This window comes from Rhinolophus ferrumequinum, chromosome 2, assembly GCF_004115265.2.
Source record: "Rhinolophus ferrumequinum isolate MPI-CBG mRhiFer1 chromosome 2, mRhiFer1_v1.p, whole genome shotgun sequence".
NCBI classification, from domain to species: domain Eukaryota; kingdom Metazoa; phylum Chordata; class Mammalia; order Chiroptera; family Rhinolophidae; genus Rhinolophus; species Rhinolophus ferrumequinum.
In genome coordinates, this window is record NC_046285.1 from 40,432,079 (window position 1) to 40,540,047 (window position 107,969).

Here is a 107,969-nt window from a genome sequence, read left to right on the forward strand (position 1 = left end):
TGGGGCTTGGAGCCTTTGCATTTGATTACGTTTCCGGGTCTGATGTTGGACTAAAAGAAACCCAGGAATATTTATTTAATATGAAAATTAATATTTAACTGGCCCAGCAACATTAAAAGGGGTTTGTGAAGCCAACTCTGGGAGCTGTGGGTTAAACATTTTGCACTCTTTTTATACTTGTATTCATATCTTTTTATCACCTCAGATTCAGACACAAGGCCTTTTAAATGGAGATTAAAAAAATTACTGCCATTTATGTAAAATAAGGTACTGTGAGCAAGTTATTTACATGGAAAATAAAGTGCTTTCTTTAAGGAAACTAGTTGGTGTTTCTTGGTGTGTCTCCTGAGCTCTTCTCCTCTAAGAAAGCCTGCATTATAGCTGGGCTGTGGTCTCTGCTGCCTGGCCTATGTCCCCAGCCTGTGGATGGACCTACACCACTTCTACCCCTAAATTATCCTTTTCCTGGTGTTACTTTTCCAGTTCTGTAAGCCAGGGATATTGCTTATTGGGCATTTTGTTAGCAGTAACATTTCAAGTCACATCTTTAAGACAGCCTAGCAAGAAACATAGGTCATTTACTAAGTTATTTTCCTGTATCTCTTTAGAAGGTTCTGTAAGTAGGTAAAAAGTTCTTGCTCGCCCAATCAGAATATGGGCTGCTAAAAACTCAATTTCTAAATGATGTTTGAGGCCAAATAAACATAAAAGAAAACTTAAGCTTTATGGATGTATTTAGGCACCTGGCATGTTTACTTAGGGATTCACCCTTATCTACCAGCTTGGTATTAAAATTGGTGTTTGATTTCTGGGTGCTACTGTGTTTCCCCAAAAATAAGACCTAGCCGGACAATCAGCTCTAAGGCGTCTTTTGGAGCAAAAATTAATATAAGACACATTTATATTAATTTTTGCTCCAAAAGACGCCTTAGAGCTGACTGTCCGGCTAGTTGTTATTTTTGGGGAAACAAGGTACTGTCAGCCAATGTTCTACAACTGTAGTATAGTTAGGTATAAACAGACAGTGATTTAGATGGAAAGAGATTGAATATGAGTACTTTCATTCCCATTTTCTTTAGCAACCATCAATCTTAAAAATAATTTTTAGATGACAACTGTATAATCAGTCACATTAAAGGAAAAAGTGAGGGGACAGGGACACTGGAAGAAATGAAGTTCAACTTAGGGTGTTTTGTCATATCTGAGTAAATCATCACACATCTTCCATAGAAAAAGGACAGAAGTCATTTTGCAGGTGGTAGAGCTAGAAACCCCTTCTAGGAAGTAAGGCACAATAACAGAATGTACTGAACAACACCGAATTTTACTTTACCAACTCAGATTTTCAACTTGCTAAATAATAGTTACCTCAGAGCTATAAGGGCCTTCTATTTCACTCTGTACATTTATCTCCCTGAATTTGTTGTAATAAACATGTATTTTGTAATGAAAACAATTTTTTCTAGCAGGTAATTCAGTTCACAGAAGGGAGCATTTTGTCTTTATAGTCTTTAGCACCTTAATGACTAAAACATTCTTTGAATTCAAGATAAACATCTTGATATATAGAACAAACTGAGCTGAGGACTAGATGCCACATTAGGTATTACTTAGAAGTTGCAAGTGAGAGCACGAACAGATATTTAAACAAATTGATGGGCTGCCTTTGACAGTCATTAGCTTTTGGCAGTTCCCTTCCTGCTTATCAAGGTGCACTGAAGAGAAGTATCTGTGGTCCCCCAATTTCTCTGAAATTAGGATACGCTGTTACCCTTTGCATCAGCTACACAGAATACCTTTCAATATGTGGTTTTCCATTGGGGTGGGTGAAAAAAGGACGTGGTCTGGCAGAATGCCTGTTACTGATGCTAAGGTATGAGATGGCATGGCTCCTTTCCTCACTAGTTTTAATTTATGTTTAACTGGAGTTACATTGGTCAACAACTCTTGTTAAGCTATAAGGACACATTTTCCTCCACAAGCTCAGGCAAGCAAACACTTGCCCTTTTTAAAGTTTATGATGCTAAAAATATGTAGGATACATTTGAACAGCGGAGCTCTCTAGACTGTTCCTTTGGATAATCCTGCTGTGACAAATGATGTAGTGAACTGATTAGCAACCTAAGAAATAAGGACGTGCAAATTCACAAAATAATTCCTTTGCTCCAAGAAGGACGTGACAGAACATAAACGAAGTGTATGCGCGTATGTGTGGGTGGGTGGTGATGACACATGCATACTATGGACCGGTGGACACCCCATCCGAGCACTGCACTGGCTTGTGTGCTCTGCACACGCAGGACTCCTCTTCCACGAGGGCCGAGTACACGACGGCCGGTACAACTGCGTCACGGTGGTGCCAGCACCTGGAAATCTGGAAGAATCTCAGCTACCTTCTTACGGAGTTGCTCTCGCCTTTCTTCTCTTACTCTTTCCTCTTGCATAAATTTTGCAAACTTCTTCCATGTCTGAAATGTGATCCAGAGAATCCTCCTTCAAGAATAAAAAGAAGAAAAAAAAGTGAAATGCTAAGAAAAAGTTGGCTTTCCATCTGAAGAACGTTAAACACTTTATAAAAGAATCATACTTATGTGACTAAAACATAAAAGATACGGAAATCGCAGCTGGAATTCAACTGAGAAGTGCTATGAAGAAAATAAAGCAACCAAAGTGGAAGGGAGTGACTAATAGGTTTTTATTTTCTATCAGGTGGATTTGGGAAACTCTGAGAAGGTGACACTTCCATACCTACACAACAGCCGTCACGCGTCAACAAGGAGGCTTCTGCCCACCACACTGCGCTCATAAAGAATGCACCCACTCACCAAAGAAGGACAGATCATTCGTTTACTCTCAAAGGGAAGTATATAATGAAACTTAGAGCATTTCTACTCGAAATGCTTAAAATGACAAAGCAAAGGAAAACATGTAATAACCTTATTCCCCAAGGACGATGGATCACTGTATTATCAATAGGGCATACAGTACGAGCCTGTTTATATAAAGTTCCAAACCAGACGGTAGCCTTGAAAGCTGCATACTTAGAACGTAAAATTAAAAAAAAAACAAAAAACAAAAAAAAAACCCTGAAATGTTCATTATAAAAATGAGATTAGTTTACCTTTAGGAAAGAAGGGGCTGGGCTTGTGATTGGCAGGAAGCCAGCAGGGACTTCTGGGGGCCCTACTTCTCGACCTCAGTGGTGGTGACACGGGGTGTCCATTTTACAGTAATTCTTTAAGTGGTATTTGTATGATTTAAGCACTTTTCTATATTTGTGTTTTATTTCACAATAATGTTTAAAAAAAGTTGAACTTCAAAGATAATCCTGTGTGACAAGAATACATACATTCTGGGATTCCCACGCCTGCCCGGTGTCGCCAGTGCCCAGCTCTCCCAGCCTCCATGTCACCCCGTCAGACATGTTCAAGGCACAATACATTGCAGAGCAATCGTGAAGCCCGGGAGTGAACCTCCTCGGGGATCCAGTCCTCACCTGTCACTATGCTGCACCGCGGCCTTGTGCTTGCTCTGAGAAGCGACCTTGGCCTCCCTGACTGTGTTGAACCAGGTCTGGAAAACCTTCTTCTGAAGGAAGTGTACACACTGTCTTTTAACTTCTTCCTCCAGGTCAGTCAGGTACTGGGGATGAGGAAAGGAACAGAAGTGAGAGTAAAAGGTCACAAAGAATTAGAGCAAACAAACAGTACTAAAGAGAATGAAAGCAAACACAAAAAGGAACGCAGGACACCAGAGGCGCAGGAGAAAAAGACACCATGCAGACAAGGTAATACCCTCTGGAATGTATTTAAAAAATAATGGAACCAGAGGGGTAAAAACATAAGACTGAGGGGGCAGGTTTCTGGCAAAATCACTTGGGCAATTACGGGACAAGAAACGAGTATAAAAACAAGCTGGTATAATGATACATTACATCTTTATAAAGATGAACACTCTGTGAAAAGAAACGTGCTTAAGGTTTTATACTAACAAAAAACTGAACTGACGTTTTCATATTCATTTCAAAGCAATGAATGAGCTTGATCATACGTTCTTGAAAAAACAATGACTTACAATCCATTCTGGATTGCATCCAGTTTTCTCACACAGCAGTGAGCAGAGACATGCATTTAAAGCTCCCTTCCCCGTGGCCTTGCCTGCCGCCAGCTGCGGATGGCTCTCCTGAGCAACATTTGGGAATAAAACTGGTCAGCCCGGGCCATCTTCCTTGCCAGGCTCTCCCGACTATGCTGGAACCAGGTTAGCAGGCATTTCCTCTGTAGGGCCAAAGAGTGATGTTCTTCAGCCACCTGGACAATTTTTTTAAATAAGAAAAAGGAAATTATTTCTTGTACCTTAAATCATTTCAGGAAACACACATCCTCTGGGCAGACGATGTTGCAAACCTTATGTAGGCAACTACTGGAGAGAAGAATCTTACGGACATTCAGCCTATGTCCCCAAAGCTTTGACTACTGACCCTATTTTATGGGGGTTTTAGATTTATATCACACATAGCCTTTCAATGCTGACTCCCTGAAGACCATAGTGACTGGCTGGTTATTAGGGAAATGGGATAAACAACCTCCAAAGCCATTATCTCCCTTGCACTGAGTTTTGAAGTGGATGGCTGGCAACATTCTCAGTTTGTTCTCCTGGAGCTTGGACAGCAATTCCATAACAAACCTCTCTTTCTATGTACTTAACCACTGTCTAAATGAGGGAATGCCAATACTTTCAATTAGTTTTGTAGAATGAGCTGTCACCAGCACTGAAATTTAGACATTATCAATAAACCACAAAACCATTTGATAGAAAAATAACATAATGAATAATTCAATGTCTTACCACCTTAAAAGGCTCAGAGCATCATTCTATCAAAATAAACTTACAACTCAGAGTTTATAGATTTTAAAAAGTAGGGGTGGCTGGTTAGCTCAGTTGGTTAGAGTGTGGTGCTCTTAACAAGGTCCCCGGTTCGATTCCCACATGGGCCACTGTGAGCTGCGCCCTCCACAACTAGATTGAAACAACTACTTGACTTGGAGCTGATGGGTCCTGGAAAAACACACTTAAATACAAAAGTTTAAAAACAATTTATAAAAGAAACAAGAACTATCCCAAATAAACACTCTAATTCTACACCTAAAGGAACTAGAAAAATGACAAACAAAATCCAAAGTAAACAGAAAGAAGTAAATAGTGAAGCGTGGAAATAAAATAGAAATTTAAAAAAAAAGATTTGAAAAGAAAAATAAAACTAAGAGCTGGTTGAGAAGATAAACAAAATTGATAAAGCTTTACCAAGAAAAAAAAAAAAGTAACTTAACATTCTTTCAAGAGGCAGGAAGGAGAAATCCTTCCCTCTTAGTCCTCTCCAGACACTTACACATTTTGCTAAGCCTTGGTAGCTACCCAGCCCTGTGAATGGGACTGATCCAAGTGAGTTTCTTGGCAGTCATACTTCTGGGCAAGAGTGACCACCACAGGACATCTCTGTGGCACCTGAGCTGGCTGCCTGTCCTGACTCCTCCCAGTCTGGGAGCCAAAGGCAAGGGGAGCCAGAAACACAGGGCCTGCTCCCCTCCCTTCTCTCCACCCTCTGGGAAAACAGAACCAGGAAGGAAAAGATTCTCAGAAGACACCTTCCAAGTTCTGAAAATTGTTGTTGGAATAAATGGAATACAGCGTGACAAGGAGAAAATTCTGAGATGTTCTAAATTACAGAGGCCGGAAACAAAGAAAGAGACAGAACTGTCAGGCTGGCCAGCTAACAAAAGACTACTCACATTCCTTCTACTGCCTGTTGGAATTTTGGATTAATCTCCTGGCGGCTATTTCTGCAGATTATTTTCAGGCACCGTCTAACTCCAGAAGCCTCAGCTTGTTTACATGTGGGCTTTCCGGACTGCTGCCCACAGCCAGTCCACAGGAGCAGACATTTCTTTATGCAGACCTGGCGCCTATCCCAGGGCTGGCCCCGCGTCACCTTCCCCCACGCCTTTGCCTATAGCGAATGAAAATTCGTTCAGATCTCTTTCGTTCCCTTTCTCCGTACTTAATGTATTAGTTTGGTGCAAAAGTAATTGCCACTTTTGCAATTATTTTTAACCTTTTAAACTGGATTACTTTTGCACCAACCTAATATAAAAACGTTTGCAAAACTCTGGGATGATGGACATGCTGTCTTTTCTACCTAGCCATGGTGCTGGTGGTTTAGGCTCCATGCCCCAAGACCTGTCTTTTGGCTAGCCTTCTGGCTCAACGAAACCTTACTTAAAAAAGACTTCAGTTGTGGAAGTTAATTTGTTGTTGTTGTTTAACAAGCAAGCACAAGTGACTTTGAGGGAAAAATGCTAAATAACTCTTCTGAAAAAAGTGTTATGAACAAGCCCTCCTTCTTTCCTGATTTTTTTTTATCCCTTCCTGGAAGCCAACTCTAATGGGTGAAGAAGCCATCCCTTCCTCTTTCTGTCCTCTAGAATTTTTCGTTTTACTTTGTATTTTTTACTTTCAGCTGGTGGTTGGCACCTACGCACACATGATTCCTACAGCACAAAAGCATGGCACAGCCGGGCAGGGTTCGTGGAGGTGCCCAGCTCCACTCGAGCTTTGTAACCAAGGCACTGCGTGACTTTCAGCAAGTCAGTTCTCCTCTCCAGGGCTCTGTCCCCTGATCTACAAATTGAGAGAGATGGAGAGGATTGCTGATGCTGTAAAATTCCATTATCTAGTGATACGCTGAACAGTGGCCCTCAGCAGCAGCCTCGTCCTGATCCCTGGAACCTGTAAATACGTGACCTTACATGGTCAAAGGGACTTTGCAGCTGTGATTAAGTGACGGATCCTAACATGCGGAGATGATCCTGGATTAGCGGGGAGAGCCCTAACTGTAATCGCAAGTGTCCTCCTAAGAGGGAAGCAGGAGGGTCTGGAAGAGATTGGAGTGACTCGAGAAAGAGGCCAGGAGCAAAGGAACGCAGGTGACTTTTAGCTAGGAGCTAAAAAAGACACAGATGCTCCCCTTGGAAGCTCCAGGAGGAACTTGCCCTGCTCATAGTTTGACTTTAGCCCAGTAAGTTTGATTTCGGATTTCTGACCTCCAGAATTTTAAGATAATAAATGTGTGTTGTTTTAAGCCACTAAGCTTTGTATTAATTTGTTGTAACAGCAATAGGAAACAAATACATTTGTTATGAACTAGAGAGGTGATTCTCAATATATGGTGCTCAGACTGCTTGTATCAGAATCCACTGGGCTACTTTTTAAAAATACCAATTCTCTGATACCCCCAAGCCCCGCCCTCCCCCCCCCCACACCCTGGCCAACACCCCAGACCTACTGAAAATACTTGGAGGTGGGACATAGACAGTGCATTTTTATAGGTTCTCCAGATGGTTTTATGAAAAATTTTGGAAATGCTGGTTTCAGATATGTGACTTCTTGTTTTTATTTTAATTGGGGTTTTCTATTAATATATTTAAAGCCTATAATTGTTATTTTGAGCTCAAACTTTGTTTCTGTTTTTACATTCTTATGAATAAATTTTTAAAAATTTAATTTGGTTATTCACCCATAGATTCTATTTTGTTTCTAAATGTCATACCTTTCTTGATTTTACTCAATCAAAAACAAGAACCAAAAAAATATAGTTAATAAGAATATGAGAGTGAGCTTTTCCACGCCCTGTCTGCCTTTCCTTTGTGAATAATTAACAACAAAGAAATAGATAAAAGCCAGATAAAACAAAATAAAACTAGGAGCACTTAAATGAATAGCAAACTATCTGATATGACCAATCTTTGTGGTAATATATTGTACGAAGCAAATTTCAATTCAAATTTCAAAATTCATTTCCAGATTCATTCACTCAGAAGACTGAGGAGTCATCGCTCCCATCTCATTATTAGGAAAAGGCCAAAGCAAAATAGCAGTGGCCTGGGGCACAGATGGGTCCGGACCACCACACATTGGCCTCCTCAGCTGTATTGGAATATTCAGTAGTTCGAGAACCACTGGTAAGGAGGCTGAGGACAAAAAAATCGGGGACAGTGTTAAAATAGGGGGAAGGGTATTTAGGAAAGATACAAAGAAGGAAAGAAAGTGTGAAAATAGGAAGAGAGCAAAGAGAATGAAGGGTGAACAGATTGGCTAGGGAGGAAAAAAGCATCCTACGTCACGTTCACAGAGGTAGAACCTGCAGCATTACTTGATTTAGTGGGACTCTTACGATATGAAACATCTTTACTCCTGGTTTTCACAACCAAAAAGACTACTCTTACTTTTCAGTATTTAACCTGGCCAAATAAGAGTGGTCATAACTGGCACACGTTACTGAGCTTATTAACTAGAATTCTAAAGGTAACATTTTCTATGTTTTGAGCTTCAGGATCATTTAGTTGAATGCCCTGTTCCAGGAACTGGATAAATTTGAATTTCAAGAGTGTTTGATTTCATGTATCTTTGTGTTTCCTATAATAGGATTATACCCATCCGCTCTGCGCATGATTTCCTAGTGCCTCCTAGTGGAGTAGGTGAGTCTCTCTCACTCCTCGATGGCCTTCAGTTCAGTCCTATGACTTGCTCGCGCCAAAAGAATGTTAATAAATATAATACTAGCAGAGATTTCATAGGGGTTTATAGAACAGGATTTGGCCTTTGTATCTCAGACATTTGCCAGGTGAAAAGCACGGCCTGAATAACTGCTACAGCCAGAAAGAGAGGCTGTGGGGAGACCTGAACCCACTCCACAACTGGTCTACAGATATGAGTGAGAAATCAATGCTCGAATTATATGCCACTGATCTGTGGGGACTGTTTGTTATGCAGCTTTATTGCAGCAGAAACCTGACTAACAGACCTTATTTTTCTCTTTATTAAACATTGCTAGAAGTGAGAGAGGCTTCTATTTACCTTGGAGGTATCTAATCAAAAATTTACTCTATCTTTTCCCACTCTATTCAAATACAGAAGTCTTTCTCTACCTTGGAAGACCAAATCTAAACTCTTATCCAAAACAAATAAATACAAACACTCAATTCATTTATCTTTCTGGCTTTTAAATCATTAAAGAGCCCCAAAGCATAATTGGGTGTTTCTCTGATTTGAAAAATCCATTTTCTAATTTTGAGTGGTAAGAGTGTGACACTATACCTGGATGTTTTGCTTGCTTTGCATTCTCAATCTCTTCCAAGGCTCCAGAACTTTTTTTCTTAGCAATACCCTTTCATAATGATTTTTGGCTATTGCTTCAAGCTGTTGGTTCCTCTTAATTCTCTTCTGTTTCTCTAGTTCTTTCTGAAAAAAATAAAGAAGTAAAAATGCTGAGGAGAGACCAAGATGGCAACATAGGAGCTCTTGAAATTCCCTCCTGCTTTGGATGCACTGAATATACAGCTACACACAGTTATTCCCTCTGAAAGAAATCCAGAAACTAGCTGAGTGACTCTTCCACATTAGGCAAATGAGAAACTACCCACATTGAAATAGGTAGAAAAGGCTGAGACACGTTCTTGCCATAAACTTATGCCTGGCACAGCACCACACAATAGGGAGGGCACTCCCACCTTCCAGCTTCATCCTGAGGAGTGAAGGGTTTGGACTGCACATCTAGAACCCCAACTTTTAAGACAACCACCCAAGGGATGGGACCCCCAAACACCTATCTCTGAAAGCCAACTGGGCTTGCGTCCCTGAGGCACACAAAACTATAGCAAACAAAGAAGTAGTTCTTAACGGATGTGTGAGGTCTCGCTGTGGCTATCCCCACAGGGCTCAGCCCTGAGGGAGCAGGCAAAAAAACGCCCATGTCCTAGTCTTTTCCTAAAAAGGGTTTGACTACGTACTGTACAAGCTGCTGCCTGAGGGTCTGGCTTCTAATTTAGCATTCATCTAGGGGCTGGCTGGATCCTCCTTAGAGCCTGGGGGATCTTACCCCACCGGTGGGCACTTAACTCACCTTCTTCCTCTGGCTTGCTCTAATGATAAAACCAGATTGCCAACATCTCTAGAAGGAGCTTACCTACACATCTGGCACCCCGATTTTTGTGACTGCCACCTGAGGGATGGGCCCCTGCATCGTCTGGCTCTGATAGCCAATGGAACTTACATTCACAGTCCCGCAGGACGATAGTAAACAAAGAAGCAGTTTTTAAATGGATGCAGGAGAACCACTTCCCCCCACCCCACGGGCCCCCTACCCTCAGTAGCTATCCACCACTTGGGCTCAGTCCAGAGGGAGCAGGCAAAAACACGCATCTCCTGGTTTCTTTCTGGAAGGGGCTTAACTATATACATTCCCAGCTGTTGCTAGATGGTACAGCTTCAAATCAGCTTGCATCCAGGTGCTGAATGAGATCCTTGTCTTTGGGACACTGACAGGTCTTGAAACATGTTCAACTACTTGGGAGCAACTAAGAACAAAGAGAGCAGCTTGGATGATCACAAAGGTTTGAGAGACAACCAGGAGCCTGCATTGAGCTGACTGGTCTCCTACACAAGACAAATCTGTCAAGACTAGGAGAGGTAGCTGTTTTAGCCAATGCACAGAAACCAACACAAAGAATTTTTAAAAATGAAGAAACGAGGAATATGTTCCAAACAAAAGCACACGCTAACTCTCCAGAAATCAATGAAAAGGAGATAAGATATTTACCCAATAAAGAGTTCAAAATAAGGGCCATAAAGATGCTCTCTGAGGTCATAAAAGCAAAGCATTAACAAAGAGAGGATGTCAACAAAGGGATAGAAAATATTTTAAAAGTACCAAACATAAATCATACAGCTGAAGAATACAATAACTGAACTGAAAAATCCAATACATCGGTTCAAGAGCTGTTCAGATCAAGCAGAAAAAAGGATCAGCCAACTTGTAGACAGAGCAGTGGGATTTATCCAATCAGAGGAACAAAAAGAAAAAACAATGCAAAAGAGTAGACAAAGCTTGAGGGATTTATGTTTCACCATCAAGGAGACAAATACATGCACTATAGTGGTCCCAGAAGGAGAAGAGAGAAAGGGGCTGAAAGTTTATTCAAAGAAATACTGGCTGAAAATTTCCCTAATCTGGGGAAAGAAATAGACATCCAGATTCAGGAAGCCCTAAAGAATACCAAAGAGGGTGAATCTAAATAGACATATGCTAAGACACATTATAATTGAATTGTCAAAAATTAAAGACAAGGAGAGAATCTTAAAAGCAGCAAGAGAAACGCAATTTGTTACACACGGGCACTATCATAAGACTACAAGCGGACTTTTCAGCAGAAACCTTAAATGTCAATCCCACTTCTAATATATATCCATAGGAAACAAAGTCACTATCTCAGATATCTGTACTCCTTTGTTTATTGCAGCAGTATTCACAATAGCCAAGGTATTGAAACAACCTAAGTATCCACTGATGGATGAATGGATAAAGAAAATGTGACACACACACACACACACACACACACACACACACACACAAATGGGATATTAGCCTTTTAAAAAAGGAAATCCTGACATTTTTGACAACATAGAAAAACGCTGCCGGCATTATGCTAAATGAAATAAGGCAGACAGAGGAAAACAAATACTGTGTGGTATCACTATGTGATTCCTCTATGTGGAATCTTTAAAAAAAGGTTTAACTCATTCATAGAAATGGAGCGTAGAATTGTGGTTGTCAGTGGCTGAGGGATGGGAAGAACAGGGAGACCCTGAAAAAGGGTACACACTTTCAGTTATAAGATGAATAAGGTCTGTGGACCAATGTATAACATGGTAACTACAGTTGATAATACTATAATTGAAATTTACTAAGAGCGGAGAACTTGTGTTTTCTCTCTCTCTCTCTCTCTCTCTCTCTCTCTCTCTCTCTCTCACACACACACACACACACACACACACACACACATTAAATATGTACTGAGGTGATGAATGTGTTAACTAACTCAATGGTGGGAATCCTTTTGCAATGCATATGTATATGTAAATCATCATGTATATTTTAGGTATCTTACAATTTTGTCAATTATACCTCAGTAAAGCTGAAAACAAATAAAAGTGCCATGACCAAAAAACTAATGAATTTCATTTCAACAAACAGCTAATTAATTTAATTTGAACATGTAACCACTAATCAGTGTGTTAATCATGGTAAAAGAACGCAGGAGGGGCGGCCAGATGGCTCAGTTGGTTACAGCGAGAGCTCTGAACAACAGAGTTGCCAGTTCGATTCCCTCCATGCGATGGTGGGCTGCGCCCCCCACAACTAAAGCAAAAATGGCGACTAGACTTGGAGCTGAGCTGCACGCTCCACAGCTAGACTGAAGGACAACAACTTGGAGCTAATGAGCCCTGGAGAAACACACTGTACCCCAATTCCCCAATAAAACAAACAAAAAACTCTGGAGCATTAAAAAAAGGATTAAAAAAAGAAAAACAATTCTGACAAAAGGCTGAGGAAATGTCGGTCATGAGTCCTACAAGAGTCAGGACTCTGCATATTCTTGGATTTATTCAGTATTGATCACAGAAATGATTGACAGCAGCTCACCAAGTTACTAAAGAGTAAAACATCCAGGTAGGAGAGAGCAATCAGTATTCTTCCTTCATTATTATGCAAAACCTAGCAATACAGCCCCTGCATTCAGATTATGGGGTAGAGATTTATAACTATTCAAAATTAAAGATACTCCATTCGAAGTCTAGAAGAATATTCTTACACTGAGCTGTTTTTTCAAGTGCTCAATAATAAGTCCAGAGAAAAGTTAAAAGTACTTGATCATTGGGAAACGGCACTCCTTCCTCTAAGAAGATTAGCCACCTCTGGTGATGCACTGAGAAAACACACCTCCATGCCCCTCAAAAACCTGCATCCCTAAGGGGCTGCCTGAGAAAGATGATGTACTGAGAAAGATAATGGTGTGTACTAGACAGATATTATTTTATTTATTTTTGTCTTTTTAATGAAAATAGGCTATAATAAAACTGAGAGGAAAGAAACTACCTAAAAATGGTGGGTAGTAACTAGTGTCACCCATTATGAAAGTCACAAGAGCAAAATCAAAGACTTCAGGTTGCCTTCGCAGCAGTTGTCCTCTATGCAGCATAAATAGAAAAACATTTACTTTAAGCATCTTTTTCTTTATTCCCCACAATTTCACTTCGGGAAAAAGGTTGTGGTGAATTGGATGATTCTGACAAGCTAGCTAATTGCCTGAGCCTTCATCTGTGAGAAAGAAAATAGGAGCGCAAGCACTGGAACATTTCGAATATGGAAGGGAGACTTGCTCTGATCTTCCAATCCTAACTACCTGTTTCTGTACAAATTCTTCAAGAGGAAATGCCCATGTTCTCCACAGCGCTCGACCAAAATTACCTTTTAATCTTGATTCCAGACACTTCAGATGTTGAGTTAGATGGCCAGAAATAAAAATTATTTACAAGAATGTTCTTATGAGTCACAAGGGGAAGCCAAAGGTTGAGTGGGGTGGAAAACAAAAACTGGCCATTTTCTCACCCACTGAGATGTCCCTGTCGAGGCAGCAGCGGCAACTTGCAGACAGGACTCTAACCGTCAGTGAGCCTTTGGGGCCGGCCTCCGGCTCGGCCCATCCTGGTCCCCGCACACCGAAACTGCAGCCTGTCTTCCTAGATTGACAACCTCTGGCTGGTGGTGCGGGCTCCAAAGGCAAACCATTTTGTTTGCATGGACTGTGGGGAAAAGTAGGCTTTTAAAAAGTCTACGTTTTCATAGAAAAATAGAAAGAAAAACATTTAACAAATTAGAGGTCTGCTTGGGCCGAAAATTTGTATTCTTACATAGCGATTTAATTTAAATGTGTATTGCCTCCCTTCATTAAGGATTCCTCACTAGAGTTGCTTGTAGTTTATGAATAGTACTGTATTTTCCATTTCCTTGTATGTAAAATGTCTATAACAATACCTGCGTCCAAGATGTGCTGAGTGGATTACATGATATGATGCTGTCGGCTTTGAGGTGGCACTTGTATCAGGGAGCTACACTGCTGGTGTTTCATAGAACATAGTTCACTCAGGCTAAAAAGGGCAACAAAATCAGGGTAGCTTTCTGATTTAAATTATTCAACAAATGACAGGCAAAAAATAAGACTCATTTGATGGTGTGTGTGTGTCCATCACTACTGCTTTGAGAGAAAGACCAGGGATTTCAGCAAAAATGAAGAAGAATATGGGGTAGTGGACACCATCCTCAAACTCTCTGCCTTCTGCCAATCAGAAGCCACCTTTCACTGTGCTCTGGAACATATTCTCGCTTATGCAGTCCTGTAATTTATACACTTTACTCTCTTGTATCATGAATTTCTCTCTCTCTACTGGATCATTCCCATCATTATGCAAAATATGTGCTGCTTTTCCCAGCTTTATAAAATAAAACCAAAAATAAAAAATCAAAAAAAAAATCACCAAAGGAAAAAAAATCCTTCTTTGACCCCAAGTGACCCCTATTATACTCACGGTGTCTATTCCCTCACCTATTCTCTCCTCACCTCACCAGAATGCACTCCCTTCCTAGCACTCCACTGAGAACACTCTCATCTAGGTCATGAACGATCTCTGTGTTGCCAAATCAAAGAGTCACTTATCTGTCCTCCTGACTGAACTCGGAAGCAGTTAGCCCGGTTAACCACCATCGTCCCCTTCCAGAAATACTGATTTTCTCTCAGCTTGTCAACAGAAAACTCTCCTGGTTCTCTTTCTACCTCACTAGCTCCTCATCCTTTCAGTAATTATTCCTGGACCATCATATTTCTTCTCTGTTCAGACAATTCCCAAGCTGATTTCATTCACTTCTAGGGCATTAAAAACACCGACACGTTTTTGCCTCCCAGATTCCTTACTACAATCTTGATGTCCAGGCTTACATAGTCAACTGCCTATTTGACATGTTCATTTGGAAGTTTAACAGGCATCTCACATGTAACATGCCCCCAATGGACCTTGCAGAAACCTCTTCAGCGTCAAATATTACCTTCGCAGCGAGGCCTTTCCCATCTTGCTTCCCCCCCTTATACGACGAGTACCTTTCCCTCGCTGCTTCTGTAGTTACCATCTTATGTATTACTGTTTTCCCCAGCTAGCATCCATGTTTGAGGAGAGGGCTGTTTCTCTTCTCCACTGCCCTATTCTAACACCTAGAACAACGCGTAGCACATAGTAAGTGCTCTACAGATATCTGTTAAATGAACAAATATGCTTCTTAAGTAATTGTGGAAGACTTCAAATCTTACCTGGTCTTCTCCAATCAATTTATCTTTTCAACCACAAACTTCATCAACTGTCCATCAATCAAAAGCATATTTATACAGCCATAAAAGTCACTGTCTGATAATACTAGAAAGTAAGCTTCTAGTAAAAATAGAGTAATGGGATGCTAAGAATTTAGATTTTTAGTTTCACAAGGTCACTGTGTGAGACCTGTGAGTGGCCATCTATCTTATGGCTGCACCTGACAAGAAGAGACTCTTAAGCCACCACCTGGACCATTGCTGACCATGCTGTCCCAGGTGGTACTTCTGCCATTGCCACGTGGCCCCCTCTCTGAAGCATGTAGCATGTTTAGGTCCAGAGGAATTGCAGGTAACAAGGACCTTTCACAGAGGGCAGCCATGTCTTGACCAGGAACCACCTCTTCCTGAATATGGAGGACAGATCTGTCATGGGCTCTTCCCTGAGGAATTCCTCCTGTTCCTTTATCCTAAAACTGGTCTCACAGGACTTGTGTTTTCTATCTAAAGAAAGACATGTGATTGCCCTAGAGACCACCTCTACCATATCAACAATAGGGTTGCTCATCTATGTAATCAGAAAATACGGCACCACTGTGGAACCATTTGCTGATAAACTTGAGCAAAAAAGTGCCCAGCCAGAAGAGGTGAAGCAGGCTTCCATCCAACACATCCAGGATGCGACTGAATTAGAGAAGTCACAGCAGGCACTGGTTCAGAAATGTCATCACCTTTTTGATGTCCACGGGAATACTGCTGTGGCCTTGGAGGTCGCTTCCTGGGAACGGCTCTATAAAGTACACAAGGAGGTAAAGAATCGCCTGTGCAGAATAGGATGCGTGAACAGGAATAAGAGCACATGATGAACCGGTGCAGAAACGCACTGTGCAGAGCATCTCTGTTAGAAGCAAAAGGAGATAACTGCAATTGCCAAGTGCATTTTAGATCTAAAGCACAGATGCATTTACAGCTAGTCTGTGAATGTATTCATCTCAACTGAGACAGCTACAAAAAGTTGATTTACTAAATGGAAACTAGTCTATGTGACAAAAATCTTTTTGTCTGTTGTTGGGGACTAGAGGTACATTTTACCTTTCCTAAAAAGGAAAGATTTAGTCTTGGTACAATGGGTGAAATAAAACAACATATTGGCCAGTAATGTATTCCTCATCCTTCTTGCTCTATATAGGCTGTTTGCTTCCAACAAGAAAAAAAGCTGGATAGACAGCAAATTAATGACTTTTGATGAACAAATCAGAAAAAGCCATTGCAAATCTGGAGAGACAGGCACTTTAAGGGAGGCACAGGACCTAAGAATTTGCTTATCTGAGGCAGAAACCACCATACATCCTCTGAGCCAGTAAGGCGATTAAACTAGAAATTTTGGCGAATTGGAGGAGGCCAAGGGTGGTCCAGAGAAGAAAGGTGAAGCTTCTGAGGGTTACAGTCGGACATTCCCCACCTTTTTGCAGGCTTTTGTTCTAGGAACTCCCCCAGTCTCTCTGAGAGGACCGACTGCGAGAGTCCAGATGAAATTCCCACCATGGTTTTGGCTTGGGGAGAGGAACAGCAACCACTGCAAAACCTGCCCAGACCATTTTCCCTTAGGAAACAAAGGACTTCATCTGCAAGTGGCACCACCTGAGGGCACCAGTGGAATGCCACTTCAGCTGGCGGAAGGTAACTATGTCCAGACCAGCCCCCCATCTCACCTACGTGGAGGGGGAACCGCCCAGAGGAAAGGGCTCTCAGATCACAGATTGAGACAGTAGATACTCAAAGCAGGGAACAGAGGGGCAGGGAAAAGCCCCACCCCTAGAGGAGGAACAAAAATCCTCCCGAATGCCCAGTAGTGTGCACTCCCCAGTGAGAATCAGAACATTAGAGAAATCTCCTCCCCCCTTGTCCACACCCCGGCAGCACAAATCTCCAGTTGTAACAATGGAGCATAGCCGAGAGAGCTGCAAGAGACAGATTCTCTCTGGGGAACAGCACAGAGGGAAGACTTAAGGCCACAAGAGGAGACATAACAAAGTCACTGGAGGAAATTGCAGTCTACGGTGCCCACAGGGACAACAAACCCCAGTAATGGTAACCATAGCATTAACAAGCTTCATGGCCCAACTTCCGACTAGATTAACATACGTGTAAATCTCCACACTAAAGGCCCATTTATCTCAGTTGCTATTGCCCTGTACAACATGTCTGGCTTCGGGTGGGGGGAAGTATATATATTATACACACACACACACACACACACACACACACACACACACACACACACGACATAATGAAAGACAAGAAATAAACAGTCTGAAAAGATAAAGCAATCATTAGAACAAGACTCAGATATGACCGAGATGTTGGAAACATAAGAGGGAATTTTAAATAACTTACGATAACATTAAAGGCTGTAATGGAAAAGGAAGTCATCATTCAAGATCAGACAGGTAATTTTTTTTTTTTCAGACAGGTAATTTTAGCAAACACATGGACAGTATAATGAAGAGTCAAATGACAGTGCTGCAAATCGAAAACATCGTAACAGAAATGAAGGGCTTATTGCTAGATGTGACCCAGCTGAGGAAAAAAATCAGGTACTTTGAAGTTAGGGCAATAGAAACTACACAAACTGAAAGGCAAAGAGAAAAAGTGTGAAAAATACAACAGAACAGAGCATCCAAGAGCTGAGGGACAATACCAAACAATGTAACACAAGCATAAGTAGAATCCCAGAAAGAGAAGAAATGAATGGGACAGGTGAAATATTTGAAGAAATAATGGGTAAATATATTCCAAAATTACTGACCACATAACAAGAAACTCAGAATTTAATAACCTTGAATAGAAGAGTTTTATCTCATTTCTTCTGTGTGAATTTTCTTCCATTTGTTAGTTCATTTATTCACTCATTCAATACATTTGCTGAGTTCCTGCTATGTGCTCAGTACACTGCTAGCCAATATAATAGCAACATAAGATTGCTCCCTCTACTCTTTTTTTTCTTTTTAAAGATTTTATTGGGGAAGGGGAAGAGACTTTATTGGGGAACAGTGTGTATTTCCAGGACTTTTTCCAAGTCAAGTTGTTGTTCTTTCACTCTTAGTTGTGGAGGGCGCAGCTCAGCTCCAGGTCCAGTTTCCGTTGTTAGTTGCAGGGGGCACAGCCCACCATCCCTTGTGGGACTCGAGGAATCGAACTGGCAACCTTGTGGTTGAGAGCCCACTGGTCCATGTGGGATTCGAACCGGCAGCCTTCAGCTTTAGGAGCATGGAGCTCCAATCGCCTGAGCCACCGGGCCGGCCCACTCCCTCTACTCTTATGGAGACTACAGTTTAGTTGAAGATGCAGAAATGAATAAAATAACCCAAAAACAGATGCGTAATTGTAAGCTCTGGTAATGCTTTGAAGGAAATAAACTGAGAGTCCACAGAGAGGGACCTAACTTAATGGTGGGTGCAGAGGAGGGTGTGGCAAGGCAGAAACGGCTAATCTGGAAGAAGTCCTATTGAGGTAAGACGTAAAGAATGAGTAGGTTTTCACTCACTAGGGAAAAATGGTAGAAGTGAGAAAAGAGTGCTCTGGACAGAGGTTCTGGGGTGGGAAGGTGCACAGGACCACCGCACTGCACAACAAGACCAAACAGGCACTACTGACCATTTTCTTCAGTCGCTTCTCTTCTCGTTTTCTCTCGAGCTGAGCCTCCTTTTCTTCTGCCTCCCTCTTCTGACGCTCCTCCTCTTGGGCTTTTAACTGGGCCTGATCAAGGTCAGAATTCGTAAAAATGAGAACCCTCACTTTGTATGGGACTAGGATCTTTTCATTTGAGGTTGAAGAAAGTCAAGTATCTACCAAAGTACCCACTCTCTTTCTAGAAGCCAGCACTTGGTGATAAAAGTAGAAAACCCAATCAATAGGTGGTCAGTTGTGTAACTTAAAAGTGTCTCCAAAGAATCCCCTTCTACTTGGGAAGATGAGACTAAGCATGAATAAGGCCACTAACTTTTAATCGTGAAAATGATCAATTTTTAGTTATTTTCATCTGTGAAATACTAAGTCCAAACTATATGTCGCGGGAAAATTGTTTCTTTCATTTCACCAAAACAAACTCCCAAAGCTGTTAAAACTGTCTATTCTTTCTTAGTAGGTACAAAATTTACTTCTGATAGATAAAGTCAAAACTCTGAAAGATAAGAATTACCCAGCTTTGCAAACTCATCAGGTCAGACATCTACCTATAATACATTAGTCCTGGTTATGTGTATCTCTTCCAGTGGGCTAGTTCCCATCAACCTTTGTAACATTTCCTACCTTCTATACTAATGATGTTGATGTTTTTTCCCTTTATTTTCCTAAAAGTGTCAGAGTTCAGGCCAGTGGGCAAAAAGCCATTTCCAAAGTTGGTATAACTCCATTGTCTCAACAGGCTTCAATAAGCTAGGTTTAATTTTGTAATAAAGACCTATACAAATCCTTTTTCTTGTTCAGTTTGCATTTTTGATTTATTACCAATTTCTCCTCTTCTTGTTTTTTCTTCCTCTCTGCCAAGATCCGTCTACGTTCAGCTCGCTGAACTGCTCTCTCTTCCATGGCTAGAAAATAGTAACAGAGTTCCAATATCAAAAATATAAGGAACACTGCAAAACAAATGTGTCCATTTTACAGTAAAATTTGGTGTTAAGGTTTTCTTTCAAGTTGAGTGTTCACAATCTCAGAAATATGTATGTATAAAATTTATATAAAAATATATAAATTGTAGGTGTGTGTACCATATATTCCCTGTAGACTAAAGACCCATAATCTCATCCTCAGCAATGATGAACAATTTGCAGATTATGTTTTTGTTTATATTGCCATTAGAATAACTGTTTACTTATTTAAATAAGAGAATGTGCCTTGATAATACTCTCAGTATGTGAAACCCAGAAACCAAAATTTTAATTTGGTAATTCCTTTAATGAATATAGAAAACTTTATACCTAACAAATAACTATATCTAACAAATAAAAATTTGAGGAGAATAGAACTACTCCTCAAATCCCATTGAGTCTGTTAATTTATCTTAAGTCACTATACGTGTGTCTGTATACGTACAAACAACAACAACAAACTAAAGTCTGGGGTCACGATGAATATATTTCAATTTAGTTTTAAGGCCTGGATATCCAGATGGACAGGAAATGGAACTGCACTAAGCATTAGGAGAACTGGCATCTGAACAAATTCGAGTGTCAGACTCTTGTTCTTGACAGTCTATTAAATATCAATCCAAAAGAAGGAAATGTGCAAGATGGTCTGATAATATGATTCTGTCATAAGTTAAAACTTTCATATAAAGAGGGGCATGGATGGCAGGAGTATCAAATTCTGCCCACCTAAGTCAGCCAATGGTTACTTTTGGTTCCTTGTGCTATATTATTGAGGAAGAAAATTTTAAGTCCAAGTTTTAAGAATTAATAAACAAAGAACTCGCCAGGCTATTTCTTACAGATATTAAGTGTCTGCTTTGCTGGAAAAAGAACAGTGGAGGTGCCACAGACGGTGGGAATGTTTAAGGAGGCAGAAATACACTAGCGGACTAAAATGAGAGAGACTTGAGAAGCAGAGTCTCTGGTAATATGCCCTTTCTCCATCTTTTCTGGAGCTAGTCATTAAAGACAACTTGAAAAGTAGCCTGGGCGCGGATGTGGAGAAAAGGGAACGCTTGTGCACTGTTGGTGGGATTGCAGACTGGTGCAGCCGCTATGGAAAACAGTATGGAGGTATCTCAAAATTCTGAAAATGGAACTACCTTATGATCCAGTAATTCCACTCCTAGGTATCTATCCGGAGAAATCCAAAACTTCAATTCAAAAATCTTTATGCACTCCTATGTTTATTGCAGCACTATACACAATAGCTAAGACATGGAAACAACCAAAATGCCCATCGGTAGATGACTGGATTAAGAAACTGTGGTACATTTATACAATGGAGTATTATGCAGCCATAAAGAAGAAAGAAATCTTGCCATTTGCAACAACATGGATGGATCTAGAGAACATTATGTTGAGTGAAATAAGTCAGACAGAGAAAGATAAGTACCATATGATCTCACTTATTTGCGGATTCTAAAGAAAAGAATAAGTGAATGAACTAATCAGAAACAGTTTGGGAGACAATGAGGAAAAACTGAGGGTTGCTAGATGGGCGGGAGGGGTGGGGGGTGAGGGGGAGGGTGAGGGGATTGGAGGGCAGTCGGTGACCACAGGATGGCCATGGGGTTTGAAAATTAATCTGGGGAACGTAATTTGGTGGTTACCAGAGCGTAAGGGGGTTGGGGGTGGAGGATGAGCGTGAGGGGGATCAAATGTATGGTGATGGAAGGGGAGCTGACTCTGGGTGGTGAACACACAGTGTGACTTATGGATGATGTGATACAGAATTGCACACCTGAAATCTATGTAATTCTACTAACAATTGTCACCCCAATAAATTAAAAATAAATTAAAAAAAAAAAAGTAGCCTGGGATTATAAAATATTCCAACTCCTTGATCAAGTAATAATAAAGAAATAATCACACCAAACTGGGCATTTCTTGATCATCCTTGGGCAACAATGGCATAAAGTGCTGTCCTGGCAGAGTCAGTGCCAGGACTGCTAATTTTTTCATTAATAGAAACTGTCCTTCAGATGACATCACTTCTTGTTAGGGCAGCAATCTTGCCATAGGTAAATGCTTCTCTTCTCGTAGTATTATTTGGTTTAAATAATGATTTCTATGCACATCGAAAATCTTACTAAATTAAAATGTGTGGTTTACAGATTTCATTACTAAAAGTCTATCATCAAGGCACAACTCTTTATAAAATGATGTAATAACCTGATGTAAATTGCTGTGAACTGGTCAATATTTTAAAATTAACAAAGTATGATGATAGGTGATCTTTGTTAAAATTTATTCTCAGAAGCTACTCATAGTTTTCTCATTTGTGTATTTGTCCTACAAAAAAATTTGTCCCATAAATCACAATACAAATCTCCAATTACAGGAAAATGATACACTTTCAGCATTTTTTTTTTCCAGTATTGGCTGGAGAGGCCCAAAAGTTTGGCAGAAGAGGCAGGAAACAAGGCATGGAGCTCTCTGGTGTACTCCACTTTCCACGTGTCTACCCGCCTTAGACTGACCGGGTTCTGCCAAGCCTCAAAACCCAAGAGTTGCCAGAATTCAGTCCCAGCACATTCTACTCCAGGAGGGAAGGTAACCATCCCCAAAGCCCCACCAAGACAGCCCTGCCTTTAAGTATGGGATGGGGTGCCGTCAGCCGCCTTGGGTTCCTTCTGGGTCCAGAAAGAGAATTTCGGGAGTCACTTCTACTACCTTCAGTCAGAGGGGAAGCAACAGGAGAACTGGGGGAGGAAAAAAAAGAGAATTCAGACCAACAACCAGCTTCATTCAAAGCACTTGAACCTGGGGAACTCAAAGCATTTAAAAACTTCGATTAATCCTTACTCTCTGAGATAACTGTGAATTATTACATCCACTAGATAAATTGATGGAATGAGGCAGGGAAAGGTTGAATGATTAGACTGAGTCTACACTTCGAGACTGGTCCTCTGACTCCCATCCCAGTGCTTCAAATCAACAGGCATCCCCCACTTCTTATCTTACCACTTATCACACATGTTGAGCATGTCTCAAGCACATCTGAAAGCACCTTAAATGGCTTTTGAGAAATTTGGACTCATTCCAGGCTCAAAGATGTTTATTTTTACCCAAAACTACAAATTTAAACTAGATCATTGGCAAACCCCAGGGACTGTTCCGTTTGGACCTGATAGTGTCTGATCTGGCTTCTCAGCACTAAACATAATCAGAAACCCACAAATCAAGTGAGAAGCAAGTAAGCATTTTCCTCTTACTGGTATAATACAGGTCCTCAGACAAAGGCAGCTGCAGTACAAATGCTAACTGTGTAAGTGGATCCTTAGAGGCAGCCACTTGCTTTAAATACCTGTTTGCACCTGTCATGTACCAGGCATAGTGCACAGGGCTTCTGTGCTTTTATAGGGCACAATAAGAGGCGAGATCACGGAGTCTGGAAGCTGGGAAAGTTCAGATACCCCTCTGCCACAGAGTGAAAAATCCCAAATAATGAGTCCAAAGAGTGTTGTGACACAATGGACATACTTTGGAAGCACCTGGCAGGTTCTTTTTGGTTCATCTTCTCTGGGGTTTGACGGCAGGTGGCTCTGTGTATCTGTGACTGCTGAAGCACGCGCCACGGCCCACTGAGCCTTCGCCAACCTCTGGCTTTCCTTCAGCTCCAGAATTGTTTTCTGCTGTTCCTGCAGTTTCTTCTTTTGCTTCTCAATCAGCTGTTGCTGGAAGACGTGGCGGTTGTGGAAATGGCCCAGGCAAATGGGTTCTGCTTTCTGGCTGGTGGTTCTGAGCCTCTTGTTGGGGCTAGGGTGTTGGGAAGGTTCCACATCCAGGGCCTTCTGTGGCTCACTGTCAGATGTGTTCAGAGGGACATTCTGGAGGGGAACCTCCAAGATACTGTTTGCTGGTCTTCCTAGTGGGGGACTGGGCATACAGCCAATGTTCCCAGAGGGAGGCATGGCCCACAAAGTGGGTATGGCAGTTACCTGAAAGAGAAGGAAAATGTTATAGCTCAGCTATTTCAAGGAGTGTGCTCAAGAGATCCGATTTCATCTAGTCAGCATTGCTCTGCTCAATGGCACAGCATCCCTGTCAGAGCGGCCCCGTGCTCCTGGCCTGGCTACCTCCGAGGCTACAGCCTGAGCTCTGTAAGCCACTGTGAGAATGGGCCCTGCTGCTCACCATGAAAGCTGCACAAACCACTGACATGGGCCAGGACATCTGTAACCAGAAAAATGTGCTCTTACGAACTCCTAATTTAGATAGTTCATTTGTGAATTAGGCAAGATTACTCCAGATACATATTACAGGAATTTGCATTTGCATGAATTGACAGAATTTTGCAGAAAATTGAAAAATTTGTGGCAAAGGATATATCCTTTCTCAAGAATGTTTGAAAACTAGTACAAATCAATAATAGCTCTTTATAAAACTCTTTAATACTAATAGCTTTTTAATAGTTTTTTCAATGCTTCTCTTGCCACTACTAAATTAGTCACAGGGTGTTTGTTTATTTCAGGATTAAGGCCTGGATTAAAGTTTAGTCTCCAGCTATTCCCAAACAATCTATTTGTGGGAAATACTGGCAAACCCAGGAATACTGGACAAGGATCTGCATTACATAAAAATAATGTTATCTAATAATATTTTACATTAGCATATGGTTTAATAATTTTCAAAGCTTTATCATTTAAACCCCATTTAACAGCTGAGGTATCATACTCAATCACAAGTTCTATACAGAGGGGAAGGAAGCAGAATTTTTAATCAGAAAAATTTATCCTGGCCCAAATAATGTCATAGGTAAAATGTCCCTTCGAGAATGGTTTGATTTCATGGTCTAAGGTCTGACCAGTTTTTGATTCTGTCATCTGCAGTGGTAGAAGGAGAAAAATACTGTGAGTTATCTTATAGTTTAGAAGCTTCTAGCTCTAATAGGGTGCTATACTCAGGTACTCAAAAGATATTTTTTTCATGATGATGGAAATATGTTCTATAGATTCAGCTGAAGTGAAAGCTGTGATATATGCAAACTGTGACATGTTAAATTCTTTAAAAAATAACCTTCTATTCCAGAAATGGACATTTATTCATGAGAATACCTGCTTAAGTAATTTAGCATCAAACAGGGTATATGTTTTAGGCCTTTTAAACTTTGTGGTAATGATATGTTATTAACCCAGCAAGACTATAAAAGCCTTGAGTACAGCAACAGATTTCTTTTGAATCATGGTAACTTTTTAAGGTGAAAATAAGAAAATGAAAGAAAAGCTACCTGGTACAGAATGTACTTAATAGAACAGAACTGAACAGTCTGGCTTAATCAGAGAAAATCATCTATTAGCTAACTGATAATTCTTAAAAATTTTAAGGTATAATATATGTGTTTGTGGTACATGAGTTCCTATGATTGTATAATTAGTGAGCATCTAACTAAAGATTTTATATTTTGATTTGTTCATGTTAACTCTAAACTCTGGAAAAGATTATAGTTTATCCAGTAACCTATTATAGCCCTTTATTTTCATTTGCTCTGTTTTTTACAATATTATCCTTTCTCGATATATTCTTTTGTTCTTGATTTCAGAGACTTGGAAACCCTTTTTCTTGAGTCTAAATTATATATATATAAGAATAAAAAAATGCTCTCTGATGACTTTTTTTTTTCATTTAAATGTAACAACAGTGGAACTTTGTAGGGTAAAAGGTCCACACAGCTATTTCCTAAGATAGAAGACTATGCTGGGTCTCACGGGAAACAAAATTATCTAACTGACCTGAAGGTATATAAATTGCTTGGGGGAAGGACCAAAATGTTACATAAGTCCCACCCAGTAAGCATCCTCACCACGCCCCTTTGCCGAAAGACGAAGTTTCAATTAAAACCAGTCTACTTGCTATCTATGATACCAGAGGGGTAGTAGATTGGGGGAGGGCGTTATCACTTTGTGAGGGTGTAAATGTCTAACTATTACATTGTTTTGTACACTGAAACTAAACAAACAAACAAACAAAAACCCCACCCGCCTACTTGCTATCAGTAATCAGAGTAAAAAGCAAGGCTGGGGACCCCGTCTTGACCAATTTAATATCCCAATCTGAGTTAAGTACCTAACAGCATTATGTGGAGGGACAGAGGGGGCAGGGATGGATGTGACGGGTAGAGGACCTTCTCTGAAAGGCTTTTCAAACATGACAAGTACAATTATGAAAGAAAAAAACTAATAGGATTGACTTTATAAAAACTTAACTGTGTATAGTACCAAAACCATCCATAAACCAAAAAGACAAATGACAATATGAAAAAAATTTGCAAGATATATAATAATAAAAGTATCAATAGTCATAAAAATATAAAGAGCGTCTAGAAATATGAAAAGGATATACAATCAAGTGGAAATATGGACAAAAGGCATGAAGAGACAATTTACTACATATCTTTCTACATCCATTTTCATATACTACATATATATGTAAGTGGCCAATATAAAAAAATGTTTAACTTCACTAGAATTTAAAAAATGGAAATGTTAGAGCAATAATAAGATGAAAATATTTTACCTGTTAACGTTGCAAAAATGAAAAATGTTATTAGGCAGGAAAACAGGCACTTCTTTGGTATAACCTTTCTGGAAGGGCAATTTGGTAATAGTCTTTAAAATGTGTATTCTCTTTTCAGGTATTTATCCAAAGTAAAGCATTATGTGTGTGTACAAAGATTTAGCTACAAGGATGTTCACTGAAGCTTCGTTTGTAATAGTGGCACACTGGCAACAAATATCCAGCAATGGCAGAGATAAACAGATTCTAGCTTGTAGTTCATGATAGAAGATGACGCACCCATTACAATATGATGGCACAAAATGGTAGACCTTAACCCGGGGGTGTTCATCAGGTCCATCTGTGGACCTTTAAAAAAATACAGGTGTCCCACACCCAATAATTCTGAGTTAGTGACCTGACTCTGCAGTACACTCTCCGCTGAGAACTACTGTTGCAGAAATAGATTTACTGACACTGTATTGTGAAAATACAAAAGAAATTTTTTAGAAAGCCAGAATAATTCCATTATTACTGAGAAGAAAACTACACGGCCGTCCTTTCGCTATATTATGGCAGAGTAATGCCTTCAGTGACTTGACTGATGAAAATTTGAAAGCTAAATATTAAAGAGAAAAATGTACATATGCCTGAATAGAGGAAAGCCTAGATGGCTATACTTCAACATGTGGTTATCTCCAGATGATAGATTTGTAGGCTATTTTCCATTTTTTCTCTGTCATTTTCTCCTACCAAATTGCTACAATTAATGTGTGTGATTTTTTTCTTACTAGAAAAATAAAAGAGACATTCGCCTTTTATAAGTCACAAGCTTACTTAGAAAGGAAATGTCTGATGATCAAGTAAGAGGAGTTTGAGAGTTGTAAACCATGCTGCATGCATCTGTTCCTAAAGGACTCTTTCTCTTAGTTCTTTTAAATTCCATCTTTCTATTAATGTCCCTACTAAGTTCAGCTACACCAAAGTCTGTATGTGATTATAAAAAGAAGATTCAGTTCAAGAAAATAAACACTGCCCGAAAGTTAATCTTTGTGCATTGTAGCAGGTCTCATCTTTTAGACAGCCTCGGCAAGGCTATCTGACAACGGCTAACATGCCCCAAGCTATCCACGGGCAGAGTTCAAATGCAAGTGATTAATAAGTAGAAAGACCAAGCAAAGGAAGCACAATGTACCTCTCCATTTTGTACAGGTGGATCCACCTTGGCTGTCTCCTGGAGTAGATTGATGCCTGATGACCCATTTGCACCGAGTTTCCCTAGTGATGCTGCCTTCAGCAACTCATTCATTTTCTTCCTTGTTTCCTCCTTTGTGACAGCCAGCTCTCTCTTTAGGATCTCTGCACAATGCCAGTGATGCCATTCTGTAAAGTGGTACCGGAGAACTTGTTTCCTGTTATACTCAGTGGCCAGTTGTTGTTTTCTAAGCAACAAAGCACATCCATTAAAAAAAAGAATCCATTCAGTAAACTCTCTGACATTGCTCTTAGTAATATTTTTTGGATATGTCTCCTTGGGCAAGGAAAACAAAAGAAAAAAACACATGGGACTGTAGCAAACTAAAAAGCAAACCATCAACAAAACAAAAAGACATACTATTGAATGAGAGAAGATATTTACCAATGATACGTCTGTTAAGGGGTTAATATCCAAAATATAAAAGGAATTCATACAGCTTAACACCAAACAGACAAACAATCCAATTAAAAAATGGGCAGAGGACCTGAAGAGACATTTCTCCAAAGAGGACATACAGATGGCCAACAGACATGAAAAGATGCTCAATGTCACTAATCATCAGAGAAATGCAAATTAAAACCACAGTGAGATATCGCCTCACACCTGTCAGAATGCCTATCATCAATAAATCAACAAACAACAAGTGTTCAAGTGTTGGCAAGGATGAAAAGGGAAGAAAGCGGAGAAAAGGGAACCCTCGTGCACTGTTGGTGGGATTGCAAATTGGTGCAGCCACTATGGAAAACAGTATGAAGGTTCCTCAGTAAGTTAAAAGTAGACCTACCTTATGACCCAACAATCCCACTTTTAGGTATTTATCTGAAGAAATCCAAAACACTAATTTGAAAAGATACATGCACCTCTATGTTCATTGCAGCATTATTTACAATAGTCAAAATATGGAAGCAACCTAAGTGTCCATCAATAGATGACTAGATAAAGAAGTGACACATATATAAGTTTACTCAGCCATAAAAATGAAATCTTACCATTTGTGACAACAGGGATGGACCTGGAGGGTATTATTCTAAGTGAAATAAGCAAGACAGAGAAGGACAAATACCATGATTTCACTTATATGTGGACTCTAAAAAACGAAACAAACAAACAAACAAAACAGATTCATAGATATAGAGAACAAACTGATGGTGGCCAGATGAGAGGGGCGTTGGGAGGCTGGGTAAAAAAGGAGAAGGGATTAAGAAATACAAATTGGTAGCTACAAAATAGTCATGGGATGTAAAGTACAGCATAGGGAACATAAGCAATAACATGGTAATAACTATTTATGGTCTTAGGTGGGTACTAGACTTATTGGGGGGATCACTTTGTAAGTTACATAAATGTCTAACCACTATGCTGGACACCTGAAACTAACATATTGAATGTCAACTGTGACTGAAAAATTAAAAAAAAAAGGAAGCCATTTACAGCTCAGAAATATGAATGAAACACAAGTGCAAAGGATTCCCAGAAATACTCCGCTTAGCTCCAGCTTATCCTTGTATTTAAACTAAATGGAATCACTTTGTAAAATTCCCCAGTGCAAAGGGTCTGTTCATAGAAGGCATTGGTACCTCAAGACATTACTTCAGAAAAAAGAGTGACTGTTCTGTTCTATCGCGTCACAAAGACATATTACATTTTTAAATTACAATAAAATAGTTTCTGAGAGCTTTTGGAGGGGAAGGAGCAAAAACAATGGGTGTATAAATAACAACTTTTTAAAAGGTGAATGCATGAGGGAGATATTCAGCTATGCTTGGAAATCTAAGGAAGACAGAAGTTTGGGAGAAAGGGAAAGGAACAAAACTTAAGTAAATTGTCAATAATTAATTAAGTATAAGATTTATAGACGTCAACATGAAACTCTGAGGGTAGACCTTGTGAAAGAAGGACTTGGTCAGGGAAAGGATCTGTAAAAAGGACTTATTTACCGAATGCTTAAACTAAATGAATGAAAGATGTCCTTGTGATGAGACTGGCTAAACACTCGACCTGTGTGAAAGGCACATACAGGCACTCGCTCTGATGGAACACATTCATAGTCTAGTCGGGGACCAGGTTCACTCTCTTCCTAAGGAAGAGCTCCTTTCTTTTGTTTGTTTTTTTTTTTTCCTTAGACGTTTATCATTTATGTCCCTCACACTGTGGACCCCCCATCCCCCATCCACTATCTCTCTGACATCGCACGGAGCCATCCCATTTCCACTATCTCCACTCCCAATGCTGTACTCTGCCTCTTGTAAATGTATACATACCTATATATACATATATAATATTATAGTTGGCGTTCATTATTGCTCCTTTTGACTCCTGGAAACTTCATGAACATTACAGGACATGACTGAATGGAGTTGGGAAGTGCCAGCTACGAGTACATTCCCTTTCCGAAGGGAATCTCCATTTGGAGACACTTTGGTGGCAGCCAGTTGAGAATCCAAGCATATAGTTCTTTGAGATCTATCTGGAAGTGGATGACTACTGTCCCTGAAGAAGCGAGGTGCAGAGCTTGGAACTTATGCCACATCAGGGATCAGTTTCAAGGTTTAAAACCTAATATTGTTTGGATACCTACTAGATTTTATCTTGTAAAGGTGACTCGAATAAGTTCTCCATAACACTATTTGCATATCCATTTCTGTTAAATATACATATCGCTTAACTCTCCTCATGAACTTTTTGGGGTCATATAAAAAGAGCCCATAAAGTTCTTAAGTCAATGACTCAGGAGAACATTTTTACAGTTCTTAAATACTTAAATGACTTTTAACTTTTTCATTGCCACCTACAGTAAGAAAAAAAGTTACACTGTGAGTCAGTATACAAGTCTATCTGTGTATATGTGCATGTATGAAACAAAAGTATATACAACTGAAACAAAAGTTTCATCAAATGTTTATCCTTATTACCGGAGATAGACATTTCTGTTCTAATTTATTCAATTTCTTTAAAAAACATAGTTCATTTTGAGCCTGATTTCAGGATGCACTAGAGGGTTAAAAACCTTAGTATGAAAAAGCCTACTCTAGAGTCACAGAATTTAACCTATGTCAGAGGAGTTGGATGAAACAACCAATTAATGAGAACAAAGTCGATTGAAATAATGAATTTCAGGATAAACTACTAACAGGAACTCTGCCAACAGCATTTTTCATTATATCTAATTGCTTCTTTCTGATGAATTAAAAATAGATACTCAATAAATACTTGGCGATTGACTGATGGTTTTGTAATGAAAATACAACATAGGTCATAATAAACATTTATATATTATTTTACTTTGATGGAAATGAATTAAGTATCTAAGATGAGATTCAATAACTTTGAAATAAAAATTTTAGAAGAAATAAAAATAATAAATCAGATAGCAACACAGATAAGAACAGAGCTCCAAAAATATCAATGTATACACAGTGAAACAAACAAAAAACCTATAGCACTTGATCAAGTAAAAATCATAAATTTCCCCAGGAGAGAAGATGTACGTTGCTCTGATTAATGTGAAATGCGATTTACATCAATCTGCTCAGGAAGGAGGGGTGTGAGATTTACCTAATGTGTTAATTTCACGTTTTCACAGCATAAACAGCTAAAACAACATTGAGGTTTTGACTATCAGGGAAGAGAGTATTTGGATACTATGAAAAGGCAAAGAGAAAAATATTTCTGTAAGTAGAACAAAAAGACTAAATAGTAAGAAAATGGGTAAAACAGTGCATGTTCACTATCGTGCTGAGAGCCTACTCTATAATGGTTATGTAGGCGATTTGAAGATACATTTGATATCTGTGTTTGTGGGTTGAGGTGGAAGCGTACGAACACAGAAGCTAGCGACCCAGAGACAAAGCTGGTTCTACTCCTGTGCACTTGCAGTTCTCTTCAGCAGAGACAATATTCCAGATGAGCCAATTTCTATATTTTTTAAAACATGACACTAAAAACATAAATATTTCTGAAAGTGAAAAACCACTTAAAGTCCTTAAAAGCTCAAACAGATGTGACTTACTTGAGTATGCTAACCTAAAGAGATTGTCTCAGACACAGTTCCCCGATAATCATAAAAAAAGGAGAGTTCCCGTACAGAAAACATCCTGTCCCAGTATGCTTTTAAATTGAAATCAAGGAATTTCTGGCAGGAATATATAAATTGATCATCGCAATTATATAACTGCATGCAGAGAAAGGCTGTCTCTAGAGACTTAAGAATATAAAAGATTTAAATAGGAATTTAAATATGAACCGTGCTGCTTAGAATCAACATCTCAGAATAATTAGTGATTGCTGCATATTATAAAACTGAGAAGTCAGAACACTAACTAGATATGGGATATTGGGTGAGGGACTGAAAGTTTCTAAGCCTTAGATTTCCCCTCAAAAATGGTATCGCCCAAAAACGAAAGCCCTATACTGACCGTCATATAGGCATTTTTGTAAAAAAGACCAAATTAAATAAAAAGAGAATCTGAAAATATAGAACAAATTCTCATGTGAAGTAATAACACTATCTTAGGATAATTCCAGATAATCTAAAGAGTGTCTTGCATTTTTTAAAAAGAAAAGAGAAATGACAAATAAATAACCACGTACTGGTCTGATTGCGTGTTGAGATCTGACGCAGAACATAAAAACAGCAATGATGCAAACAGCTGCATTTGGGATGACCAGGTTCAGCAGGAATTGTAATGAAAAAGCGAATGCATTCAATAATGCACAAGGTAGCCCCCAGGGAGAAAGTGGAAGGTTACACAATTAATTCTGTTTTAGAGTTTCAAAGTGAGCCGGACAATACAAGCTTGGTCCTCCTGCCTCTCTGACAGACTTATCAGGAGCTTTACCAGCTTCAGATACCATGTAGTTTCGGGCCTCGCATCTAGATACCCAGGTGAGCACAAAGGGAAGGGTAATCGAACATGATTAATAGATGTGCTCCATACATGACTGCCCAAAAGAATGCTGGAATCAGGAATGCTGACTGTCTATTTTCAATTCAATCTCCTACCTCTAGGCGAGGCTGGTGGGCCACCCCAGTCTGTTCCCACACAAGCTGCCTATGTGCTGGTTTACCACCAGTTCTTCCCCAAAGAGAAAAATGCCCTCTTCTATTTAGCCACATTCTCCTGCTCTCAGAAGATGGGGTCCATGAATTCCTGTTTTTAAAAAGCTCTTTGAGGGGCTATAATGTACAATGGCTAGTCTATGTCACTCCTACGTATAATATTTATCTTATGGTGCCTTCTGTTGCAATTAGTATTTGGATATAATTTTTAGCTTCTCAACTTAGACTGAAAACTCCTAGAACGTGTGACACTTTTTTTAGTCCCCTTCCCAGTACTTCGGAGAGAGTCTAGGCACATAGGAAGCATCAGCAAAGGTGGCTGGCTGAATGAATATATTTCATCAAAATGAATGAATGAATGAATGCCATGGTTTGAGGGATGTCAAAGGGCCAGTTTTTCCACTGGCCTGCCACAGTACCCTCAAATGCCCATCACTTACATTGTGGACACTGTTTCCAGACTGTACAGACTGTTTCCATGCCTGTTACAGTACATTTCCTGGGAGGGATAAAACATACAATGAGGATTACAGGGACCAAGTGTGAGGGGCCTGAGGGACAAATGGAAGACATAAAAGCATATTCCAGGAAAGGCCCTAGTACAAGAGAGGGCAGGCCTGTGGTGTTGTGAAGGCCTGCTGTGGAGGTGTTAATACACAGAAGGACAGAAATGCTTCCTGGGAAAGAACGGAGAAATCAGGGAATCGGGGCTCAGGACGGGCTGGTGGAAAAGGCTGAAACAAATCCTCCTTCTTCCAATGTTGTCTAGGACTGGTTGTAAGTTTAGGGAGAAAAGGAGAGAGAACCTGGAAGATCTGGGGCCAACTTTCAAAAGTGAATATGCTAATTAAAAATTACAAAATAGATATTAAAAAATAAAATTAAAAAATTAGAAATTAAAAAATACAGTTCAAATTCCAACACCACCATATCAAGGGGTCTAACTTAGAGTGTATACCAGAATCCTGATGTATTACCTAAGTGAGTGAATCCTTAGTTAGGCTTTGGAAATATCTGTTAATGTTGAAATTGTATTATAACACTGTATTGAAACTTTTATGACACCATTACCATAACTAGTTTTAAAAGAAAAGAGATACACAGAAATAGAGTGACCGGAGCTCACTTCATAAGGTATATAAATGTCTAATCACTATGCTGTACACCTGACACTAATATAATATTGTATGTCAACTGCAATTGAAAAATTTTTTTACATTGTTTTATTTAAAAAAAAAATAGTGACCAGAATTCCTATTAGAAAAAGCAAGATGCATTTTTAGAAGAAATGATGAACTTTAGAAGAAATGGATGAGCACTTGGAGTGTCAGTGAGACTGAGCACAGGCTCAGTAGCTAAATCATGAATAAGAAGAGAGGGATTTGTTGTTGCTCCAGAGAGAAAGTGAGAACAACGAAAAGGAAAGAAGGGAAGGAAAGAAGCCCAAAAAGCTGGGCCCTGGATTGGGGACAGGCCAGTGGCAAACGTGTTTTCCGGGTGGCAAAAACAAAAGTGCATGCAAGAGCTGAAGGATGAGGACACAGCTAACATCTGAGTAACGGACATAAATGATCTCCATGTCCAGGTGGATGAGCCACAGAACCATCTGTGTTTTGTCAATCTGGCAAAAGTTTAGTATCTAATCCATTGTAGTAAATGCTCTCTATCTCTTGAGCTCACTATTTAGAAAAAAAAAGAAAAAGCTTGAAAATGCTATCAAGTTAAATTGCAGGAGAGGAAGCAACTGAGCTCTTCGTTCATTCAGTGACTCACTATTTAACAAATACATATTCAGTGTCCATTGAGCTATTGGGAGAAACCCTGATGAGCACAGTAAAGAGGGTCCCAGGTCTCCTGACACCCTCCATCCCACTGACATTTCTTGGTTTCTACATGCACCAAGAAACCAAGTCATCCAACTTATTATCCTAAACCAATCTCCAGAGGAGGGGTGTCCAAACTGCGGCCCGCGGGCCAACTGCAGTCCGCAATCCATTGTTAATTGGCCCGCAACAAATTCCAAATATATATTTAGTTTACTTAAATAAACCAGGTGAGGCAATAGGTACTTTACCAAGTGAGTGGCCCGGCTGTTTGTGTATTTTACTGCATATGGCCCTTGGTGAAAACCGTTGGAAAAAGTTTTGACACCCCTGCTCTAGAGCAAAGAACAACATGCTGGGGGATTTGTAGGAAAGCAGCACAAAGTACGGTTTGTGTCTAATAGATCCTTTCTTCTCATGTTTCTAGCAAGACTTGTCATTTGTTAATTACATCTGCGCCCATCTCAAGTCAATTACAATATAAGTGAAAAACCTGGTTGTCTTAGGGAACCATGGCTCGGATGCTATTTAACACAGCTGTGTGGCATAGGAAAAAGCAGCTGATTCAGAATCAAAGTGACCAGTCTCTAGTACTTGACTAGTTACTCTTAATTTTATGACCTTGAGAGAATTGTTTACCTCCTCTGGGCTTTACTTTTATCATGTTTAAAATGAGGGGCTGGAATAGGCGATCGTTGAGGTGACTTCCTGCTCTAGAGTTTTGTAATAAAAAATTATTATAAGTTAAATATTTTCTATCTCTGACAGTTTAAAAAATGTAATATCCATTCTGAACATTTAAAAATAGATACTTGAAAATAATTCACAGATATGAAACAAAAAGTTCTGAGATCTTTAAAAAAAATTGGCACATTATACCATTATGAAATCCCCATTTAGTGTTTTTATATTTAAACAGTTTAATTGGAATGGAATCTCAAGTTCTTTAAATTTTTCTTTCTACAAGTTTCTTCTAGCATGTAAATTTCACAGGCCACTTTTCACTTTAATATCTCAGTATCTACTTCCTTTATGCCCTCACCCATATTACTTTCCCTTCACAACACCTCCAGTTTCCTTTCTTTATCCAACAAATCCTGACAGCCATTCTTTTTTCAGTTAGATTATTATTCCAATCCCTTATATAAATCACTAGGTCCTGAGAATTTAGAAGTGACTTACGGAAGAGTTTTCTATGTTGATCTTTTTTTATACTGATGATTTCCCCCAGCATACTGTAGGAAGTAAAATTGACTAGGGCACCCCCCTGCTTAAAAATCTTCAAGAATTTACATTTGTTTACAAAAGAATACCTAAATTCAAGGCCTTTTGCAAGTCCAACTTGACAACCACAAGCTTGAGGATCCCCATCCAGTCTGGATGGCTACACTCCGTGCCATTATCTCGTCTCCCCATTTCCACCTAGGAACATCCTGCTTATCGTGCAGAGCCCAGCTCTCAGCCCATCTTTCTGATAAAGCCTTTCCTGGCACTGTGAAGGAGCCTCCTCAGTCAAAGCCACACTTCCTTCTGCTAAGGTCTCAGCAGCAAAAAGGGATGCATTACTCAGTTTATAATGTTACTCAATATTTGTGCTGTTTCTAAATCTTGTTTTCCCCACAAAATTGTGAGTTCTTTGAAGACAAGGGGCATCGGTCTCCTATGTATCCTCCCCAGAACCTAATGCCATCACAGGGAGCCATTCTCTTCCACATAACAATGCTTTCACGTACCATTCATTTAATTTTTCACCCTCAGTGAATAACAGAGTTGCTGGTAGAGAAGTGAGCACACGTAAGACCATGAACTGCCCTCTCCCAAATAAACAAATGGTTTCTTCTACATCTATGATTTTGGATCAAGAATGCAAAGTTAAACTTGGAAATGAAAAGAACAAAATATGGTTAATTTTAAGATGATGGAGCAAAGCAAGTTTTATTTGAAGACAAATTCTGTCATTCACGAGAATAAGAGGAAGTTGATATAAAGGTGTCAGAACCTCTCTAGGTTTTGACCTACAGAGGTGGGGAATGAAAGACGTGGGAACAGGAGGAATCATTCTCGGCAGGTCTGCCCTCCCAGATGGATGTTCCCTGTGTCCCTAATTAATATTCTATGTGCAGACAGTGATTTCTACCAATGTGAATTACTGGTATATAAACTAAACTCTGTCTTCTGAATTGAAAGATGATCCAAGTGCAATGCTACTACATCAGAAGACAAGGGGAAAAGCATAATACTGGCTTCCTTTAAAAAAGGAAAGCATGCATAAAATAATTTTTTTGCTTATAATTTTCAGCTAAATTTTTCTAGTTTGGGATGTAACATAGGAAAACAGTGATTGCCACATTTTACAAGCAGACGAGAGGACTCTAGTGAACAGCATTTTTAGAGTTCATTTCAGGATTCTTCAGGAGGAAAGGTGTCCTAGATAAGCATACTGGGAGGATTTTCATAGCACAAAAAATAGTACCTGTTTTCTTCCCTAAGGTCGTTTTCCATGGCTTGCGTCTCCCGTTCCAGCTTCTGAGATCTTGTGTAGTCTCTCCAGGCCTTTAGGACTCTCAGTTGTAACTTCCAGTCGGACAGGATCCCAGCTTTCCCCAGCTTAATCCTGTGATCAAGCATCAGCTTGTGCCAGGCAGAGAAATAGCGTTTTTGACACTACAATGGAAACATTTGGAAAATCACCACTGATCAGCGCTAGTGTTTCAAATACCTAATAGAGTCCTCTTCTCGATTTCCTCCTCACACTTTTTCTTACAAATCTAGGAACTATTGTCTTGATGGGAGGGGAACAGACAAAGCACAGCTGCTAATAATGATAGAAATATTCGAGTCATGCAACTGAGGTACTCTCAGCCTCACGACTTAACACTAAAATACTTGATTCTCATTGTAAGGCACCCGTGCGATGAGGGGCTGGACGAACAGTCCTACCTAAGATCTCAGTTACAGGGCTTGTTTGTGAGGCTTGAAAGATCTGCTTCCAGCAGGATCTTCCCTGTCGTGCTGTCTTGGAGCTTAAAATACAAACCCTTTCATTCATTCCTTCTACCAGCACCATGATGTCCTGCACAGACATGGGAGATCCCACAAGGATGGTCTGGGTCCCCTGGTCCCTGGGAACAAGACAGCCAACCACAAGAGCTTCCACTGGGCTACCAGTGAGCATGTCAGGGCCGTGGTGAGCAGGCCTACAGACAAGATGCTCGCTGCCTGCAGTCTTTCGTTATATGCATCTGACAACCAATCAGACAAGGTCTACTGACCCTAAGGGCGTCCTAGAGAAGTACTTATGGCCCTAGTATAAGAAAGTCTCTGACATCTAGTCCTTGCCTATATCTTTTATCTTCACAGCAAACTTTATGTTCCTACTACATCAAATTCCTTTCAGTTATTGGCCTTACACCAACGATACTGATTCATACTTTTCTATCTATAGTCATACTAATGTCTCCATCCCTTTCTGCTTTCTTCTCTCTCTCTCTCTCTCTCTCTCTCTCTCTCTCTCTCTCTCTCTCTCTCTCTCTGGCTGCCTGACTACTTCAGGAGTCGCCTCTCTTAGGAAGCCTTCCTATTACCAACTATTCTCTCCAAATATAAGTGCCCTTCCACTGTGTTCCCAGAGCAACCTGTTTTTTTCCAGTCAAGACACTAATCACATTGTATTATAATCAACTGTTTACTGGTTTCCACTAGACTGTGAGCCTCTGGAAGGAAGGGCCTGGGTCCCGCCAATGGGAACAGCAAATCTGGGAGTGGTATCAAGTGTGGGGCGCAGTAAAATAAAAAGTAACCTCATAGGAAGTGACTTTGTTGGGGGGACGGGGATGCTAATGACCAGCTTTAAGAACTTGGCAGCCTCACCAGGGTCAGCTCGACTTACTGCTCCTTTCTCTATAAAAATACTTATCTATCACTATTTCGATATTTAGTAAGCACCCACCACTAAGTTTGAATTTGGGGGACTCTGAACAAAGTTGTTTAAGACATGATCTCTACTTCTGAGAGGTTTATTGGGAGAGAAAATATATACATTAAAAGACCAATAACATAGGGGAGCATATGCTAGCATTCTTAGAAATAGCCTATTTGGCCAGAAATATTTTCTATATAGGAAACCAGCTACATTTTCATTTAGACAAACTACAAAAGCTTGTTTATTTCCCATCAGGAGAAAACATGCAAAACTTTTTAAAGCCCTTGTTCCCTTTCTATTATGTTAAACAAGGGCACATTTTCTAGACTTTTACCTTAGATCCCATGGAAGAAGGGAGAATGAGAGGCATGCCGGAAGGGAGATTTGCTGAATATAGGATATGCCTTCAGTCATAACAAAGAAAAGACACACAGCTGCCAGGTTGAGGAGGTATGCTTTTTGCATTATTATTTTTTTATCTAGCCCATAAAATACAGCATGAAAAAAAAAAAGTGTTAACTTGTGCCATAGTCAAAAGAAAAGATCCTGTGTCTCTTTACCAGATTCCTCTTGAAGGACTTGATTTTAACTCACGGAATAATTCTAAAGATGAAATAGCATAGGCATAATCCACCTTGACAATAATAACATTATTAAGAGTGTCCTTTCTGTATTTCTATATTCCATTTCTCTGTACAGTTGGAACACCTTATGTGTACTTTTTTTTCACTTCGTAGAGCATCACTACAAAATAGAAACTGCAGATATTATGATGATTTACCTTACCAAGCTACACTTCAAGTAGAGAAAGGTTAATGACTCAATTTACAAAATGAAGTGTTAGTGGTACACTTCAGGCTAAAACTGAAACATTCTGGCAGCCTGATGACCCTAATCTCTTAGGGAAAAAGTTTCTCCTGAAAACCAAGGGCAAATTTTTTTACTTCTTTTCTACTGAAAGACAAAGAAATCAATATATCACTTACTATGAGTAGCACTGCTAGAACACATCTGAATTTAAGAAGGGAAAATTTGAGTTTATAAATGCTGTAGTTGATATATTTGTTTAAAAATACTTAAGTTTAGACTCTGAGTGCAAAAGGATTAGTTTTAAAGGTCTATAATTCAGTTTCACTACTCAGAAGTTAATAGTAACAAAGTCACAGACTCATATGGCAATTGCGTTCTTGAACTCAACTTACTATTGGTTTCTTCCTTGTCCACTTAAAAAGCAATCCCATTAAAATTTAAATAAAAAAATAAAAGTATGACTCAAGAATAGCTGCTCAGTTATTCTTGATTTGCAGCAAACATTATTTAGGCAAACAGGAGTATAATAAATATGCTTGAAAGAAAATATTTGGAAAAGGAAAATACTGTCTATCTCCTCTGGGAGAAGATGCTAGCACTCTACTTTCATTTCGAAGGAACCAGAGGGGGCGTACTTCCAGCGTCGTGATGGACTTACTCCATTAGCTGCTTTAGTTCTACACTCTGGAACCACAAGACTGCTTTATCCCTTTGCTCTTTGAAACAGAACAATTATTTAAAACTGCAACTGGATTGGAAGAGGAATACATGCTACTTAAACCAGAAGAACTTAATGTTCTAACTAGGTAGACGACCAGTCTGACCTCTGTCCACTTCTTCCCTGGTTCACTTATTTCTACACCATATTTTTATTTGATAGATTTTCAGATGCACAGTCATGCGTTTTTTTAAATTAACTTCCACATCTCTTTACACAATTGTCGTGATAAATAAGGCTTGATACAGGTCAATAACATACTGAAAAAAACACGGTGGGAAGGAGCGTTGCTAAGTACATATCTATAATAATTTTTAAAATAAAATACTACACAGTGAAATTCAGAAATTTTCTAAGTGAAATGCTTTTCTCCTCTCAAAATCTTCTCCAAGACATCACTTGGTTGTAAAGGGTTCCACTCAAGAGAAAAAATGACAGTTTGCCCTGCTAAATTTATTACCTGCACTGGCATTGCCCTGTTTTGTTGGCAGGAAAATCTCTTCTCTGAAGTATAATCACACTGCTGTCATTGGGAATGATTGACGTTAGGTGGAACGGCAATTTGCTACCCAATCTTCATTGTTAATTCTAACCCCATCACTAGCGATGCTCGTCCTGATTAATGAAGTGGGTAACTCATCAGAATTCCTCAGCTATTTTCCTTTTGTCAGAAAGCTCAGTGATAATGGCATCAAAATTATCTGTCATGGCAAAATAAACAATGAATTGTAAAGAAGACAAAAATGTCAACAAGTTCACAATTTATTTCTGTTGGATGGAAGTAACTGTGGTGCAAATAGTGGTCCAAGGGAGTCAGCCCCACTTGAATGGCAGGAAAAAAGCTATACTCCCCACAGGGCGCCAACCGACTCCTTGATGTTCACAGGCCGAAAGGAGCAGGTGCCCTATTGCTACATAAAGAAGGAAGGCCAGCCCGGTAATACAGGCGGTTGGAGCTCCGTGCTCCTAATGCTGAAGGCTGCCGGTTCGATTCCCACATGGTCCAGTGCCAGATGGCTCAGTTGGTTGGAGCGCAGGCTCTCAACCACAAGGTTGCCGGTTCGACTCCTGCAAGGGATGGTGGGCTGTGCCCCCTGCAACTAGCAATGGCAACTGGACTTGGAGATGAACTGCGCCCTCCACAACTAAGATTGAAAGAACAACAACTTGACTTGGAAAAAAGTCCTGGAAGTACACACTGTTCCCTGATAAAGTCCGGTTCCCCTTCCCCAATAAAATCTTAAAAAAAAAAAGAAGCAATCCCCAACTTCTTTTTTTTCCTTTTGGGCACTGCTGTTGCTGGACAGAAGACCCCACAGACCGCATGAAGTGCTTGGGTGTTGGGGAGAAGAGGATCTTTACATTGGCAAAATAAATGCCCCTGGGAAGAAACAGTGCTGAAAATCAGTACCCTGTGAACCATCCTATTCCTGATGCTTATAATTTTTAAAAGAATGCAGGGGAAAACATTGTGTCCCCCACCCCCACCTATATATACTCCTATAACTAATCACATTAGGGAAAAGATATTCAGCTCTCAGCACACACTGCCAAGGCTGGGACTTGCTGTTGAGGTCCATGGAAAAGCTTGGAGGCCTAAACTTTGACACCGCTGCTGTGTCAAATGCTACCCGTGTCGACTGTCTACAGACAGAAAGAAAGCTGCTTTTGTTAGATCCCGGAAGATATGATGCTCATTTTAATTCTTTATTTAATTTTTTCCTACTTCCTTTTATAAAATTTTAAAAAATGCTTATGACAATAATTTAGCGAACATAACCAAAAGTAGAACAGAAGAATAAACCCCTCACTAAGCTTCAAAAATTATCAACGTTTTGCTAATCTTGTTTCATCTCTCCTCTACCCACTTTTTTTTTTCTGGTGTATTTAAAAATAAATCCCAGACATCAGACATTATATCATTTCATCCATAAATGCATAAATATATATTGCTAACATAAGGACATTTTGTAAATTCTTAATTCTGCTGAGAAGTTTCCATCAATAATATTGCTGTAATTATCTAATACTGCTTCACTCTAGTAGAATTTCAGAAAGCAATTGTTTAGTCTTGCCATACAGTAAATTCTTAACTAAGAAAAATCTCTCTGGGATCTTTTAATGAAGAACGACCATAATACAACCTATGACCTAACTATGCGTTAGGATAGAGCTCCTTTCCCAACATAGCCTAGACCAATTTTCAAGACCTCGTGTCTTTAAGAGGGAAGGCAGACCTATGGCTCCCCAATACCTCTTTCCTTTCTTCTTTCTTCCCCTTCTAGACCTTCTTCCTCCTCTCTATGAATCCCCACTTCCTGCCCACTCTCTCCCACCTGCAGCCACACACACACACACAAACTTTGCTAGAAGTACAGCTTACCTCAGGAGGCATTGGACAAATGCTTGATGTACCTCTAGGGTAGTCTGACAGTAAGACAATGACATGATGTCATTTGTTCTTCACCCATCTGGTTCTCGGGCTCCTTATAAATATTCCCCTGAAATGTCCAGTGTTTAGGGGAAAAAGACATTCTACTCTGTACAAGTTTAGAGAATGGGCTTTATTTATGCCAAAGGCTTTTTCTTAATTTTTTAAATCAGAAATTAATCAGTACTTTTTTCAAAAGAAAAAAAAATTAATCATCTATACATGAATGGAAACTCTAGGATCAAAAAAGGCTTCACGACATTTTGAAAAGCAAAAACACCAGTGCAATGTTTTAGTAAACTGCCCTTCACTGTCCTTCTGTGAGAATGGGAAACCTGGATTACTTATAGGGTGAGGATGAAGAAGACTGTAAGAACAAAATAAACAGCCTCTTTACCAATACTACAATTTTACTTAGAAGTTTTACAGAGAGTTGGCTATATGAACTCACATATGCAATGCATGAATCCCAATATTCTTCATGTGTGTGCCCTACATTTCTCTTTCTCTGCAGTTTTTTATTTGCAAAGAGGCTTTCCCTTCATTTCCTTCCCTGGAAAGACAACACTGCTGAGAAGATGTTTGCTATGTTTCAGCTCAGAAATGGTTTTGCTTCAGCAGTGTGTAAGCAGTCCTGATAAACTAAGGTCTTTAGGAAGGAATCCTGCTACATAAACGAGGTGCTTAACTACAGTTTTCATCATCTCATCAGATATGTTTCCTGTATATCTCCACCTTCCCTGGGTTTATTTTGGGGCAGCCTTTTGGAAGGCACTATGCCACAATGACTCCTTTGGGTCATTTTTACCTTACTGTCTAACAGAAAAACCCAACCAAATTAGCAATTTTGCTTCCCCCATAGAATTAAGATTTAGGTTAGTGTCAACCCATTTTTCATTGTTCTCTGCAACTTTCACAAGTAGGAAAGATCATAGACTTTCTTATCTCATTAGGAAAATACAAAATGTATTTCAGAACAGGGTGAGAATTAAGAAGGCCATTTTCCAAACGTTATTAAGAATTTCATGGTGAATCCCTTGTTGTTACTTCTAATTAGCAAGGGCATGTGGATTGCTGAATCTCCCCAAGAGATTTTACTGCAAGATCAAAGAGGAAATAGGATAGGATGGAAGTAGAAAGTTTCTATAAAGAAAAAAAAAAAAAGATGTTTTTTGTTAACCCAAGGAGACCTAGAAATGAAATGGGTAGGAAAGATGCACGAATAGTGCTGTATCTGAACTTGTGTTTTGATAAAGACAGCCTGCTGTTTCTCTCAGAAAGTCTCCTATTAAATAATATGACCCAAATGTGATGTTAAGAGATTGTGTGGGGGAGCAAATGCAATCCAGAATCAAAGCACAAAGAGTATAGGAATCAAAGGAGCCTGAACTACAGCATCTCGCAGAAAGAAATTCTTTAGTCTTCCTGCAAATACTCTATATAGCCTGCTGTTGGGTTTGTGCCAGTGAATCATTCAGAGGGCGCTGACAAGAGCTTCCTGTTATCTAGCTGCTCACTCCCAGGCAGTGAGGCATTTCCTCTTTGTGTCCTGTGGTCATATTTAGGCTGCTGAGTATCCGCGTTTCATTACCCAAGGGCAGCTTCAGGCTCCTTTAGGACCAGGCTAGGAATGTGGACTGGGGCCAAGATAATGAGCCCAGAGGGCCTGCCAGTCCGGTGGTGTTTACCAGAAGCTGTCCTGTCTCCAGCCAAGTCGATGCAGAGCCCAAGGAGTCTGGTAAGTGGGTTTTTCCCATGTCTCAGTCACACCCACATACACTGGGGAAATCTGAGTAACAGGTTCACTGACAATATTACAAATGGCTCACACAATCACACTGAAGGGAAAGGAGACAAAAAGAACTAACCTGAGAAACTTTGGAAAATCATATTTTGGCTGAATAAGGCTAAAAATAAAAATAACTGTACCAATAGCATACTCTAGTTACTAAAATGTTTCTATGGCAGTCTGGGTTAACAATCTGAAACTACTTTCTAATATACTAGGATTAAACAAATAAGTGAGTATATTTTAGAAAAGCTCCAGATTTCTCAACTGGCAGAGAAAGAAGTTGTAGCCAAGCAAGAAGAAAAGGCTACACTGAAACCTGTGGTGCTGGATTAGGGTTGAAGTTACCGTGAACTCATTATTATTTTAACATATATACAGATAATTTTAACATACATACAGATGTATAACTTATGTTACAAGTGAGGGCGGGGAAGGAGAGCATCCCTGCGTTGTTGCATGAAATGAACGCATGGATGTTAGTATGTATACAGATAGACACGAAATAAACATGATGTGGATGCATGTGTGGGTTAGCACATATGCATATATTTCCCAGTTCTGTCTGCTGAGAGGGCCCAGAAACAACTGACACCCCAGTAGCAGTGAGCACACTTAGTATCCAGATATTGGTTTCTAAGTATTATTCTCCAATAAAAGGCACTAGGGTTCCATATTCCAGGGCTAGGGCAGGGAAAATACCAGATGAGCTGGAAACATCTAGTGGTGACAGAAAGGAAGTGCCCGAAAAAGGATGGTAGCATTTTGCAAGGGCAAAAGAGTCAACCTGAAAGATTTCCCAATGGCCAAAGTTAGAACAATTTGAGTAACAAAGTGAACAACAATAATATTACATTATAACCCACAGAATAAAATAAATATCCATGAGCCTATACTGATACAAATAAATAATTGAATAAATGAATAAATAAATGGGAAAAAGGGACAGTATTTCCTTCTAGAAGAATTTCAATAAATGAAGAAATGAGGGAGATACAAAAGCATTATTAGACAAATATCACATTAATAACTGTTACAGGCAAGATCCACCCATGGATGCTAAAGTTAATAGGTGAAAGTTTAAGGATAGTTCACAGTTTCACAATATTTCCTCTAAGACATTTATGAATTACAAAGGGGAAAACAGTAACTGTATAGTGGGGAAACCCACTATAGACACAATATTAAATGTGATAGGTTAACAGCAACAGTCATAAGACATATTAACATTACACACCCACGATACGATACACTGAGAAGAGCAGAGCTTCACTTCTTGTAGTATGCATACCGAAAATCCGTAATATCAATCTGAGCAGAAGAAAACATCAGAAAACCCAAACTGAGAGACATTCTACAAGACACCTGACTAGTACTCTTCAAAAATTTCAAGATCATAAAAGAGAAGGAAGACTGAGAAACTGGGAGGAGACTAAGGAGACATAACAACTAAATGCAACATGAAATTAGAGATTGAGTCCTGGAACAGAAAAAGGACGTTAGTGGAAAAACTGGCGACATTCTAGTAAGATGTATTAATGTAGTTAATGGTATTTAATGTTATCTACCAATGTTAATTTCCTAGTTTTGAGAATTATACTATGTTTCTGTAAGATTAACATTTGGGGAAAGCTGGGTGAAGGATATTCAGGAACTCTGTGTACTATTTTTGCAATTTTTCTGTATGTCCCAAATTATTTCAAAATAAAAACTTAAAAACAATAAAGTATAGGTTCAAATCAAGCAGAATGTGTGCCAAAGGAGAGATAATTTACTCATAATCTCTCATTTTTAAGTACACTGACTGGTCCTTTTAAAACTGAGTAATCTGTTTTAGTAGGCCACTAAATTTGTAAAGCTTTATTTTTGTCTAAAAGTCATACCTAGCACTTCTATCTATAACACACATGATTTCTTCTTGTACAGTGGACTTCAATAAAATTTAAAAGTTAATCTTATTGGGAACACATCACAGCCATCTCTCACTGGTTGTGTAACATATCATGGCACTTTCTCCTCAAGCCTTTTCAAGATGGCCCCGAGTACTCATTTCCCTTCCTATTTTCTTTCAGAAATCTGAACTGTTATTGCAGGAGCACCCAGTAACTCACTCTGTCTCACGAAGGAAGTGCCTTGAAAGTCTTTGCAAATCTTTCTCAAAATGTTAATCCTAATTCTTAACATTTCCTCCCACCACACTTCCCTCTTCATTTCTAAAGCCAAAACTCTGACCAAACTTTTGCTGTTTTATATCTGAATAATTATGACTGCCTGACCATCAGTCCAAAATGCCCCCATCAAATGTTTAGCTTTTAAAAAAAAATTGCTTTGACTAGTTTACTTTTTTCCTCATCTCTTAGTTACCCATGTCATATTCAAATTCCTGTTACTGATTTCCAGGGTCTTTGTAGTTTATCCTACATTTATCAAGCTCCCTCAGAATCTTCTTGACATTCTCTTCTCTCTTGTTAAATCCATTCATTTACCCGTTCACTGAATTTCAGCAATGCCTAAGGCACCAGGGTGGGTGTTGTAGGAGATATAAAACATATGTAGTTATCTTTTATCTCTAACCTTCTCATTTACAAATCTTGCAAGTAATTCCTTTCACCTTAAACCCCAAATTCATACTGTTATCAATCTCACTTCATTGAAAAAAACTTCTGCTTAAGTTACCTAAGATGCTCATTTTTCCAAAAAAAAATATTGGCCAGTTAATTTTACAAAGAGTGAAAGAGAGGGAGAAGAATAAATAAAACGCAGAGCCATGTGTGGATGCCTGACCACTGTGCTATACACCTGAAGCTGAAGTTGAATGATATTGAATGTCAACTACAATTAAATACACACATACACACACGTATATAGTCGCAGGATATAAAGTACAGCATAGGGAATATAGTCAATGGTATTCTAACAGCTATATACGATGTCAGAAGGGTAGTAGGCTTGGTGGAGTTATCACTTTGTCAGGGGTGTAAATATCTAATTATTGCATTGTTTTGTACACCTGAAACTATTTGATGCAAAAGTAATTGTGGTTTTTGCAATTTAACCTTTTCAACCACAATTACTTTTGCACCAACCTAATAATAAATAAAAGGGAGCGGGAAGCACAAATGTAAGTGTATCATTGCTTTAGGATCTGAGCTACCAAAAGGCAAGTGACTTTTTGAAAACTTCTGAATAATCCAGAACACAATGGTTTGTAAGAGTATCAGAGTGGAAGCCAAGCTTTCAAAAATTGCCAGAGATCTACAATTAGTAGTTAAATGCTATTTTGAAAAGGGTAACTTAGGAAGGTGTCTCAAATTCACACCCTGGTATCCTAGGATCACACAGAGCATGTAAGAATAGCCCCCGCACAGGGGATCAGAGCCCTGCACAGCACAAGCGGCGTGGGCACTTTTGGTATTTGTGATGAGGCTCGGTTGGGCTTAGTGTTACCCTGCCCCATCTCTGATGGAGCCTTTGTCATTTACGCTACAGAATGCCCAGTATAAAGACATTCCAATTCCCACCTGGTGATTTTCCTTGAAAGTCTGGATTAATAACTCTTTCAGTTTCTTCTTTCTTTCTTTTGCCATTTCTTCTTCATCCAGAATAGGAACAGTTTGAAACATGCCTCTTTCTGGAATATTTGGAGAATTTTCTTCTTGCTTCTTCTTCTCTCTATTAATAACAATTTAAAAATACATACGTGAACAACAAACTTAACAAGTAATGTTACAACCTACCACAGTGGAGTGAACACTGCATTTTCCATCAAAAGATACAGATTTTTGATCTGGCTTTAAAACTACAAGGTAGGATTTTGTTTTGTTTTGTTTTTTGAACCTCAGTTTATTTATTTTAAAAAAAACACAAATTAAATGAAATTTTTATAATATACTCTGAAAAGTAGAAAGCCCTATAGATATTTTAGTAGAGTATTTTTACTGAGTTTAACACTGAGCGATACTTGGATCAAAATTTGAGAGTTAACAACTACTAGGTATTCTCTAATATAGTCATAAATTCTCTTTTTATAAGGGGGGGGTACAACAAAGGACCCTCAGGTGAGAAAGGAATGAGGTTTTTACAGGACTTTTATAAGGTTTCTAGGGAGAAAAATAATAAAAGAATCAGGTGTTACTGAGTAAGGAGAATGGAATTTATATTACTTCTAAAATAGCTAAAAGAAAAAACAGAACTTAATAACAATGAGAAAAAGGCCTTCAGGCAAGTAGCGAGAATCTTTCAGTAACTGTCGCTCACCTTTTTGGTCGTCCTCTTTTTCACCCACCTATCTACTCTTTCTTACCCAGGTCATCCCCTCTCACATTCACGCCAGCTCACAGCAATTGCCTTCTTTTTGGAGCATATTAAACTACATAGATATGTGTATGTGTATATAGTACATATACTATTAATGAGGTAGTAAAGGTAACACCTGGTCAGGAATCGGGATTCATAGGCTGTGGCCACAAACAAACTGTGAAAACTCAGGCAAGTCACCTAGTCTTTCTAACTTCACTTTACATTTATAGAAACTCAAGTTGAGAAATGGATGTCAGAATACTCCGTAGACATTCTCTAATTCTCATGTCTCATACAAGGGGACACACAATGTTATATCTTATTACTGGTGATATTAACCATCACTTGGTTAAGGTGGCTTCTCTGGTGCAGTCGCTACTTTTGCCTATGTAATTAATAAATCTCTTAGAGACACTTCGAAACTATGTAATGAAGCCATTTAGGATAGCTTACAAATAAGTGAAAAAGCCCTAACAACAATACAATTTTACAGAATCTTTCCAAATTTACCAACGCCATAACAATGTTACATTAGATGGTTATAGGCAGATCATAGTGGGCATTTAAAGAAATACAGTTCTAATAACCATGGATCTGTTCTTTTTAAATAACATTAAAATAAGTATCTGTTGTGAAAGTACTACCTGCTCATTGTGAAAAATTGGAGAGGTATAAAAACCATGCTTACTTCCACCCAGGAAAAAAGCAATGATACCATGTCAGTGCTGTTTCACTGTACAAACATTGTTTTTATTACTTTCTTCACTACTTATTAATGTCTGTTATCATAAATAATATTATTTTAATTATCTTTGTGCACAGATCTTTGTCTGGATTTCTGATCATTTTCTTAGGGCAGTTTTCCTAGAGCTGGAATTCGCAGGTCAAATGACAACAACATTTTCATGGCTCTTGTTGTTCATTGCGAAATGAACGTTTAAATCATTTAAATCGGTTCACCCACCTAGAAGTACAGCACACTGTCTGGCTCTCCGTAACCATGGAGAAGATTTCAACTTCTAAAAGAAATGACTGGTCAGTGAACACATTGAGCGTCCATGGCGCAAAGCTTCCTGCACCATCAAATGTTAACTGCTTCACAATTTATTTTAGATCAGCCTAGATGTCTCAGGGCTTAAGAGCAAACTGAAAAGCATGGCTGACCTTAGCAAGAACTCACTGAAACACCTGTGACTGCTTTCTGAAAGGAATGGCACGTCTGGAGGAGGCCTGAGCCTGGCACTTGAAAGAGTGAAGCACACATGTACTGCTGAGCTGTTTTAAAACGGGGAGGAGAGCAATCAAGAACACAGGGGGACGAGCTGCGTGGGCTGACGTGGGTGGAAGGGATTATCTAACAGGTCCTTCCGGCCTCTCAGTTTGAGTACTCAGGCACTTCAGGCACGTTGTTCCAAGGCTTTTGCAGATCATGAATGGTGCTGTTTCTCCGAATAAATACATTAGCTATTTCATTTATGAAGTTCATTTTCTGCATGAGGATACATAATAGGACTACATCCTGTGAGAATTATTTTGACTTTCCTTTCATGTGAGATATTCTTTATCCTTCTCAGTGGCAGTAGGGCAATGGAGACCCTCCGTCATGATTTTCAGAAGGTAAGACACGGATGCAAGTCACAGTAGGACAAGGCACAATTAGCAGACATGCATAAGGAAATGTGTTAAACCTTAAAAATATTCAGGTAACCAAAGACATGAAAACTAACCAATACAATACCTATTAAAAGTGCAAAATGTATTAAAAATGATGATACACCTTAATGCCGAGAAGTGTAGTAAACTGGCCCACCGCCAGCAATCATATAAATAAGTACAACCCATTTGGAAAGCAATTTGGCAATGTTTCCAGAGTCATGAAAAGGTCTGTACCATTTAACTCAGTAATTAGACTCCTAAGAGTATAATTCAAAAAAAATGAGAAAGGTCTATGCTTAGGGATGCTCACTGCACTACTGGTGAAAAGTCTAAATACGTAGCTGAAGGGCTTACCAGCAGAAGGCTTACATAAATTATGGAATAGGAACTGGACCGAGTGATATACAGACCTCAGGACTCCAGGCAATGTGTTAATTACAACAAGCAGAATAACACATTAAATGTACTTTGTAGTTGCAATTAAGTATGTAAAGGGGCCAAGACCAAAAGGACACATGGAAAAGTGAAAATCGTTAATTTGTTAGGATGGTGGAATAGTGGCTGATTTCTCTGTTGTGTTTTGTCATTTTAATGTTTGTGCATTGAAAAAAAAATGTAGAGTACTTCCAAAATGACTACAGAAAAAGAAACTGCACACACGACTCAGTACAGCGTACATTTTCCATGCTTCTTCCACAGTGCGCCTCCTCTCAATTATTTCTCTCCGCAGCTTTACCATCTCCCTTTGAATCTCTTCCTCCTCTTTCTTGGCTTCCAGAGCCTTCCTTTTCTTTTCTTCTTGCACCAGATACTGAGCCTCTAAAAAGGCCGATTTTTTCAGGGTCTTTTCAATTCTCTGGCGCTCCAGCTCTTTCTCCCGTCTTAAGCGATTTTCTTTTACCTTAAAGAGAATACAAGGGTGAAATGCAGCCTTGCAAGTAGAAAGGGATTTGTAAAACCTCAGAACACATTTTGAAGGTGAGAATATACCCAGTTTGAAAAATTCTGGTCCAGAACTCCACCGTTTATCACAAGAATAGCGGGAATTCATTTGCTTATTGGGTAAGGGCCCATACATATTTTTAAATGAAGTTAGGTAAGATGACACCCAAACAATCAGGGAATGATCTGCACCACGGAAAAGTTGAAAATCTAACGGGTCAGCTGCCAAGTTCTGAATTCTTATTTAGTAATGATTTCCTACCCGTAAGTTTCCAACATATACATTATTGTTATTTATTGAGGCCCCGTCTGCATGCTAATTATAATTTGAAACAGAACATTTTGGGGAGGCTACAGTGTAAAGGATAGAAGAGTGATTTACAGATGGTCCCCAACTTATCATGGTTTGACTTACAATTTTTCAACTTAAGCAATACACATTCAGTAGAAACTATACTTTGAATCCTGAATTTTGATTTTTTTTTCCTGGGCTAGCAATATGTAGTAAGATACTCTGTCATGACACTGGGCAGTGAAACTGAGATGATTTTGCCGAGCTGTCGGCTAACATAAGGTCCCGAGTATGTTTAAGGTAGGCGAGGCTAAGTTCTGATGTACAGTAGGTTAGGTGTATTAAATGCATCTTCGATTCACAGTATTTTCAACTTCTAATGGGTATATTGGGACATAACCCCATCGTAAGTCAAGGAGCACCTATACTGCCTTAAGGAACAGCACAACCCTTTATTCATTTCTATCAATATTTAAATATACTGATGTTGCTGGATCATATTTGGAAATCAAAACCATGAACTTCACAGTTTTGTTTTGTTTTTAATTTATTGGGGTGACAATGGTTAGTAAAATTACATAGGTTTCAAGTGTACTGTTTCTTCAATTCTGTAATATATCATCTATATATCACATTGTGTGTTCACCACCCAGATTCAGTTCTCCTTCCATCACCATAGATTTGACCCCCTTTACAGATATTTTTGAATAAGTACAATAACCTTTTTTCAAATCTATTAATTCTTTTTTTGAATTAAGGAGTCGTCCTTTCCTTCCTGCTTCACTTTATCCTTATCTTACTCTCCAGTTATAAGACTTCTGGATAATGGCTATCTCTTATCGAAACTTCTTTCCTCTCTTTTATCATAAACCCAAAACAAAGATATATTTCTACCTCAGTTTTTCTAACACCCGCAGTGCCGTATGATTTAAAGCAATCAGAAATTTGGTGTTACAAGAAGACAGAACACATGTATAGACAATGATTCTAGTTCAGTCTTAGTTTTGCACATGTGGCAAAGACTTGGCCATTCTGATGTCCTGAAACTCCTCTACAAAGTGTCAAGTGCATCGTTTTCCTATAACCTGCTATTCCCTTTGGAGAAAAGAAAGTTTCCGTATTCAACACAGCTGAACTGGAATTAATTCATATCTGTCCTCCCTTTCAAATTACAATCACAAAATGAGCGAATTTTTCAGTTGCTAGAAAAGAATTATCACTAGAATATTCACGATATTAATATGTTGATGTCACAATTCAAAAACCAAAATCAAGCAAAACCCAAACCACATATTTATGATACAAAGAACCATGTCTAAACTAACGAAGTTTAGCTCACCACTCTATTGGTTAAAATCAATTATTCCTTTTTGGGGGGGCTTTCTTAAATTGTTTCCTATCCTCAGTTTACAAGCATTATTTTTCTTCTGAAGTTCTTATATTTTATTTTTATTCTATCTAACCAAACCACAGATGGTACCTTTTTTCATAAGAAAGCCTCAGTCTTTATTTAAGCTTATTAAATGTGTTACACAAAGATTGCTTCCTGTTATCCATTTTAATTTTGTTTTTCCCTCCCACCTGCTTATGTCTCATCTCCATGGTAAGACGAGGATCCTTCTGCTGCTTCTGGTCTTGGTTTCCATTCATTCCAAGATCTTCCAACATCCTGGAATCCACCACATCTTTATGGAGCAGATGGTCTATAAATTTTTGAATGGTGGTACTTTCTTCTTCTTCCTCCAAATGGCTACATAAATCTGGGGGATACAGAACAACAACAAAAAAGGGACATTTTTCAAAAATTTTAATTTTAATGTAATTTCCATATTTATGGAAGGAGAACTGACTTGGGGTGGTGAACATACAATGTGACATACAGATGATGTATCACAGAATTGTACACTTGAAACCTATGTAATTTTACTAACCATTGTCACCCCAATAAATTTTAATTAAAAAATAATAATCCTGGTACAATAAAAATTCAAAGCTGTGAGTGCTCAATAAATAGTAACTGATAATACCAAGTGGATGAGTATAGACCTCAGCAACTACCTTCAACTAAGAGGGAGCAAACCTCTACTCGTGAATAATTGCCCTCATCCCAGGCACCGAAGACTCCCTCACTGTCAAATTTAAAAGTTATTACTTCAATCTAAACATGCTAGAGACTGCATTGCTTTTTAAAAAATGCCTTAATTGCAGCATAACTAAACTGTAAATATTTAAAGTTTACAGTAAGTTTTGACATATCTGTATACTAACTAGTAAAACCATCATTACTGTCAAGATAATGAGCATGTCTGTCAGCCCCAAAAGAGCCCTCACACTGATTTGTCTTCTCTTCCCGTCATTCTTCCCCACGCTCTCTCTCCTACTCCAGGTAACCACAGAACCTGCTTTCTGTTGCTACTGATTAGGTTACATTTTTCTACAATTTTGTATCGATTAAATCATTCGCTATGTACTCTGTTTTTGGTTAGGCTTCTTTTACTCAGCACAGTTATTTTGAGATTCATCCATGTTGTAGCAATAGTTTATCCCACTTTACTGCTGAGTAGTATTCCACTGCAATGGGTATACCACAGTTTATTCATTCCTTAAACTGTGGATAAACATTTGGGTTGTTTCTAGATTTTGGCTATTCTAAATAAAGTTGTTATTAACATTTATTTGTGTAGAAGTCTTTGTACGAACATAGGCTTTCTTTTCTCTTGGAAAAATGCCTAAGGTTAGAATGGTTAGATCATATGGTAAGTATGTTTAACTTTTTAAGAAATTGCCAAACTGTTTTCCAAAGTGGCTATATGATTTTACCCTCTCGCCAGCAGTGCAAGGTTGCTCCCGCCACAGCCTCGCCAACGCTTGGTATGGTCAGTCTTTTAATGTAAACCATTTTAATAGGTGTACAAGGGGTTACTCATGGTGGTTTTAATTTGTATTTTCCTAATAATATTGTACATCTTCCTTGCTGATATTCTGCTTAGTATATCACATAGTTCCATACATTATTGAAAATGGGGTTTTGAGTAAAGACTATGTAGGGTGTCCGATGGATACTGAATTTACCGGGGGATCACTTCATAGATTATATAAATGCCTAACCAACTGTGCTGTACACCTGAAACTAATATAAAATAATATTGATGTAAAGTACAGCACAGGGAACATAGTCAATGGCATTGTCATAGCTATGTATGGTGTCAGACGGGCAGTAGACTTGTTGGGGTTATCACTTTGTGAGGGCTGTAAATGTCTAATCATTATGTCGTTTTATACAGCTGAAACTAATAATAAAATTAAATTAAATTAAAAAAAAAGAAAACGGGGTTTTGAAGTCTTTAACTGTTATTGTTGAATTATCTATTTCTCCCTTCAATTTTATCAGTTTCTGCTTCACATATTTTGGGGCTCTTCTGCTTAGAGTATATGTATTTATACTTATGTTTTCTTGATGGATTGAGCTTTTCATCATTATAAAATGGCCTTCTTTGTCTCCAGTAGAAGTTTTTTTTCTTAAAGTCTATTTTTTTCTGATATTAGTAAGCTGCTCTTGTTCTCTTTTGGTTACTGTTTACATGGTATATATTTTTCCATCTTTTTACTTTTAACCTATTTATATTTTTGAATCTAAATCTTGTCTCTTGTAGATAGCATGTAGTTAGGTCACATTCTGAAATTCTGTGTTTTGATTGGTGTGTTTAATCCATTTACATTTAATGTAATTCCTGAGATACAGTAGGATTTACATTTGTCATTTTGGTATTTGGTTTTTACACATCATATGTAAATGCCCTTTATCAGGTTGCGGAGTTTACCGTCTTTTACTAGTTTGCTCAGAGATTTTAATCAGGATTTTTGTTAAGTACTTTTTCTGTGTCTACTGAGATAATCACACATTAATGAATATTTTTGGTAAGCATCCTTTTTAATGGCCACATAATAATTTTGTTCAATGTTTTGATTAAAAAACAAACAAACAAATAAAACAACCCAAGAAACCCCGAAAAACAAAACTCTAATAGCATAAGATGAGTGACCGGTATGATACTAGGTGGTTAATAGCCAGCTTAAGTAAAGAGATATAACTGGATCTATTAGCACTGTATGAAAGGAAGTAAAAGTTTCACTGTATTTCATATGCACTTCAGAAGAAATATGAAGTACTGAAATGTCTCACTTTAATAATGACATTCATAAACTAGAAAAATATCCAGAAGGTGGCAACCAGGATAAGATCCAGAAACAATGTGATAATAAAAAGCTGCAGACAGCACTGGTGTTACTTACTCTAGAAACACTAAAGTATATGAGGGATCAGATATGACTACAACTCCCACAAAAAAAACAAAGACTGTCCTAAAGAGAGGAAGCATGATATTATTTTCTGTGACACTAACGGATACAAGTTACTGAGGACAAAAATCCTAATTCTCCTAAGAGAGAACACTATGAAGATTAGAGCCTCACAACAGTTGAACGGGCTCCTCCAAAGTGCAGGCTCTCTATCCTGGGAGGTGTTCAGGCAGAGATTACATCACCCCATATTAAGGATACTGTTGGAGGATTTCTGTCTGAGTGGGTGAAGGGAGTAGATCAGACTAGGTGATCTTGAAGGATTCCTCTAACTTTAAGAGCTTATGACTTTGTGATTCCCAAGCTGGGGTTTGTAGAGTCCTAACAGGGGGAATGCTGCCAGGTGAGTTCAAGGTTGTCTAGGTAATGCTGCCACACTGTCACCATGCCAACCCTTACGCTCAGGGAAAAAAATCTCAGAGTCTTTGGCTACATTAGAGGAACCATCACAAGTTAGCTGTTCAACTTGTCTGACACTAGCTCTGTGTACAAGTAATAATTTTCCTTATAAAGATATAAAGATATATGACGCATTTTGTAAATATAAAATAATATACGCGTGCTCAAATGTAGTCTCCAAAATAAATAGGCACCCAACAGTGTATAGGAAGAGGCAATCTTAAACATCATTATTTACTAGTATAGTCATAAGAATTATAAATAATAGAATATTTTGATTTAAAAATATCATGAATTTACTGAGGATATAGATAAGTAATTTAAATTGAATCAGGAAAAATGAAAGCCAATTATAAAGCTAAGCAAAACACAGAAAAGTCAAAAGATATTATCATTTATTATTCAAAACAGTTGAAAAGACTTCTTAAACACACTCATTGGATGTTAAAGCTTAGAACAATCAGATCAGTTCTTACCGTCAAACTTGTCATACTGCAAATGACCTTTGACCTCTGACACAGGAGGGATACTTGACCCAATGTCTTCAGTGTCCCCATCACTTGCTAGTTCTTGCTTAAGTTTGGTGTCTAACCAGTCATGGATCAGCTCCTGAGCTATCAATAAAACAAAAACATGTTTTCAATATTTCAGTATTTCAATTACTTCAGAGACCTTTCTTCATTCACTGTTTTCATTCATTCAATAAATATTAATTGAGCACCTGTCATGTGTTCTAGATGCTTGGAATATAGCAGTGAACAAAACGGGAAAAACAAAGCACACCACCATGAAGCTTACATTCTAATTGGGAAAGAGAGAAAATAAACAAGTCAGAAAAACAGAGCAGGGGAAAGAGAAAGTGTGTACAAGAAATAGAAGTGGTATTGATAGCTTTAAATTGGGTGGTCAAAGGAGGCCTCGTTGAGAAGATATTTGAGCAAAGAATGGAAGGAAGTGAGGGAGTGAGTCATATGGCTCTGTAAGGGAATATTATTCTATGCAGAGGGAAAGCAAGTGCAAAGGCCATAAAGCAGGAGAGTGTCTAGTGTGTTGGACAAATAGTAAGGAGGCAGTGTGGCCGGAGAGCAGTGAGTGAAGGGAGCTGGGGGACTAGCAGGAGATGAGGTGGAAGGGTAACGTAGAGATCAGGTGATTCCAGGTTAGGGCTATCTCAGGCTCCCGTGGACATCTGGTAACGTCTGCAGCCATTTTTGCTTGTCACTGCTCAGGGAGGTGATACTGGCATCTAGGGGGCAGAGGCCAGGAATGATGCTGAACATGCTACAATGTACAGGGCAGCACCCACACCAAAAATTATCTGACCTAAAATGTCAGTAGTGCTGAGACTGAAAACCCCTTCTTTAGAGTCTTGACTCCATTCTAGGTATTTTGGCTTTTACTCTGAATGCAATGAGAAGCCACAGGAGGGTACTGAGCGAAGAGGTAACTTATAGCCTAAGAGATCATTCTGATGACAACTATGTTAAAATAGGCCACAGAGGGACAAACACAGAAGCAGGGCACACCAGTTGGGAGACAAATGCAAAAATCCAGGAAGAAAGGGGATGGTGGCCTGGACCTGGAGTGGAGGTTTGAAAAATGGTCACAGTCTAGAAAAAAATATTATGAGGTAAAGTTGACATGATTTGCTGATGGACAAGACATGGGATGTGAGAGAAAAAGAAATACAGGTTTTGGGCCTAAGCAACTGCAAGGATGGAGATACATTTTCTGAGCCAGGGAAGGCCAACGGAACAGTGGGTTTGGAAGCAAGATCAGGAGTTCAGTTTTAGACTTGTTTAGGTTTGAGATGCTTATGAGACATCCAAAGAGGAATGTCAAATAGATATTGGCTATACCACTCTGTATTTCAGGGGAGAAGAGCAAGTGGAAGAAATAAATGTGGGTGTTGTTGGCATACAGACGGTACTTAAGCCATAGAAGTGGGTGAGATTGCAAAAGGAGGAAGGTGGGTAGGGACTGGTTCAAGGACAAAGCCCTGAGGAACTCCAGTATCTAGAGGCGGAAGAGATAAAACCTCTAGAACCAGAAAAGCAGACGAGGAAGGAGAGGTCATTAAGGAAGGAGAAGAAACTTGAGAGTGTGATATCCTGGAAGCCAACTCCCATTTAAATTTCTTTCTTGGTGATATCCAGGAAATCTTCTTAAATGGATAGGTGAGAAAATGTCTACTTTAGCATGACCTTCATCGTGACTATCAGCATGGTCACACAGCTCTTATGGGGAGAGCATGGGAGTTTCAAAGGAAAAAAATGTCTACTTCAGCATTCTCTTCATCGTTGTTATTATTATTATCACGTAGCTCTGTGGGAATGGAGTGTTTCTATATATTAAATATTATTAAATTATTATTAACATTAAAATTTAATAATTTTAATATTAATATTAAAATTAATATTAAATATTAAATAATGCTAAAAGGCATTTAATAGAGATAGGAATGAATGGTATGTAAAACAGGAAAAAAAATGAATCAAGGTAGTAGAAAGTAAGTGTAAAAAGTATACGAGCAACAAACATTACCAGCTTTCAGAGGAAGGTTGAGAAAGGGAGCAGGTATTTATTGAGTAACCCGGTGCATGATAATTCAGATATTTATGTGTATAGTAACTTATGTATAGACTAATTCAGATCTACTAAACACTAGTCATTGGTAAAGAGAGGTTTACCAATATCCGCAGGGGAAACGTTCCAAGACCCCCAGTGGATGCCTGAAACTATGGCTAGTACCAAACCCTACATGTACTGTTTTTCCTATACATACATACTAATGATACAGTTTAATTTATAAATTAGGCACAGTAAGAGATTAACAACAACAACTAATAGAATTAGACCAATATATTGTAATAAAAGTTATATGAATGTGGTCTCTCTCTCAAAATATTACTGTCCTACACTCACCTTTTCACTAAAAAGCAGCAGTTTACAGCTTCGCTTTGGCATATCTGAATTGCCAGCATCACTACTCTTGCATTTTGGGGCAATTAAGTAAAATAAAGGTTACTTGAACACAAGCACTATGACACTATGACAGTGTATCTGATAACCAAGAGAGCTACTAAGTGACAACAGGCAGGTAACGAATACAGTGTAGATACCTGGACCAAAGGATGATTCAAGTCCCAGGAGGTACAAAGCAGACAGTGAAACAGTTCATCACGCTACTCAGAACAGCGCGCAATGTAAAATTCATGAACTGTTTATTTCTGGAGTTTTCCATTTAATATTTTTGGACTGCCCTCAGGTAAATGGAAACGTGGAAAGTGAATCCAAGGATAAGGGGGAACTACTGCTCTACGAAGTATTCCAAAGGAACGAAGAATGGCAACTTCCCTTGGAGTGTTCAACTGGAGGAATTCATGTTGGATCAGAAGAGGGGTGTACAAGGCGACCTTAGAGCAGAAACTCTCAAAGGATGCTTCTCGGAACACTAGTTCTTGTAGATTATTAATAGATGGTGGATGAGAGGAGAGTAAAGAATATAAACCTTTGAAAATCATGTTCTGTCCATATACCAGTACTTCCTAATGTGGATCACTGGTGTCTCAGGATATTAATAGGTATTTCAGGATAAGAAGTTTTGTGGAAGCTTGGGAAAATGGGTAAACTTTTTTTTTTAACAGCAGGAGTTCTCAGAAACCTTAATAGGCTAAAGTATATATATTGTATATTCTCATTGGTGGAATGGGAAGTAGGATCGGCAAGACGTACCTTGCCAATTTCTGAATCAGTCTCCTTTCTCCAGCTCCAGTACAACCAATCACCCGAGACTAAGCGCCATGCTGCTCACCCAGACCACTGCAATAGCCTCCCACTGGTCTCCCCAGTTCCTCTTTGTCTCCCCTCTAATCCACTTTTCATACATTTAAAAATTGTCCTATTACACCTCTGCTTAAAACCCTTCTGGGGTGTCTCATCATACTCAGCATAAAATCTAAATTCTTTTCCCAGGCCTGTAAGGCCCGATGTGACATGTCTTCCGCTCACTTCTGAGAGCTCATCTCCACTGGTAACCTCTAACCACACGGGTCTTCCCTCAGTTCCTCAAGCACACCAAGCTTGTCTGTACTTGAACTCTTGATGCCACCTTTCCCTCAGCCTGGGAAGCTCTTCCTCCATCACTACTCAGCTGGCTCCTTCTTGTTATTCAGGTCTAAACTCAAAGTGACTTGTCACTATCTGCTCATTTGGTTTTAATTTTCTTCATTCCCACACTAGAATGAATACTCCATGAAGCAAGGGCTTTGCCTGTCTTGTTCATAACCTGTTCCTCCAGTGCCTAAAATAGTTCCTGGAACTGAATAATACTTAAATATATATATGTTGAATGAAAGAAGAAATAAACTGAATAACTGGAGACATAAATAATCCAGCAAGAAGTCGGCTTTCAGGACATGGCACTCGGACTCTCCTCCTGACTCAGTGGCCTCTCCTTCCCAGTCTTTTTTGCTGGTTCCTTTTAATCTCTTCATCCCTAAACTGTGGCGTTCCTCAGGGCATCAGTAACTAAAATACTACATTCCAGAGGAGTAAATGCGTTCGGGAGATAGGGAGGTTAGATCAGTTTTAGAATCTCTTTATAAGGAACAAAGTTGATTTATAAACTAGTGATCAAATTCTGTATGATACTAGAGCAAATTAACAAGCTGCCACAGGACTAATACCTTCTAACTCTCATCATTTGCTCTTTATGTCAAACTGCCTCTGGATGTGGTTCTATTTCAGAAGACAAAGAGGGCCTTTAATATAGCCTTACTTGTAATTCTCGAGTTAATTCCAGAGTAAATTAAGTTCAGGGCAGTAAAAACAAACAAAAAATAAGAAGAAAAGAAAGAAAAGCTTTCATTCTGTACTCTGAAATGCATTATGGGTTATGCTTTAATAAGTTGTACTCCAAAGAACTATAAATACCGCAGCAAAAAATGTATTCTCTTACCTTCTGCATAGACTTCATCATGATTCTCTATTTGCTCAGATGTTTCCAAATCAATGATTTGGCCCCAAAGCCTTCTAGAAAAATCTGAATTTCCAGCAGAAAATGCTTTCGAAACTGCATATTCTGAGGTTTTCTCTACTCTCTTTAACATAACAGAAAAAAAAAATCCAGTAAGATGACAGTGTTAGAAAATTTCTAACAGTGTTAGAAAATTTCCCTCCAACTCAAGAATCTGATTTTCTACCAACTATTAAGATACTTTCATTTTTCCGTTTTTGAAGGAACTCTGAGGCTTAATCATTCACCTCAAATAATTTCATTCATTAAACATGAATTGCAGTATTTTACCAGATTTTACCAGGTGTTCGTAATGTTTGTATTTGAACAAAAGGTTTTTTAAGCTTTAGATAACTTTTGTGTAGAGCATTAGTTATGGGATACTGACACCTGAATATTTGCTTTCAATAAGAAATACCTATAAAATCAGGATGAGGATGAATTGTAAATGGTGGTGGACTGCTGCATTTGGGGTGAGCGGCCCCAGGACTCACAGTTCTACCAGGCATCTGTCTGATTCTAAGCAACTTCAACATCCCTTGGGAACACCGACCCACATTCCAGACTCAAAGTTCGCTTCACTTCCTGCACAGCCTTCCCCGCGATTGCAGTTCAGCAACCCACTGTCATGGTCACCCTGAACCACTTCATACATAATTTTCCACTGGTCAACCCAACCCTGATAACCTCGGCCCGCTAACGTCAGTCTCCTACCCATCTCCTTCTCTCGCTCCCCAAGTCCTCCAGGCACCACGTCTTCCTCCTTCTTCCCAACCTATGAGTCCTCTAAAGGGTCTCCTTTTTTTCCTACTCTGTTACTCTTACATAAGTTACTGTCTTCAGTTACTCTCTTACATAAGCCTCAAATCTATTGCTCCTTTGCCTTTCCAGTGAAAACCTTCAGGCCTGGGTCAATCTAATCTAGCAGTTTTAGGTACCACGAAAATTTACGATTACCTGCTTCAGCCAAGTCCCCAGTGCTGCTGGGTAATCTTTCATTTCTGCTCTGAAGGAACCCTGTTCTTGGCCTTCACCATGCTCCACACATTCTTTCTGGATACTCCCCTATCTTCCACATAACAAGGTCCTAGCTGATTTTGAGAGGGCAGTTCACTCAAGTGCATTTGGAAGTCTTAAGTCTAGAGGTTGTCACTGTTTAGGGTACACTCAGAGTTAGGATACATTAGGGAACAAAATCAGAAAAGAAGACAGAGAAATGAGCAGAGAGGTATTAGGAGAAGCAAGAGAAAACAGTGTTATAAAAAGATAATGGAGAGTTCTAAAATAAAAAAGTGATAACTATAGCAAATTAACCTTAAGAGGACAAAGAAGAAACCATTAGATTTAGTCAGTAAGTAATTTATAAAACAGTTTCTGTGAAGTGGTGAAAAACAGAAACTGAAACATTTATGGACATGAAAGGATAATAAAAATACAATAGCAAGGAATCCAGGCTATACATCCAAAGATGTTAAATGAGAAAAAGAAATTATATGGTAATCTGAATGGATGGCGTGGGTCAAATGAGGACTTAGTGGTTTTTTTCAAGATGGGAGATTTGAGGGTACAATGGAAAAAAGAGCTACAGCAAAAGTTTTAGAGGAGAATGATAAAAGGAATGCTAAAAATCTGAGTCAAGCTGGCTAACAACTACATGAAAAAGGAAAATGGCTCCATCTATATTAGCACCCCCACCAAAGGCTTCCATTATATCCTTAATTCTCCCAACAGGTTTAAGTAACTTGTTTACCCCCACTGGACTATAAACTCTGGGAAGGCAAAATCTAAACCTGCCCCACACACTGTATTATCCCCAGTGCCCAAAATAATGAGCTAGCGCTTAGTAGGCACTTAATAAATACTGAGTGGATGAATAGTTAACAATGATATCTAGGGTGGATGAATAGTTAACAATGATATCTAGGGTGGATGAATAGTTAACAATGATATCTAGCCTAGGTTCCACCTGTCCTGAGGCTCATAATGCCTGTCAATCTAGATAAATAATAGTTCTTTAAAATACTACCAAGCAGAAGAATATTTTCCCAGGAAAAGGTTGCATGATTTTGAACCAAGTGGTGCACAAATTAATTAAGTATGGCAAGTTGCCAAACTGACACTCAGGCACGCACCTGAGATGGTTTAATGGTATTTTCAACTTAATGGTACTTGGACTCAAAAATATACATCTCAGGTCTGGAAGAGATCTCAAAAGTTATCTAATCCAACCTCCCACCCCCTCACTAAATGCTCAGACATACTCTTCGTTAGTCCTGACATTAAGTGACCATTTAGAATCCACCTGAATACTTCACTGATAGAAACACTTACAAGACTGTCCACTCCATTTTTGCATTGCCTCTAGTCATTAGAAGATTCTTACTTGTGATGCATGCATAGCTTTTACCTATTGTATTGGTCCCATAGGTAAATGTAACTACAGTACAGTCTTTCCAATTATCTGAGGAAGGCTACAGCGTCCTCTCCTAAAGTCTGTACTGTCCTCTCTTCTCCTCTCCTGAAGAGTATAAAAGTAAGGCAACATATACTGGTATAATCACATACTGTGTTTCCCCGAAGATAAGACCTAGCCAGACAATCCGCTCTAATGCGTCTTTTGCAGCAAAAATTAATATAAAACCAGGTATTATATTATTTATATTATATTATATTATATTATATTATATTATATTATATTATTACTTCAGTATATTATAGTAAAATAAGACCGGGTCTTATTTTTTGCTCCAAAAGATGCATTAGAGCTGATTGTCCAACTAGGTCTTATTTTGGGGGAAACACGGTATTTACTTTGCTAGTAATTCAGGTGGGTTTTTAAAAAAATAAGGAATATCTAAACTAGCATACTGATACATGAAGGAAGAAAAAGGTATAATACTCTTTCACTTACATAACACTTCACCTTCAAAGCACCTTATAGAAAACTAATTACTACAGCTGTATTGCTGAATACTTTTATTAGCACCAAAGAAGACTTGATTCTATTAAAACACAACTGAACTTTGAGGAGCTCTCGTGTTTTTACCATTTTCTTCTGTGGGCAGTAACAATGAGCACTAGCAGCAAAACCCCTTCCTTTTTGAGTCCTGAAATATTGTCCCAAATTTTTACCTTTCATCATCAAGTCTATATTTATAACCTATTTTGGATCCAATTCAAACTAGTATATTAAGACAGGAGCAGACTCTTTCCAACTCTCTAGTGCCCTAGTCTGCCCCCTCCAATATCTGGGGCAAGATATTGACCAAGTGGAATATTTGCAGTGCATTGTTTAGCTGGTATATTTAGAATAAACTGCAAGCAAAATTGCCTACGGCCCTCAAAAAGGCCACGTGTCTATAGAATATTTTTTTAAGAAAATATAACTTAAGGGTGAAAACAGCTGGTGAAACTGCTCTGGAGCTGAAAGCTGAGAAGTCAGTTACATTCTGGTACTCTCACCTACATTTAAAGCATTTATTTTTGTGACTGTTAACAAGTCTGTGAAAAGTATACACCATGTAATTGTGACTTTGCACATGTCATTTACATTTAAAGTCATTATGTTTAAAGTTTAAAATAGGGTTATCAGGTTTCCATGTCTTTGTATGCTATTGCATCAAAAGAGGTAACAAACTTAAAGAGGACCTATTTTTTAAATGTTGGTTGAATTTAGAAATTTTCAAGTGAATCACATATTGATATATTCAACACTCACTTGCATTCTTGAGTTCATTTTAGATCCTTTATGTAAAACTAGAGGGGGAGGGATATAAGGCAGAGGATTTAACGTGAAGATCTTCCTCTTCCTATAAAAATCAGTTAGTTCCCTGTGATTTTCAAAACAATAAATAAATAAACAAATAAATTAAAGAAAAAGAAATGTGTGGGAACTTCCTTAAAATTGTGGGGTTATTAGCGGGGGGCGAGGGAGTTCGTGAATTCTCTTCACCAGGATGGGCACTACCAGACCTCTTTGGTTTGCAAAAAGCGTTAAATAGAAATAGTTTTTCCACGACGCTGCCCACTAAAGCCGTAAGATAACCAGACCCCAAAGTTCCTAGGCCTCCTCCACCAGAGCAATGCTGGCTCCAGGGCAGCCAAGGCGGGGGCGGGCCAGGTAAAGATGCCCTGGGGGAAGGAGGAAGCATAGGCGGGGCTGCGGCTGGCCTCGGGCCGATCTCCGCACCCCACAACGCCCGATTGGAATGAATCACCTTGGGACTCGGTTTCCTTGTAAGCTGCTTCCAGCGATTCAGCTCCGTCCTCTTCCTTGAGGAGGATCTTTCGTGAGGCGCCAGCAGCATTTTCCAGTTTCAGGTCCGCATCTCCGCGGCAACAGACAACCGCTCCTTTGCCTCTCCTGCTTCCGGGTCTCCCTGGGAGTTGTAGTTCCTTTGCCCTCAAGGAAGGCAGGTGTTGGGGGCCGACGAACCACCACTCCCAGGAGGCTTTGCGCAGGCGGAACGCGTTTGCTCTGTTACCTATAGCAACGGCAGCGGTCCCTCGGCCCCGCTCTCACCAGAGCTCGCTTTGAGATTACTTTTGCCTTTTACTGGCGCCCAGTGATGACGGAGGGCTTCCTGATTGGATGTGCACCCGAGGCGGTGGTTTAGGGAGCCGAGAATTCTACAAGCCGAACACGTGGGAGCGAACTGTGAGGAGATTGAGGGGGTCTCCAGGCCAAAAAAGTTTTGAGGTTTGCAGGTAAGTGACTCCTCTCCCTGATGGTGTGGGAGCTGCTACGCGTCGTGCCCAGACTCTTCCGGCTTGTGTTGCAGTAACAGTAATTGTACTTCCTGCCATGTCTCTCCTTTTCTGGGTCTCTTGGTGGCTTCTGTAAGTCCAGATTTTCCCAAGTCGTGTGAACTTCACCACATCTCCGAGAGAAAGGGGCCTCCTTTCGACGGGCCTCTGCTCAAGGATCAAGTTGTGAGGCGGAAGTGTTTCCTGGACTGCACAGGATACTTGGGAGGGTTGGCACGATCTCGGGTCCCTGAGCTGAGCGCCTCGCGAGGCCCGTGGAGATGGCCCGTGGAGTGAACGTGAATCCATCCTTAGTGACCGAGCCTAGAGTTCCTGTGGACAGTCCATTCTAGGACACAAGTGTTCAGAGGGCAGAAGTAGAGATTTGGAGCGGGAGCTATGGAACCAGCTACTTTGTAACTGTATGACCTCAGGCAACTTTAATTAAATTCTCGGATCCTTGATTTACTCTTAAGCAAAATGAGGGCGACAGTACCTAAATGATTGGAGTGTGGTAACGATTAAAAAGTAGTGTATGTATAGAGCTCTACCAGGAAGCGTAAACTAAAGTAGACTTTGAGATTGGTGAAAATGCGATCGGGGAAGCCGTGCCCTCAGACTGTTGCAGAGATCTTAGGACCTTCCCTGTATATCTTGAGTGTCCATCAGAAAGGTGGTCGTTGATTAAATTGTGTTACATCCAAACTATGTAATATCATGAAGTAGTTATTTTAAAAGGGTAAGTTAGCTCTGTCTCTTCTTCAGGAAAGATATCCAGTGTGTATTACTGGAAGAAAAGCAAATTGCAGCGAAGTGCTTACAGTATAGTATGTTTGTTTCCTTGTTTTGGTTGTCATTGTTATTAAAAAAACACCCGGTCCTATATACAAGCATGTTTAAATGTTTCTATGAGCATGGAGGTTGGGAGAGTGGATAGAGACAGAGAAGGGAAATAGGGAAAACCAGAACAATAATAACACTAGAGTAAATTGGAATATATGACTCTAAAATTATATCAACATTACAGTTAATATGTAAACATTGCACATGCTTATGGACAAGATGGGACTTCTAATAGGCTACCAGCTGATTATAGAGTATCGCCTCTAAAGCTAGACTTACGATTTAAGTCCTGGCTTTCCCACTTCCTAAATGGTGACTTTTTTAGATTAGCCTCAGTTTTCTCATCTGTAAAATGCACATAATAATAGAATCTGTTTTATGAGGTATATATGGCGATACACATTACTGGCGTTAATATGTAAAGAACAGTACTTGATACATAGTAAATAGTTGCTACTGTTACCATTATGTCTTTAAATAGGTGAAATTAATTTCTTAACTTTTATTGTGATTACTAACATATTTGGACTTATACCATCTTATTTTGTATTTTCTATTTTTGGTGTGCTTTTTTTATCTCTTCCTCTTTCTTGCCTTTCATTGTATTAACCAATTTTTCTTTATCTTACCCAGCACCTCCCTAATGGGTTTGGAAATTACGCATTCTGTCATTAGTCTTTTAATGGTTCCTTAAAAATATTTTAACGCACATGCTCTAAGTTTAATGTTATTCATTATCTCTCTCCTCCTCCCAAATAGTGTAAGGATTTTAGAATACTGTACTCTGAATAGTCTCCTTCTCATCTTCATTTCCTGTTTTATAGAATTTGAGTCTCTGTGTCATTTTCATTTTCATTTTTCATTAGTTCTTATGTATGTTTCAAAAACCTATTCTATATTTGTTTGATTCCAATATTCAGTTAGAATAACAGGCATTGATTATTAACTTTAAAGTGCATTTCTCATCTTTGTACTTCCCTGGAACTTTGATGGCAAAATGCAGTCTTTAACTTTGCTACAAATGGCTTCAGAGTTCTGTTAGTTTAAAATATATTTTTATCACTTGCAATCAGAAGGTTATGTGTATTACTGATAAATCAATAAGAAGTATGATTGTGTAAACAATTTTTTGGGGTATAAACTTTGTTTAACAGTTTTAATGTGTAGTAACAGGGCTCTAAAAAATAGCTTCTATATTACTCTTTGTTAAAACATAACTTTTTCCCCCAGTAGTCCTCATTCCTATGGATTTCAGTAATACTTATTTTCATGTCTATCTTTGTGATAACTTGAAATAATGAAGTTAGAGTCATAGAAAATTGACCAGGCTTCCCTCAAACACTTGTATTGTTTTTTATAATTCATGTTTAGCATGAAATCTTTTATTGGACCATACAGAAAGTAGTTATTCTTATTTCTGAAGTTCTACAGACTGTATTGACTATTTTATTTCAATATAAGAACTTAGGACCCCCCACCCAGACTCACAATGTGATATATAGATGATATATTACAGAATTGTACACCTGAAACCTATGTAACTTTACTAACAATCGTCACCCCAATAAACTTTAATTAAAAAACAAAATATAAGTTAGATCACAAGAAAAAAAAAAAAGAATGAGGACTCTCAAAAAAGTCATATTCACATTCTGGAATATTTTTTAACTAATGATAGATAATGCTTATTTATTTGGTAGCATCTTAAACAATGGTTGACTTTCAGAGTGTGGTATTGTATAATGCTTAAAAGGACAGGATCTAAGATTGGAGCCTCTAGATAGATGTAATTATTTATCTACTAATAAAACTGGGCCCAGCCCCATTGGCAAGAATTCCAGAGGGTATGGTACCTGCTATAGAAATGCTGGTATTTGTAAAACGCTGGTATATCCAGTGACATTTTGCAAATGATCTGCCATGCCTGGTTACCAAGTCTTTAAAAAGTGGAGCTTAGGATTTGCCTCACTGAATAACAAATAATTAATTAACAGCATCCAACAAAGTCATTGATAATGTTTTCTGATTTTTTTTCTCCTGTGTATCTATGGATATTAGAAAGTATATCTTAATTTTTTTTCTTTTGTCAAATATTTTTTCTTTCCAATTATAAAAGTAATGCTAAATTGCTTATGAATTACATGTATGCTCACAGTTTCTCACCTCTATTTGGATACCACATAAGAACATAGAGGAAAATAATCCCATCCCTCAGAGATATCTGTTTATCTTTTGATGTATATTCTTCCGTATATTTTAATAAATTCCAGAATGCTGTTTGGGAACCTGTTTTCTTCATTTAGTCACATATTAGACCAAGTTGCTATTTTGCCTAATACTCTTTCAAATTAGAGAAAGAAAAAATTGATTAAAGAAAAAGAAGGAAAAAAAAAATCAATCAAATTAATTTGTATTTCTTAAGCAGTGTGACCTTTCTTTGGACACATGTTCAAAGCTGACAGTAAGCCTTGGCTTCACAGTATTCTCTCCATGATTAGTTTTTTCTTCTGTCCTTCCATTTGTTTGGTTTTCATTACGTCAGACAAAAATTCCATGACTGAATTTCAATGCAGTTGATGTCATCATATTGCTCTGGGACTTTAGGGGAGGTGTCTTATTCTCTTTGTGTCTTTTCCCATTTCCCTATTCCTGATATCTAAAAAAGTTCCTAGCCTGGAAGTAGTAATAAACATGTTATCATTTGTTTTCTTGTAGGTTGCGTTCTTTGCAAAATATTTAGCCATTAGATGTCCTGGAACTCCTTCTGAACTTGATGTTCTTTTCTTATCAGGACCTAGAGGAATCTCCCTCAGGATGAAGCTGAGTCTTACCAAGGTAGTTAATGGCTGTCGCCTAGGAAAAATCAAAAACCTAGGCAAGACAGGGGACCACACCGTGGACATTCCAGGCTGCCTTCTGTACACCAAGACTGGCTCTGCCCCACACCTGACCCATCACACCCTGCATAAAATCCACGGGGTACCTGCCATGGCCCAGCTTACGCTGTCATCGCTGTGAGTATTAGACCTGCCCATCCAAGCGTCGGCTCTGGCAGCGGCTTAGTTACTTTAATAAGGTGCAGTCAAGCAAAATTTTTTTCTTTTTCTTACATGCACAAAATTTGTAGATTTTTAGAATGAAATCAGAAGAAATATATCAAATATTACACACTATCTGGTTCTAATCTGGAAGCCATGGGCCAGACCTACATGGCAGAGTTGCTTCACTTTTCTGCTAAACCTGAGGTTCCATACTGCCCTCATTGCCACTGCTCCCGGGGCGACAGGGCAGGGAACACTCTGTGACAGCTGAAGTTGGAGCCTAGGGGCTGTCTTCATGTGCCAGCCTCAAAGTTTTCTCTGTCTCTGCACATGTGCTTGCTAGCAGTACCTACAGAAACGGAACTAACGGAGTTAGATCACTTTGTGTAATGTACATACTGACTTTATCCTGAATTGAAGAACCTGCTATATGATGAAATAACTCCACAGTACTATATCAATAACAGTGATTTTTAAAGGGCAAGCGGAAGAAGACAGTCTGGGTATTCTGAAGCAGTTCAGAATATCTGCTTTGCCAGTGTTTCTCTGAGAAGAGAAGAGAAACACTTGCAAATTGATGACCTTTACTGTGGCTAGTGAACCCGGCCTAGTGAGTTGAGACTATTGAATAATGGTGGATTTGTTGGTCAAGACTGCGTTGACTGTCGTGTCGCTTGTTTGGGCGAGGAGAGGAAGGCTTCAGTCGTATACAGTATCTGTAGAATGGTTCCTTGTATTATGTATTTTTCTGTTTTGCTTACAGGGCAGAACATCATGAAGTCTTGGCAGAATATAAGGAAGGAGTTGGAAAGTTTATAGGTAAAAATTAATTATTTGTGTGTCTCTTGTGATGTATTAATTTGGAGTCTGGAGGTGCTATTTGTTCTTTGATCTTTCATTCATACATTTACTTACTCATTAATAGGCATTTATTGAGTAAGAACTAGGCATTCGGGATTCAAAGATGAATAGGAAATATTTGCTGCTCTCACGGAACTCAGAGCCTAGTCGGGATAGGGATAAACAGGTAATTCTGAATTTGCATGATTAGGGATATGTACAGGTATCTATCATGAGAGCCAGAAGGAGAAACACATAATGTGCTGTAGGTTACTTGTGGGAGGAGATCAGAATAAGGAAAAGATTCTTGAAAGAGAAGATGAGGGAGCATCTCAGCTGGGTCAAGGAAGAGTAGGAGTTAGGTCAGGTTGGTGTAGCCGTCGTGGCAGGCAGGTGTGGGCAGACGCTCCAGGCATAGAGCGAGGACCCAGAGGTGAGACTGCATGGGACAGGCCTACGATCCAAAGCAGTATTGCCCTGCTTGAGCCTAAAACATAGGCAGAGGATGCTATATTTGGATATGTTACTATTATCTTTCATTCCCGAAATAGGATGTATGTGTCCATTTCTTTTATAAGAAAAGCTTAGTAGTGATAGCTAGAGAACCAATTCTGTAGACCACCTTCTCCTGAAGCTTTTCCCCCGATAACTAGGACTCACCTAAGTGAATGAAAATCCGGTTTCCATTGGTTACTCCGTCCTCTGCTTCTGAGGGAAACTGCATGACAACTTGATTGTTAAAAGGCCCTATATTTCAGCAGAGGAATTTATGTAATACTGTTTTTCTTGATCTGAGACCAGTTTTAATAACCAGCTTTAAAGTATACAAGCATATAATTCAGTGAAAATAGCTAATAAAAGCTTTCTACAGAAAATTGTCATAATTGAAATTGTGGAAAACAAGGTAGAGAACTGTAGTTTGTTTTTTTGTTTTTTTTAATTTGCTTTATTTTTTTGGTCTTTTATCAGTGAAATCCTAATTTTTTTTTCTTATGAAATCTTTTTCTCTTAAGAAAATATGGTATTTAAGCACATAATGGTTTACTAAACCTTTTTTGGATTTTTTTTTAAATGAGTATCTTTTTGACTAAAGAATCTAAGAACTGTCATCTTGAGTCAATGAAACTTACTGAAAATGAGATCCATTTGCAATATCCTATAGCTTCCCTATAATTCTGCCTCTAGAGACCCATGACATGGGATGGTTTTATTATTAATGAGATTACCTTTTGTCCATATCATTTCATCTTTCCAGGAGCTGGTTCCCCTTGGATGGTACCTAGAATGAACCTACCTGATACTAAATTCTTCTTCAAAGCACATTGAGTAGGGTCAACATGTCATTAAATACTTTCGTTGTATCTCGTACTTTCTAAGATATACCATTCCTTTGTAGCAACTCACTGTCATTAGAAATGAACCTTTACATTTAATTTTTCTTTTAGATTAGAAGATTTCAAAGTAGTATTTTCATTCATGTTGACATCCTCCTATAATTCTAAGTTTAGTGTTGCTTTATCCCACAGTACACATTATGAAGCTGCTGTCTGTTATAACACAGGGTGATTGTTGATGTGCTTTCAAGGGTTCTTTTCTGTGTTTATACAGGCATGCCAGAATCACTCTTGTACTGCTCCCTGCATGATCCAGTCAGCCCCTGCCCAGCTGGCCATGTAACAAACAAGGTGTGTTCTCAGAAGGACCCCCAAGGCTGCATCTTTGTCCCCGGAAGTCAGCTTATTGTATCTTGTATCTCTCAGATGCTTGGATCCCACTGCCTGGGATGCTGGCCCATTCCTGGCCCTTGTATGCCTTCTCTTTATTTCTATGCATATAATGGGATGATAGTTTATAGGGGTTAGAGTAGGGATGCCTGAGGATGGGGTTATGGTAAAAAAATCTGGGCCTGAAAAAGGGTCAAGTACATTCCAAAAAAAGAAATTGCTATGATGGTAGAAAACAATAGCCTTTTGATGCCCTGCTTTATTTGCAGTTTTTAACAACCTCAGGAAGAGTGGGGAAAGTTGCTGATGAGTGTTATCACATGTGTAACTATATATAGTAGAACCACAGTGTAATACGGCTTGCTTTTAGAACAGAATTTTAAAAAGCTGCATCTACAACCAGAGAGTTTTAGCCAGTGGAGAACAGTATCAAAAGGACTTCATTAAAAGTTTCCACCTGCAACGTGGCCCCATTGCATTGACCCTGAGGACGGCAAGGCTGCAGTATGTGCTACTTCACCGTGCAATTACTTTTCCTGCACTCACTGTATTGATATTGACAGTATCTATTAATCTTACCTAAGATTACTATTTTAAATCACCCTTCTTTAAATGTCTTTTTATTATGTTATTTGAATTCAAAGAAAATATTTTGATGTCAGTTATGTACCCCATTTATAAGGGAGAGAGGATTCACTTAAACAGTGTTTTTATGCCAGAATAAAAAAAACTGTATGTGGCCTCCCCTCGATGCCTTTGTCAATCTCTTCTAAGAAGAGAGATACTGTAACCAAAGGGCCATACAGAGGTTCTCATGCACCGTGGGATTTTTGTCTTAGCACATAATTCCGTATTTAACTCAATTTGCTAAATACTTAGTAATGTGTTCGGCCCTCAACTGTGCTTTTGGGCACACTCATGAATTGGGATACTCCAGTCAGACAAATATACAATGGTGTGATAAGGGCTATCTTTTCTATAAAAGAAATAAGTACAAATTCTGAGAGAACTTAGAAGAGTGGTTGAGTGATTACACATGGGAAAGTTTGGGGAACACATTCGGGTAGATTCTGTAGCCACACAACAGCCTAACCTTTTGTTTCCTTCTACCTGCCCCCATAGAAAGGAGAGTCTGTAAGACGATCCTTTCAGGGACTTTGCTAAACCTTTGTGTTTGCACCCTATGCCTCCCTGTTTGGTCCCAAAGAGATGACTGGACAGTCAATGACGAGTAAGCTTCCCCACATGGGGGACAACTCAAGCCAGACTCAGTCGTGGGGACCAACAGGAGAACCCACGGGTTCACAGAGGTGGGCACAGCCCCCACCTTCCTCAGGCTAAGGAGAGCCTCAGTCTCTGGCTGCATTCCTTCCCAGAACCTGCAAGGGAAGTGATTCAATGAGGTGCTCTCCATCTACTCATATGCATATAGGTTTTGTCCCTTGGGGAAGTTGAGACTTACGGTCCAGCTATCTGCAGGCAAGGGTGATTGACTGGAATCGGTTTTCTATTAAGATGTATGAAATTCACAGACTGTGGACTAAATAATGCAAATGCCTTATGTGAATATCAATAAAAGCCACCAGTCTGCTTGATTCTGGGCTCCAGTCTTCCATGACTGTGAGGTCCCCTGGCCTTCTGAGATTTAACTGCATCGAGTCTCTGCTGCTTTCTTTTTTAAAAAACCTAACCTAAAGCCGCCCCTTTTCGTTCCCTCACTGCCCGTGTTGCACTCGACGTGAAAAGATACCGTTAAGATTTGAACTATAGTCTTAAAAGGTGCATAATATTTTACTAGGCAAAGTAGGTGAAGGGCATTTCAGTCAAAAGGAATACTGAGATCAAAGAAGAATCAAAGTCTGCGGTGTATTCAGGAACAGCATGGATGGAGTGGGGTGAGGGAGAACTGAAGACTGGGCTTCTAGAAAAGTATATCAAAGAATTCTTGGGGGCAAGTTCAGAAGTTGACATGTATGGCTGTTGAAGGATTCTCTGTGAGCTCTTAAGTTTCTTAGAGAAATGGGAGTATACTACAGGAAACCTTTTACTCACCCTAGGATATTGAATCACTACCATCTCTCTAGTTGTAAAGAAGAATTAAATTCAGAATTGCTTTATTATTTTATTATTTTCTATTTATTTGCATTTTACTCTTGCTAATTCCTCATTGTCTTGTTCCATGGCAGTCTGTGTCTGTGTGGAGTGTTGGAGGACGAATGGAAATGACTGTTTCCAAGTTCATGGCAATTCAGCAGGCCCTTCAGCCAGACTGGTTTCAGTGCCTCTCAGATGGAGAAGCATCTTGTGCAGAAGCAACTTCCATAAAAAGAGCCAGAAAGTCTGTTGACCGATCGCTTCTATTTCTGGATAATTGTCTGCGGCTACAAGAAGAGTCAGAGGTAAGGCTGTACATCTCACCGCTCCTTTCTCTTTGAAGCTCTTGCTAATTTACATTGCATGATACCGTCTTCATTTTTTTAAATTAAAGTTTATTGGGGTGACGATTGTTAGTAAAGTTACATAGATTTCAGGTGTACAGTTCTGTATTACATCATCTATAAATCCCATTGTGTGTTCACCACCCAGAGTCAGTTCTCCTTCCATCACCATATATTTGGTTCCCCTTACCCTCATCTCCCACCTCCCACCCCCCTTACCCTCTGGTAACCACTAAACTATTGTCTGTGTCTATGAGTTTTTGTTTCTTCATTTGTTTGTCTTGTTCTTTTGTTGTTTCAGTTTTATATCCCACATATACCGTTTCCTCCTCCTACTTCTCTGCTCCTCACTTCTTGGTCTCTTTTACCCTCTCCTTTTTTACCCCTGAACTGTTAAGTATTATTGCTCTCTAAGATTCTTAGGCTTTCTTTTCATCCCACTGTATATGTTCTCCTTAGGCAATCATCCCTTAGTTCTTTTTGTTTGTTTTTGTTTGTTTGTTTGCTTGTTTTTAATTTTCTTATTGGGGCATATTGGGCAGTGTGTTTCTCCAGGGCCCATCAGCGCCAACTCATTGTCCTTTAGTCTAGTTGTGGAGGGCACAGCTCAGCTCCAAGGCCAGTCACTGTTGTTTTCAATCTTAGTTGCAGGGGGCACAGCCCACCATCTCGTGCGGGAATTGAACAGGCAACCTTGTTGTTTAAGAGCTCGCGCTCTAACCAACTGAGCCATCCAGCTGTCCCTCCAGCAGCTCAGCAGCAGCTCATTGTCTTCAGTCTAGTTGTGGAGGGCGCAGCTTACCGGCCCATGTGGGAATCGAACCAGCAACTCGGTTGTTCAGAGCTTGCGCTCCAACCAACTGAGCCATCTGGCTGCCCAATCATCCCTTAGTTTTTATTGGTGAATGGTTCTAAAATCGTAGGTATAATCAAAATCACTCTGCTTAGCGTCACCATTGCATAACTACAGGGCTTTAGCTAGGTTCTGTCACTAGACCGTCCCTCATATGCACCTCAAACTCAGAGGTAACCATATTCTGTGTCTTATCTCCTCAAACCCTTTCTTTCTTTTGCTCTTCCTCAATACTCTTTCTCAGTTTTTGGCAGCCACTGAGTTCCTCAGCCCAGAAATTTGAGTCTTTCAAGATTCCTTTTAATGTCCGATTTAATACCCAGTAGTCACTTCTCTTTGATTCTGTCTCCCTAATATATCTACCGTCTGCCCTCTCATCACCCTCTTGTCACCACCTTAAGTCATAATAGCCTCAGCATCTCTTATGTAAATTACCTTTTAATTATTCTTTGTGCCTCTGTTCTCATTGGTGCCCCAGCCATCTTCAGCCCTGCTATCTGAGAGATCTTTGTAAAGCACAAAGGTGAACCCACTGCCCACCTCCCTAAAAGAATTTAGTGACTGTCCACTTCAGCTTTTACATGGCATGGACGGCCTGCTGTGACCTGGCCTCGGCCTGCTCCTCCAGCTCAGTGTGGCCTACTTTCTCCTGTGGCTGGCACTTGGCCCTTCTGACTTACTGCCATTCCTTGAGGTGTTATCCTATTTCATGGCGCTGTGCCTGTACACAGACTTCTTTCTGGACTGTTTTTTTTTTCTTATCTTCAGCCATATTCCTCCTCTTGCTTCCAGATCTGGTTCATTTAATTCCATTCTTCATTCTAGGAAACTGTCCCTGATGCTTCCAGAAATTTCTTTTCATCTTTTGCCACACCCCTTTAAATTGTATGTAGCTCAGTTACAGCCCCAGTCACAGTGTACCACACTGATTTCTTCGCATTTGTCTTTATTAGTCTTTGACCTCCTTCAGCTCAATTTCTGTGTATCATTTTTCTGTCTTCGTTACGTAGCAGAATTCCCAACACATACTAAGCCCTCAGTAAATGCTTGCTGGTGGTGAATAGTTGTGATGGGGTGGGGACGAAGCTGAGCAATAAGTAAGGGCTCCTGGTAGCAGAGTTAATGAAACTGGAAAAGGATGCATTCACTAAGAGAAAGCAGAGGAGGTAGGAGAACAGAAGATAGTGATCAGAGCGGAGAATTGGTATCTGTGATGATTTGATATAGAGTCGTCCTGAGCAGTGATCAGGTCCCACTAGGGTAAGCGCATTCAGTTTGAGAAACATTGTTAATTTGAGTTTACCAATAAAAATGTAATTTGGCTAATGAAGTTAATATACATGAAATAATGAGAGAAAGCTTAGTAGTCATTCTGAATAGAATGCTCAGTATCTGGGTACATTGCTGTGGGTCTGAATTGTTAGCATTGCTCACTAGCAGTGGTTTTCAGCCAGTAATTATCCTTGTAGGACGAGTAATGTTTGGGTGAGCAGAGAAGAAGATGGAGTACGACAGAGCATGATTTTTAGAACGGCCAGATGAGCCTCAAGTCCCTCTTCTGTGTTACAATCAGCCTCACCATGTCACACTTTCCTGTGTGTTGGTCAAATGCTGGGGTTCCTCTCTGTACCCCTTATGCTTATGCTGTTGTCTTGATACGATTATTAATAGTGCCATTTTACTCTGGAGTGTGTTCTATTTTAGACAATAAATTATATAGGATCACACTTCTTACACCCAGAAAAGGAGTTTCCCACATAGGGCTGTGCAAGCAGTCACGTAAAGGGACAACCCCGTGTAAAATTGTCTGCTTTGTGCATCTGCATACATCTTTTCCTTTTCCTAGGAGTCCTTCCGCTCTTATTCATTGGATCGTTTTATTCTGAATGCCCTTAAATATTGAAGCTCCCCAAGATTCTGTTATTGGCTGTTTTTCTTCTTCATATATTTCCTAGGCCAGGGATGGCAAATGGATTTCATGCCAAGGTGCTTGGAGCTGTGTCTGAATGCAGCAGGAAGAAAGAGTCCTGTTGGCCATGTCTGCCATGGAAGCAGGAGTAGGGAATGGCAGCCTTGTGCCAAGTGTCTGTGTTCTAGCCTGGGCAGTTGCATTTGTATCACACGTGTCCGTAACTTCAGGCCTATATATTCAGTGGCTAAATTTGTATACCCCTCTGATACCTCAAACTCAGAATACACAAAACAGAATATCTATCGTGCCTCAACGTGCACTGTGCTTTTAGCATTCCCCTCTGCAATTCTCACCTCCTCCCTGGACTTCCAAAACAGCAGCCAGGAGTCATCCTAGACTGTCTTCATTCTCCGGAACAGCTGGTTAGTCAGGTCGTGTTGATCGTACCTCCTGAGGAGGTTGCAAATCCCTCCCCTCCTCTACCCCACTGCCACTGCTTTAGTCCAGTTCCTCCTTGTCTTTTGTCTGGGTTATTGCCGTTGTGTCCTACCCCATCCTTCACTCACACTCACCCTTACTTGGTTCCCCACCCAGCATTCATATTCTCTTTCTGGGGGAGTCATTTGATTGTACCCTCCTTCTTAAACTAAGAAGCGAAATTCCCTTCTCACAGCCTGCCAGGCTCTCTCCTTCCCTCTGTTCTACCAGAGAGCCACTGTGGGTTTGTGTATTTCCTTGCCATCCTTATTTTGACAGTTTCATATACATAATTATTACATGTATATGCACACCTACATGTGATTTTTATTACATGAATATGATCATATGTTCAGAAATTTGCTTGTCTTTTATTTAACAATGTCTTGGAACTCTTTTCTGATACCTCGGTGCATATGAGTGAATATATTGGTAGGAGAGATTGTAGAAGTGAAATTTTAAGACAGAAAGATAAAAGCACTGACATTGTGACAAGTTTGTTGTCTACTTCCTCTCCCATGAGGCTGAACCGTTTTTACTCTCTAGGTATCAGGGTATATAAGTGTGTTTCTCTTAACACTTTTGCCTTCACTATGTTGTTGTCACTTAACTTTTTTTGTCAGTGTGATGGGCAAAAGTGGTATCTAATTGTTTCCAGTTACGATATCTAATTGTTTCCAATTCACATTTCCTTACTGGTGAGGTTTAGTAAGCTCTCCATACGTGCACAGGGCATTCATATTTATTTTTCTCAAGTTCGTATTCACGTATCTGCCTAGATTTCCATAGGCTTGTCATTTCCTTTGAGGATTTGTTGGAGCTTTTTCTATGGTATAGCTATTAACCTATTCCTGTAAAAAGTAAGTTTTCCTTTGCCCTTGCTGATAGTATATTTCACTAGAGAATATTAATATTCTTGTTCTCAGAAATATGTCAGCCTTTTCCTGTAAGCTGTAGGTTGCTTAGGAAGGCCTTCCTTATCCCAAGATTATAAAAATATTCAATATATTCTTTTAATACTTGTATAATTATATTTTTTTATGTTTAGATTTACTTTTGAGAATGTGTGCAATAGCAGTTTTTATTACATTTTTTCCCCCCACATGGATAGTCATTTGTCCCAACCAAATAGTTTCGAAGTTCATACAGTTGTCTCTAACCGAGAGACTTGGCAGTGGCCTAAAGCAGACCTGGATAGTCATTCAAACACATGAAAACTGTTCTTTGTATCCTTTTCCTCTTATACTTGCTCAGTATATATTTAGTTTAATCTAAGCTGAAGCATGACTACATTTGTCGATTGCCTCAGTTTCTCCTCAGTCTTAACTATTTGGGTGGCTTTCAGATTGTGTTTTTTGAAGTCCGAAAGGTTCTCAGGGAGGAGGGAGCACCAAGCACCATCCCTCTGCAAGATTCAGCTGTAGCAGCTTTGCTGCTTCTGTGGGTGGTTCATTTGATAAAGATCTCTGCTACTACAAATGGTTAAAAGCATTCAGTTCTTTCTTATCTTAGGTCCTTAAGAAAAGTACGATCATTGGAGTGATTGAAGGTGGAGACGTGGTGGAGGAGAGGCTGAGGTCAGCACGAGAGACAGCCAAGCGGCCCGTCGGAGGCTTCCTGCTGGATGGATTTCAAGGGAATCCAACAACTCTGGAGACTAGACTGCACTTGCTGTCATCGGTCACCGCAGAGCTGCCGGAAGACAAACCGAGGCTAGTGTTCAGTTAGGACACAGGCCCAGCCTCGTGGGCTGCAGAGCAGGAGTGCGGGGGGTGGTGTGTTATGTGGTCTCTACCTGGGCATGTCTTTGGATCTTTTGATTATGTCCTTTCTGGGCTGAGTCTGCTGAGGCTGGCTCTGGGGGTAAGTTTCCATCAAGGCTGCTCTGCCCTTGATTTCAGAATGTAGACCAGAGGACAATTGCCCTGTGAATTCGTTTATTTGACCCTCATTCTAAATGAGGGCTAGTGTTATACTGTTTCCCCTCATTCTTTTGACAAGTACACATGTTGTTCTTTATTCCTTATAACATGGTGCTTGGGGGCAGGTATAGTCATGTGGAATTCTGGCCTTAATGAAAAAAACTTGAGGACAGATCTGGGGTGCGTGGCAGAATGAAGATGGGCACTACTAAGGATCTTTAAGAAATTCTTAGATTTGGTGGCTTCAGTTTTTGAAATTGAGGGGACCGGCAACTCTAGTGGGGTTGGTTCTTTTCATAAATCACAGGATTCACTATATACTGGTGAGAGGAGATGATCCACAAGATTCAAAGCAAAAAATCCCAAGTTTCTGAATGTAGCTGATGTCTGACCATTTTTCTCCAAAAATAAGACCGGGTCTTATATTCATTTTTGCTCCGTAAGACGCATTAGGGCTTATGTTCAGGGCATGTCCTCCTGAAAAATCATGCCAGGGCTTATTTTCCGGTTAGGTCTTATTTTCAGGGAAACATGGTATAATAGTATATGTAATTTTACCACTTTTAAAAAAAATCCAGGTGTAATTTGCAATAAAGTGTATAAATCTTACGTAGAGCTTGATGGATTTTTACGTCTACACCTGTGTAAACACCAGCCAGAACGAGGTATTTTCATCACCCCATGTAGAATTCGCCTCAGTTTTCACCTGGTTCTGTGTTCATTGCTCCCCCTCCTTGCTTCATTCTGCTGCAGATGACAGTTCTGCAGTAGTATTTCTAGTCATTTTCTGGACTTCTTTGAGTTAAGTGCTCACAGATGTCTGTTACTGGGTTTGAAAGCTGGGATTGTTTTTCTTCCTAAGGTGTAGAAATGCCAGCTTCAGTTGGAGAGGAGTTCTAAAACATTACATTACTTGAAGGAAACTGTAGTCAGAAAAACTAGCATATATTTAAGGGTCCACGTTGTTTAATACTACATAAGCCCTTTTTAGAAATCAGGGAGTCTTTAAGCTTTTTTCTGCCAGTTCATAAAAGGAACTATGGGTAGAAAAACAAACATGAAAAACAACAGCCAGCCGTCTCTGATCTAGTGACTCTCCCTATCATGTGTTAGTAGTGGCAAAACCTGGTTGAGTATTATTAATTCTCTCAGAATGCCTTACTCATTACCTCTAAAAATACTGTCTCGTTGTACAATGCAGAGGTTTTATTAGTGGAGAAAATATAAAGAAACATAAATAAAACCACCTAGAGTCTTAGATTTTATGGGCAGAGTTAAAATTCTGAAAGCAAGAGTTGCTTTGTAAATGAACCTATGAAGAATATAGTAAGTAAAAATGTCTTTTGGGAACCAATTATAAAAAAGAATTATAGGCAAAATACAGTTAATGGACGTATTTGAGGGGGAGATAAAGAATACAGCTTTGTACTTAAAAAAATCTCTGTGGTGGATAGGTAGCCTATAAAGTTCAGCCTGAGACTAGGGAGGTTGTTTAGAATGGATGAAAGGGGGGGAAAAACTGACCTTTATTGAGTTTCTCTCTGGGGCCAGAAACTACATTATGTGCTTTTTCAAATATCTCATTGATCAATACAATTCTGTAAGGTATGTTATGCAGGGTGTCAGGCAGGGTCTCAGCTCCTGCTCCCCATATAAGAATGCAGGATATGGTGAGGCCAAAAAGGAACACCCACGGAGCCATAGATAGGGGAGTCATACCACTATATTCGCACTGGCGGCCGAGTTGGAGACACAGGAAGCAGGAGCCACACTATCAGCAACCTGCTGTCCACTTGTCTCTGCCAACCAACGTCACTTGCTAGCTGCAATCCGCCGTGCTAACCGAAATCCGCTGTTGCTAGCTCAGCCACCATCTTCTTGCTAGCCCCTATTTTCTGCTAGCATAGCCACAGCAGTTATATTAGTGGCCAAATGGCTCACTGGTTACAGCTGACGGCCAACTAGCCACACCTGAGGGCCATCCAGTCACAGTTGATGGCCATTTACTACCTGAGTGAGCACCTTTCCACGTGAGGGCAAGAACCTGGAAACTGCATTCCTGGATCTGGCTCCACATATGTATTATTGCGCTCATTTTTAAAATGAGAAACCTGAAACAGAGTGGTTAACAAACTTTCCCAAAGTAACACAGCAAGTAAATAAATAGCAGAGCTAGGATTCTAGCCCAGGTCTCTGTCTCCAAAGCAAAGGTTCTTTCCACCACACCTTGTTATCTGCTGCCTGCCGCGCTTCCCATGGTTGGGGGTTTTCATTATTATTTTAATGCCCTGTGTAAAGACTCTTTGATTTCATTCCTGGCATTGTCCTCATGTCACTGTTCTTATTTTCACAGGCTCATCTGTGGCATTAGCCGGCCAGATGAGGTGCTTGAGTGTATTGAAAGAGGAGTGGACTTATTTGAGAGTTTTTTTCCTTATCAAGTGACAGAGCGGGGATGTGCCCTGACTTTCAGCTTTGATTACCAGCCGAATCCTGAGGAGACATGTAGGTCTTTTGAAGTTAATCTCAGTGTTATCCTTAAGTTTCTATTTCCTATTTTTTGGCTTGTGATTCAAACCAGAAATATGTGCATACTATCAAGCCAGCCTTTTATGAAAGTCTATCTTTGTTTCTTATCTGAACGCCCTGGCGTGTTGGTCCACAAAGCCAGGTACTTAATACTATACATGTAGCTCATCAATATTAGGAAGTAATTTTGTAGTGAGCAGAACCAAGAAAAACAAAACCTCTTCTATTAACAACCCAAAAAAGAACATTCAGAGTGAATAGTGATGACAATCTAAGAAAATAAAACCTTTGAACTGCTTGGAAAAAGTTAATTCGTTTTTCACAAAAGAGTTCTTGTCTGCTTTTTGCAAACCCCATGCTTTTAAAATACCGGGAGTCTAACCTCCTCTGAGCCCAGTGTTACTTTTGCTTTTTTGTCTTTTTCTACACACTGAGATGTGGAAGCTGTTTTCCTCTGCTAATGTTGCTTTGAAGCACTGCCATTTTCTTTTATTGTTTAGTTATTCAGATGTCAAGAAAATCAGTTTCAGATTCTGACATTTAACTGGCAGTAGAAAAGGAATTTGGATACAGACTTCGGGCGGGGGAGGGTCCCTTGAAGCATCTCCAGTTTTTCAGAAGAATGTTGCACACCAGTATTCCCTCTGGCCTGCCCTCAGTAACAGGCAGCGTGGTGGTGGAGGACCAGGGTTCGACTTTGGGGTTCTCCACTGACTCTGCTGGGAACCTTTTGGCTGGGAACCTCTTTGGGCCTTGGTTTCCTTACCTGTGTAATAACGGGCTTAGACCTGGTAACCCTTACTCTTTTTCAGTGCTGATAAAAGTTCTGACTGGCACATAATCCTTAGAGAGGACAACGGATATAGAGGCACAAGGAAAAAAAAAAAGCAAAATGTATTTATTCACCTAATGAGGCAATAAGGGGTTTGACCATAGTACCTGGTGTGGGGTGATTGGTATGCTTTCGTTTCCCGTTTCCTGCTGTCCTTTGAACTCTTCCTCTGTCACACTACCAACCTCACATTTGTCTAGGCCTAGAGACTTCCTTTAAGAGTCATTTTATTCCCCACAAGTTACCAAAATTTCATTCAGAAGATGTTACACTTTTATAAAGCAATTTAAGCATTAATCTGAAGTGAATTACTTCTGGAAACAAAATAAATAAGGTTGGTCAAATTCTTATATATAGGAAGTCAATTTTACTGTCCTTGATATGGACCAGAATATAATGTATGTGGATAGGTGTACCACTTTATAAGTGATGTAAACACTTTATAAATGTTCATGACTTTATTTACAAGCTGAATTATGTCCACCAGGACAAACTTGTTAGTTATTCCCTACCATGAATATGCAAAACTCTGAAAAGAACCTATATTGAGTTCTCTGGAACAAACAAGTTCCTTTTTGGCCAGAGAAAGCTGTTTCGTTATGATTAGGAAAACTGAAATAGTTTGAACATTTTTATTAAAGTATTACTATTAATCATATTTGTATATGTGTGTATAATAAATTAAAATCCTTTGCCAATTACGAAGTGAAAATTACAAAGGAATAAGTTGCCTAATATAGGCACCAATTTCCCCTAGTGACAAGGATTTTCCAAAAGCCAGGGCTTCCTGGTTTCCCACATCAGCGTGCAACGTCATAGCAGCAAAGTTGTAACAACCCTGCATTCATTGTTCAGGTCATTTCTCTTTTTCCTTGGACCTGGACAAAACTACCTTCCTAGGACTGTCTGTCTATTCTCCTTGGGCTAACCCTGATGTTGTTATTACTTGTTTGCAAAAATATTTATGTGCTTTCCCCTGTTTAAGGCAGCTGGCTCTTTGCATAGGAACTGGTGTTTCTCTTGTAATTCCAGGCATGTTTTTTTTTTTTTAAAGCAAAGAGTTCAAGGGAACAATTCAAGTCTCCATTTAATTCTGGATAATCTGAGTTCCCTGAAGAGCTGGAGTCTCTGTACAGAGTACATAAATTAAAACCATATTTTACTTTTAATCTGGTTGGAACATAGGCAGTTACAAAGCCCAGTTAATTTACATGTACTTTATGATGAGACATAACTTCATCACACACATTTATTCTCTCTCTCTCTCTCTCTCTCTCTCTCTCTCTCTCTCTCTCTCTCTCTCTCTCTCACACACACACACACACACACACACACACACACACAACTGTTTTTTAAACCATTCCTTGATAGTAAGATTGTTATATACTTGTAACCATTATTTGCTTAGACATTGTTGAATCTCCGAGTTTTAATATTATAGATTTATAAGTAGTAGGTCAGTGATCATCTTGGTACATACTGGTATTTTTCTTGTGTCTTTTCTTTCGCATAAATTCTCAGGGGTGGAGTTACAGGTCATAGGGCTGAAATAAAATTCTTCCAATGTCCACTTTTTATCTGATTATTCAAGACTTTTTATTGGTTTGTCCTTCAGTATTACAACAAAATGGGACACAAGAAGAAATAAAGTATGTGGATCAAACAAAGAAAATTAACACAACCATTTGCAACCAAGAAATGACATCATTTGAAATTAATCTGAAGGAAAAAAGGTAAGGAATTTTGTAAAGTTTAGGTTTTGATTTCTGACTTCTTAATATCAGTGTTTTAAAAGTTTATGTAACTGTTCCCTTTTCTGTTTATGGCTTTATAAAATATTTATAGTTGAATATTATTTAGGCCTTCTCAAATTCAGTTCCAGAAAAAAATCTTTTTCTGCAGATGAATTTGTGTACTTTGGCTTGTCAGAAAACTAAGGCTAGATAACTATTGTTTTAGAATAGATGTCAGAAAGATTCGACCACATTCATTGTTTGGTGTTTTTTTACTCCTTCCAGTTACTTTAAATCATGACAGAGCAAAATAAGGATTTCAAGATAAAACGCAACAAAAGTTTTTTTTAATTTTAAGGAACTTAAATCTTCTTGATTACATGCAGATTGTAAATCTTAAACAAAATATTTGCATCTGTAAAGAATGAACTAAGATATTTTGTAACTTTGAATGTATTTGGCCCAAAGTGGTAATAGTCAGGGAACCAGTAGTTTGCACGTTCAGTTTAGTGGTGTTTTTGGTTTTGTGTGAAGGGATATTATGGGGATTCAGACTTATTAATGTCTATGTAGTGATAGTACAGACTTGAAAGTTAATGAAAGAAGATGAAAATCCTAGTTCTTATCTATGCAAAAGAGGCTTCTTGATTGTAGATCTGAAATAGTGATGTTTACCACATTTTAACTTCTTGAAAAATAGCCAAGGAGATTCATTTCTATTTTTAAAATGCTAGGGTAATACTACTAAAATTCTCTATACATTATAAATTTGTCTGGAAATTGCAGTTTTCTTACTGTCAGCACTAGACTGGACGTTTTGGAGACTTGGAGTTTGGACCCTAGCACTACTCACGACTGTGTGACCTTGGTCGAGTCATTTGGCTTCTTTGTAAGAGCTGCTAAAAGGTGCCACACAGATGAGTACGGTGCTTAGTATGTGTGTGCCCAGCGGTGTCGAAGCCTTTTGCTAGATTACCTCATTTAATCCTTGCAAAAACTCCGTGAGATAGGCACTGCTGTGACCCTTAGTACCATCACAGATGAGAAAACAGACAGAGGGAGATTAGGTGACTTGCCCAAGTGAGTACTGAGCCAGGAATCAAACCCAGGCATTGTAGCTCCAGAGCCTTCCTTCTTAACCCCCTTAATGGTCTTCATCAGTAAAATGACAATAAAAATGCATGTCTCCAAGAGTGGTTGAAGAGACTCAGTAAGACAGTGTACGTAAAAGTGCTTTGTAAACTCCAAAAACCTATGCAAGTAAGAGGTTATACTGTGACCTCTGATACTAGCTCTGGTGGCAAATGGGAGAGAGTGTGTCCTTAGAATAGCATTTCCTAGCATTATGTGCCTTACGGTGTGGCTGACAGTGCTCAGCCCGAGGGAGCAACCCCAGGACCCTCCTTGCTGCTCCTGTGTAAGCCTTAGGCTGGGAGGTCGCATCCAGCAGAGATGGACTCTTGAGTCTCTGGCTCATTGTGCTCTGTCAGCTTCGACCACATCACCACCTAAGCAAGTGCCAAGTGGAACATTTGCCAGCGATGTTATTAACTATTGGTTATGCACCAGCAGAACAGAGAGCCTGATTGTGGACTTCTTGTATTCGTCACTTTCTGGAATGTCACTGTAACTTCCCTCCTCAGGTACCAGGAGGATTTTGACCCACTGGTGAGAGGGTGTTCCTGTTACTGCTGTAAGAATCACACTCGTGCATACGTCCACCATCTCCTGGTGACCAATGAACTGTTGGCTGGGGTCCTGCTGATGATACACAACTTCGAACACTACTTTGGATTTTTCCACTCTATCCGGGAAGCACTGAAAAATGACAGACTGGAAAAGTTGAAAGAGCTCATCCACAGGCAAGCATCTTGAGACCCATCACACCCAAATCTAACTCTTCACATTGAACCAGTACCCCTGTTGGAATGTGGGAAGAAGAGAACAAGAAATGAACTAAGCTTTCATCATTTGTACTTGAGAATAAGGTCTGCTCAGATAAGGAATATCTGCACCAAACTGCCCACATAAGGATAAAGAGACTTTTTCTAAAGACTTAAATGACCTGAGTTGATCAGAAGTAACTGAACCATAACCTTTAATATTTCTATGCTAACTCTTCTAGTCAATAGAGATTTGTTTAGGCAAAGACAAAAGCTTTAGATGTGAACAGACAGCCTGGAAGTGGTGGTGAGGAGATGCTGAGGGTTCACTGAGTTGGGTTGGAGCCGGAAGGGACATGATTAGTCCTGAGTCGCATGAGCTTGTGGACACCTGCCTGTTGACTGGAGAAGGAATCTGGCAGATTGAGAAGATTTCTGTATTCGAATCCTCATGTTCTCAGGGGCCTCTTTTGGACACTTCTGCCTTCCACGCTGCCCTGGCAGTTCAATCAATCAGAAAGGGCTCTTGCGACCTAACCAGGCTGGTATCTCCATGGAATGTGGGGCTCACATGTTGCTCCTATCACCAGTTGGCCCAGGGCACACCCTCTCATTTGGCTACGTGGACTGTTTGTGACTGGTGTCCCTGGAGCTGACTGGAAGTTGACCTAACTGCATCTGGTTGTACACGTCTGCTGTGGCCTGCGCTTCAGGTTCAGCGATGTCTGAGCGCGTAATAACTATAGCCCCATTACTGGGGGAGATTCCTTCAGCATGTGTTCCCTCGGACCGAGCCCTGCACTGGCCATTAGAGGATTGGGTTTCACTGCTACTCCCCTCTCCATGCCTGGTTCCTCCTGACTGAATATGGCAGGCATAGTGGATGGGACTAAACCGAATTCTTTGATTCCATCTAGTGCTAGTATTTGGGGAACAAAACATTTTAGATTAGAGTCCCAGCCTTACTTGTTCTTGTTTATTGATCACTATTGGCCTGACGAAAATGTAGTAGTGCCAGGCGTCAGGCAACAGCAGAACTACTCGAGAGCCTAAAAAGGGGTTTGGCCCCTGGATTTTGAAGTGGTTGGTGAATTGGCATCAGCCGATCCTGAGGCTGGGAAGACCTTCCCGGATCATCTCTGATTCTGTGAGTTTTTCCTGCTCTTGCCAGAGGCCTGACATTTATGTTGACAGTGTGGCAGGCGATTTTTTGTGTGTGTGCTTTTCTATATTTATCAAGTTTTCTTTAAGAATATACATACACACAGTTTTTGTAAAACAACAACAGAACCGAAAAGATACCTTTGTTTTGTTTGTAGGAGTGTGAAATATATTTGTTTTATATTCTTGTGCTATATTTTACTGTTTGTTCATTTTAGTGGGTGTTACTCAACATTGTTTTTAATTATGTGGTTACTATATTTTTATGTGTTGGATGCCCATCTATACGGTTTTCTTTTATTAGTGGTATAGGAATGTCCATGAATTCGATTTTGGAATTCATGAATTTTAGAATTCATGGACTTTCCTATAACCTCTCTCCTTCGTGAATGGCAACGTTACTTATGAGAGACAGAATTTCTGTTCTCAAGGATTTGATTGTTTTGAAATATATTGGATTGGACTTGTTCATATGGTTATATTCCTGTTCAATGCCAAATCCATTATTGGAGGAGTATTAATAAATAGCCCCAAATCAGTATAAAATGTATGAGTTTTATTTATGTTCAAAACACTGAAAATTCTGCCCAATATCCTCCATTTTTCTGGGTCTTTTTCTTATTAGCACATTTGAAAAATGTTTCTGTAATGTAAATCTATTAAAATCAATAGCCCATAAACATTTTTAAATACTGTCTTGTTTCCTGTGAATAGTTGTGAGTCTATTAAAATACTAAAGTTTCATGGAGAAATGTTCTCCATTGGAAAAAAATTTTTCTATATTTATTCTATCTGTAGTCATTGTTTTAAGTACACTCACGCTAAATGCAGAATCCAAGGAGATTGAGGGATGCACCTGTCTCTTTCAATTATATAATTGGGGGCCTTAAGGCCATTAAGACTTAGCACATAATAAAAATAACCACAATCTATGGCGCATTTTTAATGTGCCAGGCACCTTAGTAAATGCTTTCCATACATATCTCATTGACCCTTGGAGCAAGGCTGTGAGGTGTTGATATTATTCCTTTTAAGAACTGAGTTTCGGGAAGGTTGAGTACGCTGCCTAAGGGCCTACCAGGAATTTCTGGAAGATTGAGTAGTTTGCCTAAGGGCCTACCTACCACTAGTTAGTTTCCAGGTTAGACTTTAGCTCCATCCGACTAAAACTCGACAGTGAACCATTGCATTGCATAGCGTCTTACTTGCTCCTGGGTTGAAGGGACTGAGAGAAGCCAGGACTGAAGAGGTATAGGGGTGCTTCTGGAGCTTTGCGGCAGCAGGGTCCTGGCGCCCACTCCTGCACTGGGGAGTAGCTGGCACCAGCATGTGTAGCCCACAGTACCACGCCATTGCCTGTAGGTCTGCAGGGATCAGTGTGAGTTGCCGTTCCGTGTCCCCAAATCCCTCTCTTCCAGTTTGGGGACTGGACTCACACCCCGAATGGTGTTGAAAGGGTTTGGGTCTGCGATCGGTTCAGGTGGACTCGGGTAATCAATAGGAGTCTGTTTCTTACAGGTTTCGGAGGAGGGGTATTTTATTCTCTGGGAATAAAGGGAAAAGCCCTCTAAAACATTTTTAAACCAAACACTTGTGTAATTAAAGTATTTTAATAAAAACTTCAAACAAAGACCATCAAATGTCAAGATTAGAGTGTGTAAGCAACTGTCGTATCCAGGATATTTTTTTCTGTGGAGGCAGCTTGGAGCTCACTGAGAAACCAGAGTTAAATGATTACCCTGTGCCTTCCTGATTAGGAACAGGCTGCTCTCTGCAGTTTGATTAGTCTTGCTCGTAGCTACGGGATTACAGCTTATTAAAATCGACAGTGCTGTGTAGGGCAGGGAGCCAGGAAGGTCAAACTTACATGCTGAGCCAGCCACCAGCGAGGCTCTGCCTTTACCTGAACGTTTGGTGTAATTGGCATCCATTTTAATATTCTTGTTCACTTCTTCCCTTTTTTTTTCCACTTTCAGGTCTCTTTCTCATTTTATACCTTTCCTCCCCCTTCTTTCTCAGGAGAGCCCCTGACTTAGGAGCCCGTCACGTAAATCACAGTCAGCAAAGAGGAAGAGCAAGCCGAGTGTAAGCAGTGTGAATTACGGTAACCTCACTGCCCACAACAGTCCTGGCCTGTGTCTGTGCTCCAGGCATAATGACTAACAGCACCCCCTTTTACTCTCAGAAGCGCCCTTGTGTGGCCAACCAGTGATCTGGTCACCCTGATGTGAGTGGTGGAGATGGCACAGGAGAGAGCAGGTCCCCCATCGATGTGGGACAGCTGCTACCCACTCGCCAATTACTGCTGTGGGTCCGGTGCTGTCAGATCCTCCAGTGGCTCAGAGAAGCCAAAAATAGGGATTTTCAGATGAAATCTCACAATTTTTAAGTGCTGGATCAATTTTTTAAAAAATATTCCGCTAGCCATACAAAACCTACGTAGCTGTGCCTCGTTTGCGGCCTTTGGCTTAGAATCTGGAGGGAAGGCATTTTCAGCATTTTAAAATTTCTCAGTGACACAAAATATACAAAAAAAGCACCTATAGTTTCTAGCTCCTGCAGCTGTTTGCAGATTCCCATATAAAGATCCCCATTTTCTCCCAGCTTTGGGGCATGACCCCCACACAACTCCCAGAACCAGTCTAAAATACCCAGAGGGAAAGTAAGCATTATCTTGTTCAACCTGTTTCGTGGATGAGAACTGTTAGTCCTGGAGAAGAAAGGCTAGCAGCCGCTATGTCTTTGCTCTTAAGGAATCTAAACAGACACATATTTATTTCCAGTTACCACTTTGGCTTTCCTGCTTCTTACCCTATTTTCTGCTAGACTGTGCCCTTCCAGGGTCAGCACGATTTCCCAGTACTCACTTTCTAGTGCTCCTTCCTCACACATAAAACCAGTTGTTCCAAGGACATAAGGGCTCCTACAGTACCTTCCAGCGTTCATAGCCACAGCTCTGGCGGACACAGTGAGTGTTCAATTGCTGTTAGTCAAATGAACGAAAATTCTCAGAGCGGTTGAGGCATTACCTGCAGAGTTTAGCCAGCTGAGCTCTGGTTAGAAGTGACTTGCACAGCAGTAGGTTGTAGGACCTACGTAGGCTGAATGTCTTGTCAGTGGTGGTTGGTTTCATCTCCCTTATGCTAGGCAAGCTCCCAATGACCTGACATTTCTGTTCTTTTACTGGGTTCTGCTTTCTGCTATTAGCATCTTCTAGCGCTGGCCTCAAAGCCATTTCCCCTGCTCTGACAAGAGGAACTCAGTGAACTTTTCTTTTGTCCTCATTCCTCACTATCCACTTTGAGACGGGGCTGAAGTTGCCACAGAGTTCAAACGGCCTGTGCTCCCGCCAGCGTGAGTCAGAGGGATTAGCACGTCCTCTCGGCACACTCTCCCTCATGTTCGTCTCTTCCCCTGAACTGCTCTCGCCTGCTGTCTGCTCCTTTGTCTGAGAAACACATTTTCCTCTTATTATCACCTTGTCCCCTGCCTGTTTCAGATGGCTTCGGCTCACCTTTTAACAAAATCAAGATGTTGCTAATAATGGTCTTCTCTTTCTTAACAGCTTAGAGTCCCTTTCTTGTATTTAGTCCTTTTTTTTTTCCCCTTTCCTTTCCGTACCACATAATCATCTCTGCTTCAAATACAAGTTTTATAACCATTTTATAACTACTGCTTTCTAGTGGCTATCAATAAGGCACGGGGGAGGAGAGAAAAGTAAGGGGAGAGAAACCAAAAGGTGAGGGATACTCCAATAACTGAGAAATGGCAAACATCTTCAGGACTCTTTTTTTTTTATGAAGACATTAAGCAAGATTAGCCCTTAAGACCAAACGTTACAAGCCCAGTTAGTGGTCTGGTGAAGTTTTCCTCCCATTTTTATGGATTGGATGGGAAGATGGTCTCCCTTCTGAGGATCTGTTTTCCTCCCAAATTGTTAAAATAGTGCTTCGAGCCATCCCACATCATTTGTGTTGGTCAGAAATCCTTTCATGGAATCCAATTACATAATAGATATGAGTTTTTCAAACCACACCTCCAAAAAGCTAAAAGATTTTACCCACATTTTCCATTCCCTACTCTTTTATTTTGGTTTAACAAACTTATATGACATTTCCCTCACAATTCCATTTATCATTCCCTATAATGCCAGCTGAAGAAAACACAAACTATGCAAATATACTCAGTTCCCCACATAGTAATTCCACATCAAAAGAGAAGAGAGTGACAGTGTATGTTCCATTTTTTTCTTTTTTTACCCTGTATCTGATTTTGGTTAGACTCTTGAATTTCATGTTGTTTGAGTATTAAAGTCACTTCCAGTCATGTTGAAAAAGCCAGTTCAACTTTATTTTTCCACTTCAACATTCAGCTATTACCACAAATCCAACATGTCAAGGACTGGATTTATTATGTATCTTCAGTCAGTCTAGTTTTCCAACTTCATTGCCTCAGACAATGGCACCTGTCTTCCCATCAACCCAGCTGGAAAACTTACTCCTTGGATACATGAACTCATTCGTAGAAGGTTTGGAGATAAGATATTTCAAGGGAGCGTTCCAGAAGACTTGATGACCGGCTCAGAGGATACAGTTAAGGCGTAACTCAAGAAAGATGACCACCCATCCTGTCCTTAATTCCCTTCTTATCCTCTCCCAGTCTTCTCTTCCTTCTTTGGTTTTACCACTCACTGCTACTAGGCTAAGCTGTCATAATAAATATTATCTTCATTGGGATACTCCCTGACTAAAACCTCCAGTGGCTCCCAGTGCCATCCAGAGCAAGGTTCAACTGGCTGATAATGTCTAGGCCTGTCCCTATCTGACCCTATCCAATCCCTATGGGTTTACCCACTTTTTCCTAGTGGTCACACCCTAATCCTACCATTCTTCAAGGTCTAGTCCAAGAACCAAATCTTCCATAAAAACCTGGCTTTTCTAGAAACCTAGACTCTCAGGATTAGAAGAGGAAGGGCTTCTGTTCTGGGTTCCCTTGTTCGTAACGGCATCCACAACCAGTGCTCTCGGCGTTTGATTTGCTCAAGCCTTCCATTCTGTAAGCCCCACCCCCCAACCAAACTCTCAGCTCTGTGAGGGAAGGATAATTCCTCAATGTTTCCCTTGTCTGCACCTCTGCTCCTGCCCCAGCTTGCAACGTGTGCCCACTGAAATGATTAAAGGGGGACTGTGTGACTAGTTTTCTATAGTATGAGTATGCCCTCTGCTCCTGTATCTTTAACACATGGCTTGTCCTGTTCCTTTTTTCATTGTAATGCGTTTAGTACTTCCTGTGCTTTAGCACATTACCTACTTTGCTGCTCACGGCAACCCTCTGAAGCTGATCGTCTTCCATTTACAGAGAAGACACTGAGGCTCAGAGAGGTTAAATGACTTGCTCCAGGATACAACCCAGGAGCTCCCAGGTTTTAACTGGGTACGGTGACTCTGAAGCCCAGGGTTTTCCCATCTCACTCCCTGACCTCCCTAAACTGTTTTCCTTATACGGAGCTTCTGCTCTCCTTCAAGAACAAAGGCCAGAAGTAGGCGGAAGCCTGTGCCAAACAAAACTTCTTTGTGCGCTCACCTCTCCTGGTTGCCCTCTGGGCCACCCCTATAATTACCCGCTGGTACTCTATCTAGGACTGGTAAGTTGGGATGACTTAGTAACTGTTTTGTTTTCCCTTTTTGGTCCCAGAAATCTGCTGCTGCATTTTAATGATGAGAGGGCTGAGGAGTGACCCAAAGATGGTAATTTTGTTTTGGTCAAAGGCTCATACATAAACATATAAATGAAAAGCAAAAGGACATGTAAATTGTACAAAGGGGGAAAAAATTGCTTAGCATTTCTCCTTGTCAGAAAGAGAATTCTTTGGTGGCACAGAATATAATTTTAGAGCCAGAAGGAATGTTACAGATCATCTGTCCAACCTCCTCCTTTTATAGAAGCAGAACCCAAGCCCAGAGAGAGTGTAACAAACCCAAGGTCCACCAGGAAATGAAAGCTGAGGCTGGACAGGAGAATAGGTTTCCTTTGTCAGCCCTTGCCCCTCTGTGCGTCTCTATCTTTTGTTCTGCCTCCATGCAGCCTCAGTACTCTAAAGCAGCTCCTCTGTCATATCCTAGGGGCTTGTGATAGTTAATTTGATGTGTCAACGTGACTGGATAGGGACGCCCAGATAGCTGGTAGACATTATTTCTGCGCCTGTCTGTGAGGGTGTTCCTGGAAGAGATTAACATTTGAATCAGCAGACTGAGTAAAGAAGACAGTCGTCACCCATGCAGTAGGCTTTGTCCAATCTCTTGAGGGCCTGCACAGAATAAGAAGGTAGAGGGAGGATGAATTTGCTCTCTTGCTTGAATCGGGACATCCGCTTCCTCCTGTCCCTGGGCATCAGTGCTCCTGGTTCTTGGGCCTTAGAACTCGGATTGGAATTTGCACCATTGGCTCCCCTGGTTCTCAAGACTTTGGGTTTAAACTAGAACTGCATGACCAGCTTCTCTGGGCCTCCAGCTTGCAAACAGCAGATCAGACTGTTGGACTTCTTGGCCTCCATAATTGTGTGAGCCAATAATTCCTATAATAATTCTTTCTTTCCTTTTCTTTCTTTCTTTCTTTCTCTCTTTCTTTCCTTTTCTTTCTTTCTTTCTTTCTCTCTCTCTCTCTCTCTCTCTCTCTCTCTCTCTCTCTCTCTCTCTCTCTCTCCTCTTTTCTTTCTTTCCTCTCTCTCCTATTGGTACTATTTCTCTGGAGAGCCCCGACAGACATTATTTTACTACTCTGGCAGTGACTCTACCCTTCCCAGCTGCTGGGATAATAGTGGTTCTTGACCACAGAGGTCATTCTGTCTGTAGATACGTTTTTATAGGAGGCCACATTGACCTCATTATGACTGTGGATATTAAGAGAGTTAGCAAAGATGTCTCAAGTCCAGTTCAGGAAGAGCATGTAGATCAAGCCCTTTTCAAGGCCTTCTGCCATTTAGAATCCCCTCTCTGGCCTCTGCCCGTCCCCTGGTTATAACAGGCCCTACTGCTTTTTATGGGTTGCTGGTTTGTATCAGGAGCGGGGAAGGGGTGAGTAATGATGTCCATCTTCCAGGGCCCCATCAGTGATCTTATCTTTTCCCAGGGATCCTTGGTAGTTTATGGCATGTTAAAGAGTTTTTTACTATTCATTACTAAAGGACTAGGATTGCAGGCCAAAATACTGAGCTGAGTTTGCCTCTTATCTGGCTGCCTGGATCAGCTCACACTAATTCGGTTTGAGTGGTCTTCACGTTAAGGCTCCCAACAAATCTATAATATACTAATTCCACCTTTGCTCCCTTGCTTTACCTCCCTAAGAGCAAACCCTGCCCGTATCTCCTCTCTCCTGCCTCTCAGTCTCCTAGACAGCTTGGTCTTTATGATTTCAAAGTGGGAAAAATCATCTAAGGGAACAATAACATGTTTCTTTCATAGAGCACTTCTCCTTTCTCAGCCTTTCCTTTCTCCCCAAGTATATGAGGACAGAGCCGTCCTTGGCTTAAAAAATTCAGTGCTCAGAGTTCCTGGCTCAAAATCCTCCCTAAACACAGTTTATTTCTACTCAGTTTCATACTCAAAAAGTCTACCCTTCATATTTTCAGGCAACACATCTATGATGAAGCAGAAGTAGCCGATATTTGTTTATAGATAGATAAATCATGCTTTCCAATTTATATTTTCTTACACATGATTCGCCCACCCCTTGCCAACAACTCTGTAAAGTAGACCGGACAAAGATCATTGCCCTCATTTTACTCCCAAGGAAGCGGAGGCATAGAGATTTAGTCCTGAGAGTATGCCAGCTAAGAAGGGGGACAGTTAGGAAATGGAAATCCCCAGCTGTCAGGGTTACAGGCACATACAGCCAATTCCCTGCAGAAGCGCTTTCTTCACTGGGCTCCACTCACGGACTTCTTTGGAGGCAGGTGGTAGGTGAGTTTTGCCTAGGACAACAAAGGCTTGCATGAACAGAAGTATTTCAGTTCAACAAAAGCAGAGTCTGGGAGAGAAGCCCAGGGGGTTCTCCCTGGATTCTGGCAGGAGGAAGAAAAGCAACCAGAGGGGAAAAGGACAGGAGGGAAGTGGGAGGGGAAGGAAAATAAGCGACAGAGAGGGGAAAACGTGTGAAATAATTCGCCCCTAATTTGTCTTTATGAAGTTTTGATATGTGAAAATGCCTACTTGAAAATGAGATAAATAAAGAAGTAATTATTTGCATTACAAATTAACCCTCCACTTCAAAAGAGTATTTACCACAGGTGTGATTCTGTGATATGAGACTTGAGAAAGGAATATGGCTTGGGGGAGGTGGGAGATTTAAACAATAAAATCCTGATGATGATAGAATAGGAAATAATCCCCTCATAATGGGGGAGACAACTAAAGAAGGAGGTGGTTGTGCCGGGAACCTTCTGCAGAGCTCAAGTTTTTAAAAGGACATGAACAAAAGACAGAGGGTGGGGATTATAGATACGCTTGAACACAAAAGACTGTCAGGAACCTTCAAGAACAGAATAAAGGAGGCTAAAGTCAGGAATAAACCCTCGCTTTATAAGAGTGCTAAAGGCTGTCGTAAGGAAAGCTTTTCTTTCCTTGGGGTAAGGTGAAGCACAAATATGAGTGACTTGCTCTTTGAGTAAGCATGATGTAACGTTAACAGAAGTTAAGTAGTTCTTACTTTTTTCTATTGCTTATTTTGCTTCTATCTTCTGCACTGTGCAAAAAGGTGGAGAAAACTGTATTTCTCGTAGCGAGATAGTGTGAAAGGAGTATGTTAATATTAACCCACTTGGGCAAGAAATGGAGATTCCCAGGATCCAGGCATCAAAGACAGGAGCCCTCAGGCCAACATTTTGGAGAAAGGTGGTGAGGACAACACATAGGAGAGAGACAACACCAGGAAGGTGGTGATCTGCCCCTCCTCCCCTCCGCGTTCTGCTCAGATCTTGGGTAAATTCCACTAAAACTGATTAATTCCCTAGTGTGAATGGATTTCTTATGGAAATAAATGATGGACTCAGCTTGGCTCCCTAGGGGGCCTGGGGAAAATGAAAACCAACTTTCAGATGCAGGAGCCCAGAGGAAAGGGACACCAGGATATACCACCTTCAATTTTGAAAGGAGGTGAAGTGAGAATTGAAGTCCCACATAAGTGAGAAAGTAAGAACACATGTAGATTTTTAAGTTTCTAGAGTTAGAGAAATTAAATGGCAGGAACTTGAAACAATGTGCTATGCCGAGGGGTTCTCAGGGCCTCTATCAAAAATCCATCTGGGGATTCCAGCAAATGGGAGAGGTGACTAAAGGCTGAAGCCTTTCACAAAAAGAAACAGATCAGATTCTAACAACTATGGATCAGTAAACCTTGGCATCCATTCTGCTGCAAATGGTCAGTGCAAGGCTAAGTCAATTCTGGTGTTCCAGTCCCCTTGCCAGGATGGATTTTGGAGTGCTACAGTGTCTTAATCCTGGTTAATAAGACACAAAAGGAAGTCTGCTGGGAGTAATAGGCAAAGAAATAAATGAGGAGAAGAGTGGTTCTGCTGTTGCTGTTGGACATTTTTGTATTATTGGAAACTGCTCCATTATTACCCTGTACTCACGGAGGTAGAGGTGGGGAAACAGCTTGAAATCAAGGCCAGTACTCTGAGGTTAGCAGAGAGGTGAGCTGGAAAGAGCCTAAAGCCATGACGACATTGCTAAACCGCAGAATCTGCCAGCCTGAAATTCATACTTCCTATAGATTTCTTCATAAGTGATAATAATAATCTTTCTCATTATTTAAGGCAGTTTGAGTCAGGGTTTTATGACACTTAGGCAAAGAAATCCTAACTGGTAGAATGGCATAAATTTAATTCAACAAAACACTTCACAGATATTTTCATAGTGTCTTTGATATGAAAGTAATTTGTGGGCCAGATAATAATAACTATAAGTATAAATGTTGGATAAACATTTTGGGTATAATGATGGATAAAGAGTGGTGAAAAATTGTGTAAGTCCTACAAACATTTTCTGCCTATGAGACTTGAGGCCTCAACGTTTTATCAATAATATGACAACATTTTCTTTGATGTCTTATTCCTTTTTAAGATAATTCAAATCTCAAAGAAAGTCTGATATAGAAGATAGAATTAAAATTCAAAGTGACTTCACAGGCTGGAATGCTAGGATGAAACCAAAAAGTTGAATAGATGCCAAATATGGGATCGAGCAGTGACTCCAAAAATCTACTCCAGAAGTTCCAGATGAGTGGGGCTTGGTTTTAGTAGAACTGTACTGGGAAACACCTGGGAACTCTGAGCACGTGTAGTGGATGCTACTGTCTGCTGCCTCAGAACTGAGGCAATGTTACCCCCATCTGGGGAGTGTATTGGTGGCCAGTGGCCAACGGTTCTCAGCTGAGTCCCTGGCCAGGAATTGTCCTCAGATGAAGAGAGCCACACTCCCCACAATCCCCAAGTTGGACCTCCTCCTTGAAGATAGCTGCTTTTAATATTGATCAGTATGGATATATAAAGACCTGATCCATGTGCCTCAGGGCAAAACAAGTCTGAAGGGCCATCCCAGATTCAGAGAACCCAATGGGATCTGCTGAAGCTCCTTACAACTCAATCAGAGTGACACTGGTCAGATGACCTGCTGGGCCTATGATATAAGAAGTATCATTGATAGGAAAAATGCTCTGTAGATTTTATGGCAAGCCTCAATAAGAAAACCCAAGTAGACTTCTAGGCTTCAGAAGTGGGACGAGCTGTCTGCAGCAGAGAACTATATACCTTGCAATAACTAGCTCCTGGTGTGCTCCTGGTTCTTGGTAGAAACAGAGCACCTGATCATGGGATACCAGTGTCCATGCAGCAGAACTTCCCATCATAAGGTCTGTCAGACCCCCAATAACAATCATCAGGAAAAAAGTTGTACATTGGGAATCAGGCATGAGCAGAGCCAGAGAGCACAAATAAGTTGCACAGTAGTGTAACCCAGGCTTCTGTGTCAGCCCTAGTTTTGTCCTGATGCCTTTCCTTAGCTCACATTTATGGGTACATGGGATGAAGGGAAAAGCTGAGTTTGGTTTATGGATAGGTAAGATCAGTATGTGTTTGCAAGCCAAAAATAGATTATTGCTGTACTTCCTGTGTGCAGCCCCACTCAGGGGTGTCTCTGAAAGATAGGGGTGAGGGGAATTCTTCCTAATGGACAAAAAGACTCAGGCAGTATGCCTGTCAAGGGAATACTTCGAGGTAAGAATATATATCACACATGGGCAGTGGTGAATGGCTTGGCCAATTGACTCTACAGAAGCTAGGAAACAGAATGTCTTGACTAGTTGATGTCAGCCAACTTCTGTCAGTGCTGGCACAATAAGCACTTGAATGGACTAGCAAGTGAGTCCATCTTAGCAAGGGTAACAGACCTTGATCATCAGGAGAACGTAGTTCTGCTCTTACATAATGGAGACAGAAAAGAATACTCCCTTGCCCAATTTTGATGGTAATGGACAGATACAATAACCATGGCCTGAGAAATGGTGGCAAAGATGGAGGCGATGCATGGCCCCAAAATGTGGCCTCCTGCTTACTAAGTGTGATCCAATTACTGCCATTGTTAAATATCTATCCCGCCAGCAGCAGATGGCTCCAACTCTTGAAGAGACCAGCCAGCTTCTTAATGTGCAAGTTTATTACAAGGGACCCTTTCATCTTGTGACTCATCTTGATAGGAATTGACTGGAATTGACATATTTCAGTATGGACTTACTTTTCCTACTCCTACAACTTCAGCCAGGTAGTGCTTATGTAGCCTTTGAGTCACTGGAATAGAATCCTGCCAAACATTGCACCAGACCAAGGTAATTGCTTATATCAATCAAGGTATAGTCCCGTGCACATGAACTTGAGATCCAGTGCTTCTGTCCCATATTACACCTCCCAGAAGCGACCAGCCTGAAGTCATGTTGAGCAGCTTGTTGGATGCATGATTTAGGCATCAGCTTGGAGATGATACCTTCTGAGGACGGGGCACCAGCCTGCAGACAGAATGGTCGTTGACTTACAGTATATACACGTACGGTTGCTGACCCACCCAGTGGAATACATGGCTCTGGGAAACAACTGGAAGTAGAAGTGCTCCCACTTAACATTACTCTCCTGGACCCACTTGAGGAGTTTTGTACTTCTTGTCGCTGCAAGTCCGGACGCTGCAGGTTTAGAAGTCCTTGTTTGTTTGTTTGTTTAAATAACTTTGTTGAGGCATACTTTTCATAGCGTATAATTCACTTACTTCAGGTGTATAATTCAATGATTTTTAGTAAGTTTACCAGTTGTACAACCATCACAATAAGGTTTTAAAACCATTTTGTCATCCCAATAAGATCCTCATGCCCATTTACTGTTAATCCCCATTCGCACTCCCGTGCCCTGGGCAACCTCTACTCCCTCTATTTCTTCAGATTTGCCTTTTCTGGATAGTTCATATAAGTGGAATCATGCAATGTATAGTCTCTTGTGGCTTGCTTCTTGTACTTAGTGTAATGTTTCCAAGATTTGTCCATGCCATAGCATGTATCACTAGTTTGCTACTTTGCATTATTGAACAGTATTTTGTTGTAGGGATGCACCACATTTTGTCTGTCCATTCACCAACTGATAGATACGTAGGTTGTTTCCACCTATTGGCTATTGTGAATAATGCTGCAAAGAATAATAGTGTGCAAGACTTTGTGTGGATATTTGTTTTCATTTCTGTTGGGCAGAGGCCCAGGAGCAGAATCACTGGCTGATATGGTACATTTATGTTTAACTTTTTAAGAGGCTGCCAAACTGTTTTCTAAAGTGGCAGCATTGTTTTACGTTCCTATCAGCAATGTATGAGGATTCCCATTTCTCCGCATCCTCTCCAATATTTGTTATTATTGTCTGTACTGTTTATTATTATTGTCTAATGACTATTGATGCTGAGCACCTTTTTTATGCATACAAGTAATTTTGTATCTTCTATAATAAAATGTCCATTAAAATACTTTGCCATATTTTTTGCATTGTGTTTTTGTCTTCTTATTATTGAGATGTAAGAGTTCTTTGTATATTCTGGATACAAGTTCTTATTAGATATATGTTCTGCAAATATTTTGCAAACCAGTCTGTTGTTTCTAAATGGTGTCTTTTGAATTGCAAAGTTCTGAATATTCATAAGGTTCGATTTATCACTTTTTTCTTTTTTGCAATGTTTGAAGTGTCATATTTAATAAATCTTTAACCTAAGGTCTCAAGATTTTCACCTATGTTTTCTTTTACAAATTTTATTTGTTAGCACTTACATTTAATTCTGTGATCCATTTTGAATTAATTTTGGGGTATGGTGTGAGGTATGAGCCTAAATTCATGTTTTGGCATATGAATATCCAATTTTCCTAGCACCATTTGTTTAAAAGGTTGCCTTTGTTGAAAATCAATTGACCATGAATGTAAGAATTTGTTTTTAGACTTTTAATTCTGTTCTATTAATCTGTATATCTATTTATGTCAATACCATATTGTCTTGACAAACTGTAACTTTATAGTAAGTTTCAGGTTGGGAAGTAAACATTCTCCAACTTTGTTCTTCTTTTCAAAAATTATTTTGGCTATTCTGGATCTTTTGCATTTTTATATAAATTTTACAATCTGCTTATAACTTTCTGGAAAAAATAGTCTTTTGAACTTTTGAGAGAGATTGCATTAAATATATATATTAATTTGGAGAGAATTGTCATCTTAACAGTAGTTAGTCTTTCAATTCAAGAATATGGAAACTTTGGGTCCTTGTTATTTTTTTTTAAAAAAATGTATTAAGGTAAACTTCACATAACATAAAATTAACCGTTTTAAGTGACATTTAGTACCTCTGTCGATTGTGCAACCACTACCTCTATCTATTTCCAAAACATTTTCATAACCCTGAAGAAAATTGTGTACCCATTAAGCAATTATTCCCCATTCTCTCTCTTCCCACCCTTGGAAACCACCGATCTTCTTTTTTTGTCTCTATGGGTTTGCCTATTCTGGATGTTTCATATAAATGAAATCATACATATGTGACCTTTTGTGTCTGGCTTCTTGCATTTAGCATGATGTTTTCAAGGTGCATCTACATTATAGCATGTACTAGTACTTCATTTCTTTTTATGGCTGAAATATATATATATGTGTGTATATATATGTGTGTGTGTGTATATATATATATATATACACACACACATATATATATATATATATATATATGCTGAAGTTTGTTTATCCATTCATCTATTGAAGTGCATTTGGATTCTTTCCGAACTTGTGGCCATTATGAATAGTGTTGCTATGTAATTTTCTATGCAAATGTTTGTTTAAGTACTTGTTTTCTATTCTTTGGGGTATATACCTAAGAGTATAATTTCTGGGTCATATAGTAATGCTATGTTTAATTTTGTGAGATAAAGCTTCTTCTTCTTAAAGAAAGAATGTGTCCACTAGAGGATAAGAATCACATTTAGCTTTAAGTTGTGGCTTCCACCTAGTCATTTGGACCTCCTTGTGCCAGGAGACCAATAGGCAAGTGATGGAGCATCCTGGCAAGGATAATTAAATATTGATCATCAGAAGAAGTTAGGGATGTTGTTATACAATGGGGATAGGGAAGAATATATTTGGTACCGGGATGATCCGCTGAGGTGTCACTTTGTATTCCCTTGTTTAATTTTGATGGTACATAGACAAGGGCAGCAGCCATGACCTGAGAAACCACCATGTCCTCCGGGGTCACTCTATCAGGTAAACCACCTAGACCAGTAGAGTGCTAATCAATAGCGAGAAGTATCTAGAATATGTAATAGAATGATGAGAATTACTTTGACCTTGAGACCAGTTGCTGTGGCAAAGATTATAGTCCATGCCTCTACCTTTCCACAGGAAGAGAGACCACCTAGATTCCTGATGCAGCTGTTTCTAGAATTTAATTTATGAAGGAAGTGGAGGCAAACAGAATAAAAGTAAACTATAGTGGTCCACCATACATGTCCACCATACATGCTGTGGTGTGCCACTCAGGTCCCCACTTCAGGATTGAGGACTTTGTTCTTTCAGTTGCTTAGGAATGATGACAGCTCAAAGTTTTCAACTGAAGAGATCCTCCTTGCCGAGGTCATGCCACCTTCCCAGAGGTAGCCCGCATCCAATTACAGGCTGGGTCATAAAGGACCAGAAATTGCCATAGAATCAGCTGAGTTTTTGTGTGTGACTGTATTCCAGTTCAACTCCTTCCTCTGCTGAATCCTACTTCCTTCACATATAGGTGTTGATCCCTAAGGCATATTCTATTAAATTTATCCATTAAGCATGCAAATCTCCTTCTTAGAGTTTCAGTATGAGCCTGAATCATTAAAAATCGAATATTCCGGTCATGCAGAATAATGAGTCCATGGCCCTTTGAACTGCTTCAAACTGCTTAAATAACATTTAGAAGATTATATTCTATTTGGGGCCTCATATTTTAAGAGAAACACTAACAACATGGCTATATCTAGTAAAAAGCAACCAAGATGGAGAGTGTAAGAAAATATTACTTATAGTAGAGATATAGGGATTGAAACCTTGGAAAACTTTCTTCATCCCACAAAGGCTGTTATTGGGAATATGGAATAGAGGTTTCTGTACTAAAGGAGAGAATAGGGACCAAACGGTGAATTTTATAAGAAAGCAGATTTTGGCTTAAAGGAGGGAGGGATTTTTTAAAAGATAACCTGTCATGCATCTTGGGAAGAAGTGAGCCAGCTCCTTCATACAGCTAGGTGACCATGGGTCAGAGATAGTAGAGAGAATTTCTGCAATAACTAGGGGACTGGGCTAACGTCCCTTTCAACTCTCAAATCCCATGATTATAAGTTGTGATAAATTGCAAACTTTTTAAGGGTCTTTAATATGGAATCTTATGGAATCTGCTCAGAGCATAATGCAAGACTCAAATACATCAGTTTTTCTTACAGGGAAAAACACTCTTCCACCTTAGTCAGTCTGGAGTGGTGCTACGTGGAGTAAGAGAACTACATAATAGTCCCTCTAAGCTTTCCTCAGTCCTAACAAATTTGCTGTTGAATTTCCCCACCCCCTTTTTTAAGACACAGAGAAGCAACTAAGGATTATCTTTGAACAGTTTTGACTTTTATTAATGAGCATGTTTATAGGTTTTTAGGGCTCAAAGATGATTTATATCCTTCTAGAATTATTGTTAGCTTGTTTATCATAGGTTAGGAATCCAGATCACTTTTACTTGTAAGAGAGTTGAACTCTAGGAAGTTTGCAGACTTGACTCAGGCCACTAAAGGGACAATACGCCAAGGCTGAAATCTAACCTCTTATATTCTAAATGACATTGCTTTTGTACAGTCACCCAACTTCCAAGTCCTCTTCTTTCAGACCACTCATCATATTTTATGGATTGATTTGTGTCCCCCCAACACATGTGTGAAAGTCCTAACCCCTGGAAATGTGATGTTATTTTGAAATAGTATCTTTGGAATAGGGTGGCACCTAATCCAATGATTTATAAGAATAGGGAAATTTGGATACAGACACATGGGAAAACGCCATGTGAAGAGAGGCAGATATTGAGAGTTATGCTACCACAAGCTACAGAACAACCGAGAATTACCACCAGAAACTAGGAAGAGGCAAGGAAGGATCTTCACCTACAGTTTTCAGAGAAAGCATGGGCCAGCCAACACCTTGATTTTGTACTTCTAGCTTCCAGAACTGTGAGACAATAAGTTTCTGTGGTTTTAAACCACCCAGTTGGTGGTAATTTATTACATCAGCTCTATGAAATGAATGCACTATATACAATGCATTTCTCTCAGGCAGGAAGAGATGGAGTAATAGGAAAGGGTGTTAGACTCAGACGTTATGAGAAACACAGATGGAAAGTCTTGAGGAATAGATGTGTTCTGCTCCTCATTCCCTGGCCAGATGAGGAACAGAGACCACAAGATCACCGTTAGCAAGCGTCTGCCATCAGCCTGGTATTAGATCATGCCATACTTGGGTGTATGACCAGGGAAAGGGAGCCCTATTAGGGACTATCCATTTGCCTAACAATCAAACTAGAAATTCAGCCAAGGATCCTGGGCACCTTTAGGGTGTAAGAGACAAGAGAAAAATTTGATTTCATGTGATAGGCTGAATAGACTGTGCCTAATAACTTGAGACAATTAGAGAATCAACAAAAAGAAGGGAAGATGGACTGTGAACCAGAAAGGTATAATAGAAACAGCTGCTTAGAGAGAAAATAATAATAATGACATCAATGATAAAAATAATCTCTTACATTTGTTTGAGCTTTATAGTTGAGAAAACATTTCTAATACATGATATTATCTAATCTTTAAATGGTTTAGTGAGGAATGCTAGGCTCTCAGGTCCCCCATTTTACTAATGAGGAAGTTGAGGTTCATCAAGGTTAAACACTTGCTCAAGGTCACTTGTCTGTGCTAGCACTAGAACTCCAACCCTTGACTTATTTCTGTCCATTGTCATTCCTGTCAGGGGGTTCAGCCCAGCTCCCTCTCTGGGACACATCCAACCTCAGAGACCTACGACTCCCTCTCTTCTCCTCCCCGTACTCAGCAGACTCCGCACAGAGCAGGGACTTGATGCAGAATGATGGCGACTCCGTGATTAATTGCGGTGAGTGTGGGTGGGGCAAGAGGTCCCAGGTCTTGTGCTCGGCACAGACTCCCGGTTTCCACCTCTGCCAGTGTGTATTACAGAGCCGAACTGACGCCAGCATCACCCTCTGTGTCAGGAGGTAGTCATGGAAACTCACTCCCTTCCTCATAAGGAGAGAATTAGGTAGAAAGGAAGGATCAAGTTAATTGCCTGTCATCCCCTCTCTGCTCTCTGTGTGTTGATTCAAATTAAGCTTCTTCAGTTTCCTGATGTCAGCAGATACCAAATGACCAGAGCACAGGCCTGGGACTCAGGACCTCCAGGAAATAGCCAGTTCTGCATGACTCCCTGAAGCTTTCTGCCTCTCTGCTTAGTTCTGACCCATGAATTCAGGAAAGCAAATCTCTGTCTGACCTCCCTTGATTTCTGACCCTAACTCTCTGAACTGCCTTAATTTTGACCGTTTACGACTCCTCAACTAGCCATTCCCCCTCTATAGAGAAAAGAACAAAGAATTCAAATTTAATTCTGCAGTTGTTGAAATTCACTGTCACTCAGAGAGAAGTAGTTAAGCAAATCGACGATGACTGTTCTGTGATGTGTGTTGCCCACATGGAGGGAAGTAGAGACAAGATCTAGAGATCTTCTGTGAGACGTGTCGCCACCAGCTCAGCTGGCACCTGAGCAGAGCTGAAGGAGATCTCCAAAGATGAAGCCCTTTCCTTTTCCTGTCCCTTCTCTATGGCCAGACAGAATTATTTGAGATTCCTTGCAAGCTCCTTGCTTGTTTTATCTTTAGCTCTTCAAGTTTCCTCTGCCTGGAACACCCTTCCTACTTTTTAATTATTTCTCAACTCTGACAATGTTTCTCTGGAAAGCCTTCTCAAGGCTAAATATGGGACTTCAAAACATCATGACTTCTTTTACTACAGACAACAAATGTGCCATCACATGAATTCTACCTCCCCACTAGACTACAAGCTTCTGGGACAAAGACTGTCTTTCTTTTTTTAAATTTTTTTTATTAGTTTCAGGTGTACAAAACAATGTAATAGACATTTATCATTTATATCCCTCACAAAGTGATAGCCCCCCGCAATCCACTACCCCTCTGACATCGCACACAGCCATTACATTTCCACTGTCTCTATTCCTAATGCTGTACTCCGCTTCTCGTAACTATATATATGTGTATAAAATTATAGTTGACACTCATTATTATTCAGCTTCAGCTTCAGGTGTACAGTGCAGTGATCAGGCATCCACACCATCCCTGAAGTGGTCTCCCTAATGAGACAAGTGTCCATCGGATACTCTACAAAATCTTTACAACATTATTGATTACATTCCCCAAGTTGACTTGCGTATTTCCGTGACAATCTTGTGGTTACTGATTGTGCTTTCTAATCCCCTCACCTTCCCCCTTATCCCCACCCCTCCTCCCATCTAGCAACCCTCAGTTTTTCCTCTATAAGACGGTCTTCCTTGATCATGTTTTCCAGCACCGAGCACAGTGCCTGGCACATAGAAGATGATTGATCAACATTTCTTGAATAAGTGCTTGATTAAGTAAGTGAGTAATAAATGGAGTTTTGGAGGATGGTGTCTTGGAGAAGAAAATATTTGGTTAAGGTCTAGAGTTGAATGTTGGTTGTAATCGATTCGGATTTCTGTACTATTTGCATTTCACCCAAATGGCAGCTAGGAGGCTTCTTTGGGATCTAGACCTGATTTGCCTCAAACCTCTGCTCTGCTTCACTCAGGCCAGTATCTCTCCTGGGATTTTTGGCCATTCTGGCTCTGGAAGTAGCAAGCCCTGAGGTTAAGTGTGCTGGTTCACGGCAGAAACTGCAGAAGTAGAGGAGGTAGAATGCAGAATCCTAGGACAAAGAGGTTGAAGTGAGGGCTTGGACGATGTTTGCAATTCCCCCGGGAGGCTCTTCCTGGATCACAAGGGAATTCTGGGAAGGAGATGTTGTCTCCTAATAGACAATGTCTAGGGAAAAAGTGCCTCTCAGTTTAATGGTGGACATAAAAATATGACTTTTTTCTTATATCTGTCTGCTGTTTATAGTTTTTACAGGGTTCTCTGGAAAGAGCACTGAGCTAGGATTCAG

The 107,969-nt window shown here is 39.8% G+C and overlaps 2 protein-coding genes and 1 pseudogene across 3 annotated transcripts; 2 read left to right on the top strand and 1 right to left on the bottom strand.

Moving 5' to 3' along the window:
• Positions 1-967: 967 nt before the first annotated feature.
• Positions 968-65,638, bottom strand: CCDC191 (coiled-coil domain containing 191). 2 transcript variants are annotated; one of them, XM_033128373.1, is made up of 16 exons: positions 65,429-65,638; positions 61,155-61,296; positions 56,671-56,808; positions 53,018-53,196; positions 50,880-51,103; positions 47,769-47,919; positions 37,051-37,241; positions 27,633-27,879; positions 23,426-23,883; positions 22,532-22,644; positions 19,761-19,843; positions 18,909-19,010; positions 9,154-9,297; positions 4,158-4,310; positions 3,497-3,642; positions 968-2,493 (listed from the first exon to the last, which is right to left on the bottom strand). In XM_033128373.1, exons 1-16 carry the CDS (start codon positions 65,516-65,518, stop codon positions 2,349-2,351), a joined length of 2,706 nt encoding a protein of 901 aa, XP_032984264.1. In that variant the 5' UTR covers positions 65,519-65,638; the 3' UTR covers positions 968-2,348. The 2 variants fall into 2 exon arrangements, with proteins under 2 accessions (XP_032984264.1, XP_032984274.1); XM_033128383.1 differs by lacking the exon at positions 3,497-3,642.
• LOC117037533 (ATP synthase F(0) complex subunit B1, mitochondrial-like) lies at positions 15,519-16,225 on the top strand (annotated as a pseudogene).
• Positions 65,639-65,768: 130 nt separating the features above from the next.
• On the top strand, positions 65,769-88,776 carry QTRT2 (queuine tRNA-ribosyltransferase accessory subunit 2). The gene is made up of 9 exons (XM_033128398.1): positions 65,769-65,918; positions 69,592-69,814; positions 70,605-70,660; positions 72,290-72,366; positions 74,592-74,804; positions 79,598-79,797; positions 82,361-82,512; positions 84,984-85,101; positions 86,745-88,776. The coding sequence occupies exons 2-9, from the start codon at positions 69,615-69,617 to the stop codon at positions 86,974-86,976; spliced, it is 1,248 nt and encodes a 415-aa protein (XP_032984289.1). The 5' UTR covers positions 65,769-65,918; positions 69,592-69,614; the 3' UTR covers positions 86,977-88,776.
• Positions 88,777-107,969: the final 19,193 nt, after the last annotated feature.

What these genes read in the sequence shown, in the direction of transcription:
- CCDC191 (XM_033128373.1), bottom strand. Translation starts at nt 65,518, where the DNA reads ATGCTGCTGGCGCCTCACGAAAGATCCTCCTCAAGGAAGAGGACGGAG. An exon ending in GACCTTAGGGAAGAAAACAG is followed by an intron (nt 27,880 to 37,050) that starts GTACTATTTTTT and finishes TTTGTTGCTTAG; the next exon opens with AAAACAACAACTGGCCACTG. An exon ending in AAAGCAAGCAAAACATCCAG is followed by an intron (nt 4,311 to 9,153) that starts GTATAGTGTCAC and finishes AAAATTGTCCAG; the next exon opens with GTGGCTGAAGAACATCACTC.
- QTRT2 (XM_033128398.1), top strand. Translation starts at nt 69,615, where the DNA reads ATGAAGCTGAGTCTTACCAAGGTAGTTAATGGCTGTCGCCTAGGAAAA. An exon ending in CTGGCCATGTAACAAACAAG is followed by an intron (nt 72,367 to 74,591) that starts GTGTGTTCTCAG and finishes GTTCCATGGCAG; the next exon opens with TCTGTGTCTGTGTGGAGTGT. An exon ending in GGCTACAAGAAGAGTCAGAG is followed by an intron (nt 74,805 to 79,597) that starts GTAAGGCTGTAC and finishes TTCTTATCTTAG; the next exon opens with GTCCTTAAGAAAAGTACGAT.